This window comes from Schistocerca gregaria, chromosome 2 (assembly GCF_023897955.1).
Source record: "Schistocerca gregaria isolate iqSchGreg1 chromosome 2, iqSchGreg1.2, whole genome shotgun sequence".
In the NCBI taxonomy this organism is placed as follows: Eukaryota; Metazoa; Arthropoda; class Insecta; order Orthoptera; family Acrididae; genus Schistocerca; species Schistocerca gregaria.
Window position 1 is genome coordinate 991,834,072 of NC_064921.1, and position 144,179 is coordinate 991,978,250.

The 144,179-nt window shown below is 43.8% G+C and overlaps 1 protein-coding gene across 1 annotated transcript; it reads right to left on the bottom strand.

Moving 5' to 3' along the window:
* Nucleotides 1-12,440: 12,440 nt before the first annotated feature.
* LOC126335495 (chitin deacetylase 1) lies at nucleotides 12,441-80,147 on the bottom strand. The gene is made up of 7 exons (XM_049998830.1): nucleotides 79,906-80,147; nucleotides 48,917-49,068; nucleotides 37,981-38,130; nucleotides 35,811-35,910; nucleotides 19,380-19,701; nucleotides 15,556-15,971; nucleotides 12,441-13,488 (listed from the first exon to the last, which is right to left on the bottom strand). The coding sequence occupies exons 1-7, from the start codon at nucleotides 79,958-79,960 to the stop codon at nucleotides 13,076-13,078; spliced, it is 1,608 nt and encodes a 535-aa protein (XP_049854787.1). The 5' UTR covers nucleotides 79,961-80,147; the 3' UTR covers nucleotides 12,441-13,075.
* Nucleotides 80,148-144,179: the final 64,032 nt, after the last annotated feature.

Consider the following 144,179-nt stretch of genomic DNA (forward strand, 5'->3'; position numbering starts at 1 on the left):
AAAGGGTTCAAGGCTTTCCTATTTTTAGTTAGCTGGTAAAATAACGTCGAAAAAGCAGTTAAGTTTACCATTGGAAATTTTATTCTACTCTCAAAACATGGTTTATAAATTGCACTATTGATAAAAGGAAATGTTTTAATACAGGATGGTAAAAACAAACTGCGTTCAACAAAAATGTGAACGAATATTCCCTGAATGGGTTTCCAAGTTCTACAATCGATCGAAGGATGACCTATGCCATATCACATCTATAATCTAGGTTTAAATTAAGTTTCACAAAAGAGAAAACTATCAAAACGGTCTACAGTGACCCTCAATTATCTTTAACTACTTATCTAATTTGCCGTAAATTACAGTGGCTGATGTGGCTTCTCAATAACTATATAAAAGAAAAATCATCGTGTTTCAGATCTGTTCTTCAAGTGGCAAATGTAAAGACCATGAGCTTTAATTGACGATCGACACTAGTATTACGCAAAAAGGTGGGTGTGACAGATGAGACTTCTGCAGTTCTGAGTGAAGCCTTATGCGCTCAAAAATGCGGCATCGCGTGCGTTCATTACCTTGTCGGTGTTTAGGCAGCGTCAGGGCAGCGGCGGGCAGCACGGCTCCGCTCACCTCGCCATCTCGGAAGCAACTCTTCACTTCTCCTTACTACAATTTACCGAAATTGGTTTAAAAAAACTATCTGGCTGTGTTTTCATCTGACCAATCAGGGTCTCAATGTTAACCTTAAGCTCCGCCTACAAAAATTCTGTCTATCCAATGAGAAACGTAATAGTTTTCGTGGTGGGGCAATGTTTTTAAAGTTTGCAACGTAACAGAGACGCTAAAAAGTCTCACGCTAAAACCTGCAGCTCGTGTGGTCCTTTTAGCGTTATCATAAGATCTATACTGTTCTTCTGGAGGGCTCTATCTTTTAACATGGGCTGGGGGGTGGTCCTAATGTAACAGACATGCGAAAAGGCTCACGCTAAAACTTGTGGGTGGTAGTGGCCCTTTTTGTGTTATCTCAAGATCTATACCGTTTTTCTGGAGGGCTCTAGCTTTTAACATGGGCTGTGGGGTGGTCCTTGATGTAACAGAGACGCGAAACAGTCTCACGCTAAAACTTGCAGGTGGTGTGCCCCAGTGGTTAGCTGGCGACGTGGTTGTCCAGTCCGTCCCTTATCGTAGGGCCTTCTAGCTTAAGACCGTTCTGCTCTCGGCTTCTGTTCTCGTTTCTCCCCTCGGAACTGCGTCGGTCTCATGGTGGGAAGGTACGACATGTATTTAGGCATTCTTGTGTTAGTCTGTGGTATTCCATTTGCTCACTCGTTACTCGTATTACTTTGGTTAATTTAATGTCACGATTTATTCGGAGCTATGTGACATTCTACTGGATTTGCTTATCATGTCAGGGTTTTCATGGAAGGTGTTGGATTTGCCTGACACCTTACACAGCTATGAGCCGCGCTGGTGGTAAAATGGATACTGCTCTTTTCCAGCCTTGTGACCAACGTGAGAACACGTTGCGGAGTATGCATTGCATCCGAGGTTATGTCACACCCTACTAAGAACCATGTTCCGCCTTTTGTAGTATCCAGTGCCCATCATGAGTCGCGGTAACTTCAACGTAACAGTTGTCTTTGAAGAAAAGTGTTTTTCTGTTCGTCTTATTGTGCATTTCTTTTCAATTACCTTCAGTCCTATACTCTAGTAGTACTTTCTATGTATGTTACAAGTTTCATCGAGTAATAGTACTTGGAAGTGACCACAATGCGAACGTTACTTCCGTCCTTAAGTTTCGCATACACTTGTATAACTGTAGTTTCAAATTGATTCTACTGTATTAATAACAAAAAGAGACATCTCGTGACGTAACCCCAAATGACATTGATGAGTTTTTGGTATATTGATTGCTGGGATCATTCGATTCGAGATAAAGTTCATTGGTAGTGGTTTGAAACTGGCGGAGCCTTGCTAGTCAGCCTCATGTCAGACCATATAAACAGGTCGGAGACGAAACGGAATCTCGTGTGCTGTGAGGTATGTTTGAACATTGCAGATGACATTTAATAGATCGTTGTCTCGACAGAAAGAGCGTTCAAGAGAGTGTTGAAGGGAGAGTGTCACTTTACACTTGCTGCTTTTCACACTTAGCGATTGCTATTGTAATAGTCGGAATTGCATTTAGGATCTGAGGTGCATGAGGGAAACGTGTCTAATTTTAAGACTCGTCGACTGTGACTCCCCAAAATGTATCACGTTATTTATTTACTTATGTAGCAGACAGTCTAGAGGATAAAGTAGATCATATTTCATAACTTAGTTTGTCAGTTTTGGGGGGATGCTGACTAACAGATGTCTGAATATACCAGGTGATCAAAAAGTCAGTATATATTTGAAAACTGAATAAATCACGGAATAATGTAGATAGAGTGGTGCAAATTAACACACATGCATGGAATGACATGGGGTTTTATTAGAACAAAAAAAAAAAATACAAAAGTTCAAAAAATGTCCGACAGATGGCGCTTCATCTGATCAGAATAGCAATAATTAGCATAACAAAGTAACACAAAACAAAGATGATGTTCTTTACAGGAAATGCTCAATATGTCCACCATCATTCCTCAACAATAGCTGTAGTCGAGAAATAATGTTGTTAACAGAACTGTAAAGCATGTCCGGAGTTATGGTGAGGCATTGGCGTCGAATGTTGTCTTTCAGTATCCATAGAGTTGTCGGTCGATCACGATACACTTGCGACTTTAGGTAACCCCAAAGCCAATAATCGCACGGACTGAGATCTGGGGACCTGGGAGGCCATGCATGACGAAAGTGGCGGCTAAGAACACGATCATCACTAAACGACGAGCCCAAGAGATCTTTCATGCGTCTAACAATTTGGGGTGGGTCTAATAAAACCCCATGTCATTCCAAGCATGTGTGTCAATTTTTACCTCTCTATCCACATTAGTCCGTGGTTTATTAAGTTTTCTAATTTATACCGACTTTTTGATCACCCGGTATTTAACAACATTGATTTACACACTATAATCGTGGAGAACGAGCACTACACTTCGTCTTTCACACGCAGGTGTTACGTATTCGTACTTTTTGAAAAAGTTGTTTAAAACTGTTCACGGGAGGGTGCTGTTGTTTATCTCGTAATGGTGTTGCAATAAATGTTTCGAAATCAGCTTTAACATGGAGAAAGTCAAAAGTTCGAGTAATAGGCGGTTACTGGCCTTACAGACTATCCAAACAAGAGCAATATGATGCGACTAAATAGAGGAAAGGTCACGATGCTGTTTGCCTACATCAGTACTCAATTACTCCGTGAAGTCAAGTACCTCATGGCGACCTTTAAGCGAGATTTAAAGTAGAATTAACACACGAAGCCATTAGCGGGGAAGACAAATGGCAAATAGGATTTCTACGAGACTTTTAAGAGGACGTCAATTCACCACAAGGCAGTTTGCTTACAAAGGTTCGTGCAATCCACTGTAAGCACAACCCAGATATGTAAGGTGGCATTCGTTTATTACTTAAATGTCTCGTACACAGTGTGTTACGGGTTTATTCATTTCTCGCAGCAATATCACACAGCTCGTAGGCGGAATAAAATGAGTACAATCAGAGTTGGCGATAGGAAGTTTCTATCTTCCCAGCGACGGTGATGGAACAATTTGTCCTCCTCAACGAAAGTAAAAAATAATAACATCATAAAAAAGCACAATGGATAAGAAGGCGATAAAATATTACCGTTGCAAGATACCTTGAATTGTACATCATAAAATGGTTTACGTCAGTTAATATTAAACTTTGAGGTTCACAAATTGTTTTTCCGGATCTTTACGAAGTTAAATGGGATCTAGATGTTGACAACATGCTGCAACCGAGAAAATGGTTAGGTGATGTACCACCATTAGCAACATGCCACGCAGAGTATGTCAAGAAGTCAATGTTTTCAAAGTAAATGAATGTCTGTTGACGTTAAATTAAAATTTCGGAAGCCTGTAACAGAAATCCAGAAATTCATGACCCTGAGGTGATTATCAAAATTCAGGTGACTTGATTAGCCTAGAGGAGCCTGAAACATTTCAGGGTCAGCTGTGAATTATGTAACTGACAACAGTAAAATGCCAAGTGTTGCACAAGTATCACTCGAAAAGGCAGAAAGGATTACAGTTGTCTCTCCAGTTCGACCGCAGTGAAACATTTTGAGAGTTTGATGGCGAAGTGAAACTGGAATCCACAAATAAATATGCCCTTCTCTTATTTGTCTAGTATCCATATGGGCTGGGCTTAGAATTTTGTTCCAGTCTTTGGAGCCCTTATCAAGTAGGTATAGCTACAGACATCAAACGAATTCAGAAACGCGCTTCCAGGACGTAAGAGGTCAGTGCAGCTCATAAGAAAGTGTATCAGAAATGCTCAAGGAGCTTAACTGGGAATCGTGCAAGGAAAATTTACGCAGTTTTCCCGAACTTTTGTTGGCTAACTTTAGAGAACTTGTATTTCAGAAAACCAAGTGACCGTTCTACTGCCACCGTCGCATACCTGGCGTAGGTAGTGAAAAAGAAGAGAAAACTGCTAGTATTGGTACAAGGTACGCTCCGCTATGAAGTGACTTGCGGAGTATAACTGCAAATGTAGATATAGATTATAACAGATTCTGAGCACTGAATTTAGGCACCAACAGTTCTTTGGCAGCCAATCATTCAAAACAAACTGTACAAAAATTTTCTACAGCGCTCTCATACATGCTCCTTAAATAGTTCGAAAATTAATATGAAAAGTCCCTTCTTAATAACCTACTACCGATAAAAAAAACTGGCTCTGCAGAAACGTTACAACCGTTAATGGGGGTAACAAGACCGACGGTAGGGATGCGTGTTACCTGCTCGCATCCTGTTTTGGGGAAAAGCTCACAGATGATATCTTTTAATTGAATTTGTAATTTAACTTCCGAAAGCTATAGGCGTGTAGTTTCCAAGTGCCTTTGATGTCTTTATCTCCATCGAGTTTGGGAGGTTTTCTACGTGAAGGAGCAAATGATCAAAGGAAGACCCTATACGATTTTTTAAAAAGAGAAAAGAGTGCGGAGGCATCTAGTATTACAGCAAGAGAACTCGGAAAACTCTTTCTGCGCCATCAGAGACTGTTCCGTAAACATAAAACTGTCACCAGTTTCATAGACATTCCGAGCATGAGTACAGGCGTTATTTATGCCGTGATCAGTTGCTTTCACTCATTATGTCCATATTAATTAATCATGCAAAATATTCATTGCGTGTAAAGCACAGTGATTAACGTGCAGGTCAGTCTTGTCAATAGTTTTGATTTGGTTCACCAAACATACTCACAAGAAATGTACGGCCAGCGGCAGACAGATGGAAAGTTGGAATAGCCTCAGTGCAGGGCCAGTCCCTAAACTGCCACCTGACGCTGCTACGACCCACAGCAGTGGCAACAATAAGACTTTTCACGTGTGTTGCTGTGACCAGACAAAACCACTTTCGTCCTGGCTCAATTGTGTGTTCTTTGATTGTTGTGGGACAAGAATCAGCAGACTAGAGCACATGTAATGTAAGTTCACTTTATTACATAACTGATGAAAAGATTTAATTAACTTTGACGCACTGCTTTTGAAACGTCCCCTTAGAAAAATTGTGCAAGACTGTGCTTAAGCTGACACAATATTTTTTTTAGCGCAACGCAGTCTGACTTTTAATAATCCCTACAAAAGAATGGCCCTGACTAACATTAACCTATACCTTTCACAAATCACTTACCTCACCAAAAATCTTCGTTACTCGAACTACTGCAATACAGCGAGCGCCACTACTGCCAGCTAAATAAAAGATTCAAACTACGGAAGGCACTAACTACTGAAAGGCATAGTTAGCAAATGAAAGATTTTAATAGAGAACAAACAATGTATTTACCTTAATAGTCATAATATACGAGGGTCGGTCAAAAAGTAATGCCTCCCATTTTTTTCTACTTAAAAAAATTAAGTTAAGTGAAAAATTTGAATTTGGCGCCATTCCTCAAACCTTCTTCTGCAATCCACTGCAGTAGTAACTTTCTGTGTCAACAGGTAGCAGCACAGCAGAAGTTTGTAAGATGGCCGACATCGATGTTCGTTTGAGACAGCGTTGTGTGATTGAATTCTTGAATGCAGAAGGTGAAACGCCCATACGCATTCATGAAAGACTGAAGCAGGTGTATGGATGTGACAGTGGATGTCAGCACTGTTAGACGATGGGTTCGTCGTTGTAAGGAAGCTGAAGGGCAAACACCGTTGACTGACGAAAAGCGGAGCGGCAGGCCGGTGAGTGCAGTGACTCCACACAACATTCAGCAAGTTGATGACATCATTCGTGGAGACCGTCGGGTGACTACAGATGAAGTGTGTCACATTATTTCTCTTAGTAAAGGCAGTGTGATCACGATTATTAAACAAGTGGGGTACTCAAAAGTTTGTGCACGGTGGGTTCCAAGAATGTTAACCGATCAGAATAAAGAGGCAAGGAAAACAATAGCCTCCCAACACTTGCAGCGCTTCCGTTTGGAGGGAGATGAGTTTCTGAAAAAAATTGTGACCGGGGACGAAACATGGGTGCATTTTTTTGAACCCGAATCAAAGAGGCAGTCAATGGAGTGGCGTCACACAAGCTCGCCGAGGAAAAAAAAATTCAAAACTGTGCGATCGGCAGGGAAAGTTATGGCAACAGTTTTCTGGGATACAGAGGGTGTGATTCTGGTTGATTTTTTGGAGCAGGGATGCACAATAAATTCTGTTCAATACGTCACAACCCTCAAAAAACTTAAAGCACGTCTTCAGCGAGTTCGCCCAACAAAATCAATGGCAGATGTTCTTCTTTTGCATGACAATGCAAGACCACACACCAGTCGTCACACCTCTGACGAGATTGTCAAAATTGGATGGGAAGTTTTGCCTCATCCCCCATACAGCCCTGACCTGGCACCATCAGACTTCCATCTGTTCGGGCCACTAAAAGAAGCTCCTCGTGGGATTCATTTTGAAGATGAGGAGGCCGTCAAAACATTCGTGCGTCAATGGCTTAGGAAGCAGAGCTGTGATTTTTACCGTGCTGGGATAAATGGTTCAAATGGCTCTGAGCACTATGGGACTCAACTGCTGTGGTCATTAGTCCCCTAGAACTTAGAACTACTTAAACCTAACTAACCTAAGGACATCACACACATCCATGCCCGAGGCAGGATTCGAACCTGCGACCGTAGCAGTCGCACGGTTCCGGACTGCGCGCCTAGAACCGCGAGACCACCGCGGCCGGCGTGCTGGGATACATGCCCTTGTTCAAAGATGGACCAAAACTGTAGAGATGGGCGGAGATTACATTGAAATGATCCTCAATGTTGTGGTTTTCAACCTAAGTAATTGCATTTAAATTTCCTGACAATTAAACGTAGAAAAAAAAATAGGAGGCATTACTTTTTGACTGACCCTCGTATATAGCAGTTTATGACATCCAGTCTTACAAATTTCAAAACTCTGCCATTTCTCTCCCCACATCCACCACCGCTGGCGGCTCACCTCCAACTGCGCTACGCTACGCGCAGTTAACAGCCAACAGCCCAACACTACAATGGCAGACAACAATGCAAACTAGCCACAGACTGCACACAGCACAGCCAGTGATGTATCATACAGAGCGCTACGTAGCGTTACCAATAAGAAAACCTAAACAGCCTACTTACACTTTGCTACAGGACTGTGGTATAATTTACTATTGTCATTGACGAGCGAAGCATCACTCGATACACTTATTACCAAACTGTTCTCTTGCAGTACAAAATGCAACATTTACGAAAGAACATTTCATCAGAAACTGTAACGCCTCTCGTTGTCCTACACGATGATGATGATGACGGCTGTAGCTGAGGTCACGAATGTGACAAAGCTCCCTGCATGCTCGACACTATATTGACCTCAGCGTGAAGGCGCTGCTATGCTGAGGAAGGTGGGGTTTCTGGAGTGCCACACATTGCTTGGCAGATTGCAGACAGCCTTCGCTAACGTCTGTAGTATCGATTCGCATCGCCCATTCTCGTGTGGCCCATCAGTGTCTGGACAATACTCCATGTACGAGGGCTATTCGGAAAGTAAGGAACGATAGGTCACGAAATGCAAACCGCAGTGAAAATAAAAACTGTTTTATTTGCAATGGTTACTTACACCTTCCAGCTACTTCTCTACACAGTCGCCGCTCAAACTTAGACATCTGTCGTAGCGTTGTGCCAACTTTTCAATTCCCTCGTTATAGAAGACAGCCGCCAGTGCTTTTCGACAATTTTCTGCTCTGGACTGCAGCTCGTTGCCTGTGTCAAAATGTTGTCTTCATAGCCAGTGGTTCATTTGAGCACAGATGAACCTCAGGGGTAGCCAATTACGTGTTGTATTGTGGTGTGATAAAACACTTCCCATTGAAAACGCTGCAGGGGCATCTTCACTGCCCCTGCAGAGGTGGTCGAGAATTATCGTGTAGAATGAACTGCATGACAGTTACGTTATGTGGATTGCATACCTTCAGGGAAAATGTTTCGCCAGGCCCTCATACTTGGCGGGAGACGCTAGTTTCTAGCCATCGTTACGTTCTCACTGTGAGCTCAGAATGCAGGATGCTGTCGACGTGCGTTCTGGACACAGTGCCCAACTCATCTGCGCAAAACTTCATCATATTTTCACGCTATTTTCCATTTCGCGACCGATCGTTCCGTACTTTCCGAATAACCCTCGTATAATACTAACTATTCCAGGATTTCAAATCCAGATGGGCGTAATGACATCGATTCACTGAATCATGTTGCGTAATACGTGAAATCGTGACTGAAACAGTTTGTTATTGAAAGTAGATATCACTTGGCCTACCAACTCCAAAAAATTGAATATAAAATAAAACGACATTTTGCACTGTATTCATTGTTCTTCCGAATTACGCCACTATCTACTTATAAAAATCGATGGGTAACTAAAAATTGAGTTTTTTACATACTGCAGTAAAGTCAACAAAACAAAGCAGAACCTCACACATCGAAAACATTACATAAAAATGGCACACTTGAAAATTGGAATTATTTCCCGAAACGCGTCGTGTAAAATATGAATAAAAGAAAATCGCGGCTTGCACTAGGAAAGTTATTTATAAACAAACCCATTGTTTTCACGGTTGCAGCCTTCTTTTATTATAATAGTCGAAATCAGATTGCTCTTTCATAACATTAATAATGATTAATTGTCCCATCGTAGCTTTTTATGGTAAAATGTGTACTTTTTGTAATACAGTGAAGGTAATGTTTTTGTTAAATGGAGAGGAGTGACGTAAGTATTCTGATCAAGATGACGAACCTGATATGAGGAAGAGAGATAGGGGAAGAGTAATTTCCGCTTTCCACTCTAGAGTTATAAGTACCGTCTGAGATCTTACTTTGCTGCATGGATTACGTCATTCACTTATCTGGTGCGGAAGGCGCCAATATTTCGGCGACTTCTAAAGTATGAGAAATCTTCTGTGGAACTACCAGGGAGCACCAGTGTACTATTAGGAACCCGAGGAATGCTGAAGTTGCGGCACGTATCGTTTGACCTTTAGTCGGCAGTGACCTTTCCATTGAGTTCTGGCATTGTTAAGTTGCAGCACCTAGAAATTAGGCCTGGCGATGCGTCGACGCGCTAAGGTTCACCACGAAAGGGCTTTTGTTTCTAGCCTTGCGGCAGGCGAAGCTTTCTCCCAGGCGGCTGCAGCGGTGTCGCCGCCTGAAGAACGCGGGGCCGAGGTGTTTTCGATTTGCCGTGTTATTGCGGCGACACCTTATTTTTCCTGCGTCCGCGCCAAGGACGTTCCGCGGCGAGCAACCGGCAGCCGCCGAAGGCGATATCCTCGAGCTGCATGCCCGTTTGACGCAAACAAGCAGTTATGTTACTGCAGTGCTTACTGTCCCACTTACGGCGTAAGCTAAGTAGTCATTCAGGACATTATACCCTTGTATAACAGCATCTTATTGCAGCACTTAAATGGACGAAGATTATCGGAGGTCAGCGTCGGGGTCAGACGCTAAGAGCCGGCCGGAGTGGCCGAGCGGTTCTAGGCGCTACAGTCTGGAACCGCGCGACCGGTACGGACGCAGGTTCGAATCCTCCCTTGGGCATGGATGTGTGTGATGTCCTTAGGTTAGTTAGGTTCAGGTAGTTCTAAGTTCTAGCGGACTGATGACCTTAGAAGTTAAGTCTCATAGTGCTCAGAGCCATTTGAACCGTTTTTTCAAACGCTAAGAAAAGCGAACGTATGGGGTTTAGTCTCCTCAACAACACTTTAAAAAAACACGTGTTTCACGTATATGAAATATATTTCTACTCTTGCGTAACAAATAAAATGTTAAATAGTTTCATGTAGAGAAACTTGATAATGGAGATTGATGTTGAGGGCAATAAGCCCACTTCATTTTTCAAAGCTATGTAAGTTGTTAATTTCGTCTCACGTTCTTGTTAATTTCTTCTCTTTAAATCTCCTGTTTTAAAACATTTGTTTCCATACTGCGGTTAGTTGAGATTTTTTTTTAAGTAAAGTAATCGTCAGCCTGAAGTTTAGTCGAATTAGAGAAGTGCTTTGTTGTTGAAATTGAACGTCGTATGCACATATCTTCCAAAAAACCTGATAACCATTTCACACAGCTCGGCAGTTTAGCATGGAATTACTTACCAGAAAAATTCACAGGACGGAGTAGCAATAAAACTCCGCTCCCTGATGCGTGCTGCCATCGAGTCAGAGATATTCGTTTAATGTACAGAAATGTTATTAATGGACCCCTTTCAAATGAAGTGGCACAACAACTTCAGATATACAAATAAAAGGCAAATGTTGTAGAAGCTGCTCTTTTTACTTATTTATTGTTAACACACTTTCGCCTTTCAAGGCAAATTGTTCGTTCCTGTGGACTTAACGTGCAGCGAAAAGTTGATCTGGTTTTATTGACACGATACAGATACATTTTATTGTAATGATAATTTCTCGCCGGCTGCTGGTGGTCGAGCGGTTCTAGGCGCTTCAGTCTAGAACCGCGCTACCGTACGGTCGCAGGTTCAGGCTCTTACTGGCCGCCTTGTCGCCCTCTGACATGTGCCATCGTGTAGGTGCAGTATGGAGGGACATCGCTTCAGCACACCTCCCTCCCAATCGTTTTCGACTTTCAGGCGTTCGAGCCGTTACTTATCTTTCAGGTAGCTCAGCCATTGGCATCACAAGGCTGAGCGCACCGTGTTCCAGTCTTCACACCAGGAAAAATCCCTGGCAGTTCTGGTATTTGAACTTTCGTCCTCCACATCAGAGTCAGACGCTAGGATCACTCGCTTACAGATGGGGGCATTCGTCTGATGTGTCATTTAGAAACAGTAGTTTCCCCTGAAGAATAATGAAGTTCTCCACCTTTATGAATGCATGCCATGTTTCCAAATTGCAAGATGCAGCTCAATTCTTGTAGGGTGGTAACAGCAGCAGTAGCAAGAGCTGACTGAGTTGATGGGCGGCCGTTGTGGCCGAGCGGTTCTAGGCGCTTCAGTTTGGAACCGCGCGACCGTTACGGTCACAGGTTCGAATCCTGCCTCGGGCATGGATGTGTGTGATGTCCTTAGGTTAGTTAGGTTTAAGTAGTTCTAAGTTCTAGGGGACTTATGACCTGAGATGGTAAGTCCCATAGTGCACAGAGCCGTTTGAACCAAGCCATTTGATAATTTCTCTTCCATTGTGTGTTTGTGTGTGTGTGTGTGTGTGTGTGTGTGTGTGTGTGTGTGTGTGTGCCCATTTGAAACGTTGAACCTCATGGTGGTATTTGAGCACGTTTATAGACACTAAATGATCTTAGTCCATGATATTTTGGTCTCTTAGGATTCCTGCGCTTCCTTGTTCTTGGCCTTGCCGCGCCTCTACTGTCTTTCCTACACCTCAAGTCGTTGTTCTCCTATTCTGTTCCGGGACTGTGTGTTCGTGATCTCCGCCCAAGCCTGATAGCCTCTTGCGGAACTTGTGGAACACCCTAGTAACCTTTGCAGGCCGATGGCGGTGCGCGATAGGTTAAAAAGGAGCCCGTTACTGGAAGTCACGGCGTGACTCAATTCGCGGCACCTCAGAGCGAGGTCGCTGTTCTGTTCTGGGCGGCAGCACAACTTGGAACACGGCCTCCTTCTGAGCTCGCAAGGGTGTGGACCCAGTCGCATAAGGAGAACGAAGTATTGCAATAATGTGACCTGTTTGGCAAGAGATGTTGTCATATCGGTTCACAATGCATATTTAAGAAAGTAACAGGCAGTGTGGGCAGGTTCTTAATCCTACTGTGCACGAGCTAAGCGCTGGGTTACGCGCTGCTCGGTTATGGGAAAGGAAAATAAGGTATTAAAAATGCAAAGCAGATGGTGTAGAAATTAATTTATTCAGTACATACGTCTAAAATACAAGTACATCACGAAAATAATGGAACAATCAGGTAACAACAAACAAATGAGTAGATTACATATTTTCATACATTTTCTTTTGTCCAAAAGTGAGCGATTTATTCTTTTTGCGTATCGTCTGCTCGCACAACTGTGTGATGATAAGCGCAGCAGAATGTTACATTCGGCAAGCGAGATGGCGCTGACCAGTCATCACGATCGCTGTTACGCAATCCACCGTCCCCTGCTCCGACGAGGATTGCGGCCTACCAGAGAGAATGGAGCCAATCACGACATTTCCGAACGTAAGCAGTAGGGGGACCACTGTTCATTTTCTCTGTGTCCTTCTCTCGAAAACAAAAACAAAATACAGGAAGATATTACTGCTAGTAGTGGACCACGCGTTTATTAGAGTGAACTTCAACTGAGTGAGATATGAGTTCGCTTCCGCCGAGTACAAGCAGCGAAGGCAGTACACGATGAAGAATGGCGGCGAGAGTCTGCGATTCGCCGTTGGCGCGCCGGACGTGGCGGGGGCAGGAGGTTCACGGCGGCGCCAGCGGCCGAGGAACGATGGGCGGCGTCGACGTCGGCGTCGGTGGGGCCGGGCGCGGCCTAGAAGAAGCCGTCGCCGGTGGGGTCGTTGACCCACGGGTAGTTGTTGGGGCAGCGCACGCACGTCTGCAGGTTGATGGTCTCGCCGGGCAGCTCCTTGCTGGTCAGCTTGCACGAGTGCGGCACCCAGCAGGCGGGCCGGCCCTCCACCACGCACTTCTCCCTCCAGGGCTCGAAGTTCTTCACCTCTTGGATGGTCCTCGGGTTCTGGATCCACTGGATCACCTGCGTCATCGTCACGAAGTAGACGTCCTTGTGCGACTCCAGGATCTCGTCGATCCAGTAGAGGAACGCGTCCAGGAACTCGGGGTTGTTCTTCAGCCACGCGGCGTGGAAGTACAGGCCGAGAGGCGCCCTGTTCTTGTTGTAGTGGCGGTTGAAGTTGTGGTTCAGGAAGTTGTAGAACTGGTCACCTGCGAGGACACAAAACGGACATGCATGAGACTCAGATGTCCATCATCATATTAGTTTTTTAGAGCTGCACATATGTACAAATAGCAGCGCGGATGTGAAAAATAGCAGTACGCTTGTCGTACATCAGATATGACTTTCGACGTTACTCGCAAACTGGGGATCTGAAATACTGCCTGATTATCGGTGTAGATGGTATTTATGAACACCTCACTGGTTTACAGATATAAAATCGTATGGATCTAAGAAAGAGGACGGTAACGTTCACTTAAAAGTGAGCTACTTATTACTCTATAGCCTTCAAGCGAAAGAGGAATTATCATTAGTGAATAGCCAAACCGTCGCTCCGTAAGACAATGGAGAAAATATTTGTCTTTGAGTTCGGATCTCTAACAGAGATTCTAGTATTCAGAAACTGTGTGGTATAATTAAATGCGACGTCTCGACTGGGCGCCGAAAACGGTGTTTACATAAAATATTACTTGTGGCGTGTTGTTTCATGCAGACGCAATGACTGAACAGCAGTTGCCATTAACTTATTTTGGTGCACATAGCGTGAACTCCACATGAACAACAGGTTCGACCTTACATTGTTTCATTTTTAATCCGCAGTTGTATAAATAGTCTCTCCCGGCAGTGCGTGTAGATTTTTAAATTGTAATCGCCTGATATTTGGCACTCGCCATATCACTTATAGTGGAAATGCGTTCTTTGATCTGTTAAAGTACAAACTGCTGTTGTGAATGAGATACCTGGAGTCTGGGAATTATCTCAATTGGTCAAAAGAGAAAGAAACAAAGAAAGAAAGAGAGAGAGAGAGAGAGACAGACAGACAGACAGACAGAGAGTGGGTCTTGACTTGTGTGAAAGAACCCGGGCGCTGTTTGTTTGATTTAGGGAAACCATAGTGAACAGAAACGAGAACAATTCAAGTGAAACTCCACACGGAGGAGGGGGAGAAGCTGAGTTTACTTTCTTGTCACCGTAGAAATCAACTGCGATGGAAATAATTTTTGATGTTAATTTGGAAAAGCGATCACACTTAATATGTTAATAAAAACGTGTCCAGATCGCAATAACGTATTTTGATTTTTTTAATTTTGGGCAGTTCCTGATTGGGTACCAGTCGGTAGTGCACAGCGGCTCACTTCATTTTCAGCCTTCGGTCTGAGAATGGTGGTTGTGTTTTTTTTGTCCTCATCATTCCGTCATCATCATCATCATCATCATCATCATCATCATCATTCGTGACAGTGAAGAGACTGGACTGTGTACAAAATTAGACTGTGAAAAAATTGGGTCTTGACGTACGGGCACTGATGACTGCGCAGTTCAGTGCCCCCCCCCCCCCCCAAACCAACCATCATCATCATCATCGTCATCATCTGAGAGTGGTCTTATAGACCGAAATCAGTTGCCAAAATTTAAAACAAAAAATTATTGTGACCTGACTGATTTTCAGTAATCGCGATGGGTTGGGGTTGGGTTGTTTTTTGGGGAAGGAGACCAGACAGCGAGGTCATCGGTCTCATCGGATTAGGGAAGGACGGGGAAGGAAGTCGGCCGTGCTCTTTGCAAGCAACCATCCCGGCATTTGCCTGGAGCGATTTAGGGAAATCACGGAAAACCTAAATCAGGATGGCCGGACGCGGGATTGAACCGTCGTCCTCCCGAATGCGAGTCCAGTGTCTAACCACTGCGCCACCTCGCTCGGTAATCGCGATGGAGATTGAGATCAGAAGGACAAGGAAAACCTTTCATCGGAAATGATACAGACACAAACATTAATTGGCGTACTGAGAACAGTAACGTGTTCCAGCTTTAACTCAGTTAACTAAAACTGAACTACATCGGATATCAGTATCAGCATGCTTTTCAGGGTAATGATTAGTCTCTTCAATGTTTTTTGTCACGGAAATATCTTAAACTGAATAATAAAGTGGAAGCAGAACGTCTCGATTAAGAAGATCACACGAATCAAACCGGTTGCTGGCAGCTTCAGTGTGTGAATATGGTGATTGGCTCAAAATGAGCAAAGGAGACGACATGGCTCCGATACGACTGCGCACCTGTGAGGATGTTGGAGCAGGAGTCGACCATAGCGCAGCCGGGCAGGTACTCGTCGAACTGCGGGTCCTCGCGGCGGTCCAGCTCGTTCATGACCATCTCCCAGACGGCGTGGCTGCGCGTCGGGCAGTGCTGCAGGTTGCCGTGGCAGCGGTGCGGCATGCGGAAGTACATGGTGTACGGCCACAGCGGCGGGTTGGAGAGCGGCGCCGTGATGGTCGAGTCGTACAGGAAGGCCTGCTCCTCCATCATGGTGAACTGGTTGTTGCCGCCGACGCGCAGGTAGGGCGCGCGCACGCCCACCACGCTGTTGTCTGTGAGGTTGGCGAACTTCTCGATGATGATGCGCGTGCCCGCCATCTCCTTGGCCCAGTCGTCGACGGTCGCGTTGCTCCAGAACTGCTCGTCGTCGTTGTGCCTGTGCGCCACAGAGAAAGCCGGTCCGTTGTCAGGCCCCACACACTCGCGGTGAGCAAGCCGCTCTGGCTGCGAAAGCAACTACAAGAGGCCAACATCTCACGAAGACAAAGCGACCACGCATCACCCACCCATTCCAGAAAACTTGGACACTACTGGCCATTAAAACTGCTACACCACGAAGATGACGTGCTACAGACGCGAAATTTGACCGACAGGAAGACGACGCGGTGATATGCAAATGATATCCAACAGATTTCTCATACACAAACAGCAGTAGACCGGCGTTGGCTGGTCATATTTTCGGACGAATCCAGGTTCCGTTTACAGCATCATGATGGTCGCATCCAAGTTTCTCGACATCGAGGTGAACGCACATTCGAAGCGTGTATTCGTCATCTCCATACTGGGGTATCACCCGGCGTGATGGTATGGGGTGCCATTGGTTACACGTCTCGGTCACCTTTTGTTCGCATTGACGGCACTTCGAACATTGGACGTTACATTTCAGATGTGGCTCTACCCTTCATTCGATCCCTGCGATACCCTACGTTTCAGCAGGATAATGCACGACCGCATGTTGCAGGTCCTGTACGGGCCTTTCTGGATACAGAAAATTTTCGACTGCTGCGCTGGCCAGCACATTCACCAGATCCCTCACTAACTGAAAACGTCCGGTCAATGATGCCCGAGCAACTGGCTCGTCACAATACGCCAGTCACTACTCTTCATTAACTGTGGTATCGTGTTGAAGCTGGATGGGCAGCAGTACCTGTACACGCCACCCAAGCTCTGTATGAGTCAATGCCCAGGCGTATCAAGGCCGTCATTACAGCCAAAGGTGGTTGTTCTTGGTACTGATTTCTCAGGATCTATGCACCCAAATTACGTGAAAATGTAATCACATGTCAGTTTTAGTATAATATATTTGTCCAATGAATACCCGTTTATCACCTGCATTTCTTCTTGGTGTAGCAATTTTAATGGCCAACAGTATAAAAACTAAGGTATCGTATAACATGGCAAAAACGCGGAGGGATAATTTTTGAGCTGACTGTTGCTAGATTACAACCAGCGAACTTCTTCGATGTTCTTATAATCCCGTTTTCTTCTCTGCTCTGAATCTGAAACATAAGAAATGCTCAAAGGGAATTTCTGTTCTCGGCTGGAGAACAAAGCTCAGAGAATGCGAGATGAGCCGCGGTGGTCCATGGCGTTTCTCGCAGTTTTCCGCTTTTGGTGTCTCGGACTGCAATCAGTCCTGCTCTCGCTTTATGTCGTGAGGTGTGAGCAACCACTCTCTCCAGCGCCTCAGTATCCAACGTATATTCCTTAATCTAACCCGTGCTGCAGAAGACGTTTCTATCATCATATATCTTTTCTCACATCCTGATTTCGAACAGCAGTGAATCTTAAATTACTAAAAAATCAAAATTCTCCGAGCCGACGGGATGGCCCGTGCAACAATAGCTCCTATCGATGTAACTACGACACCTGATCGTAGAGAGTCGTGATTCGATATTGGAGTAGACTTTAAAACTGATCGTAGTTACTCGCTGCTGAATCTGCCGAGACTATTGCTTTGAACGATTAACCCCACACAAAAATAACAATAATTGCTCAGTTAAAAAACAAAATTGCCTTTTTTACTATTGGTCATACATAGATAAAACTTGAAGCTTTTTCTTTCGACTGTTCCTAAAAAAGCCTTCGAATATCTGTACAGTGGATAAATCGAATGAGAACAGTTTTTTGAGTAGATTTTATTAATAACATACCTCCATAAGCGTTGGCCGTCATATTGATGGTTTATTGGCAGAAAAACCGATTTTCAATCACATAGTGATCATCTTCAGTGCTGTGATGTACAAATTAAACTCATAGGCAGGTCAAGTTATTATCAGTAACCAAAGCTACGAAACGATCACAATAATTGAGAACAGAGTGTTAGTTATTGCGATCGTTTCATAGCTTTGGTTACTGACAATAACTTGACACCAGTGCCTATGAGTTTAATTTGTATACCACAGCACTGAAGATGATCACTATGTGATTGAAAATCAATTTTGCTGTCAATAGATCATCAATATTACGGCCAACGCTGACCTTCCTTCTAATTTCACTTATATGGTCGTTCTGCACACATCACTCTAGAGTCGCCAATGAATACATCCATAATGGTTTGTTTTGACATAACACACTTGGAACTCATGTGCGTTGTTGTGATGAGACCATAACACGAAATTTTGGAACCTCGGTATTTACAAGTTCTTTTAGGACAACACTACAGCCCCAGTTTTAACTGAAAAGCTAAAAATTAGCTTTCTGTTACAACCAATACGTCATTACATATTCTCTGCTATCGACTGAAGGTTCTCGTCCGTCTGCCATACGATGTAGTTGTCGGGGACATGACTTCTCACACCAACAAGGCTTTAACGTATGACGGACGTGCCAGGATCTGTTAAGCAGTGGAACCTCTACGTAATCTCAGAACTGTGTCGCACGGTGGTTTGCGCTTGTTTTCCTTTCGTATAACGATAATTTCACTAGTTATCTCGAACGGCAAGGAGATAATGGTGTGCCACTGAATGCCCTTAGTGAGTTGCAAAGCGACCGCCAATGCATGGATCTCTGTCGAAATCATTTAACAACCTCAGATTTCACCCGTAGCGTGTTTTCCCAGATGACGTTGACATTTTGTTGCTGGAAAATTTCAACGTAATTTAAAGCGAGAAGTGTGAACGTCGGGTTCCTGCTGCACAACTTCGCTTTCTGCTTCGGAGACATAAATTTAAATCTCGCGGTTTTCAGGGGCATGACTAACCAGTTGGATGGCTTTCACTCGAGCCGACTCGAAATTTTGACTAAAGGATATACTAATTCTACCTCTCTTTATGCGCTCTGAAACAATTTAGATGAGACTGATAATGGTTAACTGTGCGAGGTATCAACTGTGAGAGATCACTTGACGATGCCGCTGAAAGTAGTACTCTGAATAGTGAAAGACGCTTTTCGAAGTCTTGATGAACAAGCAACTCAGAGCTTTTACTCGTCTCCCATAGTAGTATAGATTTTCAGTACCGCAAATATTACGTCTTGAGAGACATTTTCGTTCAATTCCTTGATTTCAAGGCAGCGATGAATATCTGCTGGCACACAAAGCAATCTGAGAAATACTAAACAAGACAGTTCATGGAAATCTTGTGTTAGATGGTACCGCCTAACCTACTGCCTTAAAACCACACTCCCAATCTGCCGCTGAGTAATTTTCCCAAAACGAGATCCATACCTCTCGCGCGATGTTTCTCTGTTCCCTGCTGAAGACTGCTCTTGTCTCAAGGCGCAGCTGCTGTACGCGTAGGCGGGACTGGCGATGGAGAAAGGTGAATCAACAGCAGATACTCACGTGATAGAGTGTACGGCGATTTCGTGACCCTTGCGGTGCATCTCCTGCACGGCAGAGTAGTTGGTGTACTTGTGCGACACGAAGAAAGTAGCCTTCATGTCGCAGCCGTTGGGGTTCTTGCGCTTGCCGTTGAAGATCTCCTTGTAGAGCTCGATGTTGTTGTTGTTGATGGCGTCGTCGAAGGTGACGGTGATCATCTGGGGCACCTCGGAGGCGGGCAGGTCTCCCGGGATGGCGGTGCCGTCCTCGGAGCAGAAGCAGTCCGGCAGCACGCACACGGTGGGGTCGCAGGGCGGCGCGCGGTTCGGATCGTTGTCATTGTCTGGAAGAGGGAACAGCCGCGTCACAAACACATCGTCCCGAAACATGCTACAAAGACGCATGCTGCTGCACTGCTTTGTTATCGAGCTCTGACGAGGGCTTTCAAACGAACTAATAAATTGGCAGCCAGGAAAGGATTGGCAGTGTCACGTAATACGCAAGTTCTGAAAAGGTGCTTATGCTACAAAGACACAACATGGCACTACCACTTAGAACGTTTTTCACAACCCGTGCATTGTTGTCTGGTCGCCACAAGGGGTGTACTGCACAGCGGTTTCAGAAATCACCATTGTTGGCCAGAGCAGTTCTCAGGCTTTACTTCAGCTACTATTCGCAACGGAAAACTATAAAAGGTGCAGTTTGGCACAGAGTTCGAGGTCGCTCGTTGGGTTCGATGAAGCATCACGTGTAATAACAACAGAGAGGCGAGACAATGTGCTACTAGACGAATGACTGACAGGCAGCACCTCCCTGAGGCAGTGAGCACCGAGGATTAGCTAGACCAGGCTTTCCGAGACACATCATCTGTAGTCGAGCCATTGAAACGACTGGGTACGAAGCATTAACATGAACTGACACATAATGATGTTCGATCGGTGGACACACATGATATGTGTCGTGTCACCGCCACACACTACACTTGCTAGGTGGTAGCATTTAAATCGGCTGCGATCCGTTAGTATACGTCGGACCCGCGTGTCGCCACTATGAGTAATTGCAAACCGAGCGCTGCCAAACGGCAGGTCTAGTCTAGAGAGACTTCCTAGCACTCGCCCCAGTTGTACAGCCGACTTTGCTAGCGATGGTTTACTGTCTACATACGCTCTCATTTGCAGAGACGACGGTTAAGCATAGCCTTCAGCTACGTCATTTGCTACGACCTAGCAAGGCGCCATATTCAGTTATTATGTATCCTGAACAGATAATATTGCGAAGCATGTACCGTCAAGAGCGGCGTTCATCATTAATGGATTAAAGTTAAGTATCAAACTAATTACGTCCGCTTTCTGAATTCTCATTCCTTGTCATCTGCCAGACCTCACGTCAGTATAGTTCTTCCCTCCTCACGCCAGCCTGCGTGAGCTATAACGCATGCATTTCGACCTCCTTTCGTAACACGCTGTTGGCTCTTCGACCAACCCAACAATATGCTACTTGGAAAAGTGTTGCAGTATCCACATTACTAGCATATATTTGCAACCTGTATATGATTAGGAGCATATGGTTGAGTCGTGTCAGAATTTTCCATAATTCCAAACAAGGACCCTGCAGTAGCCGATGTTACCTCAGAATTATTTATATTCTTGGGAGAATGAGCCATGACAAAACTATTTCACTTGCTGTGGAAGATGTATGAGACACATAAAAGACACACAGTGGCTTTTCTATGTAGTAGTTCCAATTCCAAAGAAGGCAGGTGTGACAGATGTGAATATTACTGAACCATAAATTTAATGCCATAGTTGCAAAATAGTGACACGAATCAGTTACTGAAGAATGGAAAACCCAGTAGAAGCCGACCTCTGGGAACATCAGTTCGCGTTGATCATTGACACTGTAATTGTGCGTAGAGTCGCAAAGTACCTGTAAGAGTATCTGGACTGAATGCGTAATGTCTTGAAAAAGAAGTTGCAAGATGAGCGTTAACAAAAGTAATGCAAGGCTAATGGAATGTATTCGAATTACAGCAGGCAACGCGGAGAAAATCAGATTAGGAAATAAGACACAAAAAATGATAGATGAGTTTTTTATTTCGGCAGCAAAATGCAGAGGATACGAAGTGCAGTCTCGTAACAGGAACTCTGATAAAGTAAAATTTTTAACATCGAATATAAATTTAACACTTAGGAAGTGCCTTCTGAAAGCGTTAACCTCGTACGAAAGTGAGATGCGGACGATAAACAGTTCAGCAGCTCAGACGGGAAGAGAGCGGAAATTTTTGAACAGATAGCGTTTGAAGTGATCGCTGTATCAAGCAGAAGTCTACAGATACCAGTCTATGAATGCTGGCACCTATTTTGAGCGGAACCGCGGTCTGAATCTTCCTGCATGCCGGTCAAGGGGCCTGAAGATGACATAGTGTATCGCCGAAAGTGGTTGCCCAATAAAATAACAGCTAGGAAATTAGACGGCTGACAGATGTTTGATTTGACATTGTGTACTGAACAGCTCAGTCCTGCAACCATTTTGAAAAGGTGGACACAGAGATGTGGTCCTAAAGACTGACGAAGACCAAATAGGCAGAAACTGATAGCTAATGATGACACAGTCAATCTCAGTGGCGAGAAAATAAGTTTATGACACGACTAAAAGAAGCACTCTGTTAACGGGACAGACTCAGTAGGTTCGAACACACGTGGTGGGCAGTAGCAATGCTGAGATGAGCAAGCTTACACAGGGCAAACTAGCGTCGAAAGCTGTATCTAACCCGTCTTGAGACTGAACACAACAGAAATGTCAGCTCATCACCCATGCCACGCGAGTAAGTAATTTGCACACGATTTTCGGTTGAGTGTTTCACATTATCTTTTAATACTATAAGTTGGCGGGTGCTTTAACACGGAAGTGTATGTTCCGAAACCGGACGTGGATTAAAATATAAAAAAAAACCTGTTTCACGGAATGAACTTGTGAATCAGTCGAACACAGCCGTCCATATCTTTTCCCCCCTCAGTCAATTGAGGTAATCAACAAACACTATTGCTGTGGTACGCCGGCCACGGTGCCCGAGTGGTTCTAGGCGCTTCATTCGGGAAACGCACGACCGCTACGGTCGCAGCTTCGAATCCTGCCTCGGGCATGGATGCGTGTGATGTCCTTAGATTAATGAGGTTTAAGTAGTTCTAAGTTCTAGGGGACTGATGACCTCAGATGTTAAGTCCCATAGTGCTCAGAACCATTTGTACCAAACAATGGAGAGAAGGTTGCCTGTGTGTGCGTGTGTGTGTGTGGCTAATAAATTGTAGAGGAACATGTAGCAGACTTCTAGAATGATACCAAACGCTTTAGATATTAGTGGCGATTCCAGCGAAGTTTAATGCTTTTACAAAGAAAGGGAAAGTCGTTCCACAACATAGGTGATGGAGATAGACTGACGAAGAAGAGGAAGAAAAGTGCCTAAATGTCCTCACTGAAGCATTGCGTACTGTGTGTACTTTATACGGCCCTGAAATCGCAGCTCATCTAAAAATGTTCGCCACGGATGTTAAAAATATCCGTTTATGGTGTACGGTACAGGAGAGAATTGCTGTGCTAATGTCAGTATTCAGTTAGCGGCTACTGATGACGTCATAGGAATACGACGTTCCGTAAGTCGACTGAAAAGCGATCTTCTGGAGTCGCTACATCAGAAGCACGTATTAAGCAGTACGAATAAAGATAGAGTCAAAAAGGAGAAAGACAGAAAGTGAAACTAGATGTTGAACTCTAAATATGCGCGACAGTGTGAAGGACGAGCCTAAAGTGGTGGACTGGCAGACGGCGTGTTTTCGCGGGGATACGCGAACTTTTTCCCGCGCCGTGTCGTGTCGTTTTTGTTGGGGCGGTCTGGTGGCCCTGCAGGCGTGCCGCGCCACTGCGAGGCGTGGCCCTCAGTGGCGCAGCTTTCGCCGTCGCCTGGAATGCGACGCACGCCCATGGCTCGCGGACACCTGGAACCGCCTCCCGCACCGCGCTTTCGTTCTCCCTATGGCAGGCGCTCGGCGAGCAACTATGCATCGACCTCATAAATGTCAGCGTGCACCCGCACACACAAACACACACCCACAAAGATTTTTATTCCTCCAGGAAGAAACTGAAAAAGGTTACAGTCTTCTCGACCAAGGTTTTCGGATTTCTGGTGATTGTAAGACAAATGCCGGAACCGCTAACCTCTCTCTCACTTTTATTCCCAACTTCTTGCGTCCCACTGACAGACCGTCTGGCCGGCCGGAGTGGCCGAGCGGTTCTAGGAGCTACAGTCTGGAGCCGCGCGACCGCTACGGTCGCAGGTTCGAATCCTGCCTCGGACATGACATGGTTGTGTGTGATGTCCTTAGGTTAGTTAGGTTTAAGTAGCTCTACGTTCTGGGGGACTGATGATCTAAGATGTTAAGTCCCATAGTCCTCAGAGCCATTTCCAGACCGTCTGCTGAAAAAAATGAGTCTGATTAACGAGCGGCGTCTCTGACTGCCCCTTGGAGTAGCGAAGGGAGAAAGGAACCTTCCATCACCGCTCTGAAGCGACGGGGGGTTAAATTACGTAAGTCGCAAGCATGTCTATCCACTTTACTGTTACACATACACAGATACCCTCTAATTATAATAGAAGTGCAGCTGCTCACGGAGGCCCAATGTGGGCTGTTCCTTATCGTACTGCAATGAAAGATTGTACACTACTGCCCATTAAAATTGCTACACCAAGAAGAAATGCATTTGATAAACGGGTAGTCATTGGACAAATATATTATACTAGAACTGACATGTCATTACATTTTCACGCAATTTCGGTGCTTAGATTCTGAGAAATCAATACTCTGAACGACCATCTCTGGCCGTAATAACGGCCTTGATACGCCTGGCCATTGAGTCAGACATTGGATGGCGTGTACAGGTACAGCTGCCCAGGCAGCTTCAACGCGATACCACAGTTAATCAAGAGTAGTGACTGGCGTATTATGACGAGCCAGTTGCTCGACCACCATTGACCAGACGTTTTCAACTGGTGAGAGATCTGGAGAATGTGCCGGCCAGGGCAGCAGTCGAACTTTTTCTGTATCCACAAAGACTCGTACACGACCAGCAACATGCTATCGTACATTATTCTGCAGAAATGTAGGGTTTCGCAGGGATCGAATGAAGGGTAGAGCCACGGGTCGTAACGCATCTGAAATGTAACGTCCACTGTTCAAAGTGCCGTCAGTGCGAAAAAGAGGTGACCGAGACGTGTAACCAATGGCACCCCATACCATCACGCCGGGTGATACGCCAGTATGGCGATGACGAATACACGCTTCCAATATGAGTTCACCGCGATGTCGCCAAACACGGATGGGACCATCATGATGCTCTAAACAGAACCTGGATTCATCCGAAAAAATTACGATTTTGCCAGTCGTGCACCCAGGTTCGTCGTTGAGTACACCATCGCAGCCGCTCCTGTCTGTGATGCAGCGTCAAGGGTAACCGCAGCCATGGTCTCCGAACTGATAGTCCATGCTGCTGCAAACGTCGTCGAACTGTTCGTGCAGATGGTTGTCGCGTTGCAAATGTCCCCATCTGTTGACTCAGAGATCGATACGTGGCTGCACCATCCGTTACAGCCATGTGGATAAGATGCCTGTCATGTCGACTGCTAGTGATACGGGGCCGTTGGGATCCACCACGGCGTTCCGTATTACGCTCCTGAACTCACCGATTCCATATTCTGCTAACAGTCATTGGATCTCGACCAACGCGAGCAGTAATGTCGCGATACTGTAAACCGCAATCGCGATAGGCTACAATCCGACCTTTATCAAAGTCGGAAACGTGATGGTACGCATTTCTCCCCCTTACACGAGGCATCACAACAACGTTTCACCAGACAACGCCGGTTAACTGCTGTCTGTGTATGAGAAATCGGTTGGAAACTTTCCTCATGTCAGCACGTTGTCGGTGTCGCCACCGGCGCCAACCTTGTGTGAAAACTCCGAAAAGCTAATCATTTGCCTATCACAGCATCTTCTTCCTTGTCGGTTAAATTTCGCGTCTGTAGCACGTCATCTTCATGGTGTAGCAATTCTAATGGCCAGTAGTGTAGATATGCTAATGTGCTAACGCGGAACCGATTGACACTGGGAAAAAATTAGTTCCAATTTTAGGCACCAGGTGCAAGTCTGCCGCTGTACAGAAGCTCGTCGACGTGTCCGTTGCTCATATTGAACAAACTGTGTAAGTGGCAGCTAATGATAAAATCAACATTATGGGTTTGTCACTAGTTTGACGTTCGCTGCCCATGTCCTATTCCTATCAAATTAGGTATGGAAACACTTCTATACCCTTACTTTCATTCGCAGCCTTTCATTGCGTTTGTGGCCAAGTGCTCTTCCAACTCAGTTAGCCCAGCACGATTGATGACCAATCACCTCAGGTTTACTTCCGCCAGCACCTCATCTCCTACCTTCCAAGCGCGTAAGGCAAACGTCCCTGGTGCGAGCTCTAACCAGCACACAGATTTAATCTGCCAGGAAGTTCATATCAAAGAGAAACATCGAAAATGCATTCAGAAACCTGAAATTAGTTCCTACTTACTGGCTTTCATCAAGGGTTTTGCTTAGTTTCCTTAGGTTGCAGAGGAGTTGCTTGCGTTAGAAATCCCCTCACAATAATTCTCAATTGAGCTACCTGTGGTCTAATACCAGTTCGTCTCGTATTTCACTGATAAGAACTAAGGCCCTACGACGGGCCTCGATCAACCCGCTCTGCATCTAAAACGATGCCATACAGATAGTCATCTGCACTGCAGGTGAGTGAGCTAAGCACCGTAAACGTAGCTTTTTTTTTTCAGCGGTACAACATGGAGGATGGCAGTGCCGATGATGAGGAGTAGGGCACAAAACGTTGCGAAGTATCACCGAAGCTACTTAAATGCTCACGCACAAAGAATAACACCAACTTGACCTCATAGTTTAAGGAGAAAAAACACACTTGCAAGATATCAGATCTAGTAATGGATCCCTCGCGAAAATTTGGGCCTTTATTCTCATAGCACTCGTATGACCTTTTGAAAGCACAACTTTTGAACTCTCCCGACCGCCGGATGTTTGTCACTCGCTCCGAACCATTGAATCCATCCAATCCTCGAGCGTGAAGCACTGTGCAATTGAGTGGGTAAGAGGTCTTTGAAGTACTGTTTTCACATTGGTGACAAGCTTTGTTCATTTTGTCAATGTGCGTCATTTCCAAACTGTAGCTGGTATCAAAGATCTCTTTGGTTTGAACATTTTTATGTTACTATCTACGACTACAGTGTAAATGAATGACACGAATGAGTGTTTCATTACAGATATAGCGTGGGGTTACTTAATTATTAATATCACTGTTGTCTGTTACTTTCTTTGTATTTTGAAGGTATCACTGTTATCGGGAAGTAAATCTGAAGGAGATGTGCTATTCTTCAACATCAGTGGCATGATTAAAATCTAAATCGATAATCATTAAGTTCATTTCATAATAGTTCTTCAGTTGCTTAGGTTTATTCGTTCTGATTTTGAGAAATACTGTTGGAATAGTACTAAACATATATGTGAGTGAAGTTGACTTAATTACGTACTCACATTACTCGTATTTTTACACTGAGTAATGTGTGTTCTCGAACAACATTACCAAAACAGATGTGTCAGTCCCCTTCTCCTTTTCCTTCGCCATCAAGATGTCACGAATAGGAGGGCTCTGATCTCAACTCCGCAGTACAGTGCTTCGCTCTCGGCATTTGGCGGTTGCAGTGGAGTGGATCGAGTGATGAACAACCGACACGCGCGAAACTTTAAAAGCTGAACTTTCAGAAGGTCGTCACTGCGTAGCACCAGAATCATGGCCAAAATTTTTGCTCGGGATCGATTACTGGGGATGATATCTTGCAAGCGTGGTGGTTTTCTTATGAAAATATGAGGTCCAGTTGGTGATGTTTCCTTGTCAGTAACATTTTTACTTCATAACAATCTTTTATACATGACATAACCCATACATAACGCGATGCATCAAGGAATAGTTAATTTGGTAACAGAGGAGACTATGTGTGTAGGAGGTATGCGGAGAGTGCGGTGAAAACTGTGACAGGAGAGGACTCTCCATTATACGAAATATCAAAAGTGAAGTGGATGGAGGTTGCAGTAGTTGGACAGATGGAAAAAAAAGGTTCAAAATGGCTCTGAGCACTATGGGACTTAACTTCTAAGGTCATCAGTCCCCCAGAACTTAGAACTACTTAAACCTAACTAAACCTAAGGACATTACACACATCCATGCCCGAGGCAGGATTCGAACCTGCTACCGTAGCGGTCGTGCGGCTCCAGACTGTAGCGTCTAGAACCGCTCGGCCACCCCGGCCGGCGACAGATGAAAAGTACAAAATAGTCTAACGTAGAGAGTTGCATTAAGATAATCTTCATGAGGACAGCAACAACAGCAGCCACCTTTCAAAAGATAAGCAGTTCGTTTTTTTTTATAGCTTCTGCTCACTCGTGAAAATACAAGTTATTCGGATACAACCTTTATCAATGTTGCAATAAGATATGTGTTGCACCTGGAGTTCAGCGCCGCCATCAGCATTTATCTTTCACGGAACCAACTGCAGTAGTGGAATAATCATTAAATTTCTCGGTTATCTTACGCAGCATCATTCGGATCGCCGTAAACAGGCAGAGTGAGCAGCATCCCCCCTTGAATTTGTTCTGAGCTCTAAGTCACCCTCGTGGGTGTTACTTACTATGATCGTATATGGTATCTGCTAACACGAGAAGTGAGATGTGTGATTAGATAACAATGGATCAGTTACTGTTGGCGATACAGCAGATACCTCTAATACCACGATACCTTTGTAACTAGGGCATTCCTTCGTACTTCCTCATTGGCCATGCAAAGCCATTCGCGCAATTATGACGCAATTCCGAAGCCGGTGTGTATTAGGAGCGGCTGCATTGGCTCGCCTGTGATGGCACAGGCTGCGGCAGTTTGGCAGCTGTTGCGTCACGGCGGGTATGGGCGGCGGACCTGGGGCCGATACGATCCGACCACGCCCCAGCCTCGCGCCGCGCAGCGCCGGTCCATCTCGCGAGAAAGCGGCCCGCTTCCCCGTGCCGACCAGAATCTCTGCTCTCTGATCAGCGCCACCCAAACAGAGCACGCCGTTCCTAGTTTGTGAGACACGTCACTGCATCGTGACGTGAGTCCACCGTAAGCCATCTAAGAGTATTTCGTGGCATGGAGGCACACATTTGATGCAGCAATAGCAACTAATTTCGGCCACGTAACAGGGAGTACAGAGCCTGACCAACAGGGACCGCAGACAGTTACCAATTCGAAAGCAGTTGATGCGTCAGCTAATCCAGGTCCGTGTCAACCAGTTTCCAAGCGGACATTACGAGGGTGATCCGTCAACGGACATATATAGTCGCGTAACTCTGACAAGTCCAGTGCTCACAGCGGCATTCCAGCGTGAGGTGCTCAGTAGACCAGACGACCCAGAAACTGGACATTAGCTGACTGGAGTCCAGTGAGTCGAGATTTTACATCTTTTAAATTATGCAAGGTGTCAGGTGCGCCAGTGGTCCGATGAGGCATTTAACCCACAGTGTGTGGAGGGTTTCACGGTATGTGCCTCTTATGACGAGCACTGAAAAGTCACACCTCGACCATGTAACCTTATATTAGTCCCAAAAACTGGGTTACACGTCTGAGATAGTTCAGCCCACAACCACCATGCTTGTGTGAAACCGTTATTAGATACAGCTTCCCATGATGCTTATATACCGAGTGATCAAGAAGTTAGGATAAATTTGAAAACTTAATAATGTAGATAGAGAGGTAAAAATTGACACACCACCCCATATTGCTAGACGCGCGAAAGATCTCTTGCGCCCGTCGTTTGGTGATGATCGTGTGCTCAGCCGCCACTTTCGTCATGCTTTGCCTCCCAGGTCCCCAGACCTCAGTCCGTGCAATTATTGGCTTTGGGGTTATCTGAAGTCGCAAGTCTATCGTGATCGACTAACATCTCTAGGGATGCTGAAAGACAACATCCGACGCCAATGCCTCACCATAACTCCGGACATGCTTTACAGTGATGTTCACAACGCTATTCCTCAACTACAGCTATTGTTGAGGAATGATGGTGGACATATTGAGCATTTCCTGTAAAGAACATCATCTTTGCTTTGTCTAACTCTGTTATGCTAATTATTGCTATTCTGATCAGATGAAGCGCCATCTGTCGGACATTTTTTGAACTTTTGTATTTTTTTGGTTCTAATGAAAGCCCATGCCATTCCAAACATGTGTGTCAATTTGTACCTCTCTATCTACATTATTCCGCGATTTATTCAGTTTTCAAATTTATACTGGCTTTTTGATCGCTCTGTATAACGATATAGCCATTGCAAATTGTGTTAGTATTGTGTAGTTTGATACCCAAGGGGTTGAAAATAGTTAATCGCTAAATAATGAAATCAGGTGATTGCTCATAATAAAACAGCTTAGTTACGAAAAGCCCTACACTGAAGAAATTCACAGCTGCTATGGGCTCATACATAAAACGAAGTCTAGATCTGGAACAGAGAATGAAATGTAGTAGTCAACATCATCGCAGTTTGGTAGCTGCACGGGATCTAATGAATGGCTACAGCTCGATTCACATACTTGAAAATACTGTTTTCCTGCCAGAATTGAAGTTGAAACTGTAGCAGTGCGAGCCAAACGCTGAGGCTCATTGCCGAAAACATTTGTTGTACACTCTGGTGCAGCATTACGCCGCAGCACTCGCCTCGGTGATCGGCAAGTTACCTCAACGACGGACGCTTCGGTACGTGGCCTAGGTGACAGCTGCGGGGTCTACTGTAGTGATCACTTCCACCGTGAGGCCACCACCGCTCAGACAACAGCATGAGAAGGTCGCTTGTCTGACGGTCCAGCCGCTGCTGTTAGGGGCTGAGTGTCGAATTGAGACCCTCCCAGCCACCAAGCCATCGGGCGCTCACCAGCGCCAGATGCTGCTAGCCCAGACACGTAGGGCTAAAGGCTTCCTGCCAGCAAGTACTGCACAGATCTTGAAACAGCTCAGCCACCTGGCCAGAAATGCTAGTGTCGCAAGGCAGGTTCGCCTTCGAGACGAATTGGGTCTAGGAGCTACTGGCATCTTCATCAGTACGCTTCCCCATCGAAGTCTGTGGGTTCGATGCCCACAAACCAGCGCCCTTTAGATACGGGCATGAATTACTTACACGCAGTTTAGGAAAGTAAATAAAAGGATTCTACTGGCTAGCCACGCGGTCTAAGGCGCTGAAGTCATGGACTATGCGGCTGGTTCCGGCGGAGGTTCGAGTCCTCCCTCGGGCATGGCTGAGTGTGTTTGTGCTTAGGATAATTTAGGTTAAGTAGTGTGTAAGCTTAGGGACTGATGACCTTAGCAGTTAAGTCCTATTAGATTTCACACACATTTGAACATTTTTTTGATTCTACTGCCACTGAGCTGCTCTTCACTCCACCTGTCCCACAAATCTCCATCAAAGAACACTTATTCCCTTTGCGTCACCAAGAGCAGACGCAATGTCACAGAGAAATAGACTGATGTCTCCTAGGAGCGATTGTATTTTGACTAGGGTGCTTATTTCATGGCTTGTCTTATTCATCTGATGAAAACTAAAAAATAAACTCCGCGTTCAGGCTCTTACTGGCCGCCTTGTCGCCCTCTGACATCGTGTAGGTGCAGTTTGGAGGGGCATCGCTTCAGCACACCTCCCTCCCAATCGTTTTCGACTTTCAGGCGTTCGAGCCGTTACTTATCTTTCAGGTAGCTCAGCCATTGGCATCACAAGGCTGAGCGCACCGTGTTCCAGTCTTCACACCAGGAAAAATCCCTGGCAGTTCTGGTATTTGAACTTTCGTCCTCCACATCAGAGTCAGACGCTCGGATCACTCGCTTACAGATCGGGGCATTCGTCTGATGTGTCATTTAGAAACAGTAGTTTCCCCTGAAGAATAATGAAGTTCTCCACCTTTATGAATGCATGCTATGTTTCCAAATTGCAAGATGCAGCTCAACTCTTGTAGGGTGGTAACAGCAGCAGTAACAAGAGCTGACTGAGTTGATGGGCGGCCCTTGTGGCCGAGCGGTTCTAGGCGCTTCAGTTTGGAACCGCGCGACCGTTACGGTCGCAGGTTCGAATCCTGCATTGGGCATGGATGTGTGTGATGTACTTAAGTTTAAGTAGTTCTACGTTATAGGGGACTGATGACCTGAGATGTTAAGTCCCATAGTGCTCAGAGCCATTTTGAACTGAGTTGATCACGACGCTTAATTGGTGATTAAGTTTTCTTTCGGATTATTCACTTCACAATTCCTTCCTCCAGCACATCTTTTGTGTGTTTGCGACAGTACTGGAAGAAATAATTTCTAAAAGACTGCCTCAGTCACCTACTCTCAACATTTTCGAGGTAGAATGTGATTACAACTGTTCGAACATGAAGAAACGTTCCGGAGTCACCATTTTTCTTCACCGTTGAAATACTGTACAGAGATTTCAACACAGTAATTAGACTCAGGTAGAAACAGCCTGCGGTTTTTGTATTACGCTTAGACGCTGTTTGGTACCTCAAGACAGAGATGTTTTAGATTCTCAATTTTACATAAACAGCCCAACTCTTTAATTTTCTGGTAACACACTCTAAGGAAAGAGGTTAACGTTTCTCGGTTTTCTGCTTTTATAATTTTACATTACATTGAAAAGTGATTGCTTCTTCCAATGGAGTCGTTACGCTATGCTGCTGACTCATTAACTGCGCCATAATTGCGATCCGTGCGAAAATTAGCGGAGAAGCGGACGATCTCCAGCGAGATTGCCCGCGCTCACGAAGCTGCTCGCTGAGCAATAAGTGATGTTGGCGAGCAGAAGTAATTACTGTATCTACGACAGGAATTATAAACTCGGGTGCAACAGTAGGCGGAGCGGCTCGACGTTAGGGGGGAGGGGGGGGGGGGAGCTTTCGGAAAGGCTTCGTCGTCAGGGGGAGTGAAGCGTCTAGCTGGGGGGAAGGGCCCAGTGGAGTGAAATCTGCGAAAGTGGCAGCTGTAGGAGCGGCAGGCTGAGGAAATGAGTGATGGCGGGCTCGGCGCGCCTGCGCAGTAAAAGTTACGCCGGGTCGGCCGGCTGTTGGCAGCGGAGTTGGAGGTCGCCCTCGAGGTACCGGTAGCCGGCAGCAGCCTCGCCTCGCCTCGCCTCGCCTCGCCAGCTAACGGTACCGGCGGCACGTCTCGCTTTGTGCGCCGCCTGTCTTTTGGCGCCCACGGCAACCACCGGCGCCCACGGCCCAGGGGCCGGTTCCGAGGAGACCATCTGGGCGCAGTGCCAGAAACTGTGTGCCCACAGGCGCAGCAAGTACTCGCAATTAGCCAGTGGTAGGAAGCAAACGAGTAGCCTGTTGCGAGAATATGAGTCTGTGTTACATAACATATTGTAATGTAAGGGGGTCTACCTTGCTTCTGGAAAGATGTAAAGCTATAAAAGGGGCTGTAAAATGCCACTTGTGTATCGGTCTGCTTGTAGGAAAACTCGTATGTTCCCTCCATCTCTGCCCCGCGCCATATGTCCCAGCCGTTGTCAGCTTCACTAAATGCAACGACGGGGTAAACACCACATTGAGCCAACGTCTCTGTTTCTGATTCTCTTTAAAACTACACTACTGGCCATTAAAATTGCTACACCACGAAGATGACGTCCTATAGACACGAAAATTTAACCGACAGGAAGAAGGAGCTGTGATATGCAAATGAATAGCTTTTCAGAGCATTCACACAAGGCTGGCGCTGGTGGCGACACCTACAATGTGCTGACATGAGGAAAGTTACCAACCGATTTCTCATACACAAACAGCAGTTGACTGGCGTTGTCCGGCGAAACGTTATTGTGATAACCAGTGTAAGGAGGAGAAATGCGTACCATCACGTTTCAGACGCGGCTGCGGTTTATCGTATCGCGACATTGCTGCTCGCTTTGGTCGAGATCCCATGATTGTTAGCAGAATAGGGAATCGGTGGGTTCAGGAGGGTAACACGGAAGGCTGTGCTGGATCCCAACGGCCTCGTATCACTAGTAATCGAGACGACAGACATCTTATCCACATGGCTGTAACGGATCATGCAGCCACGTCTCGAACTCTGAGTCAACAGGTGGGAAAGTCTGCAAGACAACAACCATCTGCACGAACAGTTCGACGACGTTTGCAGCAGCATGGACTATCAGCTCGAAGACTATGGCTGCGGTTAACCTCGACGATGCATCACAGACAGGAGCGCCTGCAATGGTGTACTCAACGACGAACCTGGGTGCACGTATGGCAAAACGTCATTTTTTCGGATGAATCCAAATTCTGTTTACAGCATTATGATGGTCGCATCCGTGTTTGGCGACATCGCGGTGAAAGCACATTCGAAGCGCGTATTCGTCATCGCCATACTGGCGTATCACCCTGCGTGATGGTACGGGGCGCCACTGGTTACAAGTCTCGGTCACCTCTTGTTCGCATTAAGGGCACTTTGAACAGTGGACGTTACATTTCAGATGTGTTAAGACCCGTGGCTCCACCCTTCTTTCGATCCCATCGAAACCCTACGTTTCAGCATGATGCACGAACGCATGTAGGAGGTTCTGTACGGGCCTTTGTGGATACAGAAAATGTTCGACTGCTGCCGTTGCCATCACATTCTCCAGATCTCTCACCAATTGAAAACGTCTGGTCAATGGTGGCCGAGCAACTGGCTCATCACAATATGCCAGTCACTACTTCTGATGAACTGTGGTATGGTATTGAAGCTGCGTGGGCAGCTGTACCTGTACACGCCAACCAAGCTCTATTTGACTCAATGCCAAGGCGTATCAAGGCCGTTATTACAGCCAATGGTGGTTGTTCTGGATACTGATTTCTCAGGATCTATGCACCCAAATTGCGTGAAAATGTAATCGCATGTCAGTTCTAGTATAATATATTTGTCCAATGAATACCCGTTTATCATCTGCATTTCTTCTTGGTATAGCAGTTTTAATGGCCAGTAGTGTATTTATCACCTCGGAAAATTATTCCCGCTGCTTTTTAACATAGCAGTTGTATTTGCTTTATGCCAGCCGTAATTAACACTACAGAGCAGAAGTACCTTCACCACACCTACACTAACATGAATATCAAAGGATAATACTCTACACGTGTTCCGAAGAGCTCGCAGCAGCTGCTGGCTGGAGTTTCACGTATTCACTGCCTCTTGCCACTGTGCATCGCTTCACCACCCACCTTCTCTATACGAACTACTATAGCACTGAGAGAAGAAGAAAAATTAAAAGTATGTACTAACTGTAGTGTTGGTAGGACGCTACGGTCGCAGGTTCGAATCCTGCCTCGGGCATGGATGTGTGTGGTGCCCTTAGGTTAGTTAGTCTTAAGTAGTTCTAAGTGCTAGGGGACTGATGACCTTAGCAGTTTAGTCCCATAGTGCTCAGAGCCATTTGAACCATTGTTTGTTGGTAGGACATGTTCTGAGGCATCAAGGGACCACCAATTTATCATTGGAGGACAGCATGGAGGCTAAAAATCGTAGTGGGAGACCAAGAGATGATTACACCAAGCAGATTCAGAAGGATGTAGGCTGACTTAGGAGATTCAAAAGGATGTATGTTGCAGTAAGTACTGGGAGATGAAGAAGCTTGCACAGGATAGAGTAGCATGGAGAGCTGCATCAAACCAGTCTCAAGACTGAAGACCACAACAACAACAACTAACTGTCGTGAGAGAAAGAAATACCGTTCAAATGTAAAGGATTTACTTTATTGTATTTTCTCAAAATGCATTTTGATTTGCGCACTGAAGTATCCTGAGTAATTTGTAACGCAAGATTAGTATTACGACTGAACTGTGTGGCCGTAAGTCACGTAAAGGACTGTCCCATTGGAAAGTATGCCTTGTATAACGCTCGAAAGTTGCGTCTAGATAACAAGCATACCGCTGCCCCCTGGTATAAGTCGTATTAGCTGTGACACCAAGGTTGCAAAGATTTGGACGAATAAAGAAGGAAATTATATCTTCTGAGGTCTCTCATCTATTTCTGATTCATAACTTTAAAAAGATAAAGCTACTAACACCACGGTAAGTTCTTCATCGAACCAAATTGAGAATTTCTTTTCCAATTTTAAAAACTCTCCGTCGCCAGGAGCAACAATTGATCCGATTGTGCAAAGTCCATTTTTAAAATCGTACCGATGTGGGAAAAAAACGGTTCGCTGTTAATTCATTTAAGGACCGTAGATAGTAAATTACTAATCGATGCTACTCAGCAGCAAATTGGTGATGGAGCGCTAGGGCGAAGCTGGGAGCAACAGCTCAAGTACTCACCACAGGTGTTCTCATCGGAGCCGTCCGTGCAGTCCTTCTCGCCGTTACAGAAGAGGCCCCTCTCGATACAGGCTCCGTCACCGCATGCCAGGAAGCCGTCCTGGTGGAACAACACATGTCAGCGCTCCTATTCTTTCCTTCTTGTTGCCAACCTCGACCTACAGTTGTTTACTTTTCAACATAGTCATGTCTTGGTGGGAAATGTTACAGCACCCGTACAACGATCATCTTTTCAGTGCTTCTCAAACATATGGGAAAGTAACTTCCTGGCAGATTAAAACTGTGTGCCCGACCGAGACTCGAACTCGGGCCTTTGCCTTTCGCAGGCAAGTGCTCTACCATCTGAGCTACCGAAGCACGACTCACGCCCGCTGCAGTTTTAATCTGCCAGGAAGTTTCATATCAGCGCACACTCCGCTGCAGAGGGAAAATCTCTTTCTGGATATGGGAAAGTAATTTAGGATAAGCACAATAATTCCAGTAATATCTGGCCCTGAATCACTACACACTGCTAATTTCTCTTTTGAGTTGCATCTGGAAGTCATAATATTTTCCACATTAAACTCTGATGATCTCGGTTAAAAAGTGAAGGAACAGTTCTCCCGCAGAAAACCTCATTGTTTCTCATACCAACGAAGAAAATAAAAGTATATATAATCAATCGTCACCGGTGGCTGTCCACAAACCTACCACATCTATAACAAACACGTTCGTGTAACAAACAAGAATATTTAACCTTTAATTTGGAGGATTTCCAAATATTATTACATTACACAGAAAGCAGTTAAAACAAATTAATTCTAAAGGATCAGGTAAGACGAGTCGAGTAGCAACGATCTCTTCGATTACTTGCCCCGACATATTAATATTTTTATGTATATTACTGAAGATTTACCTATCTCTATGATCTTAAGTTGCTAACGCAAGCCGGTAGCTTTTGACCAAAAGAAAGCTGTTCGAATCCAAGAAGTGGGGGAAATTTTCATCACCGTGGTTTGCTTCCTAACGGTAACTGCGAGCAGATTCTCTGTGTTAGATCGCAAACCACATCGCAGTTTCTTAAGGTATTGTTCTGTTGCACGTATTCCATCCGTCGGATTTGAGTGTTATTCTCTTGACTACTAACAATTTCGGAGCGAAAGACCTTAATGTATGGTTACTTTAATTAGTGTCGTAATGAGAAGTAACAATACGAAACAAATAATTTGAGCCGTTTCGTTATCCAATGTGGGGAAGGGTGGGATATTCAAAGTTATTCATGCGTATCTCTAGGATAACAGGAAGAAAACTGCGCAAAAACTACAAGACATACAGAAAACACACACACACATCAGTCTAAGTTTTTGATTCACATTACAAGTGCTGAATATGGGAACCTTTCATACTGCAGCTAAAGTTGCTATGTCGTTGGAGTTCATCGAGACGAATTGTCAGGGAGGTCGCGACAGCAGCCCGCTTTACAGATCGGTTCTTTGGGATGCCTATCCGCATGTGCGAAATAATTCTGAGTGGCAAGACGAAGTGCAACGGGGCTGAGAGTTATCAATGAAACGTAAAGGCAACACAAACGACAGGTGCAAGCTGTAATTGTAAGAATTCCCTTTACCAGTGGGACATTGGTACACAGAAGTACCATGCAACAAATTCCCACAGGTTCTCCTGTATATGGAACACATACATTCTGATGGTAGTCAAAAGGTTAAGACAGTCGCCCGTTTGGTGACGCACGGCTGGATGAATCGGTCCCAAGGTGCGAGGACAGGAAGGAAATAGCACCTTCAGCGTGACAATGTGGAGGAAGGCACTTTGTTGTTTTCAGACCAGTACTCAATTGGTTTACTTGAAACTATGTGGCGTTATTGGGACCCACCCTCTGTTCCTGTTCCTTAGTCATCTATGACAACATAACATTATGCTGCAAGAACATATCGATAGTTCGAGACCACGGCCTCTGTGACTCTGACAGGTAAGTATAGCCTGCCGTTGAGTACGGAGCTTGCTTGACAAATTAATTCACCGGAGGGACGTCAGTGGTTTGTAAATAAACTCGCGGGAAAACGTTCGGCATTTCATACGTAGTGCAAGTAACCAGAGCCATTTACTACCAAATATTAGAAGAACCGTGCTCCTCCTATAGAATAAAATCAACAGAGTCGGAAGTGAGGCTTACCTGGCAGAGAGGCTCATCCGTGTAGAGCAGCGGCTTAATTTTGCGCTCCTTGTTCTTCAGTTTGCAGTTCTTGACCGCATCCTTCCAGTCGCAAGTCTGCTTCTCGATGTCGAAGTACAGACCAGCCGGGCAACGGATAGCTTGCAGACCCTGCACAGAAGAAAAGGTATAAAATTCTATGAGGAGTTGTCCTTGTCGCTTTCTGATAAAGAAGCTTGCTTGACACACACAGTTTAACATCTGGCCTAGAAATAGCTGTCTAGGTAGCCGACGTCGCAATGAGGAAGCCAAACACATGAAAGGGCTATTAACTTTTCATAATATGTTTCAATACATGTCAAAAAGGCACTGATTTCTGTTAACCATAATCTTCTTATGCTCGACGACTGCATACCAAAATTTTGTCTTACTAATTAACTGAAGATACTGGCATTCCCGAAACGAAGACGCGAAAGGTTCAGCATTACGAAATGACGAAGGAATTAACATTACTTGGAGGTTCCCGGAGCAGGATTCCCACACTTTATACCGACAAGTAATTCGTCTGTTGATGTTTACTCGAGGAATCTAGGCACGCAGTTAACGACCTTTACTTATAGCAAGATTGTGTAAGGGGGCACTCCAGAAACTTCTGCTGCCTTGTATCTAAATTACGGGCTGGTTTATGAATTAATTTCTACGCCAGTCTACAGAGCTATGAAATAACGAAAGCAACTTTCACAGTAGTCGCTGCCCCACATTTAGCTTAACGTACTGCACACTGTAAATCTGTGTCAACAATTCAATGGGAACGTCTCAATAATTCATGAGTTTTGTATTTCCTGATCGAAATTATTAAATTTCGAAATGATAAAAAACGTAAAAATTAAATTTATGTTACGTAATATGTGCAGTGTTGTTGAATAATATATTGTTCTTTATTTGATTTCCTTAAAGACCCACAAGGTGAGACGTATCAGAGACGCCGGAGGCTACTGAGTGCATGCTCTTGGCTTCGCGGTCGTCGAGGCACAGATGCAAAAACATACAAATTTCAACGGATAGTGGCCACCGTTGAAGAAAAAAACATTATTTAGCCAAAATGACTTAATATTTCAAGTCTTATAAGTCTGTCATATGTGACTTAAGTATGTATCAATTTTCCTGAATGGCCAAATAGTTCGCATGAACTGCTTGTAGAAAACAGCATCAGTGTGCTCCCTCGAAAATACCATTCACGACTTCATTCCGTTTTCGTAAAAGCTATAAGATTTAGAGAGAAGAGAAGATTACAGCAGACGACGGTTTCTACTCGAAATATCAGGATAAATTCACGATGACGTCAACTTTCTCGGTGAAACGGAGCGTATAAATCTTGGAAATTTCTCTGTACGCAGCGTAAATTTCTCTGTTGGAACACAAGCGAGAGTAAGTCAATTTTTGAAAGCTACGTAGCTTAGTTTCTCCGCTGTTGAGTAAGGTAAATATTCGTTGATTAAAGAAATCTAGACTGAGAAGCTGTTTCTGAAATCGTTAAATTATTAACAGATTTGTGCGCAGATAATGTTACCAAAAACGATAGAATATGGACAGATCTTAATACGAACGTTGCCTGAAAAGAGGATAGTATTCGCGAAATTGTACAGTACTAACTCTCTGGAATAGCGGCCATGGCAACAGGAGAAAGCTTCAAAAGATGAAATTAACCGATTAACGTGTGTAACGACGTGCGACTGATTATTCAGAAGATCTCTGTCATCAACCAACTCTGTGTTAGCTACAATTTTGAGGGGCATGATACTAAATCATACAAGAAGATGATGACTTAGAATTCCTAAATAGTGAAGCCCTACAATGGAGGTATTTAGAATTTGCTGTTCGCAACCCTTCAGTAAAACAAATTTCGACTATCGTATCCGATTCAGATGTAGGTAATAAGAGGAGAAGGGCTCTCAAAAGATTTTATAGTACCCTGCACGTCGCGTGGCTTGCCTGGACAATGGTAGGTGGTTTTTTAATCTCCTCTCTGGGGTTGTAGAACAATGTATTTAGTTTGCATGTAATTTGTAGAAGAAATAACAGGCAAACAAAATGATATAATAGTTACATGTTTAAACTTTCCTCTTTGACTACAGCTAGGTATCCACGTTGGATTATTTGCCGAGGGATGCACTGTTAGTTGCTGGTGTTGCGCTATTTTTTAGGAACCATTTAGCAGGAAATAATCTTACATTCCGTGTTGGAGGTAAATCACAAATTTGACGGAAACAAATGCCAATGGTGTGACAAACATTTTGCTTAAGCCTGTCAGGTTGTGAATAATCAGTCATTTACAACGAGCTGACATGTTAGCTATGGAATCACGTTTGTACAAGTGAATTTGATTTGTATAAGTAGCTGGAACTTCCCACTCTATCTTAAACAAAAGTGGCAGACAATGACGATCCTATCTATCATTTGACCCTTCGTAAGCGTGCTTCATTGTGAATTTCATTGACATTAATAAGTGTAAACTCAGAAATTTGAGGGACTGCAACCTAATTTGCTTTAAAAGTATGTCGTATAAAAAAAGAAATATTGTGCTCGCAGCTTGCAGAGTATAAACTAACGTGAGGTATGTTTTAATATTTATTCGCAACCGAAACATTTGCCCAGTTGTTGTTAGTCTATTCTACAGAAAATTGATCGATTTATGAAAACATAAACAGTTGTGTTTACTTCCCAGTTCTGTAGTTCCGTAATTTTTGCGGATCAATTCTTTCGTTAGACGTAGCAGATGACGCGTCCCTGATCTCCTTGTAGAAAAGATATTATAAGAATTGAGAGATTACGTTTTCGTAAACATTGTGGCACTCATCTCATAAACTGCGATCATTCCTTTATTCCTTGCAGAATACGAGAATGATATTCTAGTAGATGTGAATCTTGATGTTTTCTCAACTGAATGAGTATTCCATGAAGTTTCAGTATTCCAGCTGGATGATGTTGAAGTCTTATGACGATATTACAGTTGGCAACCTTTCGGCTTTTCACAGGTGAGTGTTTTGCACTACAGATTGCTGGTGCACGTCGCTTCGTTAATACCAGAAGTTTGCGAGGAGGCGTGTGCGCATAGGTTTCCGAAACATCATGGAATACGGAAAAGTTATTGAAAATGCATTTACGCTGGTCACTCGAAAGATTTCCGTACAGCCCTTTCTTTGTACGTTTTGTAGAACACTTTGGAGTCACCATTTGCTAATATTTGGCAATTTATTCTCTCCCGGGATGACCGTTATCTTTTCGCGTGTTTTGCTGTTTTGTTCTGTGGGCCAAAATCAAAATAAAGCAGTTGTCATTCTCCTTCCGTCAATCGTACAATATGAACTAAATTTCTGTGCGTGGTACACTGTGTACTTATTACGCATATGAACTCTGGGAATATTCATTACAAATTGGATGCACGTGTTTATGTTAGTCTCTATTATGGGCTAGTATGTATGTATGTTTATTTGTTCCACATCTCCTCTTAAACCAATGGACCGATTTCAACCAAACTTGGTGCGCATATCACCTACTGTCTGGAAAGCATCGCTGTTGGGGTAAGCACCACCTATCAATCAAAGGAGTGGGGTGAAAAAGCAGTTTAGCCCACGACGTGCGACTATCCATCCTTTATTCATTCACTGACAATGAGAGCACTTGGTGACTTACAACATACTTTAAACATAATTTCAAACCTTGAAGAAACTTTTTCTCGCTGACAACCCCTAAGAAATAATTATGAAAGGAAAAAAAAAATCGTTTACTACATTTTCGTTGTTCAAGAAGTGAAACGGTACACGGAGCATGACGCTGTAATTTATTACTTCTTTAATACCAACTGTATTTGCTACACGTTTCGCATACAGTGTCTGCTTATACCGCCCAATGTACCAGAGAAACATACAACGGTGCGACACACAGTTCGGGAGATATGATGCAAAAGACTGAAATGGTTGGGAAAAACTGCCGCATCATTCATGACGTTTTAATTTTTTACTTCTTTACTACTATCTCTATTCAGAACACATTTCGAAGACCGGAGACTCATATAGCATTGGATGTATCTGCAAAAATTATATCACTGCACGACACATAACTCAGGATAGAGGACGTCATAAACATTGAGGTGCGCGAAAATGAAACTGCTGAGAGAAATTTGCGAAAGATACAGTTGAGTATTTGTGCAAAGACGTGTGAAATATTTTAAATATGTGTGAAATATACACTATGTGATCAAACATATCTGGACACCCCCAATAACATACGTTTTTCATATTACGTGCAGTGTGCTGCCACCTACTGCCAGCTACTCCATAGTAGTTATTAGACATCGTTAGAGAGCGGAACTCACGGACTAAGAACGTGGTCAGGTGATTGGGTGTCACTCGTGTCATACGTCTGTAAGAGAGATTTCCGCACTCCTAAAAATTCCTAGGTCCACTGTTTCAGATGTGATAATGAAGTGGAAACGTGAAGGGACGCGTACAGCACAAAACCGTACAGACCGACCTCGTCTGTTGATTGACGGAGACCGCCAACAACTGAAGAGGGTTGTAATGTGTAATAGGCAGACATCTATCCAGACCATCACACAGGAATTCCAAACTGCATCAGGACCCACTATACGTACTATGACAGCTACGCGGGAGGTGAGAAAACTTGGATTTCACGGACGAGCGGCTGCTCATAAGCCACACATCACGCCGGTAAGTGCCAAACGACGCCTCGCTTGGTGAAAGGAGCGTAAACATTGTACGACTGAACAGTGGAAAAACGTTGTGTGGAGTGACAAATCACGATACACAATGTGGCGATCCGATGGCGGGGTGTGGGTATGGTGAATGCCCGGTGAACGTCATCTGCCAGCGCGTATAGTGCAAAATTCGGAGGCGGTGGTGTTATGGTGTGGTCGTGTTTTTCATGGAGGGGGCTAGCACCCCTTGTTGTTTTGCGTGGCACTATCACAGCACAGGCCTACATTAATGTTTTAAGCACCTTCTTGCTTCCCACTGTTGAACGGCAATTTCGGGATGGCGACTGCATCTTTCAACAGGAATGAGCAACTGTTCATAATGAACGGCCTGTGGCGGAGTGGTTACACGACAGTAACATCCCTGTAGTGGGCTGGCCTGCACAGAGTCGTGATCTGCATCCTACAAAACACCTTTCGGGCGTTTTTGAACGCCGATTTCGTGCCAGACCTCACCGACCGACATCGATACCTGTCCTCAGTGCAGCACTAGGTGAAGAATGGGCTGCCATTCGCCAAGAAACCTTCCAGCATCTGATTGAACGTAAGCCTGCGAGAGTGGAAGCTGTCATCAAGGTTAAGGGTGGGCCAACACAATACTGAATTCCAGTATTACAGATGGAGGACGCCACGAACTTGTAAGTCATTTTCAGGCAGGTTTCCAGATATTTTCGATCACATCGTGTATTTAACAGGTATTTACGTGAGAAAAGTCAGCGGTAAAAAGCTCACCCTAAGCCGCTGGAACGAAACTTGAAACACATATTACTTACGATCTGGAAAGGGATACTGTTGGGGTAAGAACCACCAACCTCCTATTGGGGTGGGCAGAGATAAGGGGGAAGGGGGAGATGAATAGATAGAAGATGAAAGGAAAGAGAGAGTGGTAAAAGAGGAAATGAACAGCAAAAGGAAAGAGGAAGACATGGACAGAGCAGAGGAGGGGATAAAGAGCGAGAGAGTGAGGAGGAGATGGACAGGAAGAGGGGGAAAGAGGATGGACCGAGACGAGGGAAAGGAAGGGGTGAAAAGAAAGAGGATGGACCGAGGCGAGGGAAAGGAAGGGGTGAAAAGAAAGAGAGAGAGGGTGAGGGAAGGGGAAGGTGGACGAATAGAATTCTGGAATAAATACGAGTATATACCTAGGCAACACCGTGCGCTCAAGTTAGTTTGGCATAAACGAGTGTCTGCTGAGTAGTATGGAAAATTACGCAAACGTGGCTAGAAACAAGTCGTCTTGGAAACAAATGGACGTTTTGTGTGCACGTATGTGATACTGCCTACGTTACTGCCTTTTTCTAAGTCACTGCGGCTTCACTTCACCTGAGACATCTAAGCAGGTAATTTTCTGACAGTCTATAAAGTTCTTTTTTTATACAAGTGCTTAAAAGAGGTCTAATGGTCCTGTATCGCGTCTTCTTGATCTTTGTCACATGATATTCTCTTCACTATCGTACCAAAATCCTGACGTGCTTTATTAATGTATTGAATAAACTGGAAATAAACGTTTTTCATTTATTATCACGCATTTTTTTTCTTTTTTTGTGAGTAAGGAGGGGGGCACTGCTCTAAGAGCATGAGTCAATGAAACCCTTCAATCACAATATACCTAATAGACGACCTCTACTCCTTTGGTAAGGCCACTAACCCGTAAGGGGGGGAGGCGGATGAGGGGGCATAACATTCTATTTGGAGGGAGCTACTTAGAGTCTCTGTGGTCGAAATACTTTTTATCTCTGGAAACTGCCGGACGTAAAAATTATAGATATTGGAGTTACATCCTATATTGTTGGTAGTGTACCAACAACTTGAGTTTGAGTCCTAGCCTCCTCACAATATCCTATGGAAGTGCTGTCTACCTGTTGCCCTAATAGCCATGTTATGTTTGCTAATCGATTTGATACTCTCTAACAGAAACTTTTAGAATTTGATCCTCTCGCATTGATTCAGTTCCTCATTTAAGTAGAGCAGTTTTCGCTGTACCTATAGAGGGCAACAGCTAATCACATCTTTCACGGCTGCGACGTGAGAGCAGTCTACTGTGGTTTCTTGCATTGATTCTCATGCCTTGCCAATACCCTCAACCTGTGTAGCAAGTACACAGAAGCAGTTTTACAGCACGTGGTGAGCGATTCTGCACACGATACGACACGTAAGCAGCTTTCTCTCTAGTGCAATCGCTCTATTACACACTGAGTTTCCGAAGCACAGTATGCTAATCTACTGCGAGCTCTCTAACGTAACTAGAGCTCATAAACTTTAGATTTAACAGATATGGGTCATTTTCAATTCACTGAGAACATGCAGGTGTGTAAATAAACAAAATATCTAATCTTCCTGGAACAACTCCGCTTGATTTTTGTTGCAAAACCACTACAAATGCCAAGTTAATGCGCCTGTACTCGATCTATGTTGAAAACATTTCCTCGTAGATATTCGAACTAATACCACGTGCTATAAGAGGGCTTTTTACCTTTCAAAATACATGACACATTTGAGGTCAGTTCTGTTAAACAGTCACTAGTGTTATCATTTTAATGGACTGGTAAGCATATTTTCGTGATGCGTAAAGAGAAACAAAATTATGGTCTATCGTAGCAATGAAGGCATACAGCGGGATGTCCAGAGCAATGTTCAACAAAAAACGAAGCTGCAAGTTCTTTGGTAGTATATTGATAATCCTGCTGATGTGTGATCCCATCATAAGGCAGCCTCTGCTTTATCAGCAAGGCGAATCTAAGCTCATCTCAGCACTGACCTATAATAGAATTTATTTGATGCTTTCAATTAAGGCAGATAAACAATCACTTTCCTTCGAAATGAGGTTCAAACGGTTCAAATGGCTCTAAGCACTATGGGACTTAACATCTGAGGTCATCAGTCCCCTAGACTTAGAACTACATAAACCTAAAGAACCTAAGGACAGCACACACGTCCATGCCCGAGGCAGGATTCGAAACTGCGACCGTAGCAGCTGCGTGGTTCCCGACTGAAGCGCCTAGAACTGCTCGGCTACCGCGGCTGGCCCGAAATGAGTTAACGGAGCTTTGCGATATGTATTTTGTGGTTGGTTATGCGGTAAATAAAAACGTGAAAACCCTGAATGATATGTCCGCGTCGTGTATTGAAACTCTGAAAACGAGATTCTCTCTTCACTTATTCTCAAGTTTCCAGGCGATATTTTTGTCGAAATATTTGAAAGTTCTTTCAAGATATTTGTTTCAAGTTGAAAGACAGTGAAGAAATTTTATTCTAAAACGATTAGTTGTTATTAAGTGTTGTCAAGATCACGCAAGGTTGCGCATCCTGCTGTTGTGTGCTAGCGAATTATTTTTAAAGAATAAGAAACATTGCGCAGTAAACCCCACTGTAGGTTTCGCAAATCTATGAGCGGTCTGTCATATGTAGGTTTCAACAATTACCGGATAGTCATCAGTTGAGGCAGAAAGTGTTTCATAAACATTATAGTGGTCCAAACTACAGATGAGGGACACATGAAGAAAATTGGTACTATAGTTTATCTTCGTTTAATTATGATCTTTTTTTAGTCAGGAGTTGGTTGGATCGAATTTGAGCTCTTAAGCGAAACTTTTTGTCACAATTATAGGTAATCGCAAAATTCAATGTTGTCATTATTAGAGGCTTAACATTTTATTGTCTTGCGCTTTTACAGCAAGGCTACACCATTATAATGAAATAAAAAGCATTAACTGCCTATTTCATTTATATGATGTATAGACAATCCATACAACGAGAAAAGCATCATTTCCAGCTCCTGGTCTCAGATGTAGCAAGCAAAGTTCCATTCACGTGAAAGAAAATTTTGTCACAATTCCCTCTTAAGTCGTCTCTTAATTAAGAGGGTCAGTGCAATGAAAACCGTAGCTCCGCTACAACGGGAGCATGGAATGGTTCCATTCAAAAGTAACTACTACGCACGATAAGGGATTTATTCCACTGGGAGAAGAGGCAATCAATTCCTGTTTTGTGGAACGCGGTCAGCCGCTGACGGATCTACAACTCCTGTATCTCCTGGTCCGATGGACCGACAGTATTCCTCGGCGTTTTGACGTTATGGCGCATCGCAGCTTCTGCAAAGTGTCTTCATAACGCTGCGCGCTGACTTTTGGTTCCACGCTCGAGGAGATCGACGAGCGGAGGAATCGCCTTGTTGCACGACAACGTCCGCCGCCCGCCCCCACATTGTCAGTCAGGATGGCCGACTTGGTTGGGAAACACTGCAATAATTCCCTTAAGCCTGGATATTTCACTTTGTGATTTTCGCATGTTTATCGACCTGAAGAAAGACATCCATGGACGGGCTCAGTCCAGATCCCTCCTGAAACCAGGTAGGTAAGCAGGTAACACGAGCGAATCCTCCCAAACTGACACACTGCATGTTGTATTATAGACAATAATATAATTTTCTCTGTCATGTTCCTTATCTCCTTCCCCTACCCCTCCCATGTTTTAAACAAAAAATACTGATTCACTTATGCACGCTTTGCGAGTGACCTTGAGCGGGACTCCGTCGCTGGCGCTGTGCTGGCTGGACTTTATCTCAATAAGATAAAAGATAAAACTTTTAAACATAGTCACAATACAAGCGAAAAATGTTTACATCTTCTACTGTAACTTCATATGCTTTACTTTGCGTGCTTGGAGTATTCATAACCTAGGCGCGCAGTCCGGAACCGTGCGACTGCTACGGTCGCAGGTTCGAATCCTGCCTCGGGCATGGATGTGTGTGATGTCCTTAGGTTAGTTAGGTTTAAGTAGTTGTAAGTTCTAGGGGACTGATAACCACAGCAATTGAGTCCCATAGTGCTCAGAGCCATTTGAACCATTTGAAGGATTCATAACGTTTAGAACTGCTACCTGCTTCTAACGGGAGGATTCAGTCCGATCGTTTTTCAGGTTCTTGAGGGCTTGGGAGGATTCGATATCATTTTTCTGGCCGCGGGAGGATTCGAGCCTGCACCACCATGGACTTCGGACGAGGAAGTCCAAGAATGGGTTTGGTTGTGGATCCGTCAACGGTCGACCGCGTTCTACGAAACAGGAATTGATCGCCCCGCCTTCCATAGTGTTTCAAACGAGTATCTTGATTACTTTTGAATGGAAGCATTTCCTGTTTCTGTTGTGGCCGGTGTTCGGTTTTCATTTGAAAAAAAAAAAAAATGGTTCAAATGGCTCTGAGCACTATGGGACTTAACCTTAACATCTGTGGTCATCAGTCCCCTAGAAGTTAGAACTACTTAAACCTAATTAACCTAAGGACATCACACACAACCATGCCCGAGGCAGGATTCGAACCTGCGACCGTAGCAGTCACGCGGTTCCAGACTGTAGCGCCTAGAACCGCAAGACCACCGCGGCCGGCGTTTTCATTTGACTTCCCGATGTATTTCTCCACTGGTCACAATTTGTCCCTGGAGGAAAGAGTGAAGTTGAGATAAAATAGTTCGTGACGCAACAGACAAACTGACGCGATGCTGCTAAATGGATGTATTTCTAGTTCTTCACAGCATGGAACTGAGTTTACGTGATTGTAATAGCAAATTTATTTCTCGAAGGAAAATTTCTTCACTACGATTACCGTTATTGCAGAAAACGTTCATTGCATTACCTTCCAATCTGTAAATCGGATGCCTTGAATTATTTTCAAGACGGGTATCGTCTTTCTAGCTCTCCAGATAGCCTGGTACTGATAGAAAAAGTGAATCAGAACTACCGGGTATGAACCGACAAGATGTGTATTGATAGTGCACATTTTTGAAAGTTCGTTATAATTGTATATTGTAGCACAAGAAATTGAGTATTATTATTTATCGAATTCAAGGACATTCAGATAACTGTCTGCAGCTAGAAAAATTGACAATTTTTTTGTGATTCGCCTGCGAGGTAACTCTTTTTGATTATCAACATTTGTATTTAAGACATCAGAGAGAATATAAGCAAACAGTTTAGTTCTTTCTCTATATTTTTATTTTGTTCTTTGTATCTAGCTTCCTTCGTTTGAGGATAATCTGGAGGATGGGCAAAGAGCATCCCAACTGCAATTTTTTGGGAAGCGGTTTCCAGTTGCGGGATCCGTCCGGTAACCAAGGAAAAACTCACCAAAGCCCTTTTCGGAACTGGGTGACTGGGTCTGTTTTAATTCTGAAACGAATCGGTACTCACCGAGGACGTGCACTGTATCACGTCCCTGCAGTTGTCGCCCTCTCCGGCCACCAGCCGGAACCACTCGCCGGCGTCCTTGTCCTTGCACAGCTCCACCTCGAAACTGTCGTCTTTCTTCGCATCCTCCTGCCGCTTCACTCTGATGGACGCTCCTGTGAACACAGAATGCATGTTCGCGATTAGTTTGAAGAACGTTGTACACGATTCGAGCAAATGCTACGGCCACCTAGATGGCCCAATCGCAATTACGAGCAGCTACAGAGGCGGCGTGGCTCAATATTTCTGCAGGGAACTTCCAGCGACTTGTTGAACCCATGCGAGGTCGTGCTGCTGCAGTGCGCAGGGTAAGAGGAGGTCCGACACGATATTTGGAAATATACGACATTAGCTTTTTTTTTTTTTGTCATCATTGGTCATCAGTCTACTGACTGGTTTGATGCGGCCCGCCACGAATTCCTTTCCTGTGCTAACCTCTTCATCTCAGAGTAGCACTTGCAACCTACGTCCTCAATTATTTGCTTGACGTATTCCAATCTCTGCTTTCCTCTACAGTTTTTTCCCTCTACAGCTCCCTCTAGTACCATCCTCCCTCTTATCATCCCGTCCCTTCTCCTTATCAGTGTTTTCCACATATTCCTTTCCTCTCCGATTCTGCATAGAACCTCCTCATTCCTTACCTTATCAGTCCACCTAATTTTCAACATTCGTCTATAGCACCACATCTCAAATGCTTCGATTCTCTTCTGTTCCGGTTTCCCCTCAGTCCATGTTTCACTACCATACAATGCTGTACTCCAGACGTACATCCTCAGAAATTTCTTCCTCAAATTAAGGCCGGTATTTGATATTAGTAGACTTCTCTTGGCCAGAAATACCTTTTTTCCCATAGCGAGTCTGCTTTTGATGTCCTCCTTGCTCCGTCTCTCATTGGTTATTTTACAGCCTAGTGACCATCAATCCTGATGTTAAGTTTCTCGCTGTTCTCATTTCTGCTACTTCTCATTACCTTCGTCTTTCTCCGATTTACTCTCAAACCATACTCTGTACTCATTAGACTGTTCATTCCGTTCTGCAGATCATTTAATTCTTCTTCACTTTCACTCAGGATAGCAACGTCATCAGCGAATCGAATCATTGATATCCTTTCACCTTGTATTTTAATTCCACTCCTGAACCTTTCTTTTATTTCCATCATTGCTTCCTCGATGTACAGATTGAAGAGTAGTGGCGAAAGGCTACAGCCTTGTCTTACACCCTTCTTAATACGAGCACTTCGTTCTTAATCGTCCACTCTTATTATTCCCTCTTGGTTGTTGTACATATTGTATATGACCCGTCTCTCCTTATAGCTTACCGCAACTTTTTTCAGAATCTTGAACAGCTTGCACCATTTTATTTTGTCGAACGCTTTTTCCAGGTCGACAAATCCTATGAACGTCTCTTGATTTTTCTGTAGCCTTGCTTCCATTATTAGCCGTAACGTCAGAATTGCCTCTCTCGTGCCTTTACGTTTCCTAAAGCCAAACTGATCGTCACCTAGCGCATTCTCAATTTTCTTTTCCATTAGCTAGAGGCCGCTTAAACACCAGTTTAGAATGGCAAGATTATTGAACCGCATACTACCTCACTTCGCTTCGAGTGTCCCACTTGCGTCTCTTTCTTTGGTGGCTGCTACTTCTGAAAATGCAACATCTGCTGACACTCAATTAAGCGTAAACGCTGTGAGCGTGTGGATGATGCTATTCTGTCATTCTGCGCAATGGATTAATCTGAGATGTACCCTTTACTCTGTGGCTCCTGCAAGACGCAATTTCCACCCCACACTACTACAGAAGTCAGACAGACGCTCCTAACGTTCAAAAGAGAAATGCCTGAAAAACTTTCTGCAATAAATATCTTCTGGAGTCATTTGCTGTAAAGAAATGACACAAAAATTCACAAAATTTCTTACGTAACTAGTGGGTAATGGCGTAGTGCTAGTTAGTGTAAGAAAAACATGAAACTAACGAAAATTATTATTTATTTTGCAAAACTTCTGAGAAATCGCAATGGCACTTTTAGTTACGAACTGAACAGGTTATTACCTGGTTCTTCTCGGAATGTGAAGTTACCTCTCAAGGACAGGATTCGCTAATGAAACTTCTGTACAAAGTTTAAGATTCTTGTTGACTTGGCAGAATGGCTGAGAGCCGTGCCTACTCAACTTGAATAATTATCCGTTAGAGCGTTGCTAGGTACGGTCGAGGCTGTCGCGTGTGAAATGCGGTGAAGTCTACTGTTGTGGAGGAAATATGGGGCTCGCAAGGGCTGTAGCGCACAATACCGTAAGCGGCGATGACTGCTGTCTGCTGCACTCGGTGCTGACAAATAAGATAAATCTCGTTCTGTCTGGACTGACCTTCGTCAATCAAACTCTCCCTACGCCTTGATGAAGTCGAGGACTCCTATTCGCCCCTACTCTAACTATTGACGTGGTACAGCAGTCAGATAACCAGTCCACCGCGATGCCACTCAAAATTCGCTCGCACGCGTTTAACTATAACTCTCTCCGTTCACACCGTACAATAAGTGTGTCGGCCAAGACAGTGAACAACGCTTAATCGCAAGGACTCAATATAGAGTCGCACTTCGATTCGCTCTCGACAGAGATACTCTCCCAGTACTGAGGAGAGACTTGTTCCACGCTCTTTGAGTACACGTACGAGCGCGCACGCTCTCGTTACGTGTTCTCGCTCCAAGAGCGACAACGGAGCGGCCTGTCTCCGCGCCAAACATGAAGGGGTATATCTTTCGGTCTCTTCCATTACTACTTCAGCTCAAGGCGTGAGAAATGTTTGCCAATCAGCATTGCTCTTCTAAAATGGGAGAATGACATTTCGTTTAAGGTGACCAACCCGGAAATCTATAGCATGGGCGTTTGGAGTTTTCTCTATCCCTGTGAAAATCTGTGACACTGCGTGCTATGTGTAAAGAATGCGTAGGCTGGCCGCTCCCACACAATGTAGCGGAATTTGCTTTTAAGCCGAACACGGGGTCGTTCCTTCTTTCCATCAAGCAAACGCTGTCCGCTCCACGGCCCTGTGAAAACATCTACATCTACATGCATACTCATCAAGCCACCTCACGGTGTGTGGCGGAGGGTACCCTTAGTGCCTCTATCGCTTCTTCCTTCTAATCCAGTCTCGTATTGTTCGTGGAAAGAAGGATTGTCGGTATGCTTCTGTGTGGGGTCTAATCTCTCTGATTTCATTGTCATGGTCTCTTCGCGAGATATACGTAGGAGGGAGCAATATACTGCTTGACTCTTCGGTGAAGGTATGTTCTCGAAACTTTAACAAAAGCCCGTACGGAGCTACTGAGTGTCTCTCCTGCAGAGTGTTCCACTGGAGTTTATCTATCATCTCCGTAACGCTTTCGCGATTACTAAATGATCCTGTAACGAAGCGCGCTGCTCTCCGTTGGATCTTCTCTATCTCTTCTACCAACCCTATCTGGTACGGATCCCACACTGCTGAGCAGTATTCAAGCAGTGGGCGAATAAGCGTACTGTAACCTGCTTCCTTTGTTTTCGGATTGCATTTCCTTAGGATTCTTCCAATGAATATCAGTCTGGCATCTGCTTTACCGACGATCAACTTTATATGATTATTCCATTTTAAATCACTCCTAATGCGTACTCCCAGATAATTTATGGAATTGACTGCTTCCAGTTGCTGACCTGCTATTTTGTAGCTAAATGATAAGGGACCTATCTTTCTGAAGGGACCGGCGTCCTGACGTACGGTGTTTGCCTCTCCCAAACTAAAAGCTTTTGTGACCGTCCTGTCTTGAATGTGTGAGTGTGTACGCCAGCCTCGAGTATTACTACCACGGTGCGCTTATTTGTTATTTGCATATCGTTTACATGAATTCATACAACATTGACTTTATTGGGCTCGAATGAAGCGTCTTGATGTGCGGAATATGATTGTGAGGGCGCAATATGTAAGCAATGAAGGTCAGGAGACCGCGACGTCTTACAACGCCAGTGCGCCGAGTGTCTGGCAGCGCCGCAGCAGGTGATCCAATTACACGGGGAGCACGTAACGCGTCGGTGGCAAGATCGGCGTGCGGGCGTGGCGAGAAACCAGCGGCGGGCCGAGCCCAGGGCCGCGCGCTGTTCCGAGATGTCGAGATTACTGCAGCCAGCAGCCAGCGGCCGGCGGCCTGCGGCCTGCGCGCCAGCCGCGTTGCACAACGGCGAGCCGGGCCGCGCCGGCGCCAAGGCGAGCGGGCGGTTCCCAGCTGCGCGAGGCCTGCTCACGTGAAACGCCGCACCTCCCAGAAGTACACACCAAGCCTCACCTGCACTCCAGCTAGCGCCATCAGGGACCACCCTCATTAAAGGGGCGCCCTATACTCAACTACTTATCCTCCCTATCTGGCACAGGCGACAGCGTACAGTAATACACTACTGGCCATTAAAATGGATACACCAAGAAGAAATGCAGATGAAAACGGGAATGCATTGAACAAATATATTATACTGCAACTGACATGTGGTCACGCAATGTGGGTGCATAGATCCTGAGAAATCAGTACCCAAAACAACCACCTCTAGCTGTAATAACGGCCTTGATACGCCTGGGCATCGAGTCCAACAGACACTGGATGGCGTATATAGGTACAGCTGCCCATGCAGTTTCAACACGATACAACGGTTCATCAAAAGTAGTGACTGGCTTATTGTGACTAGCCAGTTTTCAATTGGTGAGAGATCTGGAGAATGTGCTGGCCAGGGCAGCAGTTGAACATTTTCTGTATCCAGTGAGGACCTGCAACATGCGTAGAGCCACGGGTCGTAACACATCTGAGATGTAACGTCCACTGTTCAAAGTGCCGTCAATGCGAACAACAGGTGACTGTAACCAATGGCATCCCATACAATCACGCCGGGTGATACGCCAGTATGGCGGTGACGAATACACGCTTCCAGTGTGCGTTCACCGTGATGTCGCCAAACACGGATGCGACCATCATGATTCTGTAAACAGAACCTGCATTCATCCGAAAAAATGACGTTTTGCCATTCGTGTACCCAGGTTCGTCGTGGAGTACATCATGCAGGCGCTCCTGTCTGTGATGCAGCGTCAAGGGTAACCGCAGCCATAGTCTCGGAGCTAATAGTCCATGCTGCTGCAAACGTCGCCGAACTGTTCGTGCAGATGGTTGTTGTCTTGCAAACGTCCCCATCTGTTGATGCAGGGATCGAGGCGTGGCTGCACGATCCGTTACAGCCATGCGGGTAAGATGCCTGTCATCTCGACTGCTAGTGATACGAGGCCGTTGGGATCCACCACGGCGTTCCGTATTACCCCCCTGAATCCACCGATTCCATATTCTGCTAACAGTCATTGGATCTCTACCAACGCGAGCAGCAAAGTCGCGATACGATAAACCGCAATCGCGATAGGCTACAATCCGACCTTTATCAAAGACGGAAACGTGAAACTCATGCTTGTGATCTTCGAACGATGCACATGCACAGCGATCCGTATGACACGTTGTATTGGCCCACTGGTAGATGCCATCATGCTGAGAAAAAAAAAATTGCATATAGCGCTGGACATGGTCCCCAAGGATGGATGCATACTTTTGTTGATCCAGTGTGCCTTCCAGAATGTCAAGAACAGCTATGAAATGCCACGAACACATTCTCTGGACTACGACGCCTGCAGTATGTTCGTTTTCAGACGTTTCACGTATACGCCAATGGTCTATTGTCGATACAGCTTAAAACGTGATATTTGGAATGGCCGCTTGCCGCCAATCAGTGGGCGTACCGCTGAGGTACTGGAGTGCAAATTACAGCCTTCGTCGCCAATGAAGAGCAGACAGGCGCCTTCTACAGAGGCCCATACGCAGCAACGTTCGCTGAGCAGTCGTTGATGAGACACCGTTGGTAGCCCCATGGTTCATATGGTCAGTCAACCGCTCAACAGACCTACTGAGGTGGCGCAGTGGTTAGCAGGCTGGAAACGCATTCGGTTCAAACCCGTGTCCGGCCATCCTGATTAAGGTTTTCTGCGATTTCCCTAAATCGGTTCAGGCAAATACCGAGATGGTTCCTTCTAAAGGGCAGGGACGGCTTCCTTCTCAATCCTTCCCTAACCCGATTGGACCGCCATTTGGTCCGCTCCCCCAAATCCACCAAACAACCAGTTGCTCAACAGCTGCACGGATATTCGCCCTTTCACGTCTTTGCAGCAGTCGTTCACCCCTGTCATCTATGGCCCGGCGCCAATTTTGATAGCGTGATTTTGCTACGCACGGTGTACTTTAAACGTAGTGGGACGCGAAAAGTTTAGTAACTTAGCCGTTTCGGAAATGATAATGCCCTTCTAACAAACTCTACATCAGGCGTCACCGGATGCGGATATGGAGGGGCACGTAGTCAGCACACCACTCTTCCAGCCGTTGTCAGTTATCGTGATCAGAGGTGCCAATTCCCAGTCAAGTTGCTCCTCAACTGGCTTCACGAGGACCGAGTGCACCCTCCTTGCCTAAAGCGCCAGAGGTGCCTCTTCTCAGTCAAGTTGCTCCTCAACTGGCTTCACAAGGACCGAATGCACCCTCCTTGCCTAAAGCGCCAGAGGTGCCTCTTCTCAGTCAAGTTGCTCCTCAACTGGCTTCACGAGGACCGAGTGCACCCTCCTTGCCTAAAGCGCCAGGGGTGCCTCTTCTCAGTCAAGTTGCTCCTCAACTGGCTTCACAAGGACCGAATGCACCCTCCTTGCCTAAAGCGCCAGAGGTGCCTCTTCTCAGTCAAGTTGCTCCTCAACTGGCTTCACAAGGACCGAGTGCACCCTCCTTGCCTAAAGCGCTAGACTGAGACTGTCGTCCATTCAGATGCTAGCCGAACCCGACAGCGCGTAACAGCGGCGATCCGGGGAACCTGTATTACCACTGCGGCAAGACTATTGGCATGCTCTTCTGAACGTCATATAAATCGCTCTGTTTCCACATTAAAACATCGACAGCACTGTTTTCCGCGTCCTCCCCTATACACTCTGTATGTATCCTCCACCGTCTTTGCTGCCACCTGCCGTCTGTGAGTGGTTATCACACAGCGACGTCGAACATAGGCGGTGGTCGCATTAACGTGGCTGGACCATGTGGAAGGATGAACGTTCTGGTAAACATGGATCCGGAAACGAGGCGTTTGTGAGGTAACTGCGAATATGTCATTACGAGTAGACACTGCCCTCAGCATAAAATATTCTCCTTGTTATAACAGATTTGAAATATCAAATTGTCATCTGCTTGGGCTCAGGTTTCACCCGTGGCCCACGTCCGAGGACTGTGGTACAAGTATGATGGGCAACCTGCACATTGTGCTGCTCATGTCAGCCACTGAGATCGACCTGGGCCCTGACCTTGATGACCAACATCACCTGACCTCAGTTTGTATTTTTCTGAGGTAAAATAATTTAAATTTAGTTTGGAATTGTTGACAGGAATATTCTATGTAGTGGGTTCAGCCACCTGCCGGAAAGGATGTTCATCCACTCACTTATTGGCCCTTTTATTGAGAATCTATGAGACATGTGTATATGTGTAGCTTCGGAGTGTGGGTGAGTGTAATGGACACGTTTGTGGACCAGAGCCATATTTGTGTAGTGTGTTGATGATGGGAGCAGGGAGAGGGTAAAACTCGGTGCCGGCACATAGCGTACTACTCCTCTCCAATAACACCGCGGGTCCCTCCAGGTGTCACGTCTCCATCCGACGACGGATCATCATCAGTATTAGTTGCCCTCTCTTTGTGGGACGCTGCGGAGAGATTTGGAATTTCATCCAGGATATTGGTGCAAAGACTGGTGATCAGGGTCTTTAAGCCATCACCTCTCATCACCTTGCCGGTCAAATCCTGGCAGTGAGAATTTCATGCACCACCAGTATTCGAATCGGCTTACATACGAGGAGTCGAGCAACTTCGAATAGGCGTGAATTAGCGATCTCAGCCGTAGAGGCGTGTTGTCTGAGGCCATCTCGAAAAAGATCGATACTCTAGCTGACACATACATAGCAGCGAATTTTATAGTGGTGTCACGTTTTACGATATTATCCGGAGGGGACTGGGAGGGAGGGATAAGAGGGGGGGGGGGGGGGGGGTTGAAATAATACACAACTTTCTGCAAAGTATAGTATCGCTGCCAAACTGTCAGGGCGACATGTGGAACACCTTCTTTAAAAGGTACGAACGCACAGTGAATTGTAAAATGTAGGTTGATCAAGCACAATTTCATTTCTTGATAAGAAAGGCAATGAATGACATTTGAGCCTAATTGAATGGGAGCTAACAGAAAAGTTTACTTTTTAATAATGAATAATTTTGGCAGCCTGGAGTATTCGAAATCAGTTCACAACGCCATATTCATGACGGTTCTTCTATGGTACTAGGTGGTGTAGACCTCAAGATTACTGCGTATTTTTCCGAGATGTGGGGTTCTACGCATGTAGCCCGAGTCAGTTTTCGCTTTTAATTATGATACCCCTTGTACATGCTTATGACTTGGCGGATAATCTGCGTAGCTAATTGCAGACGATGCAGCTGTGTACAGGGAGATGACAGTTTTATGAATTTTTTTACGAAGTTTATAGAGACTTCCAGGTCATCGGTGTCTGGTACAGATATTGACAGCTCACCCTAAGCATAAATAAATGCAATGCGATGCATATAAATAAGCGAAAATACCGAATATAATATGACCTCAATGAAGGCGATCAATCCCTGGAATTGTGGAGAGATGCGTGAAAGTGGTCGTTTACAAATATCTAGTTCGAACTATTCTTGAATATGGTTCGTCGGAGTGGGACTTTCAGCAATTTGAATTTACGGGAGGGTTAAGATTCGAACAAGAGTTGTATGATTTGCCAGGCAGTTCGTGTAATCAGCTTGAGACTCACAAAAATGATCAAAGTATAATAGAGGGAAACGTTACGAAAAGTACTTCCGACGTATACATTGCGTAATGACCATGAAGCTAAAATGAGAGAAGTTAGGACTCATACATAAGGAGTTTTTCGGTACAAACTTCCTTCCCGACAGCTATCCATGAATGGAATAGGGAGTGAAAATGCAGATGGAGGTGATGTAATAAGCCTCGCCTTCACAAGTGGTTTGCAGTCTCAGTCATATAGTGCCCATGAGTTTTCTGCAATTTACAGTGTCACCTGAGAAATGGTTGCCTTGTAAAGCACGCGACCTATATCCAGTCCCCTCGTTCTCCAACCCTAGTTTGTTTCTCATCTCTAAGGACATTGTCATTGACTGGGTGTTAAACACTGCTATTTCTTTCACTTCACACAAGACACACAGACAAAAACACGAAATATCATCGGGAGGTGTCACTCCGATACGCACGTCAATGAACAAGAAAGGAAGCGAGTAACACTGATTCGAAGTACTCGCTACCGTGGCAAGTAATATGCCTTGTAGAGCGCGAGACGAGAATGTTAGCATATGAAGAGCTTGTGTATGTAGTGACTCCATTCAAAGAAAATTACTTTTAACAATCGACACGTTAAAATGTAAAATAATACGTTACTATACATATTGTTGAAATAGAACCTGAAGGCCAGAACATTATTCACAGACATGGAAAAAGTGCAAGAAAAGCACACGTATCGAGCTACGCAAAGGGAACACACTTGATTAACCTCTGCAACTGGCGGCAGCATGGAACTATGATAGAATCTCCGGTCATCCTTGTGAGCGCAGCCGCTCGCCTCTTCTGGAGAAGGCTGCTCTCTGTTGCAGACAAACTGGTTAGAGCTGCTCGCTTCGGCTCCCGTTCTCCTTTTGTGGCGGGTCGTCCCAGGCTTGTGTAGCCGTTCTGCGATGCGAAAAATTCTCTGCCAACTCACTGATCTCGACTTCATACTTTCAACGTTCGGTATCTCCTATACTGAAGGACTCAACAGCACTGTTTGGTGTTCTCCTAGAGTCTTACAGTGCTGATTCTACTTCACGAATTTACAAACAAGATTTCAGTATTCCCAATTACTGAGGAATGTAATAATTCTTCCATGTGATACGCAACGATCTTCGGAACTTTCTTGACAGCTAATGATAATCACAATTTTTTTTTTCTTTTTCTACACTTAGAAAGTTCCAGAGGACTTATTATACGTAACTGATTATACAAAACACCATCATTAACGATATTAAATGCTCACACGAAGATCGGACGGATTTTATTCTTTTCCTTAACGTGAAAAATCTTTTGGCTGCAGTATCTAACAAATGTTCATCTCACAGTATTACATTTGTAAAATCGTTACAAAGGTCTTACGAAGATTTACGTGTGAAGATGTGATCAGCCCTAATTTTTGTCTACCGGGCTTGGCCCATAGACTATGCAAGCGACTCATTTGAATGTAACCGGCTGGCACTCACAGCATTTCTTTTGCTACGGCTTTTTACATGATTTCATCACGTTTAATGGACTATTACTAATTATGATACTTCGATAAAAATATAGGTAGTTTCTAGGAATCCAACAATGTACTGAATTATCCTAGTCCCTAACTCGGTTATTTTGCTTAATTTTATCCAAAAAGCCTTCATTCCTCCGCTCCCAAGAATTTTTATGTTCACTAAGTACTAAAACTTTATGTTCTGTCTTGTCATGGAGGAAAACTCGTCAGAGAAATCCACCGCATGAGCGTCTAGGGAAGTGATTCCAGCGGTGGTTTCCCATTGCCTTCCACTGATGATGATGAAATGATAATGAGGACAACACAAAACCCAGTTCCTGAGCGGAGAAAACCTCCAACGCAGCTGGGAATCGAACCTGGGCCCCTTAGCATGACAGACCGCCGCGCTGACCACTAAGCTATCGGCCCGAACTTCACTAAGTAAGTTGGTGTTAACATTTCTCGCAGTCGGACAGTGCAGCATTGAGCATGATTTTTAATATGCTCAAAGAACAAAGGCGATCGTAAGTGACCAAGACCGCAGAGAGCATGCAAATTTTGTTCTCCTGGGACTGATACTTGTAAGAGCAATAGCTCAACAAAATATTGAACTTCCTCTCGTGTGAAGCCAATGGTTATTTATATCAAAAAGGAAGGACGGAATATTCGGTTTAACGTCCAGTCAACGTTGAGGTCATTAGAGCGCGAACACATCCTCAAGGATGAGGAAGAAAATCGGTCGCGTCCTTTCAAGCGAACTATCACGGCATTTGCCCAGAGTGGTTTAGGGGAACCACGGAAAACCTAAATCTGGATGCTTGGACAGGCGTTTGAAATGGCATCCTCCCGAATGGGTGTCTAGCGTGCTACCCACTGCGCTACCTCGCTCGGTCATTATTTAAATTCTTAGGCGGTAAACAAAATAATGCTTTTCGGGGCCTGCGGGCTCTGTTAGGCGAAATGTGGTTTATCGTCTTAGCCAATGATTAAGCCAGAAGCAGGCGCCAACTTCGGAGTGTGAATAATCCATGGCACTTTGCGAGCTCTTTCGATGTAATCAGATATGAAGTGAGCTGGTTCATAGCGAAGCACTTTGCTTTGCGTTGATCTAGATGATTTCCCTCTCCATGCCAGAAAAAGCTGAAAAAAAAATGGTAATGTGACCACTAGAGAGAGCGTTAGGCGTACCGCCGATAGACAGCGCCGCACTTGCTGTGAGCCAGCTCAGACTTTCTTCCGCTACAGATGACCCACTCAGCTATCAGATCAGCTTGAGTCAACGAACTAGTGGCGGTAGTATATTTCACGGTTACGTCACCGGCGGGGGCTACTGCGAGACGAAACGGATTTGTAATGGCTGGTGTACTTGTAAGGGTGACCGGATCATTTGTTTAATAAATGGTCGCCTCTCCTCCAGCGTGTCAGCTCGGCAGGTTCTGAGCTCGAGGCGTGATGCAACCAACAAGTCTCTTAGGACAGCAGCGTACGTCGTGGCCTGTCTGCATTTATTGCGAAACATCCCGTGTCGACCCATGTGGGAGACAGTTCCGCAATGGAAGAATAAGCCTGGCAACGGGACTCTCAGATTCTTTGAACTAGATCTTACGCATAGCAGAAGGCTACAAAGCACGCAATAATTACAGGCTGACAGCGGCTCCTGTCGACCTTGACACGAAATGCTTGCAGCAAAGACCTCTTGTTAGCGACCTCTTGTAATCGAAGCTTTCTGAAGGTGTGGCTTTCTCTTTGTGATAACAGGGTGCAGAATATGTCCTTCTAAAAACGAATAAAATTTTGATTTTTCTTCACGTGTATGTGGGTTAAGCGTTATGCATCCTTCAAAGAGTCGACTATTTATTGCTGACACGTAACTGGAATCTATTTTCTTGCTATGTCTTTCCCTTGACTCTCCGCAGTCACAGCAGATGGATGCAAGGAAGATTCCTTAAAAAAAATGCTTTTGAAAAGAGTCAGTACCATATTTTGAGCTGCGTTCGTCACATTAGTCGCTCTAGAGAAAAGTCAGATACTTCAGGGTGCATTCTGAGACAAATCAGACACCAATTTAGATCTGACAAGTTTATCCGCAGTTATCGCATTTTTAACGACGATTCTAGGTTATTCTCAACAATACATTCGGGAACCATTACGGTTCAGATGGAAGAGCACTGCGTGAGAAATTGTTGTGAAAATAAATACCTGACGATTTTACTGATGAAATGGCAATGTTTTATAAGCAAACACATGTTTTTTACATAAATTTTGTTCGTTAATGCTTTTACGGAATTACAAAAAGGTGGTTCAACAAATATTTCTCGTAATAACATTATTGCTGCCCATGATATGTAATTAGCGACGGGACACCTCTTCTGTCTGTCTTGCTACACGAAAAAATTGAGCAATAATTATATGTAAAAATTTATGAAATTCACTGTTTACGTTTTTACCCTTTGAATGTTATCTAATAAACCTTTAAAAAGTAAAAAAAATTCGTACCTGCTCAGAAATTTTGGGCTTTGCTTTTGCGCTGAAGACCGGTAACAGCTCTTTCCCAAGGGAACAAACTGCGCTATTTGATCAGAGAAGTTTCTTTATCGAGTGCAAAGAGTTTATAAACGTCGAGAAGTTTCAGAACCGTATTGTCAACACGAAGCATTTTTGGGTGAAGATTTTTTGTGGGGGAAAAAGAACGATGAAATGCGAAAACGTGATGGTACGAGATGAAACTACTGTAGAAAGTCGGCACCTTCGAAACACCTGTTAGTGGCAAGGACTTTCCTTTCGCCCGCTTAACGGAGTATGCTCTTCTTCCGAGCCAGCTACCAAGTAGGTTGCAGCGTCCTTCCTGCGTTTCACGTCGTGTCTAAACAAGGATGCACAATTTTCTCTACCACAAAGATCCTGCTGACACAACATATTTCGCGCCGCGTCCCGATCGACGTGGACCGTGGTATTTCCTCTGAGAGTTGCACACTATTGTAACTTCCACTAAGTTGCGCAGGTCATTAGCAGTATATGGTCTGCAATTGAAGAAGTGAGTCTCCGTCTTCAGCGATTTTGAGGAGGAGGGTTAGTGAGGACGTAGTGGCCACTTTTAAGCGATCTTTTTTGTTGGTGGTGCAAGCATAAGTAAATGTTAGTTAGTAACCATCAGTAATCATTACAGAAAAAAAGTTCTGTTTTCGCGTGAGACAATCGCAAATGGCGAGAAAATACACTTATTGTGCTAATACAGCAGGAAATTTGTTACCATGATTTTAGTATCTTCAGCTATACACCGTCTGACTTGCGACGTATCCTGTGAGGTACAGATCTACTGGATGTTCCGTCGCCCTTGCTCTCTGTGGAATACTCGACTCTGCTCAGTTCGATACACGTGCGAATCTTCTGTGTCTTAAAGCGAGTTAAAAAAGTTTAAGTTGTGAGAGCGAGTGACTATAAACCTCCCATCCTGTGCTACGTTACACTCGGGCAACTTCGTTATTCAATGATTTACGTTGGAAGGAACACCGTTTGTTTTTCACTCAAATCTTCCGGCCTATTATCCCGTGGTGGAGATGTAAAACTTTCTCCTAACGTTTCCTCTTCTACTGCAGGAGACAGAGGTAAAATGGCTAATTGCAACCAGAATTCAAGGGAGCGCCGATTATACAGGCAGTGTAGAGGGCACCACAGTCTATCACGTGACGTCGACTCCGAGATTATCACTGGTATTGCCAACATTCTCGATAGAAAGTAATCCATTGTCATTCTTATGTTGCAATGTTGACATACAAATGTTGTCTCGTTTAACACCTTCCTCTTTTCTATTAAAATTATAATGTTGTTTATAGATCTCAATTGTCTCTCTATACATACGCGCATAATAATGCGATGTTTTTCGATATGACACTCGTCTCTGTGAATTTTATTTCGTGATCGCCGTCTTGGTAACTATGTTCCGCTACGGCAGATGTATTCGGATGCCCTGGGAGGCAATTCCTCTTGTGTTCAACGAGAAGGATGTTAACACTTCATTTTGTGGCACCAAGTGACGTCAGTACCTGCCGTGAAAGCTGACATTGTGTGGTCACCGGTTTTCTTTTGGTCCGTTTATCGTGTTCTAGTTTATTTCAGATTTTACTATGTAGCGACTGTGTCCACTGAGAAACACCTTTCCTTAGAGGGAAGTACACTATCTAATCAAAAGTATTTGGACACTTATTGGTGAACATTAATGTGGGCGTGTCCACCCTTCGCCTTTGTGGCGATCTCTGCTGGGCACATTTTGAACGAGGTGTCCGTGTATTTATGGAGTAATGGCAGCCCATTCTTCCTCAAGAACTGTAAAACCCAGAGAACGTAGTGATATCGGATGCTGCGTCTACAGTGAAGACGACATTTTAGCTCATCCCAAATTCGTTCTGTTGTGTTCAGATTAGCTCTCTGGGCGGACCAGTCCATTTCAGGAATGTTATTGTCCACAGCGCACTGACCTACAATTGCTGCCTTGTTATTCTAATACAAACTATCAAAACTATCATCGTCTCCGAACTGTTCCTTTACAGTAAGCCATACACAATGCTGTAAAATGTATTCATATTCTTCTGCATTTAATATTTTGTTAAATGTAATACGAGGACACGAAAAACTCCCCCATTCTGTAATACCACCTCCTTCGTACTTCACTGTCGGCACTACAGATGATTGCAGGTCATGTTCTGGCATCCGCCGGACCCAAACGCTTCCATCGGGTTGCCTCAGGGTACGGCGTGATTCACCACTCCAAATCACTTGTTTCCAGTCATATACTGTCCAGTGGTGTCCCTCTTCATAAGACCTCAAGCATCGCTTGACAATGGCTCATTAGGAGCTGCTAGAACTCTATTATTTTTAACTTACTACGCACAGTTAGTGTGCTAGCAGGACCGCTGTACCAAGTAACGAGTGATTTCTTCCACTGAATTCATGTGATTTTTTTTACAGTCACATTCCGCAGTGTTCGACGGTCCCTGTCCGTCAGAGCATGAGCTCTGCCTGGTCTTGGCTTGGCTGTGATTGTTTCTTCGCGTTTCCGCCTCGCAATCACATTACCAACGGCCGACTTGGGCAGCTTCAGAAGAGTCGTAATATAGCTGACGGTGTTGCTACTTAGGTTACATCCAGTAAATAGTCCACGGTCGATGTCATTGAGCTCTTCTCGCCGGACGAATCGGCCTAACGTGACATCTAGCGGTAAATTCCTTATCACGTAGGGATGTCCAGACACTTTTGACCAGATAGTGTATAGAGTTCAATGAGCAATTTGGATGCAAAAAGTTACTCATCTACATGTCTGGAATTCTTTATACGTCTTTGATCTGTAAGATAGGTGCAGTATCTTAGAAATAATAAGTCGCCTGACAGCGTTCTAAGAAGGAAAGCTTAGGACGCCCATATTAATGTTCACCAATAACGTCAATGACGACGTTATTAGAGACGGAATATAAGCCTCGCTAAAAGTCAGGCACGGGGAAGGAAATCAGCCGTGTCCTCTTCAAAGGAAACGTCCCAACCTTAAGCGATTTAGGGAACCGAAGGGAAAGTTAAGCTGGATGTGCGGAGGATAGTTTTACCGCAGTTCTGCCGAATACGAGTATAGTGCCATTCTACTAAGCCACATCGTTCGGTCACAGTTGCATTTTATACGTCTGCTAATGTTTGCTCAAGAATCTCAGCGATATCATAGATTCAGTTATAAGGTGGGCAACATTTTGAAGGAGACCCGTTTAAAATAATGAGATGCCTTGCCTGAAGTGTATTACGATCTCCTCGCTACAGAGTCTTGCATGTACTAGTTTCTCAGTATTAATAGAGTAAGACAGAGGCACGGTAAATCTCTTAGCGAGTGTTTAGAAATCCTTAAACACAGACTGCAAGTAATGCTTTAAGCACAGCATTTTCAGTGAACAGTAATTTCATTATCTTAAAAAAAGACTCAATATATCAGAAAAAGTTAAGTAAGCTATTCAGAAGCATTTTTGCCAAGTTAATTGAGGGTGGGTTGTGAGCAATGAGAATCATGAGTGCACACCGTTCTGATTTCTTGCGAAAGTGCAATGCCGCCAATATGTAGATGAATTAGTAGAGCAAGCAGGTGACAAGGGTATGACAGAAACGAACGAGGCTACGGATTCCACAAAGAGATCCCTTCTACGTTGTAATATATTTATTGACAGTAGACTTAAGATAAAACTGATTTCTGCCACTGGCAAAGGTTATCCTTGCTACGAGTTTAATAAAAATTGTTTCCGATGGTTAGCCAGCCAGGTGCTGGGGCAAACATGAAATTATTGAGGGTAGTCAACATAACATTATAAACATTTGACGTTACAACTTCATATCGCACTTTGCTTTTCAGAGTGAAATATTAGGTTGTTACATAAGTTCGTAGCGTTTTCGTTCTGCATGTTGGTTTTTTTGCATGTTGGTATTCCTGTTGCTATTGGTTTATTTATCGATTGTAATTTTTTATTTGTAGTCCACACTTGATATTTGAGTTTACATATTGCCATTTTGTCATTTGGAGATAATGAGTGTAGTTGCACACACTAGAAAATGGAGTGCCGAGTGGAGGAATCGGAACATTTCTGACGTATTCTTCTGTCTGAGTTCAATAGAGGAGTGACAGCAGCAGAGACAATCAGAAACATTTGCGCCGTGTCTGGAGATAAAGCCATTGGACAAATCACAGCAAGAAAATGTTTTCTCGTTTTAAGGAGGATCCTTTTTACATTAGTGACGCCTCTAAGTTCAAGAAGGCCTTCGGGGTTTGATGAAGATCCACGTTAGTTAAATCGAGAACTGTCAGACGTGTTGAAATGTGAACATTCCTCCACTGTGCGTCATTTGCATCTAGCGGGGAACGTTCAAAAATCGTGTATATGTGTACATCATGCCCTAAGCCAAAATTACAAAAATTAGTGGATGGACAAATGTGCATCTCTGGTTTCTCGTCATCAATTGGCCCGTGAGCAACACAGAACATTCCTATCCTGTATCGTTACTGGTGTCGAGAAACGGTGTCTTTATGCTAACGTAAGGAAAAGAAAGGAACAGTTGGGCCCAAACAAAGCAGCAACTCCCCGTACGGCGACCTCTGTGCACCCACAAAACAATGTTATGATTGTGGTGGAATAGCGATGGTCTGGTGTACTATGAGTAGCTTTCCCGAGATGTAACCATCACTGCTGACATTTACAGTCAACAACTGAGACGTCTTGCAGACGCTATCCAAGAACAACGATCAGGAAGACTGCGTGAAGCGATGCTACTCCACGAAAACGCCCGCCCGCATTCTCCTAAGTTGGTACAAAACGCTATACAGGAGTTAGGTCGGGAAATCATTCTGCACCTACTTATTCACCTGATGTTGTACCCTCATATTTCCACATTTTCCGCTCCTTTTGGAACAACCTTCAAGGAACTTCCTTTCCGGATGCGTTCCGAACATGGCTCGACTTGTTCTTCGCCTCAAAACCAGGTGATTTCTACAGTCGCGGAACCGAAATGTTACCATACTGTAGGCAGACGGCTGTAAATAATGAAGGAGAATATATTATTGATGACTAGAGTCTCTGGTACGTGTGTCTGTTGCTTGTGGAAAACCGCTACGAATTTATGCACCAATCGAAAATGAAAATTTTTAATTCGGAAGCTTGTGATCGATGAATTTAAAATTATTGAATAACACTAGAGGAAGTGGCAAAGTCCACATGTTTCATTTCGACACAGCCGAGTTTATTATTTCGCTTACTCATAGCTATTGAATTCGTCGTATATCATTCTTATTTTAATGCTTGCTTGAGTTTTTGTACGAATGTTAAACACATGAAAGAAACGATTTAAAATCTGCGCCGTAACAGCAGGTGTTCCGGGGAAGAGCCGTGAGCTTGTTAAGATGGAAATACATTCAGCCGAAGGTGCTCCGAGTTGGGGAAGAGTTGTCTCGCTTGTGGTAGAACCGTCGGTGGGTGCGACCTTGGCGTGCCAGCGAAGCCGAGCGGGTCGCTGGAGAAAGTGGCAGCCTCCAGCCTCCTGCTTCCAGCTCCAGCCTCCAGCTGGCGACGGAGACTGGCTGCAGCCACGTGTACTCCGACTGCGCTCTCTCCCGTCACCCCGCACCGCACACTAAAGTCAAATGTCTAGACGCACCTGTTCAGTTCAGTACTCTCCGTTTCTGGACCAGCTGCCTGGAGTTACACCACGCACTCACAGAAAAGGGCACATGGAGGGTGCTCGTGAGTACGTATTACATAACGGGCCATAAAGGGAGGGTGGCGTAAACGTCACAGCGATCCTCAGCGCACAAGTAATTAGATGTTAGATTTGTGGGGAATACTAACCCAGTATTCGCAGAGAGTTGAAAAGGATGCTTTGGAAGTCTTTGTGGTCTGGCTCGTGGTGTATTGTCCGAAACTACATTTGAAATGTTCGCCGCAAGTTTTGTTAGTATCTTGAAATTGTCACGTGCACCACACAGAACTTCTGATTTGTCTGTTAGACTATTTGCGGTGGTAGCGTCCACACAAAATTTTGACTAACTTAAATATTTGCATTTGACTATCATATGATGAAGTATGGTGCGTCACCGGACAAAACTGTCATTGACTATGCTGTGGTAATGGCCTCTTCAGTGAAGTTCACTCGACTGTGCTTTTTGCCTTCGCCTTCCTGATTATTGGTCCTGTTCGGAAAGCGAATATTTCGCCCCCGACGTCGAATGCTCGCCATAATCGAAATACGTACTGATACTATGAGAACTGAAGGAGCAGGACAGAATTTGTCGAAATTATTTTTTCATCTACTGAGTACTTTTAGGCAGAAGAATGTGTCGTCAACTTGGTCCGATTCGGAAGGTTCCTTTCGTTTTTTCTTCATGCGTAAAATCAAATGAATGAAATACTGGACTTCAATTCCTTAACATCCGTTAGAAACGAGTGTCGTAAGAGACAGTGCACTTTTCCTATTGGATAAGGAATGAGCAAGGTACCTTCTGTGGCACTTAAAGAACCACAGGTACTTTAAGAAAAGAGCGGGTAACATTGATCAAACTTGTCTGGACTTGCTGCCAGAAGACTTACTACCCCAAACAGGCTCTTTCTATTCTTCCTTAGTGCGTGTTGAGACTGCTATTGTATTCCATTCTGGTTGGTGACCAAGCTACGGTGTCTCTTCAGCACATAAGAAATGTTTCCTCTAAAGCGTTTCCACGAGGGCTATGAATTATTTCAAGTTGAGTCAATTTCAAGCACTTACAATCAATATAACGAATTTTTTCTCAAATTTACTTCTGTGAGGAATAAAGGTAGTTATTAGCAGAACTGTGTGTGTTTTCTTACTTCGTAGAACAGTAAAAGTGGGCAGTGTCTTAGAAATGAAAACCATGTATGTCTAAAAGCATTTTTGTTTGTTTCTGAAGTTGTGAAATTGTTCCCTGCTGCAGTTATCTGACTTCCTGAAAACTTAGTAGTATAGTTTGTCCACAATCCTAGAGGATCTCACCGAATCAGAATACGTACTATCCGCATAACAACATTGATATGAGCGCGACATGGATTTTACGAGATGTACGATAGTATTCACCAAGAATTTGGAGATTTTTGTGATTTACTCCTTAAGTCTTTCGTAGTGATGTTCAATTTTACCTTCTAATGTCAGAACAATGGGAGAAAATTTAATTTCACACTGTAACTATGCATAGTCGTTCTGAGGATAAGGCTGTATCGATAAATCGATAATTACTAAACTGGCAGTTGATAAACGGTGAAACACATCAAAATCATGTTATGCATGATGAAACACTTTCAGGGTTTAGGAAAGTTTATCGAAAGTACAGTTAGCCTCAGACAGTCTGGGTCATAGGAAAAGACAGATCTCATTTATCGGGAAATGGATCCATATTATATTTCAGTCTTCTTTATTTGCGTCATTCCAGGTTGTTCGGTATCACACCATAATACAATTCACTATCTTCAGCAATGTCACTGCTTACACCGCCTGCCATTTTTACCAGAACGTGATGTTGCGTCGCCACCGACAATAGTTTCGGTGGAGCAATAGTCCCCGAGAAGAAAGAGAACAAAACATGTCGAGTTTCAAAGCAACGAAGGAACAACCAATGACAGGCCTGGACCAAGAGATCGATTTTAAGAGGAAACTACGTTAATCTACATGGCAGGTTACTCAAAACAAACAATAATTACTGTCATATAAGGAATACCATTCAATGTCTTTTGTACAGTACTTGCAGTGCTCAGAGCCTTTTCTCGGACAACTCATAGATTGTCGTTAAAAGATGTACAACGACGTGCGCTTAACATGATATCATCAGAAGTTAATAATAGTTCATTAGCAGTTAGTCACTTACCGCTCTGAAACTAAATATCTGAAATGCCAAGTGTTCCAACATTTTGATGAGCAACCGTTTCGAATATGACCATGTGTTATTCTAAATACAATTTACCATTTACAACACGGAAATGGCCTTGCGATGAAATATCGAACAGATCTGCCACATTTCAACGGTACTGCGTAACACCAAAGCGTATATGAATTTCGATAATTAGTAGCTTATTAATATTCATCGTCGTATCTACCTCCAATTATTTACTACATCAGCATCGGTGGTTGCTGGAGAGTATTTTCTGCGTATTGTGTTACAAGGAACCCACCCATGGTCTCTTGGTTCCAAAGTAATTTTATTTTGTTAGATTTACAACTCTAATTTACATTTATATTTATATTGCACTGACAGTATCTGTGCAACAGTGCAAATGTTGACAGTTTTCGCTATGCGTCTCGCTTGGAGACAAACTTGTTGCATTCACACTCAGTACTTGCTGTTAACAACAATGATGTCCACTTCACTCTTAGGTCTCAAGCTTTCATTCAGTTCTGCTCGGTTTTGCCTCGCAGCTGTTTTTCCGACAGCCTAAGTTGCACGTTGACCTCGATATACAGCGGTATTAATAGGCTTAATGACGAACAGTTGGGCGATAGGAATTCTACGGAGTGTCTCAGCAGAAATGGTCCATATTCAGTGATACGACAGGAACGATCATTCGAAGCAAAAATGTCTAGTAAATATGGACTCTATTATGTCTGCGTTAAGTGCTATGAGCAACGTTCGCTTCTGATATTGTGAAACAAATCTATTCTCTGTGCGTTTAATTTTTTTTCTTGTTTTGGCCCATACTACCTACTCGCAAAATGTGGAAACTAAAGAGCTTGAGCTAGGAGAGATACATTTCACGGTAGTGAAGATGAACAAATGCTCCTAGCTCTTGAGGTCTGCAATTCACAGTTCTTTTTTGATTCGGTTGAGTGTTCCTGTTGTATACCTGAGTATTGACGATTCCTCCTGAGACACCCAGTATATGGAGTGACTGAATGTAATGAATGAGCAACCCAACGAAATTATGTTGAGCTCTTCCCGTAGCGACGGCAAACCCATAACAATGTGTCTACATCTCTAGATGTATTTTACGTATTGGTGACTGCAGTGAAAGTATTTCCGTATAAACTTAGGTAAATGGCTAATAAACTGAATAAGTCATAATTACATTATTATTATTGTTATTATCCTATAGCGGATCACTGGAAACTACGAGTACCTCATACAAAACTACTCAGAAAACACCTCTGAAAGACCTTGGAAATTTTGTCGCTGGATTTCGTTTTCAGTCTGTATACCATGGCAACCTAACTGCACCACTTAGATACATCACCAGTGCAACAACTAAAGCGATTATTGATCTTTAGTACAAATGGTACAATGCGACGGGAAAGTTCTGCCAAAGAATAAAAAATTTAGTTTTTGAAGTATGAGCAAGTAAGTTGTAGAGTATAATTTTGCTGATGTACAAATATGAAACGTGTAATAAGAAGCTATTTGAATATAAGAATCAAACCATTAAGAGTTGTGTTAAACATATTTTGCTTTAATTTTGAAGAAACCTTCTGAAATGATGAAAATTATTGTTATTATTAATATAATTTTGAGATTATAATTTAAAAATTGTGTTATGTAAATTTTATAAAATATTAACGACATATAACTTTTACCTTCGAAGTAAAGACTGATACACAGTGCAGATGTTTTCATACGTGATACCTCAGCCGGCCGCTGTTCTAGTCGCAGTCGGGCACAAATTGTCAACCTTCACCAATGATTTATTTCAATGCATTTAGGCGGCTGAGGTCCTGATGTCTCTTAATACTGTATTATTTTAATTTTTGGAATTAAAAAGGGAAGAAAAGATTAGAGTTTAACGTCCCGTCGACAACGAGATCACTAGAGACGGAGCAGCAGCTCTGATGGTGTCAAGGATGGGGAAGGAAATCGGCCGTGCCCTTGGAAGGGAACCATCCCGGCATTTACATTAAGCGATTTAAGGAAATCACGGATAACCTAAATCTGGATGGCCGGACATAGATTTGACCCGTCGTCCTCCAGTGTGCTAATCATTTCGCCATCTCGCTCGGTCTGTTTTTTTTTTTTTTAAATACTGACGATAGAAGGATGAGGTTAGAAGTTCCAGCTTTAATTTGCTGTTGTATGCTGGAGTAACCCGTTAAACACGCCCGCGCTTGCATTGTTTCTGGCAACTTAGGTGAGAGGGTACCACGCCTGTCGAGCAAGCTTCCGGTAGAGAATTTCAACATTTTGAGAAGCGAAGCAGCCTAGCGAGCGTGAGCATTAAAGCGTCTTGCGGGATCCGAGCCCCCCCCCCCATCCACCTGCCAGCTGCGGCAGAGGCGTGGGCGGCGCCGGCTGCCTGGAGCTGGAGTCCAGCGCGCAGACCAGCGCCTTTATGTAACACCACTTCTCGCCTTTCCTCGGGCGCCGCTTTCCACGGATGGATTCCGGTCGCACAAAACAAACTTTCATGTTCCGCGTACGTCCGAAGTCGCGAGGCGCCCGTAAACTTGATACGGCTCCGAGAAAGTCGTCCCGGCTCAACGGCGGACACGCAACTGTTTTCGAGGAGCCCCTGCGTCATTTGCGTAACAGACATCGCCCGTACTTTTGTCAACGGCACTCTTACAGCGTGTGGACGAATCGACTGTAGCTAAAAAGTAGCCGTTACGGACTGCTTACTTGCATTCGGTAACAGATGCTGGCGGCGGACTACGTTCTTCCCCTCCGGCCGCGACGCAAATACTCGGTCCGCCCCCTCCGGGTTTCAGAGGCAGCAGCCGCTTTCACCGTCTTGTGTCTATCGCATGGTATTCGGCCAAGTGAAATTGAAAGTTTGGTGCTGCGGTACACAACAACTGATCACCGTTACGTTAAACCCTTGGCGCTTGACTGGCGGGGCAGCCCCGACCGCGTAAATATCGCAACAGGCTCACAAGTCGGACGTCGCCGGCACAACCTTCAATTCGCAGCAACTCGTATGTCGCGGCTCTCATCACCTTGTACCGAAGCGTTCTGACACCTATCGGCAAGCGATATAACTACAAGGAAACGCATTTGTCGAAAGAATACCGCTATTGTTTTGTTTTCACGTTTCTGGTCCACTGCGAAGGCGGTGTTCGAAACCAAACTGACAAATGGCAAATTTAAGTGATAATCCTAAAAAGGTACTGTAGATGTTGTTTCCAGGGCTCTCGGGGGTCCAGCCGGATGCGATCGTTGATATCCCACGATATTTCGGCGAATAACCTTTCCGCCATCATCAGATGGTTCTGATGAAGTGGTCAGTCCGCTCATTGTCAGTGTTATTTATGTGCGTCAGTTGGGCTTCGATTCCCTGCGCCGACGGTGCGATTGCTGCCGCACTGACAATGAGCACACACACCATCCCATCAGAACCACCTGATGATGGAGGAAAGGTTACTCGCCGAAATATCGTGGGACTTCAACGATCGCATCCGCGTGGACACCCGAGAGCCCTGGAAACAACACATACGCCGGGAAAGCTTCCGATCACTTAACAGTATTGTAGATACTGGATGAAACAGTGAGTGATATGAGTGATTTGAGCGATGACAACAGAAACAAAACAGTGACAGTAGTAAATAGCTTTATTCTGTACTGTCTGGATGCTACTTCCAACCAGGAATACTATTTCAGCCACAAGAGGTACAGAGTGGCATTTCTAAAAGTTCTAGTTGGAAATGTACCGAACACAAATGGGAGAAAGGGGGGATGAAGACGTACTTTCGAGGACAGAAGAGAGACTACCAAAGCAGCCCCACTTCATCTATTCCAGTGAAAAGAGTAAGGAGAGTGCTGTTTGCAGTAACAGAAGGTAAAAGGTGGGAGAAGGGAGACTGCTTACCGTCCTGGTGAATACTTCCAAAAGTACTACACATTGAAGCAATAGGCCTAAATCACGAAGTACATGAAATGAAAGACAAAACATGAGATGTTCAGTGTTGCAATATATGTGTAATTTGTTTTGTCGTTTAGTTTATAGTTACTCTTGGCATAATTTGATTACACGTAATTCAGATTATTTTCACTGCAACAATTACGACTGCAATGGCAGAGCAAGGTGCAAACAAATCGAGTGGAAAGGCTTCAGTCAGTATAGACTTTCGTATCAAGTTACGTAGTAATATTTAAAATTTGACGCAAAAATTAACGAACTGACATTCTGATGAAAAGCGCTGTTGGGTTGGGTTGTTTTGTGGGAGGAGATCAGACAGCGAGGTCATCGGACTCATCGTATTCGGGAAGGATGGGGAAGGAAGTCGGCCGTGCCGTTTCAAATGAACCATCCTGGCGTTTGCCTGCAGCGATTTAGGGAAATCACGGAAAACCTAAATCAGGATGGCCGAATGTGGGATTGAACCGAGGTCCTCCCGAAAATCGAGTCCAGTGTGCTAACCACTGCGCCAGCTCGCTCGGTTAAACACTGTATTCTTGGTGTGGCTGACCAAATTTCTTTTTCGGTTATCTATTACTTCCTTTATTATCAAGTCAAATCTGCAATACGTAAAAATATGCATGTGTAACTCAAAATGGTTCAAATGGCTCTGAGCACTATGGGACTTAACTTCTGAGGTCATCAGTCCCCTAGAACGCAGAACTAATCAAACCTAACTAACCTAAGGACATCACACACATCCATGCCCGAGGCAGGATTAGAACCTGCGACCGTAGCGGTCGCTCGGTTCCAGACTGTAGCGCCTAGAACTGCTCGGCCACCACGGCCGGCCATGTGTAACTACAGCTGTTGCATTTAACGCGAAATTGAGGAAAAATTTCTGGCATGAGAGTTCCTTGCGTTTAGCGCACACGAAACGATGCTGAAAATTCGCGCACAATTTCACGTGAGGTCGACGGAGAACCTGTCGTAGACATTTGTAGGGACTCTAAACAATAAAGTTGATTTCAGGCGAATGCTCACACAAAATTCTTTAACGGCTACATCGATTTATAGTGACTAGTCATTTTCAGTATCCCATAAATACCGCTTGGCATATGGCTGCCTCTGGACACGCTACAAGTGTTTCCGTGATGCTGCTGCTAGAGGCCTCTGAAGCAGCCGTCGGCCAAGAAGTATTTATGGGATACTGAACAAAGCTGTAATTAGTCAGTCGAAATCGGTTCAGCCGTTGAAGAGTAAATTTTATTGTTTAAAGAAATGTACTTGTTGACGGGCGGTGTAAGGTGTCTTGTCACGGTCCGCGCGACTCCTCCGTCAGAAATTCGAGTCCTCCCTCGGGCATGGGTGAGTGTGTTGACCTTCACCTAACTTAGTTTAAGTTAGGTTAAGTAGTGTGTAAGATTAGGGACTGATGACCTGAACAGTTTGGTCCCATAAGATCTAACCACAAATTTTTTGTACTTCTTGATGCTCTGTCGGTAAAACGATAAATGTGAGTAAATTCCCAGATACTGCTTCAAAAATAAAACACCTGTTTGGATTTTGGATGAGGGTGTAACTAGAAATTTAAAGTACTTTCCCATACATGTCTTCCTGTTTCTGCACTTCTTTCGCTGCATAAAATACTGTCTCAGTTGGCCATTTGATCTGCTTTCATGAATCAGTCCCAAAAAATGAAACTACAGCTCCTGTGCTCAAGCTATGGTCAGATCGTTGCTAGAATTTACCGTGTGCAGTAAGGAGACAGACACGTATGCCAGAGAACGGTTGTTCATATCTCCGTCCCGCCGTACAGATTTATGTCTTTCGTGATTTCCGTGAACCGCTGAAGGTGAAGCGCAATCCGAGCTTGTGTTACGTCTCTAACGGTTTTGTCGTCAACGGGATGTTAAAATCTGACCTTTCTTTTCCTTTTTGGAACACCTTTTCAAAATAGAGGACATTGTACGTCACTGACGTCGTCGCTGACGATGCGACATTAAACAACAACTCAGTGTACTTAACGTTTTCTTATGCCGTTGGCTGATGAAATGGTTAGTGGTGAAGTGGAGCAAGCCGGCCGCTGTGGCCGAGCGGTTCTAGGCGCTTCAGTCAGGAACCACGCTACTGCTGCGGTCGCAGGTTAGAATCCTGGGTCGGTCATGGATGTGTGTGATGTCCTTAGGTTAGTTAGGTTTAATTAGTTCTAAGTCTCGGGGAGTGATGAACTCAGATGTTAAGTCCCATAGTACTTAGATCCATTTGAACCATTTGAAGACGAGCAAATCCGAAAACGCAGATACCTTTCGCGACTTTTGGAACAAAAACCAAGACACTCTGCAGACTTGCGACAGGTTCGCTTACCCAAATTTGTCCGATCCTTCAGGTTATCACCGTACGTTATACAGTTTATTAGAGAGGTCTCCGAAAGCGGAATAGCGGTCTGAGACGCTCTCACTTCTTGTCAGCGAATTGTGTGAAGTCTCATCCGCACTTTTAATTGCTTTATTCCACTTTGTCTGGATAGATATGACGTCACTATAAAAACCCTGGAAGGCGAGCACGATGATGTACTGTCCTCTGTTCCCGCCAGTTAATATTGTAACACATTACGACTACTTCAGATCACATGTGAAACACTAGTCTTCAGATGTAAATCGGCTCTGATGTGAAGAGCAATGCTACGCAAATACAAGTTCATAACGAAAAACTGGCTGTAATGGCCGGTCGAAAACAATCGTATTAACAGATGGAGCATAAACTCCATTGTACCAGAATGTGGACAGAAATTGGTTGTGGTCCTACCGAAAGAATCTTCTTCCCTTTGGCTTTACAGGTGAAACCACTAACATCACGTACCACTAGCGAGTCGGAATATTGATGTAGCGGTATTTCCTCTAGCTAGTGGAGATGCTCAATCCGTTCCCCGAAAATTCTGTAGCTGATCAACTGTGGCCAGTTATTTTGCCGTGTCATTTGTCACTTAATAAAGGATCATGTGCCACGTTGTCAGTTGCGGCTCCGTCGATTTCCATAACATATCAAATTCAGTCATCTTTTCAGCTGGATTTATGAATCTAAGAGAACTCAACAGGTCAAATCAATAAATTCGAGTCCATCCTTGGAATGAAATGTCCACGGTTGAAGTCACTTGTACTTATGTTAAGACACTCATAATTTTTGTCGGACACCTCTGAGAGGCTACAGAAACTTGTGATGCTACATATACAGAGTAACCTGCGGTATGCAATACCGCAATTATTTCAGGGGTGACAATGTCAACTGACGAGGCTAGTTGATTTGCTTCCCGCGTATGACGTTTGCTAGTGTCGAAGCCGCCTTCCTTCCCGTTGATGTAAACACTGTTCTAACCATTGTTGATGTAGTGTTACAAATAAAAGTACAGTGAGAGGTGACAAATTCGTCAGATCAGTCATAGAAATTGGAAGCATATAGAGTACATCGAGAGGATCACTAGAAGAAGTATAATGTCTTCCACTATTTAGTGAAACAGAATAATTTTCGAGTAATTGCTACATTTTGCAAAAAGGATAAAACCGCTGAATTCTAACGCTCTGAAAACACTTGTTGTCCTTAGCTGGCGCTGTCATTGCTGTGGGCTTGTAGAGATATAACGTATATTTCGTGGTAATGGTGACGAATTTCGACTTGCCAAAAAAACTTTCGCTCATGTAGTTGCAGCAACAGATGTCTTAGAAGAGAAAAGAACAGCCTAGGACATACTCCTGACTTTTCTACCTTTCAGCATTTCACATTAGATTCTGAAAGTAGTTTGGTATATTACCCAAAGAAGACTTTACGATGAGCGGAAAAACGCTCATTGTCTTCGACAGCCTGAGCTGATATCTGGCTTAAGGTGACTGTGTCCATCATTTTAGTAATCTACAGCTGGTTAGTAATACGTTTTGACACTACTCTGTTACCTGTTAAAGACATTCCGTGAGGATGTGTTCAGAGTTATTTGTCTGCATTGCTGGATCATCGGAGTTCATAATTTCCAGTTTGGATCAGCCACAAATATTTTCAAACACTCCCTACGTAGAAGAGACATGGAGGTGGTATAACTCTACTATAAAAGATTGTAATTCCGAAGAAACAAAATACTAGAGGTGTTTTTGAACAAATTAACTGATGTTTTCCACAAGAGCAAACGAGTAATTTTGGTCTTAATTTTCTGTCAGAGTTCGAATAATTTCGACCATCTGGGGCCTTTTCAACTGACAATGACACCTACCTACCAAGGTCATCGGCAGTATAACTCAAAGAGATAATAAAACATAGAGCAATAAACACCTGTTATTGTAAGACATTCATTCTATCGGTTGCAAATTTGGCTATTTCGGTGAATACGAAAAGAAAATTTTGGAAACACTTTTTACATTTCCTCTAGTTACGTTTTCCATTTCCGATGTCGAATAAACTTGAAACATTAGTTGGTAACAGTCTCCAAAGCAAATGTTTTTCGATGGAGACGGCAGGTTCATAATTGCCCTCCAAGCTGCATGTAAGTAGAAGCGTTTACATCTAAAGGTCTAAAGTTCCCTATATTTTAAGTATGATATCGTACAACCGTCTGATGCAGGACTGAATTCCTTAGTGACGATACCACCTTTTGATTATTTTTTTTTTACGGGAATTAGCTGTGCTGCAACTTGCATTTTAGACATCGTTATCGCGATACGAGAATTTTTTGCCAATACTATTGTTCTGTCTGTCTTATAAAAAACCAAACAATGAGCCACTTGGCTAGAGTTATTTACCGCCAGTAGTGGGCAGTGGAAGTCAAGGAGCGCCACTTTCACAATCGGTACTTGCAGCAAGAGAAAATACCCACCACAACCGGTGCAGCTGCCGCCATTTTGTACACGTATCGTGCAAAGACAAATTTTGAAACAAAAGAGTACATAATATAATGCACTACTTTTCAGTTGACTATACACTATTATCTGGACTCTATTTTTAGATCAACTGATGCAATTAATTATGTGATTACTGACACCTTTAATAGAAGATGCTAGTAACATATGTTGTGAGGGATGGACGCACGTACATTTCCGTGAACCTTGAACCAAGTACTTGTTTTATGGTGAAGTAGAGAACGAAATGAAGTGATGCATAGCTAGAGAGCAGGTGGCTGTTAGAAATACTTAAAATTACAGCATATTTTCAAGCAAAAGCTAATCCTCCACTTTGGCTGAACTATGAAAGTGACAGAAGTGACAGTTACAGAAGGGAACTTTTGCAAATGATCTGTTCGTTTCTTGTGCATGCATTGAAGTCTCCATGTTCCTGAGGTAAGTTGAAACTTCGAGTTACTTGAAATACCATGAAATTCTATTGTGTTAGTGTGATAGACATATTTAAGAAGCTCCTTTTTATGGACGTTATTTTGATGCACACAATAAAGCTGCAGAATTATTTAAAGCAGTAAAGTATGTTGTGAGGGATGGACGCATGTACATTTCGGTGAACCACGAACCTAGTACTTGTTTTATGGTGAAATGGAGAACGAAATGAAGTGATGCATAGCTAGAGAGCAGGTGGCTGTTAGAAATACTTAAAACTACAGTATATTTTCAATCAAGAGCTAATCCTCCACTTTGGCTGAACTATGAAAGTGAACAAAGACAGTTACAGAAGGAAATTGCAAATGATCTGTTCGTTTCTTGTGCATGCATTGAAGTCTCCACGCACCTGAGGTAAGCTGAAACTTGACAGTTACATGAAATACCATGAAATTCTATTGTGTTAGCGTAATAGCCATATTTAAGAAGCGTCTTTCTATTGACGTTATTTTGAGGCACACAATAAAGCTGCAGAATTATTTAAAGCCTAAAGTATGTTCTCCAGTTGTACTTGAAAAATCTTCAGTAGTGAGTATAGAAACATATGTTGTGAGGGATCGATGTGTGCGTAGTTACGTCATAGAACACACCTATAAAACATTGTTAGCATCGTATAAATGAGTTTCACAGTGTTGTTTTTCAGTTGGAAGAAGAAAAAATGACAGAATACAAGAGCAATGATGGTAACAGTCTCGCGCGAGGGACATCATTAATAACAAAAGAAATATGTAACAGAGGAGTTAGTAATTAGATGAATGAAAGTGGATGCACGAAAGAAAAAAAAAGAAGACAGCGCGTTGGTTGTTGACGGTGCGCTTCTTACCTGAGTGAACAAGCAGGACGAGCAGTAAAGAGGCGCTGTACACAATCCGCGCCATTCTCGCGCGTGGACACTGACTGGTAGTGACGTTGCGAGCGCCTACCAGCGCCTTTTATACGCGGCCTACATCCTCTACGGAGTCGGCCGTCTATCGGGGACAAACCCCTCTCTGTTCGCGACCCCTCATTGGCGGAGAAACCGCTCCAGCGCTCTGACGTCGCCTGCCTCCCATCATGGCCGCCGGCCGAAGAAGGCGCAGCGGGCGGTCCTACCTCCGAGTCTGTTGTCGTCGCTCTTTCCTCTCGCTCCTCCCTCGCGTTTACTGTCCTATCCGCATCTCCTCCCTCACTTCCTTTTGGACCGCACGTCGGCGACCGCCTGCTGAGATTTTGTCAAAAGTACGAGGATGGGTCCCCCATCAATTCACTTTCATCGGAGAATATGATCAGGAATTCTTGCCGTTACATATCTTCAGAGTCGACTGAGATTAGTTACACTGACACTCCACGTAACGTGTATGAGTGGAGCAGATGGTCGAGTGTATTACATAAACGATCGGATTACGCTTCCGCTGCTGGTTAGGATCCCCGCAGATGACCTTGTCAAGGCGCTGTGGCCAACGAGAACGGCCGAAGCGGGGAGGACAACACTCAAAGGGAAAGCGACGTTCACTGGAGCTCCAATGACTCGTTTATCATTACCGGCACAGCAGATGCGCCCACGAATACCAGAGAGTGGCGCCCGTCTCTAAAGTAATGCAAAGGCACAAGATGTGCTGTATAAATGGCAGTTTCCTCTCTTCATTACAGTTTCCGCTATTACGACGCAATATCTAGGCATAAGCGAGTGCATTAGATGATATATATCAATCATAACAGTCAAAAAAATACCTCTAATAACGATCAGGTGAAACGTGCAATGTCAAAAGTATCTAAGGACAAATAACTGTAGTCAACATTTAAATGAAATCGCAGTTTCAGAGAATAATTCGTCTCAACAGCATTAATAATGTTAATCTCGTTGAAACCTCATTACATTAAAACTGACATAATATTCCATAGCCGGCCGAGCGATTCTAGGCGCTACAGTCTGGAACCTCGCGACCGCTACGGTCGCAGGTTCGAATCCTGCCTCGGACATGGATGTGTGTGATGTCCTTAGGTTAGTTAGGTTTAAGTAGTTCTAAGCTCTAGGGACTGATGACCTTAGAAGTTAAGTCCCATAGTGCTCAGAGCCAATTGAAACAATATTCCATAACCCGACAAATTCTCTCTTGTGCCAACGTCGCCTACACTAAAGTTTTACCACTCCCTCAAAATCCTCGAAGGCCTCGCTCTCCGACTCGCCTTCAATATCTATCTGCCCCCCCCACCCCCCACCACCCCCACCCCCACCCCCACACACACCAGGGTTCTGTATGAACTCTTCTATACCGAGTACCTTACGATTTCCAGTAGGGGAGGGTCGTGAAGCATGAACCACCTACCGTTTTCTGACTTTACTGTTGTAACTGCGGTGGGTAATCGGAATATGAAGATACTATTTTCTCAAAACACATTGTAAAGATTTTGTGTTTTATTTATAGTACTTCATTACAATGAAAGTAAAACAGCTACGATTACAAGGCATGTCTTTCCTGTGATAATATCGACTGTTAATGATGTAGTGCAGTGATTCTTATTCAATAATAATAGAACATATAAACATGAGAACGTATTGTTACTATTTCAGCTCAGCTCACTAATGTTTAGCTCACTGTTTTACACAGATCGCAAATAAAATACAAAATATTCTCCTGGTCCACAAATTAAATATGTGTCGAGCGTCTGCACTTGCAACAAAGTACCCAAACACACAATGCACTTTCAGTCTCTTCTGTCGAGCCATTATTTCCAGTAAATTCCAGTTTTCTTAGCTATTTTGTAAATGGCTTTTATGCCCACTCTTTGCGTGTTTATTTTATTTTGCTACACCCGCAAATTTGACACCAGCCATCCTACACTTTCAGACTTGGTCATTAACGCTCTTACTCTACCACCCTTGTGGCATCACATCCCCGCAAACTTGCACTTACTCATTCCCCACATCATGTCCCAACGGAACGTTAATCGCCTTCACCTACCAGATCCTGAAATTCCCCCAGAGACCTATCCATCCCTTCAGCTTTAACACAATACTACTCTTCCTCTCCACGACAGGGCTCCAGCTCGTCCGTTCCTTCCACTTTATTTCCTCTCTTTCCAAACACTTGGCTCGGAGTCATCCCCCACGTCTTCCATCCGACCATTTTCAAAACACTCTCTCTATTTCCAACAACCCTTGTCAACTACTGCGCATTTCCTACCATTTAAATAAAGAGAAGTGCCCGTTTTACAAGTACTATCGTGAATTGACTACATTTTATAAAAGACAACCATATTTCAGTTATATTTATTCGTTGTAACAAAGCCTGTTTCAGTAACCTTAAAAACATACGCATATTTTACACTTTTAATATTTGGCAACTATGTTTGTATACTTTTTACTGCTCTCGCTTGAAGAGCGGCAATGTACTGCTGCGAGCCCACGTCACCCTCAAGGGTGAGAGAATAAAATAAGAATAAAGAAAAGAGTCTAACACGTTTCAGATGGCAACATTCAACCTTCAGACACTTCATCACAAGAATTAGAGTACCTAAACAAGCAAACAAGAAAACTCAGTTTACAAAAAATTCTAAGCTTTCCAGACTAAGTAGTCTTCGTTGCCTTCCCTTGGCAGTTGCCTTGCCGTCATCCCCTTTGAGATCACACAATACGTTGATCTGTGAGGTGGCGTAAAATAATAGGTCTTGTCACGGCTTCCAGTAGCTTGTTAAGATTGACACTACAAGCTCGTATGTTACGTATGCTTATATCAAGAGCAACGCATCGTGAGGCATCAAGGAATTGTCGTAACTTTGGTGATGGAAGGAAGGGTGTCGAGTAAAAATTGTAGGGGGAGATAAATACAGCAGCAGGTCAGAAAAGGAAGCAGATAGAGAAGGTTGTGCATAGATTAACAGGGTTACACAGGATAGACTAGCATTGAGAGCTGCATCAAACCAGTCTTCGGACTAAAAAACAATAACAACAAAAGCGAACATATAGTTTACCTCTGCACGATTTCCTATTAAAAAAATTAGAAGCATTAGCAATAAGAGGGGTAACTAATGACTGGTTTCGATCATACCTAACAGATGGGGTACAAAGAGTAGAGATAACACATACTTCAAACATTTAGTAAAACACTTATCACAACCAAAATACATTAATATAGGGGTTGTGAAAGGTAGCATATTAGGACCAGTACTGTTCCTGATATAAATCAATGACTTTCCCAGTAGTGTTACTCATGGTGAAGAAATCCTCTTCGTTGATGACCGCAATATTATAGTCACTGAGAAAACAAGAGAACTCCTTGCAGAGAAAATAAATGAAGCTCTCAAGGAAGTTTACAATTGGTCAATAAGCAATAAAGTGACATTGAACATTAAGAAAACAATGCCATAAATTTCAGTTTGAAGAGGAAAAATGACAATGTTAAATTAAATGTAGATAGCACCTCTATATACCGTGTAACAAATGCAATATTTCTAGGAATGAATATATATATTCTGAGTTGAAGTGGTGTGAACACACAAAGGTACTTGCAAACAGAATGTCATCAGCATGTTATGCCCTTAGAATCCTATCATCAGTGTGTAACATGCAGTGTCTTTTAGTTTCATATTATTCACATGTACACTCAATTCTTGGCTATGTCATTCTTTTTTGGGGAACAAATGCACAAAGCATGAACACTATATTCAAACTCCAGAAAAGAGCCATAAGAATAATAACCAAAAATACTTGTCGAGCTCATTGTAAAGATCTGTTAAGAACACTGGGGATTTTAACTGGTCTATGTGAATACATTTACCAGTCAGTTGTACACATCAAAAATAACATTAGTAATTAGTGCACAAACAGCTGTGCCCATGACCATGCAACAAGAGATAGACTCAACTTGCATTTACCAAGAAAAAATAAAGATAAAACTCAAAACGGCATTTTCTACCAAGGAATAAAACAATACAATAAATTACCAAAATAGATTAAAGAAATTGGAAAAATACACTTATTTAGAAAGGCAGCTAAAAAGTATCTGTCATGCGATACATTTTATACATTGAAAGATTACTTAGCTAAAACAGAGTAGAGGTTGATGAAAAATGTTATACAAATAAATAATAATATTAATAATAATAATGATTATAAAATATCAAACATTCCACGTAACATATTCACTTTATGTTTTTTTCCTTCTTTTTTTTCTTTCAAGAAATACTTATCCCCAAGCTATGCATAGCACAATACTATCACCTCTTCCTCATTTCTGAGCTCAAAATCTCACTCATTATGGACGGATGCCGACTTAGATTTCCAGGACAGCAAATAGGAAGTTGCGGTACAGAAAATGGCCCAGAGATCACCAGTGTGTGTGTGTGTGTGTGTGTGTGTGTGTGTGTGTGTGTGTGTGTGTGTGTGGTGAGTGAAGTGTTATGAAACAATGAGTGTATATGTGCAGTGACTGATAGTGAGATATGAGTGAACAATGTGGCATTACATTATTTAATAAGTTATTTGTAAAACAAGTATTGAATACCAGGAGTAAATCTAATGATTGTCTCTAACTGGAAATCTGTAAATATATGTGTATACGAATTATAATAAATTATATTAAATTGATCTGAATTTGTAAATACTTCGACATGTTCTATATCCTTGTAGAAAGAGATCTACGGATGATTAAAGCTACTACTACTACTACTAATATTTAAACAGTCTATTAATATCGTGTCTACCAAATTCCAAATACCTACATTTCTAAATATTTTTTGTAGATGTATCTTTCTCGCGTACTTAGGGAACGCTTGTCATCGTGCTTGACCCACCACCTCTTAGCTGCCACCTCAGGAATTGAGTGGTCAGAGGAGCTGAATGCATTTCGAGGGTCTCGTGTTCGATTCCCTGCCGGGTCGGAGATTTTCTCTGCCGGGTTGGCTTCGATTTCCTGTTCGGTCGGAGATTTTCTCTGCCGGGGGCTGCGTGTTGCGTTGGCTTCAACATCCGGAGTGGCGTCTACTAAAAAGACTTGCACCAGGAGAACGGTCTACCTGGCCGGAGGCCGTAGCCACCTAAAGCTCAACACTAACCATTTTTCAACCAACACTCATGAACCATGATACACCACCCATAATCAATGACTCATTGGTACCATTACGTTCATGTTCATGTCCTCTGTCAGTTCTGAAATTTTAAGTATTTCTGTAAATGTACATTGACGAGCCAAAACATTATCACTACCTGCTTAACAGCGTGTTGCTTGACCTTTATAACGCAGTACAGTAACGATTCTGCGTTGCATGCATCCGAAGAGTCCATGGTGGTTTTCGAAGATATGTGAAACCAGATGTCTACGCACAGGTCACGCAATTCCGTAAATTACGGGCCGCTTCTTTGTGCTCCCGCAACCGGCGCCTCAAATCATTTCAGATGTTTTCCATTGGGCTCAGATCAGGCGTATTTGGTGTCCAGGACATCGGCGTGAGTTCCTATCACGCTCAAGAAATTACTATAACAACTTGTGACACACACAGCTATCGTGCTGGAAGATGTGAGCGAGTGCGGCGAAGACATCAAACATAAAGGATGCAGTCGGCCCGCATGTAGTCCACAACTGTTATATGGTGCCTTTGATTAGTACTACTGATCAAATGGAAGCCGAGATGAACGTTCTCCGTAGCATGAAAGTACTTCCACCGTTACGAGTTTCGTGTCACGTGCAGCTGTTCGCCTGGATGACGCCATATCCGGAACTGGCTCTGTGTAACAGGGTACTGATTCATCCGTCCAGGCGCCACTTTTACATTCATCCACGATGTCAACGTGCGAACTTGTAAGGATCGTCTGCTGCTCCACGCTCAGCAGTGTGTCCTGAACGGTGTTCTCCTGTATGCTTGGGGCTGCGATAACGCGGCTGTCTTTCGTCATGCCTGCCACAGACCTCCGTTTATCCTGCGTTACAGAGCGTGCAAGTCTACAGCCTCAACATTCTGTGATGACGCATCGAAATTGAACCCCCTGACGCCTACTCGTGATTTCATCGTCCTTCAGTCACGTTCCAAAGATGCTCATGACAGTAGCACGCTAACAGCTAACTAGCTGCGCCGCTTCCGAGATGCTTGTTCCCAGGAACATTTGATTTGATTTGATCAAATGCTCATTTAGAAACGTGCTGCGTTGCACTTAATAATAGCTCGTTCATTTTACAGCTCTTCATGTAGATTACAAAACATATTCCATATTACACACAGCAATTATTGTTTGCAGAAATTACAGTGGAAGTAATAATAAATTAAAAATACATTGGAAATTGAAAGGAAGAAAAACACAAAAATATTCAGATTTTAAGAAAATATGTTTAGAGACGATAGGAAAGACTGGATAGAAAGAGGGACAGAAATGTTACCTTTGTCTGAGCCAGCCTGGTCTGAAGACCTCGGAACTATTTCCAGTCTTGCAGACCCGCTTCGCTACATTTTAATTTACAAATTAATATTTCTAAACACTATTTACAAAAACACTATAACTATTATGTACACTGTGGCAAGCGCATTAGTGTATGAGTGTTATTAAATAACCGTTAGTACCTATATTGTGTGTCTTGAATTTTGCCTATTATGTTGCTTATATACTAAGCGTTCAGTTACAAGTGTTACATCCCTGCAGAGGTATAATAACCGCGGAATGGATATGCCTCCCGTTTAAGAGATTCTGGTCATACATAAAACACACCAGTGGCAAGACGCAGTCAATATCTTTACTCCGCGATAAAACGGTCAAGTCACTGATGACAGCAGTGTTATTAAACACGGTTTTCCGAAACTCCTTCACCAAAGAAAACTAAATAAATATTCCTGAATTCCAATCAAGAACAAGTGCGAAGATGAGAAATATAGAAGTAGATATCCTCGGTGTCGCAAAGCAGCTTAAATCACGTAATAAAGGCAAGGCTTCCGATCCAGATTGTATACCAGTCAGGTTTCTCTCAGAGTATGCTGATACAATAGTTCGATATTTAGCAAATATATACAACCGCTCGCTCACAGAAAGATCCGTGCATACAGATTGCAAAACTGTTCATGTCACACCAATACTCAAAAAGAGAAGTAGGAGTAATCCGTTTAATTACAGGCCCATATCACTAACGTCGATTTGCAGTAGCGATTTGGAACATATACTGTATTTGAACATTATGAAGTACCTCAAAGATAACGATTTATTGACACATAGCACGGAGTCAGAAAATACCGTTCGTGCGAAATACAACTAGCTCTTTATGCTCATGAAGTAATGAGTGCTATCGACAGGGGATGTCAAATGGATTCCATATTTTTTGATTTCCAGAAGGCTTTCGACACCGTTCCTCACAAGCGTCTTCTAACCAAGCCGAGTGCCTATGGAATATCGCCTCAGTTGTGCAACTAGATTCGTGATTTCCTGTCAGAAAGGTCACAGTTCGTAGTAACAGACGAAAAGTGATCGAGTAAAACAGAAGTAATATCCGGCGTTCCCCAGGGAAGTGTTATAGGCCCTCTATTGTTCCTTATCTATATTAACGACATAGGAGTCAATCTAAGTAGCCGTCTTAGATTGTTTTCAGATGATGCTGTCATTTACCGTCTTGTAAAGTCATCACATGACCAAAACTAATTACAAAATGATTTAGATAAGATATCTGCATGGTGCAAAAAGTAGCAATTGACCCTGAATAAAGAAAAGTGTGAAGTTATTCACATGAGTACTAAAAGAAATCCACTAAATTTCGATTACGCGGTAAGTCACACAAATCTGAAGGTTCTACATTGAACTAAATGCTTAGGGATTACAATTACAAATAACCTAAATTGGAACGATCACATACATAATGTTGTGGGTAGAGCAAACCAAAGACTGCGATTCATTGGCAGAACACTTAGGAGGTGCAACAGGTCTACTAAAGAGACTGCTTACACCACGCTTGTCCGCCCTATTCTGGAGCGTTGCTGTGCGGTGTGGGATCCCCATCAGGTGGAACTGATGGATGACACCGAAAAAGTACAAAGAAGGGCAGGTCGTTTTGCATTATCGCGAAACAGGGGAGATAGTGTCACAGACATGACACGTGAACTGGAATGGCAATCATTAAAAAAAAGGCGTTTTTCGTTGCGACGGGATCTTCTCATGAAATTTCAATCAACGGTATTCACCTCGGATTGCGAAAACATTCTGTAGGCAACCACCTACATAGGGAGAGATGATCATCACGATAAAATAATAGAAATCAGGGCTCGCATAGAACCATTTAAGTGTTCATTTTTCCCGCGCGCCGTTAGAGAGTGGAACGGTAAAGAGACAGCTTTAAGGTGGTTCACTGAACCCTCTGCCAAGCACTTTACTGTGGATAGCAGAGTAATCATGTAGATGTAGATGTAGATACTTGAGCTAGATCAGGTTTACAGGGTTGATTGCATTACACTGTTTATTCTAATACAGTTTAATTATTCTAGATGTTGTGTAAGGTTGTCTGCAGTACGAGTTGGTGAAACTGTTCGCTGTTTGAGTGAGTGCGTGTTTCGGTACTGCTGTCTGTGTCGATGTACGAATTGTAAATGCTGTCCTACTTGCTTCGTGTGTGTTGCAGTGTTCTGTTAAGCGCCCGTGTCTGCCTGTATTCGGCAAGTAATGTCCTTGAGACATCATCAGCAACTTTACTTATTATCTCCCACTCGTCTTTGCCTCTTATTGCCCGTATCGTGTCATTGTTGTACTGCATTGGTGTCTGGTGTGTTGTTCTGTGTAGGTGATAGTACAAAAGTATGCCATCTGGGATCCATGTTCCCCACATATACAAGTAGCATTGGCTGCAGCCTACGCTGCCTAAGTGGGCAGGGTAAGGGAAGTGGCCTGTCAGAAAGTGAACCATACCCCAGCTGGGATTGATATGGCTCAGACATTCCCTGATGTCTGGGAAGAAATGATATACCCTACGGCTCTCATCGCATAACTCCCATCCCTTTGCGGGGTATCAAACCGCCATTTAACGAGGAACAGGTCAATAACAATCTGCCCTTTGTTAAAATCAGTTATGGCCACCGGCGCCAACCTTGTGTGAATGCTCCGAAAAGCTAATCATTTGCCTATCACAGCATCTTCTTCCTTGTCGGTTTGCGGTCCATGTAGTCGCCAAAATAATTTCTCATTCGTCTCGGCTCCACTTATTCACTCTCGTCACCATGTCATGTGACCGAATCGTCACCAGGCGACATTCGATCTCGCAACATTTTGGCTTGTTAGTGTACAAGGTGTCCCAGAAATGTTGCGGCAGCCTTCGATGGGCTGTGGAGGGTCTTTTGAAGAAGAAACGATGCTACGGAGTGTTGAAATCATACGTGCCGGCGCCTGTCACCAGGCCAAACCTGGAGCAGTGCTGATAGACCGTAGGTGGAACGTCTCGCAATGTTTGATTGCCACTGTCTCTAGTGGAGGAGATGAGGCATCTGCTGCGTAGGAAGCCCTTGCCTCCTATGAATGCGATACTCTGTTTCTCGGTGGATGACAGCTTCGGACACGGGTTTCCATCCGCAGTTATTTATCTCCTGTAAGCCTCTAAAACATCCATTTTTTCGGTATACAGGAGAAAAATACACTACTGCCCACTAAAATTGCTACACCAAGAAGAAATGCAGATGATAAACGGGCATTCATTGGACAAATATATTATACTAGAACTGAAATGTGATTACAGTTTCACGCAGTTTGGGTGCATAGATGCTGAGAAATCTATACCCAGAACAACCAACTCTGGCCGTAATAACGGCCTTTATACGCATGGGCATTGAGTCAAACAGAGATTGGATGTCGTGTACAGGTACAGCTGCTCACGCAGCTTCATGACGATACCACAGTTCATCAAAAGTAGTGACTGGCGTATTGTGACGAGTCGGTTGCTCGGCTACCATTGAGCAGAAGTTTTCAGTTGGTGAGAGGTCTACAGAATGTACTGGCCAGTGCAGCAGTCGAACATTTCGTGTATCCAGAAAGGCCCGTACAGGACCTGCAACATGCGGTCGTGCATTATCCTGCTGAAATGTAGGGTTTCGCAGGGATCGAATGAAGGGTAGAGCCACGGGTTGTAACACATATGAAATGTAACGTCCACTGTCCAAAGTGCCGTCAATGCGAACAAGAGGTGACCGAGACGTGTAACCATTGGCACCCCATACCAGCACGCCGGGTGATACGCCAGTATGTCGATGACGAAAACACGCCTCCAATGTGCGTTCACTGCGATGTCGCCAAACACGGATGCGACCATCATGATGCTGTAAACAGGACCTGGATTCATCCGAAAATATGACTTTTTGCCTTTCACGCGCCCAGGTTCGTCGCTGAGTACACTATCGCAGGCTCTCCTGACTGTGATACTGCGTCGGGGGTAACCGCAGCCATGGTCTCCGAGCTGATAGTCCATGCTGCTGCAAATGTCGTCGAACTGTTCGTGCAGATGGTTGTTGTCTTGCAGACGTCCCCATCTGTTGACTCAGGGATCGAGAGGTGGCTGCACGATCCGTTACAGCCATGCGGATAAGATGCCTGTGATCTCGACTGCTATTGATTGGAGGCAGTTGGGATCCAGCACGGCGTTCCGTATTACCCTCCTCAAACGACCGATTCCATATTCTGTTAACAGTCATTTGATCTCGACCAAAGCGAGCAGCAATATCGGCATACGATAAACCGCAATCGCGATAGGCTACAATCCGACCTTTAACGTTTCACCAGGCAACGCCGGTCAACTGCTGGTTGTGTATGAGAAATTGGTTGGAAACTTTCCTCATGTCAGCACGCTGTAGATGTCGCCACCGGCGCCAACCTTGTGTGAATGCTCCGAAAAGCTAATCATTTGCCTATCACAGCATCTTCTTCCTTGTCGGTTAAATTTCGCGTCTGTAGCACATCATCTTCGTGGTGCAGCAATTCTAACTGCAGATGGGCACCTGTGTTCGAATCGCTCATGCACCAAGACAGCAGAGTATCGCTTTCATAGGAGGCAAGGCCTAGCTCCATCTTCTCCACTGGAGATTGTGGCAATCAGTCGCGATCAGTGAATAACAAACAACGTTGCGAGACGTTCCGCTTGCGTTCCGTCACCGTACAGTCCTACGTTTGCTGCCGAGGGGGTGGCCTACTGGCAGGCGCCAGCACCTGTAACTCCGGCGCCGTGTAGCGTCCTTGGATGACGTCTCTGGACACGGCTTCCTGCACTCGATCTGTTCCTCGCGACGCCCCCTGCAACCCCTCGAAGTTTGCCGCAACATTTCTGGGACGCCCAGCAAAATTATTGACACTTTGACCCGTAGACGTCTGTGAATATCTACCAGTATTTTTTAATTTTCAGTTTTTTGTTGTTGTAAAACTGCTTTCTTTTTGTACTTAAAGAGAATGTGTCTAGCACAGCTGTCAATGCAAACGTTCATTCGCAATCCACAAAAGCAGTGTGTTTGACAAATAGAAGTTGGCCACTATTTTCAGGCTTAAGTCAGTTTTCCTGGAAATTATTTGAAACAAAATTTGTCAGAATTGGACATTGGAAATAATCTCAGCAACAAAGTACATATAGCCACCCTACGTCAGCAACATAAATGTAGCCTATTGGACAGGGCTCTCTTGAAACGATTGGAACACAAACAAAAATGAAATTTTATGAACAACCAGCTTAGCGTCCGCTGCCTCGTTAGACGGGATGGACTGCACAGACTTTTTTTGTTTTTCTTTAATCAAATTTTGATGATGTTAACAAACTGCAAAATCTTCTAAACTTTTCAGGGTAATTAGGGCCATAGAAGCATGCTCTTCTCCGAAGGTACTTCTGACTAAAACACAGCGTTAGCGGTACGATTGCAGAAGGGTCAGAAAACTGAATAGTGAGTATCATAGCAGGAAATAGCATTAAAACGTTTGACGAGGACGCATTCAGTGTCACAGACAATGGAGAGAATGAGGAACACCAGAATGCGGCTATGAAAGTGGAAGAGAATGTGGAGAAGGTAGCAGGTGTTGATACAAGCAAAGAACAACTGCAAAACAGTGGCTGTAGCTCTTCTGGAAATGCAGAAGCTAAATGTGACGCCAAATCTTGGACCGTAGAAGGCACCAAGCTGGATAAACCACGTGGGAAATGGATGCAGTTATGAATCCCCACATCCGCTGCTGCTGGCTTCAAAATGATCATTGCGAACAGTACCTTGTTCAAACCAGATAAGGCAATAAGTGAAGAAGCTGCGGAATGAATGCAAGCTCCTGTCTCAAATAAAAAAAAAGAACACCTCCACCCCGCTCCCTTCCCCCCCCGCACACACACACACACACACACACACACACGAAAAGGGGAAGAAGGACGGTGTAGTCGTGCCAAACTCTGTGTTGCATCTCACAGAATTCCGCGAGCTTATACAAACGGCTTGTTAGCAAAACGTGTCCTGGGCAGATGACCCACCGGATAAAGCCTAACATCTACTAATGATAAGACGCTGGCTGACAGAGGCTGTACAGTTAACTGTGTTACAGAAAGAAGTGCTAAACTTATTTTGAAGCAAACTGCAACTGGAACACGAAATTTACTTTCTGATTGACAAATCACTTCATACATGAATTTCGATAGAGTAATTACGATTCTAACGCTCAATATCTCAGGTATTATCAACTCGTCCAAATGGGAAGCTTTCGATGAATTCGTAAAAACTAATGATCTCGATGTCGCATTTCTCCAGGGAGTGGTATGTCGCGACATTTCCCTAACAGCCGCACACAGTATGTACAGTAATGTGGGAGTAAACGGACGCGATTCTGCAATCTTAACAAAGGGAGGTCTTGAGATGAGTCAACTTGAATTACATCCAGACGACCGAGTGATAAAAGAAGTCATCGGTGACATGACTCTTGTAAACGTGTATGCTCCTTCCGGATCGAAACTGAAAGGGATTCGACAGCCATTTTTCCGGGAAACTCTTGCCTATTATTTAAGAAACTCCCATAATGGGGAGCGAATTTACAATAATTACCGTCTATATCAAGGGTAACGCTTCAATCTGTAAGCCCTTACGAGATGCAACTACTGCTATCAGCTCAAAAGACAGGCGAATAGCTTAACATCCAGACGACCCATAATAGCTATGTAAGCTCAAACGCAGCATCCCGACAGGAAAGGTTATATGTTTCGGAAAATACCGACGTAGACGGATATGGAGTCATATCACTCAGCAGGATTGATCACCACGCAGTTTTGATCAAAGTGAAAAGATTCCCGAGACCAATCCAGTATGGTAAGAGCTGCCAGAAACTAAACACTGTCGGCTTTGCTGACAAACATGTTGAAGAAAACTCCAGGACTGAATTCTCCAGCTGGAAAAGAAAGAAGTGATTTTATAGAAGTCACATTGAATGGTGGAAGAAGTTATCGAAACCAGGTATTACAAATTTTTTTTTTTTGAAAAATGCTTCGCATCAGTTACACAGTTGAAACTTCCCCTTCGAAAATTAAGAATGACAGTGCTGGAAAAACTCTTACGTTATTTGATTTTCAAGCATCTGAGCAAAACTCAACGTACTCAGACAGATTTATTTTTACTTATTCTGATCATCACTAAACTGACACAATATTTTTTCGCAACGCAATCTGACTTTCAATAATCCCTACAAAAGAATGGCCCTGACTAACAATAATCTAAACCTTTCATGAATCACTTACCTCACAAAAATCTTCGTCACTCGATCTACTACAATACAGCGAGCGCCAATACTGCCAGCTAAATAAAAGATTTTAACTACTGAAGGCACTAATTACTGATAAGCATAGTTAGCGAATGAAAGATTTTGATAGAACAACAAACAATGTATTTACCTTAATAGCGTTCAAAAGTCACAATATATACAGGGTGGTTCATTGATAGTGACCAGGCCAAATATCTCACGAAATAAGCATCAACGAAAAAACTACAAAGAACGAAACTCGTCTAGCCTGAAGGGGGAAGCGGGGGAAACCAGATGGCGCCATGGTTGGCCTGCTGGATGGCTCTGCATTAGGTCAAACGGATATCAACGGCTTTTTTAAAACAGTAACCCCGATTTTTTATTATATATTCGTGTAGTACGTAAAGAAATATGAATGTTTTAGTTGTACCACTTTTTTCGAAAGTAATAAAAAATGGGGGTTCCTATTTTAAAAAATGTAGTTGACATCTGTTTGACCTATGGCAGGGCCATCTAGCGGGCCAATCATAGCGCCATTTGGTTTCCCCCTTCAAGCTAGAAAGTTTCGTTCTTTGTAGTTTTTTGTTTGATGGTTATATCGTGAGATATTTGGCCTGGTCACGATCAGTGGACCACCCTGTATATAATTTTGTGACATACAATTAAACAAATTTCCTTTTCCTGACGGATACACGTCCAGATCGTCCGCTTAAAACTCTGGCATCTCTCTCCCCACATCCACCACTGCTTGCTGTTCAAATCCAACTGCCCAACACTATAATAGCGAATATCCCAACAATGCCAACCAGCTACAGATTGCACACAGCAGAGTCAGTGATTTTCATACAGAGCGAAACGTGGCGTTACCAATATAAAAAGCTAAACAGCCTACTTACATAGCCCCCATGCTCTCCACAACAAATTTTGCCAGAAATTCGTTGATGGAACGTGTGATGGAAGACGATTTGAAAACGTGATCAAAAACTTGCCAAGAAATAGAAGCCCAGGCGTTGATGGAATCCCATGCGAATTTTACAAAAAATATTGGCATATCATATGTACTGAATTTTTGTAAAAATATAACATCGGAAACAGGACGCTGTACACAGCTAAAGCTCCAGTAATAATATTACTTGAGCCGAAACACTCAACGGTGAGCACAATACCGGATTACCGTCCATTTAGATCACTCTGCACAGACTACAAGATAATAGCAAAAAATTCTCGCAGTGGAAATGTAGAGAGTACTGATAGGGGACATTATTAGGTAGACATGTAGCGTGCCTGGAAGAAACATCCACAAATCACGTGAAGGGTTACCTCAGGGAATGACTTCCAGTGCACAGATCTGTGAGACAAAGACCCTTAGAGCGTAGACTATATAGCCGTATTGAAGGTAAACAGATTAGAAACAGCAGCCTTACTGTCAATGCGTGTGCAGATGACTCAACCGCAAGAGTGAAAAATAGCACTGAAGTGATACGCACGAAGCATATTTTGGTAACTTACCGGTTGGCGTGTGGAGCAGCTATTAACGTCAGGTTCAAAAATGGTTCAAATGGCTCTGAGCACTATGGGACTTAACATCTGAGGTCATAAGTCCCCTATAACTTAGAACTACTTAAACCTACCTAACCTAAGGACATCACACAAATTTATGCCCGAGGCAGGATTGGAACCTGCGACCGTAGCAGTCGCACGGCTCCAGAGTGAAGCGCCTGGAACCGATCGGCCACACCGGTCTGCATTAACGCAAGGAAAAGCAAACTCCTCTGGTTAACGAATCGCATACATCTCGGCCCTCATCCCCTTCTGGAATGTGAGAGAATAAAAGTACTAGGCTTGCGCTTTAGAAAAATAAACCGCGAGTCCCTAACCGAAAACGCAAAAGATCTTGTATGGGAAGCCTTGATAACGCTTCCAGTAAAAATAACATAAAATTTCGTGTCGAGTGGTTTAGCTTCTATGCCTGGCACTGAAAACCGAATTTGCTACCACAATAAAAACACACAAACACACATAGGGTGTTTCCTATGGAGTGGAATGCTCTTCCATCTGGCCAGAGAACAGTTAACGCTCTCATTGAAGGACGGGGATGGCAGGGCTTGGTTGACTTCGAATCCAAATCGAGAGTACCGTTGCTGAAAAGCATGCTTCCTATACTTACAGGCCCTCTTATAGGGCACAACTCTTCAAGGAAGCATGGAGAATATCTGGAGAACGTGAGCTACACAGACCAATGCTAAGGGATATTTCCAGCTCTATCAGAGATTTAAAGGAGGTTGTGGAGAAAATGGAAACGGGCAGAAATCACAGTACCAAGAGTAGCACAGAAATTTTTTTTTATCAGATAAACGACACACGCCGCACATTCGGTGAAAGATACTAGATGTGCGCTGGAATATTACAGAGAAAAATCTCTCTGACCAATGTATAGCATCGAACGTCCGCTCTGACGCTTACATCTTCGTCAACAATCTTTTAGCCACCGCCGAGCAACCCACCTAGAACAGAACCCATACTGTCAATATTGCCACATAAGAGACACTGCCATAAACATAATGGTTGATTTCTCGAAAACCATAGACTTTTGGAAATTGACAAAACAGTCATGTGCAAATGTGCTAAATGAGCAATCACAAGACCTATCGAACAGAGAGATGATTTACTTAGACATTCGAACCTTTCCGTGGACGAAAGTGAGAAAGTTAAATTGATTAATTTGTAATTACATAGCGTATGTAATAAGACAGAATGAAACAATAAGCATAGGTTTCCAAGAACATGAACGAAAAGAAAGAAGATATATGAAACTGTGATCAAAATACAAACCATACATATCTGCCGCCATATAGCACCATGAACAAAGACAACTATCAATGACCAATCTTGGGAAAATTTGAGTAAAACATTACGGTGCTGTTCACTGGCCAGTCCGGTCACCAGTGAATTTCTTCGGTGCACATATGAAGAACAAAGTCTGTTGGACCGCGTTCGACATTTGGGTGGACTTGGTTCCCAAACATTCTTACGCACTGCAGCTTCGGCTAATCTCATGGGATGCTGGATATTTTACGATCTCAATAAGTCCTAGAACAACTGCTGTCGTCATCGCGATCAGCAGTTTGAAAAACAGCTGTGCTCGGAGGCTAATAAAAAATTCTGCAAGAAGAAATTAATGTCATCTTGAGGTTTGCCTATAAATAGATTTTTTGGATGTGGAGCAAAACACAAGTTTTCTTTTTATTTTTATTTCGCAGACATGTTTCGCTGAAGTTTCACCATCATCAGTGGATTTTTATTATCTTTCTATAAAACAGGAAGAGTGCTCTTTACTACTTGTCCACATACAAATTTGAGTTTTTAAGACAGTATTTACATATTTAAAAAGCAGACAAAATTTTGTATATATGCCTTGTTACCACATTTTGTATATTTCCTGAATTTTATGTTGTTTACTGCAGAGGTGTATCTGCCATTTTGTGTGTGAATGTGAGTGTATTTATGTAAATAGCTGAGTGTTTGTGTGTACTTTGTGTGTGGGGGGGGGGGGGGAGTGGGGGAGAAGGGGTATCAGGGTGTCTATGGGCTGATGTTGTCTGATAGTTCCTTGAGGGCAGAGAATTTTGTAATCATTTATTGCTTGATTTTCTTCAGTAAGCCGGCAGCGGTGGTCTCGCGGTTCTAGGCGCGCAGTCCGGAACCGTGCGACTGCTACGGTTGCAGGTTCGAATCCTGCCTCGGGCATGGATGTGTGTGATGTCCTTAGGTTAGTTAGGTTTAAGTACTTCTAAGTTCTAGGGGACTAACGACCACAGCAGTTGAGTCCCATAGTGCTCAGAGCCCTTTGAACCATATGAACCATTCTTCAGTAATGGCTTTTTTCACTTGATAATTTTCTTCAATTATTAGCTTTTGTGTGGGGCTGTTGCTGCAATTGAAAATTTTCAAGTCGGCGTTGATGTTAGGCTGTGTTCCATGTCTATAAGGTGTCCAATAAATGTAGAACGACAGCTGTTAGTTTTTAATGCTCTTCGGTATCCTGTGTCTATGAATGTTGGAGTCCCAGTGTGGTCGTGTTGTCGGCAGAAAGCAATTAATGAATCTCATTAAGAGAGGCGGGCATAGCCATAGAGAGGGGAAGGCTTCGTGAAATGAGGCTGTGGTCTGCTTCGTGCGTTTGTGGGCTGAGCCAGTGCCTAACCTGACTGAGGTCAGGGGACTCCATGCCACTATCCCCAGAGAATACATGAGTATGATAACTTTTGCCTGTTGTGCATTAACTGCCAGGTCTATATACAGCAGCCCCACCTGGCCAGCATTCGCAAGTCGGCTGCTTTCGCTCCAAAATTTTGGTCATCCAGTTAGACTGAGTTAACCCACCACCGTGCTTAGTCCAAAAAGTCTGATCAATAGAAGAGAGAGTGTGCCGGTGCCAAACTAATGTTAGTTAATCTGCGTTTTGTACGACGAGAGTGGGAAGATTTGCTACATTTTTAGCTGAAATTAGCAATATTCTTGTCCATCGCATTGATAATAGTATTGATCCGTCTCCTCCATGTAGAGTTTTTCCTGGAGGAAAAAGTAACTCTGTGGTGTCACCGCCAGACACCACACTTGCTAGGTGGTAGCCTTTAAATCGGCCGCGGTCCGGTAGTATACGTTGGACCCGCGTGTCGCCACTATCAGTGATTGCAGAACGAGCACCGCCACACGGCAGGTCTAGAGAGACTTCCTAGCAGTCGCCCAGTTGTACAGCCGACTTTGCTAGCAATGGTTCACTGACTAAATACGCTCTCATTGCCGAGACGATAGTTAACATAGCCTTCAGCTGCGTTATTTGCTACGACCTAGCAAGGCGCCATTATCAGTTACTATTGATATTGTCAATCATGTCCCGTCAAGAGCGACGTTAATCATTAATGGATTAAAGTTAAGTAATCCACCAGCTACGTCCGTTTTTCTGAAATCTAATTTCCTTGTCCTGTTCCAGACCTCACGCCAGCCTGCGTGAGCTAAAACGCGTGCCTTTCGGCCTCCTCTAGTAACACGGTGTTGGCTTTCCTGCCAACCACAAGAAACTCTCATGGCATTTGTGTATATTCTGGTCTTATTCGTGTTCTGGCCACCGTGCAGTAGTTCTCTCAGCCGTCGTCCGGTGCTCATTGGCTCACTCTTTGCTGATTTTGGAGAAATATGTGTTTCAGAGTCTGTGGTTGCGTGATTCATAGTCCGAGCAGCTCGTTAATTACTTGTTCTGGTAGGAAACTTGCGTTTCCCATTTCTAATAACTTGTGATTTCGTCTCACTGGCACTGAAATCATGAGCTGCCCAGATAATAATAGTGCCTTGTGTTTCGTCCACGCAATCTTCGATAGAATTTGATAGCTCCCTGCATTGTTAGCGTCATTTTGTATGAAATAAATTCAGAGTTTTAGAACACTTTGTTAGCTGCTTTGTGTATTGTGCACAGTAGTTAGAGCAAATAAAAATCTGTTATACTCAAACTTGATTTAAGTTACAACATTCTCTAAATTGCCTGACAACTTTTCCATTGTTAAGCGACTTACTAACAATAATTATAACCTGCTGCAAAACTAACGCTGTTGTTCTCTCTGTGACGGTCTTATCGTTGCTTACAGTGGTCAAGCTCAACGAACTTTCTCTTATTATTCAGTGCAGGCAATGGCTGATCCTCTTCATGACTAGGGAGAGCTGTGTCGATTTCGGCCAGGATTATAAGTTTGCTATGTATTGTTTAATGATTATTTGGCTACAGACCTAGCAGTTTTCAGACTAAAAAAAAGAACATTTTATAGTAACGTCATACAACAGTGCAGGTCTCGGCTTGAAAAACCACACGAACAGCTTAAACTTCCATGTTGATCCTTATCCAGTATTTTAATTTTGATGTCTTTTAATATCCTGCAGTTGGGGCACTTCCTGGGCTGCAAAATGTAGCAACCATTTTTTCCCCTTTTTTTGCTTGTATATAGACCTGCAGCTGCACACATGCTAGAGTGGCACATGAGAGCTATGTGTTATTTACAATTTATTTCTTGTATTTGTACCTGTATTTATGAGATTTTATTGCGTAAATTTGCATAGTGGTTGAAAACTTTTGTACTACGTGTGAAGATATTTTTTTGCTCAGGGTCGTTCACTCGTGTTAAATTTGTGACAGCGATGGCACACTGTGTAATAAATTTTGATTTCATTTATTTGACAGGTGAATAATACATGGACAGGGCTATTCGAGAGAGATCTAGAGAGACAAGAACTTTTACCCAGGAGGATTCAATGGAATCGAAGGGACGTATGTCAGATTTCCACGAGTCGGAGGTGTCTGCAGCAACTGCGTTGTCTGAACCCCAGTAAACCGCACAGAGAACCGAACACAGTGAAACTAGCAGTACTTGAAAAATAGTCGTCATGGCATACATCAGCTTAGATTCATGAATCATAGGAATACTCCAATCTGGGCCAAATATATTCTATAAAATGCCGAAACAGATAGGAAGCAAACAGAAGCAAGCAAGAAAGAAATGTGGGAGGGAGATAAGCACAAGAGCGAGACAGAAAGGCCCAAGGAGGTACGCCACTACCACAGCAGAGAGAGAGAGAAAACTGGGCGAGGTTTCAAAAGCAGTTCAAACCAACATGACTTAGATGGCCCTGGCTGAGTCGAACTTTGAAAAGTAGAGGACACTAACATCCCACTTTCTCAAAGAAAGACTATATAGAGAATACCTCTTTATCCCAGACAATGCAGGTTCTGGAGGAACGAAATGAATCTGAAGCTACAGAAATGGTTCAGTATTCGGGAAACGAGGAATTTGCCTCGCTCAGACAAATTATAGAGAAACGAAGCAGTCCATCAAGGGACAGGATGTTGATCAGAAACACTTTTTCTCGCTGGCGAAACTTCTCACTTACATTTCAGGCTGAGACCTACGTACTAAGACGTGGATTGAGCCGTTTAAGAAGAACCTGACGAAGTCATGGTCAATTGGAGGAAGTTGGAATTTACGAGTAGCCACGTGAGTGGGGGTATAACCGCTGAAGTTTTACCAGCCGCAAGACGCTAGACAGTTTTCGCAGAATTTGAATCCCGCAGTTGTACTGCTCTATTGTGGAACGAAACAGGGGGCCTGAGGTTAAAAAAAAGTCCCACTACAGGCAGCAAGGCGGTTTCAGTTTTACTCAAAGTATTTCTACCAGATCCTAATACGGAATCAGTACCTCGATTACCTTAAAACATTGGTGAGTACATTGAATTGTTCATTAATACTACGCCAGTAGAACACTTCTCTGTCTTGAAAAGTTTGATTTGGAGGCGTTTAAATTTGTCTCAATAGGCCTTGATGACTACTTACGGGAAGATACCAGTACGACATGAGAATGAGCATATGGCAATGCAGGAGATAATAGCAACAACAGCTGGTTCAGAAATAGCCGAATAATTGGGGAAGTCAGAGAGCTAGACTTTATGAACATCTGGCAGCATTTGTGCAGTAGGTCTTCCTTAGTTTATAAGGGGCGTTCAAAAAAAACAAGCTGGAGGCATAACTACAGAAATCAGTAACTGTATGATAGAAGTATTGACGCTGGTTATTGAGACACTTGTCCCACTGTGACACAAAGCGGTGAATGGCTGTCTCATAAAATTCCCGGGGTAGCGATGTTAACCAGTTTCGACCGTACATCTAGAAGTGAATCGTTTGCCCCTCAGAGCCTTTTTAAGGTGACCAAAAATGGCGTAATCACAGGGAGAGAGGTCTGGAATGTATGGAGGGTGTCCGAGAACCTCCCATTTAAATTTCTGCAGGAGCGCCGCGACTGTGTTGGCCGTAGAAGGTTTCGCGTTGTCGTGGAGCAGAATGACCCCACGGGTGAGATTGCCTGGTCGTTTTGATCTGATCGCTTGGCGAAGGGTGGTCAAGGTTTGCGAGAAAAGCTGGGCATTCACTGTTGTCCCATGCGGCAGGAAGTGAAACAGAAGGAGGCCATCTTGGTCAAAGGAGAACGTCAGCATAACCTTTCCAATTCACCTCGAACGACGTCAGACTGGTTAACATCGCAGCCCCGGGAATTTTATGAGACAGCTATTCACTGCCTTATGTCACAATGGGATAAGTGTCTCAACAGCCAGGGTCAATATTTCTAACATACGGCGTGTAGCTTTTCTGTGGATAGAATGCCGTCCAACGAACTTGCAGATATGACGTATGCTGAGAAAAAACGGCAACAGAAAAAAGCACAAAAAATATGCCGCAAACAGCGACAATGATTCTTAAAAAACATGTCGTAACGTACAATAAATAATATTTAAAAACACCCACTGATGATGGTGATATTTATAGTCGAATATACTTTGGGAAATAAATATGTGAACAAATAACAAGGTGTTTTGCATCAAAAGCGAACGGAATTGTGATACTGTTGTTTGTCTCGACTATAGTTATGAAGATGAACATTATCACAGTCATTATCACCATTCTCATCAGGTCTCAAACAGAATAATGAATCCCCGCTATAAGCGTCCTGTTATGCCTCTGTAGCAGTCCAGCGTGCTCTGTCATGACAACAATGCAAATGGAGATCACAGTAAGCTGTTATCAATTCAGAATATACAGTCGGTACCAGAACACTATACGACCTTCTGCCATGCACATAGAATTGATAAGAGTAGACATTTGAACATGTAATTGTGTTGTCAACTGTACCAGGATAATGGGCGGTCAAACATGGCGGATAACTATGTCACATTGCCGAACAGTGAAGTTAAACTGAAATGGCTGCCGGAAAAACATGAAGAAATCTAGAAAGAAAACGTTGTCGGAAGAATGGATTCAGTAAGCATAAAAGTCGAAATAACTTTGTATGGTATTAAAAGGAAATCCATCGACCTTAACAGTAAAAAAAAGTTGTGTAAAACGCAGAGGCGAGAGCGCATAGGTGATTAGAGAGCATTGAGGAACACTAGGAGGGCATGGAACTACCTGTAGACGTTATAGAAGAATAAATGGAAGAAAAAGGAAGCAAAATAAAGGTTTAACGTCCTGATGACATAGAAGACATTACATACGAAAAGTTTCAAGAATGGGGGAGGAAATCGCGTCACACCTTTTCAGAGTAACCATCCCAGCATTCGCGTGCAGTGGTTTAGGGAAATCACGCTAGATCTAAATCTGGTTGGCCGGATGTGAACTGTCGTCCTCCCGAATGCGAGTCCAGTGTGCTGAGCGTTGTGACATATCGGTCGGTAAGAAGAAGTGGAGCTAGATTTGGAAGACACAGGAGATACAGTATTGAGAGTCAGACAGAGCTTTGGAAGACTTGGGGACAAACAAAGCAGAAGGAATAGATAACTTTCTTTCGGAATTTCTGAAATCGTTGTGAGAAGTGGCGATCGAAACAACTATTAAAGTTGCAAAATCCACTATTCGTGGATAATTTACCTAACCCAGAAAACTAACTGTGGGCAGGCTATTCGTTAGAGACCTATCTTATAAATTTAATGTGCACAACGTCTAAAGGATAACGCGAGTTTTGGCCCTAGGCAGAGATTCTAAAGTGGGCATATACACAATAATTTACTGTGACAGGAACGTTTATGACAAAAACAATGTTTCATCTAAACACTCTAATTTATTCATTAATACGTTGATGATCACATCTCATAAAAGGGAGAGAATCACAGCCGACTAACGTTATCTTTATGAAACTTCTGTTTAGTGATTATGTGGATAGCAGTGTTGCTCTACCGCAAGAGTAACTACACCAAACTCAAGAATGATCGTCTGAAACTCAGTTTCAGAACCCGTTATTTCCTGACGAAAACCAGTGACTAGAAGCACGGTGATTGGTTTAAAGGTTCATGCATTCAACACGTGTACGTTGAACCAAAAGTGTGGACCTAGCTCGCTGATTCTGCTGTGAATGCTCGCCATAATTTAATTACCGTACGCCGTGATGAACGTCGTTGTGGTGCAGGCTCTCTCGAGAAGACAAGGGCACCTTTCTACAACCTCTCGCCGTTCCCTGCACGTATCCTAACTCGGAAGTCCCTGTACTGAGCACTGCGTCTCAGCCGAAGTAGGCGCTGCCTCCATTGCGTCTCAATCTGCAGTCTATCTGCCTCTACTGGGTCTCCAGCCTGAGTCCTCTACTTTTGGCTCTCTCTGATTCCCTGCTCTCCTTTCCTCCCAATTAGTCCCAGTCGCCAGTAACTAAAATATAGAACATTGCGGCCCAATAACAAGGTTGCGCTCCAGGCTAGAGAATCGCACCAAAACGGTGCGTCGCATTCAGACACCAATGATATGACAAAAATCTCCCCTAATACACTACTGGCCATTAAAATTGGCACACCCCGAAGATGACGTGCTACAGACGCGAAATTTAACCGACAGGAAGGAGATGCTGTGATATGCAAATGATTAGCATTTCAGAGCATTCAAACAAGGGTTGCGCCGGTGGCGATATCTACAACGTGCTGACATGAGGAAAGTTTCCAACCGATTGCTCATAAAGTTTCCAACCGATTGCTCATACACAAACAGCAGTTGACCGGCGTTGCCCGGTGAAACTTTCTTGTTATGTCTCGTGTAAGGAGGAGAAATGCGTGCCATTACGTTTCCTACTTTGATAAAGGTCGGATTGTAGCCTCTCGCGATTGCGGTTTATCGTATCGCGACATTGCTGCTCGCGTTGGTCGAGATCCAATGACTGTTAGCAGGATATGGAATCGGTGTGTTCAGGAGCGGAACGCCGTGGTGGATCCCAACAGCCTCGTATCACTAGCAGTCGAGATGACAGGCATCTTATTCGCATGGCTGTAACGGATCGTGCAGGGACGTCTCGATCCCTGAGTCAACAGATGGGGACGTTTGCAAGACAACAACCATCTGCACGAACAGTTCGACGACGTTTGCAGCAGCGTGGAGTATCAGCTCGGAGACCATGGCTGCGGTTCCCCTTGACACTGCATCACAAGCAGGAGCGCCTGCGATGGTGTACTCAACGACGAACCTGGGTGCACGAATGGCAAAACGTCATTTTTTCGGATGAATCCAGGTTCTGTTTACAGCATACTTGTTTGACGACATCGCGGTAAACGCACACTGGTAGCGTGTATTCTTCATCGCCATACTGGCGTATGACCCTGCTTGATGGTATGGGGTGCCATTTGTTACACGTCTTGTTACACCTCTTGTCCGCATTGACGGCACTTTGAACAGTGCACGTTACATTTAAGATGTTTTACGATCTGTGGCTGTATCCTTCATTCGATGCCTACGAAATCTTACATTACAATTGGTGAGAGATCTGGAAAATGTGCTGGCCGTGGCGGCAGTCGAACATTTTTTGTGTCCAGAAAGCCCCGTACAGAACCTGCAAAATGGGGTCGTGCGTTATACTGCTGAAATGTAGGGTTTCGCAGGGATCGAATGAAGGGTGGAGCAACGGGTCGTAACTCATATGAAATGTAACGTCCACTGTTCAAAGTGACGTCAATGCGAAAAATATGTGACCGAGACATGCAACCGATGGCACCCCATACCATCACGCCGGGTGATACGCCAGTGTGACCATGACGAATACACGCTTCCAATGTCCGTTCACCGCGATGTCGTCAAACATGGATGCGACCATCATGATGCTGTAAACAGAACCTGGATTCATCCGAAAAAATGACGTTTCGACATTCGTGCACCCAGGTTCGTCTTTGAGTACATCGTTGTAGGCGCTCCTGTCTGTGATGCAGCGTCAAGGGTAACCGCAGCCATGGCCTCCTAGCTGATAGTTGATGCTGCTGCAAACGTTGTCGAACTGTCCGTGCAAATGGTTGACGTTTTGCAAACTCAGGGATCGAGACGTGGCTGCACGATCCGTTATACAGCCATGCGAATAAGATGCCTGTCATCTCGACTGCTAGTGATACGAGGCCGTTGGGATCCAGCACAGCGTTCCGTATTACCCTCCTGAACCCACCGATCCCATATTCTGCTAACAGTCATTGGATTTCGACCAACGCGAGCAACAATGTCGCGATACGATAAACCGCAATCGCGAAAGGCTACAATCCGACCTTTATCAAAGTCGGAAACGTGATTGGACGCATTTCTACTACTTACACGAAGCACCACAACTACGTTTCACCAGGCGACGCCAGTCAACTGCTGTTTGTGTATGAGAAATCGGTTGGCAACTTTCCTTATGTCAGCGCGTTGTAGGTGTCGCCTCCGGCGCCAACCTTGTGTGAATGCTCTGAAAAGTTAATCATTTGCATATCACAGCATATTCTTCCGGTCGGTTAAATTTCGTGTTTGTAGCACGTCATCTTCGTGGTGTATCAATTGTAATGGCCGGTAGTTATGTTGACGTTGTAGTGACAGGTTCTCATGCGCAGCCAAGTGGAGTTTCTACTATTCAGCATTCTCCTAAAACGGAAAGTGTTTAGAGTATTTTGCTCAGCTGTCCGATGGTATGGTAATTCATTTCCGAATTGACATAGCATCAGATGGTGTTTGTAAATTCTGCCAGCTGTAGTTGAAGCTTGTTTCATGTAGGAAGGATCGGCGGACGCACGTCTGCGTGGTTTCCCTGCCTGTTTAGTGTGAGTGTATATTCCCAGTCAGTTTGGTGTCACATATTTGGAAATTGCTTTTGCCTCGCTAATGTTTCCACAATGACGTGTGATTGATAATTTGGGCATTTTTTTAAGTATGCGAGCCGCGTGAAGCACTAAGGCCTAATTTATCGGCCGACCGTCCGACCGATCAGTTTCGTGGCAGCTGATACACGTTGCAACCGACTGCACTCATCGATTACAGCGCCGCCCTGTTCGTACCGCTCACTGCAATTTGCTCTACGAGGTTTTGTTCTTCGACATCCCTCTTGCTATTACACAGATACAAAAACTGGAAATCGCCACGGCTCTTTCAGACCTAAAAAGGCCAAAGAAAGTCGAGGGAAAGCAGTGGGCAGAAAAATGACCAATGAAAAGGTAGAAACTCATCCGAGCTCAGTCACTTAAGGAGCTGGGAGCCTTTGACTTTCGAAATTGTTTAAGAATGACTGGACCCTGTGTCTTCGAATTTGATGAACTCCTCGAAACATATTTGACGAAAAAAATTCAGTTATGAGAGCAAATGTAGACTGAGAGGAGGCGTGTTAGCTACATCACGGTTTCTAGCCACTGTGGAAAGTTACGAGGATCTTTAATTCTGTGCACTTAAATCCCCTCGATTATTATCTTAGACTCTAAAGTGATTTCTGAAACCTACAAGGCGATATATAGTCGGGTGAGCAAATACACCACGCTAAAGCAAACCAAGTAAAACACAATAATTTTACGTAAACTTCGTGAGTTTATTAATGTGGGTAGTTTAAAAGATGTCAACTATAAGTTTAAGAAACACGTTTCAAATTAGAAGTAAGACTACAAACTATGGTGGAGCGTATCATGTAATAAATACAGGGAAGGTACATAAGAGATGACGCATTTAACAAGGCTGGTTTAACGCCCATGCGACATAAGCCGCCGGCCGCAGTGGCCAAGCGGTTCTAGGCGCTTCAGTCTGGAACCGCACGACCGCTACGGTCGCAGGTTCGAATCCTGCCTCGGGAATGGATGTGTGTGATGTCCTTAGGTTAGTTAGGTTTAAGTAGTTCTAAGTTCTAGGGGACTGATGACCTCGGAAGTTAAGTCCTATAGTGCTCAGAGCCACTTGATCCATTTTGACACAAGCCGAAGCGAAGCTGGGTGCGCCAAGGTGAGAAAGGCACCAGAAGGGTCACCATTGTACTCGTAAAAATTCTACACAAGATGTATCACTTTTGGCACCAAGTGGTGTGGGGCGCCCAAGATCAAGATTTGTATACAGTGTGAATCACAATTAGTGGTGAAAACTTACACGGGCGAAAGGGGAAATGAGGTTGGAGAGGGACGCCAAGTGATAAACCGCTCGTCAAAACTGTAAGAGGTTCTACAGTTTTCTTTTCAAGATCGACTGGATCTTTTTATAACACTTGTAACAATGAAGTGAATCACTCCGTCTTCAGGTCAGCAGTGGCCTACCGGGACCATCCGACCGCCGTGTCATCCCTGGTGGAGAATGCGGATAGGAGGGGCGTGGGGTCAGCACACCGCTCTCCCGGTCGTAAGCTGGTATTCTTGTCTGAAGCCGCTACTATTCGGTCGAGTAGCTCCTCAATTGGCAACACGAGGCTGAGTGCACCCCGAAAAATGGCAACAGCGCATGGCGGCCTGTATGGTCACTCATCCAAGTGCCGACCACGCCCGACAGCGCTTAACTTTGGTGATCTCACGGGAACCGGTGTATCCGCTGCGGCAAGGCCTTAACAATGAAGCGAAAACATTTTATAAATACAAGTCCGTCGATTGCCTGTAATTCGGTTTTTAAGTTTTGCTTACGATTCCTAAATGAAATCTAAAATTTTGTGTCTTTATTTCGGTTTTTCGATTTAATTTCCGAAAAGTATCGTAAATGAACAGAATACAGGCAGTAGACGGATTTTCATTCATGAAATATATGTTATCTTTCATTGTCTGTCTGCGCCACGAAAAACCATTACGGATTAGTTAAAAGAGGAAACAAATTATTTAGTGTTGCTTTTCTATTAGTATATTCCTCGATAGTCATATCTTACAAACATCTGCAGCCTCTGTCATCAAACTTTCGTCCACACAGCTCTCTGTCGTGTTACTCGTATACAGGGTGACTCTAAGGAACGGGAACTTTTGGAATGGAGATTAATGGATGACCACAATTACTTTACACATTTTTATTTATGTCAATGTATACAGGGTGTTACAAAAAAGTAGGGCCAAACTTTCAGGAAACATTCCTCACACACAAATAAAGAAAATATGTTATGTGGACATAACGCTTAATTTCCATGTTAGAGCTCATTTTCGTTTCGTCAGTATGTTCTGTACTTCCTCGATTCACCGCCAGTTGGCCCAATTGAAGGAAGGTAATATTGACTTCGGTGCTTGTGTTGACATGCGACTCATTGCTCTACAGTACTAGCATCAACACACCAGTAGGAAGCATCAACAAAATGGTTCAAATGGCTCTGAGAACTATGGGTCTTAACATCTACGGTCATCAGTCCCCTAGAACTTAGAACTACTTAAACCTAACTAACCTAAGGACATCACACAACACCCAGCCATCACGAGGCAGAGAAAACCCCCGACCCCGCCGGGAATCGAACCCGGGAACCCGCGCGTGGGAAGCGAGAACGCTACCGCACGACCACGCGGTGCGGGTAACATCAACAGGTTATTGTTCATCACGAACGTGGTTTTGCAGTCAGCGCAATGTTTACAAATGCGGAGTTGGCAGATGCCCATTTGATGTATGGATTAGCACGGGGCAATAGCCGTGGCGCGGTACGTTTGTATCGAGACAGATTTCGAGAACGAAGGTGTCCCGACAGGAAGACGTTCGAAGCAACTGATCGGCGTCTTAGGGAGCACGGAACATTCTAGCCTATGACTCGCGACTGGGGAAGACCTAGAACGACGAGGACACCTGCAATGGACGAGGCAGTTCTTCGTGCAGTTGACGATAACCCTAATGTCAGCGTCAGAGAAGTTGCTGCTGTAGAAGGTAACGTTGACCACGTCACTGTATGGAGAGTGCTACGGGAGAACCAGTTGTTTCCGTACCATGTACAGCGTGTGCAGGCACTGTCAGCAGCTGATTGGCCTCCACGGGTACACTTCTGCGAATGGTTAATCCAACAATATGTCAATCCTCAATTCAGTGCAAATGTTCTCTTTATGGATGAGGCTTCATTCCAACGTGATCAAATTGTAAATTTTCACAATCAACATGTGTGGCCTGACGAGAATCCGCGCGCAATTGTGCAATCATGTCATCAACACAGATTTTCTGTGAACGTTTGGGCAGGCATTGTTGGTGATGTCTTGATTGGGCCCCATGTTCTTCCACCTACGCCCAATGGAGCACGTTATCATGATTTCATTGGGGATACTCTACCTGTGCTGCGAGAAAATGTGCCTTTAAAAATACGACTCAACATGTGACTCAGGCACGATGCAGCTCCTGCACATTTCAGTCGAAGTGTTCGTACGCTTCTCAACAGCAGATTCGGTGACCGATGGATTGGTATCGCGGACCAATTCCATGGCCTCCGCGCTCTCCTGACCTCAACCCTCTTGACTTTCATTTATGGGGGCATTTGAAAGCTTTTGTCTACGCAACCGCGGTACCAAATGTAGAGAAACTTCGTGCTCGTATTGTGGACGGCTGTGATACGGTACGCCATTCTCCAGGGGTGCATCAGCGCATCAGTGATTCCATGCGACGGAGGGTGGATGCATGTATCCTCGCAAACGGAGGACATTTTGAACATTTCCTGTAACAAAGTGTTTGAAGTCACGCTGGTACGTTCTGTTGCTGTGTGTTTCCGTTCCATGATTAATGTGATTTGAAGAGAAGTAATAAAATGAGCTCTAACATGGAAAGTAAGCGTTTCCGGACACATGTCCACATAGCATATTTTCTTTCTTTGTGTGTGAGGTGTGTTTCCTGAAAGTTGTAACACCCTGTAGTAAAGAGATGCTATTAGTGAATGTCACCATTTTTATTACTTGAATATTATATCTGTTAGATGAGCACATAATTGGCGCACATATTCCTGCAACTGGATAGGAACGTTATGTTTGCCTCGACCTTACATTTCAGTAGGAATCCTGGAGATTTATGCTCGTGTTCTTGTTTTAAGTTCTTCGGTGGTAGCAGATCGAATACGGTAAACCGTGCTCTTAACATGACCCCGAAGAAAAATATGACATTCTTTCAGGTCAGGCATCTTGGGGCTCTGCAGTATGATCATCCCTTGAAATGAGACGGATACCAAACAATCGTTGCACATCTCCGATAGATACCCGCGCCATACGTGCGGTGCTCCGCCATGTCCAAACTAACTATTGGCAGGAAAAGAGGCAGTTCACGCGCGATGATTTCCACAACACTTCGTCCGACTTCCACATGTTGTTAATGAAATTGCGTCCTCTTGCATTTTTGTTAACAATGCGTTCAGCATATTGTCTACGCAACAGCAGATCCGTAACTTTTACGGATGTAAATCCGCTTTTTGTATTCGTTGAACATTCGAACGATACAACTTTAGAGACTCTACATGACGTCGATCAGAGCGTTGTGGGCTTCTTACGAAGGCAGTTCACACAGCCACGATTTCGTCTCCCGTACGAACGGTTCGGGTACAAGACCTGTATATTTCTATTGTCTATTGTCAAACCACAATTTATGAATGATGTTTATATTTTATTAATGGGGTTAAGTAGGAATAATTAATATTTGTCATGTTGGAAATAATTGTGATAGCAGGGAATGTCTGCACCAAAGTATTGTTGGCAAGAGAGACCGCAAATTGATACAATTTGATAAAGGGCGGGAGAGACCGCGTACGGATACACTTTAAGAAGAGAGCGGGAAAGACCGCGCATTGATACATTTTGTAGTGGTTGCAGGGATTGTCTGCACCAGAAAGCATTGTTGGCAGGAGAGGCCGCACTTTATCGTTCGTAGGAGTCAGTAGTAAGCGAGAAGTGTAGTCGGCAGCAGGTCTGAAGCGAGAGGTTGAGAGGAGTAGTGTGCCAGCCAGCCACCAGCTATGATTTACAAGAGATTATAAACGGATGTACAGAGACATCAGCTGAAAATGATCATAAGAAGAATAATATTATTGAATTATTTTCGTTGCGAAACTCAAGACTACTGAAGGTATGTTTGCGCAATGCTAGTTGCAAGATTATTGTAAAAAGTAAGTCCCATTTGCACGTTTGTAAAATCATTTCATTACCAGCAGTAAATACATGAAGGAACGTTTTCAGAATATAATTAATTTTTGCCAGCAATGTTGCATTACTGATTATAATCCATCCCAAAAACCATCAAAGTAATGCTTTGCAAAAATTTTATTTTTGTCAAGAAAAAGTGTAAACTATGAATTACGTAACTTCTGTCAAATTAATTAAAGAATTACGTCAGCTTTGCTAGTAAAGAATAACGTCAGCTTTGGTAATAAATACAGCCACTTCTTATGACAGCCTACCAGCAGTTAGTAGAGTATAGTAAACCAGAGTAAGTATATTCACGTCGCAGTTCGATGTAGCAGTCAGATGGCGATCCACTAACAGTAAAAAAGGCAAGGAACAGTTTTGGGTTATTGCAGGTAACGACTGAGGGCTACGACGACGACACATTCTATGTTTCGTCGAAATAATCAGCAAATCACTTTTAAAAAGCAGCAATTAAATTTGTATGCGAAGATTGAGAAAGAGAATAAACTTCAAAGGGAAGATTTCATTTGTTATTCTTAAGCAAGAGATATCCTAAGGAAAAGTTACATAGGTTATTGTAAAGGGGGCGGTTATCATTAACAAAAGAGGTATAGAGGAGACGGGAAGGTTTCACGGGGCCTCCCTGAAGTTTTATTCTTCTACGCAGAAGCCTTTGCTTCAAAATTGCGGATCCAGTCGTTGATTGCATGCACTGGGGGAACACGACGAACACGTCCGATGTTGAAATGACTCCGAAGTTCTCGACGCGAGGCTTTCATTTGCTTTCCACACTCAGCTGCTTCCGCCGTCGCTGATACGGACGCCGCCATGGTCGAGCTGGGTCGAATTCTGGCGTCTGGAACCTGATATACGCAGAGGGCGCTTGTCGCGATGACTATTTGTTAACGAAATTTCCGTTGGTAAAAATATAATAAAGGACTGTAATAAATTTGTTTCAGCCCAAGCGACACTCAACAGGAAAAAAGAAAAAAAAAAAACACGCTCTGTGGCTCAATGTGAAATACAAGTATATGGGAGAACTACCGCACAATTAGGTTAACAGCTCGTACATAAAGATTTCTGACAATAATAATATACAGATTAATGGTTCAAATGTCTCTGAGCACTATGGGACTTAACATCTATGGTCATCAGTCCCCTAGAACTTAGAACTACTTAAACCTAACTAGCCTAAGGACATCACACAACACCCAGCCATACAAATTAATGGGAAAGAAGATTGAGGATCTGTTGGGTGAGGATCAGTTTGGTTCTGAAGGAGGAAAAGGCGTCAAAGATGCAGTTCTGACGTTGAGCTTCATAATGGACGCAGTACTTAAGAAAAATCAAGACATGTTTATAGAATTTGTCTAGGATACGCGTTCAACATAAAATAGCGCAAGATGTTTGAAAGTTTGAGAAAGAAATAGGTATAAGATGTAGGGAAAGACAGTGCCTCGCTTATTATATAGAATTTGTTCAAAAATATTACTTGTCTTGAGACTTGTAGTTGGACAGCAAAGAATTCACCTAATCTGTCTGGAATATTATGAGACGTGGAAGTAACACTGCAGCAGTAAATGTGAGGCTCTATTTTCCCTTGCACCAAAGTAGGTCCAAAAATCGATCTACAGTGTGATCCAAAAGTCACCATAAATTTGAAAACATAATAAACCACGGAAGAATGTAGATAGAGAGGTAAAAATTGACACACATCCTTCGAATGACATGGGGTTTTATTAGAACTAAAATGCAGGATGGCGCTCCACCCCATATTGCTAGACGCTCGCGTCGTTTGGTGATGATCGTGTGCTCAGCCACCACTTTCGTCATGCTTGGCCTCCCAGGTCCCCAGACCTTAACCTGTGCGATTATTGACTTTGGGGTTACCTGAAGTCGCAAGTGTATCGTGATCGACCGACATCTCTAGGAATGCTGAAAGACAACATCCGACGCCAATGCCTCACCCTAACTCCGGGCATGCTTTGAGTGCTGTGCACAACATTATTCCTCGACTACAGCTATTGTTGAGGAATGATGGTGGACATATTGAGCATTTCCTGTAAAGAACATCATCTTTGCTTTGTCTTACTTTATCATGCTACTTATTGCTATTCTGATCAGATGAAGCGCCATCTGTCGGAAATTTTTTAACTTTTGTATTTTTTTGGTTCTAATAAAACCCCATGTCATTCCACGCATGTGTGTCAATTTGTACCTTTCTATCTATATTACTCCTTGATTTATTCAGTTTTCAAATTTATACTGACTTTTTGATCACCCGGTAGATTCGTGTTTGGGCCACAAATGGGGTACAGAAAACAAGATGGCCGACTCTAGAGCACATACTGATTCCATGTTTCGTTTTTAATGTCTGGTAAAATACTAGACTTTGTTTGGGAGATGTAAATATGTGTGTTGGCTTAGAAGCCGTGTGATAGGCCTGTTTCAGGTACACAGATCAAACGACAGTCGTTACTGAATGGATCTCAACCTGTAAGTTACACCAGTAGCACCAGTAGAGTAAGCGATGAGTGATTTGTACTGTTATAGCACAAGCCATTACGTATTTCGACAATTTCGACGTGCAAATAACGTTGTGACATTTAATTTGAGGGGCCATTGTGCCCTGCACCTAGGACGGCGTGATGATGAACCACAGTCATCGCCAAATGAATCTTGACTTGTAAGTTACAACAGTAGTGTCAACAAAGTGGGCCACGTGTGTTTCTTGGTGTTGTAGAACAATAATATAGGCAATTTAGAGGTGCAAGTAAGGTTACACATAATCTGAGGGTCCATCATACCTTGCGCCAAAGTGGGTGCAAAGATAGAGCAAAAGTCATGCTTGGACGCCAACTAGGATACAGTGAACAAGATGGTCAGCTCTGGTGTGTGTGTGTGTGTGTGTGTTGGTTAAGGAGAAGTCTGATTGTCCCTTTTTTTAAAGAAAAGAGGTATAACTTGGGAAGGAGCTCCAAAATTTGATTCGCAATACATGACTCTTTCTTTGTCACCCAACGTACCCCTACGAATAGGTAGCCAGAGTGTGTGACGTCAGAAGGACAGTGCTAAGCACAGGGTGGGGCAAATAAAAGTGGCCCGAACGAGTAGATACAGTTGGACGTGAATGTATGCATACAGCCACACCCCGTGATACGCTCAATACGTGTACGCTAACCACGTAATCCACACCGGTTCAGATCGTAGTGCGGGCTGTATCAGTGTGAGTGGAGCAGTGCAGAGGGTACGATGGTGCTCTCAGTGGAGCAGCGGGTGTTCGTTGTGGAAAGTTGCGTGACAACGAAGTCGTGGAAACAGTATGGTCAACTGTACGCTGAGAAGTTTCATGAGAACCATGCAACGCTTAGTCCGAAAGTGGCGTCAGGCAGGATCTGTTTTGAAAAAGTCAAAAAACATGCTGCATCGTGCCCTGTCTCCAGAAAATGTGGTTGCAGGTCACCAGAAAATGTTTCAGGGTTCTACCAAATCAACCCGAAGAGACCGGCATGTCACATTGATCGAGTAGACGAATACTTCACCCTTACCTGCACATGCATCCCTTTCCGAATGTCTGTTGTTCACGCATTAAAACCAGCAGATGCTCCTCAGCTCCTCCAGTTTTGTGAGTTGCTGTTCACTGAGATAACAAGCAATTGTTTGGACATGGATAAGTTCTTTATGTCTGATGAAGCCTGGTTTCACCTGAGTAGGTATGTCAAATCACAGGTTTTGTGCAGCGGGGATTCCTCATAACTTCCACGAAACACGACTGCGTGTTCAGAAAGTTGGGGTTTGGTGTGCAGTGTCTGCACACCACATTACTGGTGCCATCTTCTTTCATCAGACGCTGACTTCTGCGCTTCAATTTTGGAACCATTTGTGGCAGCATTACGGCAGAATGAAAAGACCTACAGTTACTTCCAAAAGGATGGAGCAACTGCCCAACAGCTCGCCGAACCTTGGAGCCATTTAGACAATCTTCAGGCCTGACAGAGCTGTTGGCAGACGTCAGCCTGGTCGCGGCGCTAGCTGGCCACGTTATCACCTGGTCTGCCAGTGTACGTTTACTTTCTGTGGGAAGCTCTCAAGTCGAAGGCGTTACACAATGACCCGAATGGTCTTCAAGAACTGCAGCCGGACATTTCGGATGAGACTGAAGCAATTCCAACAATCCAGCTTCGATCTATCTTAAGAAACTTGCCCTCCAGGGTCCAAAAGTGCCAAGATATGAATAATGGTCACTTCTAACATTTTCTGGAGACAGGTTAGTACTGTATTTCCTTTCCTCTGCTGTGTTTCTTTGTACCCTGGAACTATGTTCTCCATTCCACTTTTATTTGTCCCACCCTGTATTGATAGTGGACCAGGAGCCCCCATAGATATACTACTATCTATTGCCGGCTATCTGGGTGCGTAACAGCCCCATCAGACCTCCGAATTTATGGCACTTTTCAGGATTCCGACCTTCGCACCTACCTTAGTGGTCGTGCGGCACAGGTCCCCACTGTGCTTCGCACCTATTGGCATTATCTTACTTCTGGCAGTTTCCTGTCTTACATGTCGCTGAAGAGTTAGTTACTTAGTTATTTAGTTAGTTACAAGTTTCATAGAGTATTTGGACGATTATTTTATCGACATGATTTGGGATGAGTCAGTTTACAGGCTATGTTTACATGATTAGCGTTAACTTTAATGTAAACACTATTCTTTTAGTCGTCCTGCTCATGGAACCACTTTCGAAAACAGGCTTTCTTTCTGACTTTCAGACATTTTATGTATTGGACAAATGATCAAACATTTGGTTGTTGCATACTGAACGCCTTTTTAAGCAACGACAGCTTTAATAATGAATAATAAAAGTCATTTAACCCTCTAGTGCTGCGGCTATGAACATTACTGTTCTCAGATTATGATGGAGTACTTATGACAAAATTCATTACTGAATATACGTATTGTGGCGGTGCAGTTAAAATACCTAGCTCCTAGATACCTACATGCTGTCCGTGGATGAACACCACATATTACTTTTACTGCTTGCTTTTGTGCAATCAACACTTTCCTTCTAACGGAGGAATTACCCCAAAAAATTATTCTGTAAGATACTAATGAGTCGAAATATGAAAATTCTATCAGGAGATTGATGCTTTCGCTTCCAAGATTAGCAGTTGTACGAAAAGGAGAAGTAGCTGAACTCAATTTTTTGAGAAGCTAAGTACCATGCTTTCTCCGGTTCAAGTATTCATCAGTATGCTCACCCAAAAATTAGGAGCATTCTACCCTACTTACCCACACCTGCTCATGTTGATGTGACTTTATTAGTTGTACAGAAGTGAATGTAGTGTGTTTTTTCAAAATTTAGGGAGAGTCTATTTTCGGAGAACCACTTAACAATTCTTTGGAAAATGTCATTTACCAATTCTCTAAAGGGATTTATTATAACACTAGTATCGTCTGCAACAAATACAAATTTTTCTAGTTGAATGTTCAGTGGGGGATCATTCACATATATAAGGAATAGGTGCGCACCCAAAATTGAACCCTGTGGACTCCTACTGTTTTTTTTTTTTTTTACCCCAGTCACTAAAACTTTGTACATTTCTCACAATGTATGACTTATTCAGCACAACCTTTTGCATCCTGTTTGTAAAGGATAATTCAAACCAGCTGTACCTAAGGCCTGTCTTGGAAAGATCACAAAGAACACTCGCTGGTGATATATTATTATTTAAGGCTTGTACTATTTGCAGAGTGAATGTATAAATAGCATTCTCAGCAGAACAGCGCTTGGGTGCAATCCAAACTGTGATACGCTAAGTACATTGTTTACACTTAAGTGTGCGACAACTTTTAAGTGCATTATTTTCGAATATTTTGGAAAAAGATGTCAGTAAGGAAACTGCACGATGATTGCTTAAGTCTGTTTTGTCACACTTCTTATGAAGGGGTCAAACAATTGCATTTTTTATCCGTGGCAGTGATGCATTGCATATCTCACTAAGGATATTACCTATTAAGTTGGAACAACTTTTTAGAATTATGTTTGAAATCCAATCGACCCCATATGAATTTTTCCTGTTTACTATTTTTTATAGTTGACTTAATCTCAGAGAAGGATGGTGGTGATACTTATAGTTGCTTAAAGCCTAATTTAATGACAGTTTTAAAATATTCTCTTGCGTCTTCAAGTAAACCATATACTACTATATTTGCTACTACGTTCAGAACGTGACTGTTAAAAGTACTTGCACCTTATGAATTATCAGTCACAATTTTATCGTTTTGCTTAACTATTATGCGATCTTTCACAATGACTAACTGACCTGTATCCCCTTAAACAATGTCCCATATACTTTTAAAACTTTAAGTCGGCACTTTCTGCAATGCACATGCCACAGCCTGCCACGATGCTACTGTCTGTCTTATAGTCTACAAATATTGTATGTCAAGTCCTAGTAAATTCTAAAATCCAATGCTACACCTGTGTTGCGACGTGAGGATCCATATTGAATGACCAGCAGAAAACAATTTACCGAACGCGGCTGATTCGAATGGGATGGATAGCAGTACTTCACTAAATTGGGCCCAGAAATGCCCCCTGGACACTTTCGTCTTCTCATTCATCACTCTGGCGTACTTTTTTCTTAAAGCGCAAAAAATCTCCACTTCCTCTAAATTTGATAAAACCACCCTTTATCATCAAATAGCCACGCTGTACAATATAACCACACTGTCTATGATGTTATCCAATGAATGCTGATCGTTTTCGAGGTGTTTGGACACCGTCGCGGAGTAATTATCTCTATTATTATGTTCTTTAAACCTTACTGTAAAATTACTTTCCGTTCACCCCTTATATTTCGTTTCACAATCCTCGCACTTAATTTCATAAACTACAGTTTTTCACATCCAGTCTTATGTTTTAGTCTTGTCCCAGTATGTTGTTTTCTTCCTGAATGCGATTTTCACCATCTTGTTGTCGAATAACCTTGCCAATTTATATGAGAAAAGACCTCGATATGGCATGACTGTTTTTATCCGTTTTTTTTCTCATGTTGGTGGTCTCTGTATCCTACCGCTGCATCCATCCTACCTACTAAACCGAAGTCAAAACCATTTCTACGGTTATTTGCCTTAGTGTTTTAAGTTCTTAATCCTTGTCCTCATAACTCAGCGGGATGGAATTAAATATGCATAACATTTTTGGAGAACGCTAATTTATGTTTGTGCGAGTGGCGCGACGTCTTATCGATTACTGCACCTTTGAACATAGGTTTCGTATATATTCCTTGATAAAGTCAATAGTTTCTTTTTCGAAAACAATAGCGTTAAAACTAAATATGAAGCCGGGTTTAAAAACCGTTTGGAAGAAATTCAGTTTTTGTTTACTAATAACGGAACAGAAACCTGTATAGTAATGAATCCTGAGGCTCCATACCTGGTTCGTAGGATAAAGATCCATCAAGTTGGGGAACTGGTAAGGCTCGACATCAATTGTAGAAGAGGACTTTGGAAAAATTAATGAAACAGTTAAGTGACATACTTCGGGAAAGGTAGAGTTACCATGAAACGTTTTTGGCTAAAAATAGTATATATTCGTTTCACCCCTATACAGGGTGATTCAAAAATGCATGTAAATATTTTAAGGGTGTATTTGTGAGGTAAATATAAGACAAAAATGTTCTATACAATTTTTGCTATACTTGGCTTATTACAGAGTTATGAACAAAACATGATAATACATTCAATACAACGTAAAGTATTTACTTCCCAGAGTTCACAGTTTAATTACAGTGCATTTGGACTAAAAACGCAAACTGGTAAATAAACGTGACGTAACAAACTGAAACAATTCCTCGCGAATACTGTATTACTTTAGTTACTGTTGATTGAACTAAATCAATGCAAAATAACTAAGGAAAATACGTGAAGAATTTACAGACTGTACTGTACTGTATTTGCACAAATCTTAATGCAATGCATGTTCAAAATGCTGTACCTGAACTTGCAGACAGACCCGTGCTCGTCGCCGCAATGATCTCTGCACATTACACAGTCCGTGCAACTCTCCACGAATAATTTCACAACCACCTTCAATTCTTTGTTGTAGCACTTCTCTGTTCGGTACTGCAGAAGAATACACCAATGTCTTTAGTCGGCCCCATAAATAAAAGTCTAAAGGGTTCAGGTCAGGTGATCTGGCTGGCCAAGCAATTGGTCCTCCGCGACCTATCCATCGATGTGGATACGCATCATTGAGGTACTCCCTTACGTTGCGGCTGTAATGGGCAGGAGCACCATCGTGCATAAAACACAAGGTGGCACGTGTTGCAAGAGGGACATCCTGTAACAATCCAGGCAATTCCCCCTTCAAAAATTCGCGGTAAGCGTGGCCAGTCAGCCTTGGAGGTAGAACATGAGGTCCGAGTAAGTCATTCCCCACAATACCACACCAAATGTTTATGGAGAATTGATGTTGATATCCACGCACAATTCTCACGCCAGGATTCTCGACAGCCCACTGGTGCATATTATGCGAATTGATTACACCCGCACGAGTAAACATGGCCTCATCTGTGAATAATATCCGCCGAATGAACATTGGTTCATTCAAATGACGCTCTTGTAACCACTGGCAGAATTGCTGACGGCGAGGATAGTCTGCAGGTGTCAATTCGTGCACTTTGTGCAGGTGAAATGGATGCAACTGTTGTCTCCGAAGCAGCCGCCATGCAGTAGATTGTGGAAGTCGTACAGCTGCACTAATTTGTCTCGTACTGATGGCTGGATCTTGGTCTACCAGGTCCAAAACATGTTCCTCGATGTTCACTGCATGCTCAAGTGGTCGACCTGAATGTGGCCCAGGACGAATGCCATACTCCCGCATACGTCTGTCCACAGATACAAACGTCTGATGACTTAGTAACCGTCGTCTTGGAAACAGCTCACTGTACCTTCGTCTTGCTGCAAGTGCGTTTCCATCTGCTGCACCATACACAAGGTGCATATCAGCATACTCACTGTTTGAGTACATCATGTGCACGAAACCTGTAGCCTTCCGACGATGAATGAACGACAGGAACTACGTTTCCGTTACCAACAACATCAGCGCCATCTTCTGTACAGTAGGAGTAAACAGCAATTGCAAACACAAACAAACACTATTCATGCAGTTTCGAATCAACTGTTGGGAGATACGTATGTGAATTACGTACCAGAATATGGCATCCTGCTGCTTGCACTGACGTCGTTTTGATACGGACATGACTTTCGTATTTTAACGATAACTCTGGAATTAAACGTTTATGGAAAAATATTTATAGAACATTTTTGTCTTATATTTACCTGACAAATACACCCTTAAAATATTTACATGCATTTCTGAATCACCCTGTATATATATATGGTGCTACAAAAAGGTACGGCCAAACTTTCGGGAAACATTCCTCACACACAAATAAAGAAAAGATGTTATGTGGACATGTGTCCGGAAACGCTTAATTTCCATGTTACAGCTCAATTTAGTTTCGTCAGTATGTACTGTACTTCCTCGATTCACCGCCATGATTTATTACGGGATACTCTACCTGTGCTGCTAGAACATGTGCCTTTACAAGTACGACACAACATGTGGTTCATGCACGATGGAGCTCCTGCACATTTCAGTCGAAGTGTTCGTACGCTTCTCAACAACAGATTCAGAGACCGATGGATTGGTGGAGGCGGACCAATTCCATGGCCTCCACGCTCTCCTGACCTCAGCCCTCTTGACTTTCATTTATGGGGGCATTTGAAAGCTCTTGTCTACGCAACCGCGGTACCAAATGTAGAGAAACTTCGTGCTCGTATTGTGGACGGCTTTGATACGGTACGCCATTCTCCAGGGCTGCATCAGCGCATCAGGAATTCCATGCGACGGAGGGTGGATGCATGTATCCTCGCAAACGGAGGACATTTTGAACGTTTCCTGTAACAAAGTGTTTGAAGTCACGCTGGTACGTTCTGTTGCTGAGTGTTTCCATTCCATGATTAATGTGATTTGAAGAGAAGTAATAAAATGAGCTCTAACATGGAAAGTAAGCTCTTCCGGACACATGTCCACATAACGTATTTTCTTTCTTTCTGTGTGAGGAATGTTTCCTGAAAGTTTGGCCGTACCTTTTTGCAACACCCTATATATATTTGAGTAACGATAAACATTATACAAAACAACTTTTGTGAGCATAGTAAAATATCTGATGTTGAAATAGATGAATTTATAGGACCGCAGTGTCGCTAATCAGTCTTTTGGCAAAAGTAGAAACACGTAGTGAGTCATGGGTCATTGATGACACACACGTAAGGAGATTGCGCTCAGTGGGAAACTGCATCACACAGCAGTATTGACTCTAGTGGACAGCTCGATGTCATCTCACCAGGGCAGTTCTCTTGCTATGGGCGACATGAGTAGGTGCCAGATGTGAGTGAAACAAATATGCCTTGGCGTGATATAAATATGTCTGAATTCTTAGGCAAAACCACTTCTCGTCGTTGGAATCGAACAGCACCAACACGATCCCAGAGTCACGCTGGACTGTGAGACGACTCGGCGTCACTATGCATTAGAGATCAGTCTGCACTTGCCGCCGCCAAAACCAAGTTTCTCATACTACTTTGTGCCACAGCACCGGCAACCTGCTGTCAGCACCTGCTGCTCTCAGCACCGAGTTCTGTGCCCAGGACTTATTACCACAGCGCCAGCCACAATTCGACTCTTGCCGGGGATCAGCAGGTCGCATCCCGCACACAGTAATCTCCGCACGTCGCCACGGTGACACCTTGTGGAGCCGTCTCCGGCATCGTCCCCGACAGAGCAGTGACACGCCACTGACGTCATGACCGTGGCCTACAGAGGTCACCGATCGCTCACGAGCCTGCTGTAAGCAATGCAGGGTGCCTATGGAGCATCCTCTCACCGGGAGGTGACCTGGATCAACTGAGCAACACAGCATGTACCGAGACTGAATGAAATGACTGAATAAAAACCTTCTTTACTGGCAGCGGTGTTTCAGCTGCGCCCTCCAGCCTCTCGCCACCACCGCCGCTCAGCCTGCTCAGACTGCGCTCCCCAGAATCATTAAAGTTTGCCTTATGGTTCAAATGGCTCTGAACACTATGGGACTTCTGAGATCATCAGTCCCATAGAACTTTAAAAATTTTTTTTATTGATAACATCTGTAATACTGATACAAAATGAACCCACCACCTTAGTGATTAGTGGGTCATAATATTACTACAGTGTTATATATTCGGCAGCTATTTTTATTGTTATTACAATGATACTATGTTTATTATTGTGAGCTACAGACAGGGTACAGTACAGGATTATAGACAGACTACATTTATTGATATACACTACTAGCTAATTGTTAGTTTTCTTGCCTACTTGTTAATTCCTAAGTGCCTGCTGTGTTACAGGTGTGTCAGCGTGGATATAAACCTACTACTGTAGGCCCTGCCCATCGAGCTAATCCCGATGAACGTTCCCTGACACTGCAGCGTTACAGGTGTGTCAGCGGAGATATAAACCTACTACTGTAGGCCCTGCCCATCGAGCTAATCCCGATGAACGTTCCCTGACACTGCAGCGTTACAGGTGTGTCAGCGGAGATATAAACCTACTACTGTAGGCCCTGCCCATCGAGCTAATCCCGATGAACGTGCCCTTGACATTGGGCAGGCCAAGATTGTTTGTCGCTGCAGGTTCATAGCTTTATATCTATATCTAATGCTACTAACTTCTGTACTAAGCTACGTCAATTCCGGTGCTATCTTAGTCAGGAATGAGTGTACCCCGGTCCCCCTAGTCCTGCTCGTGGCGGATTGCAACTAAAAGTCGACCTGTCCACGCACAGGCGGTGTAGGATCAGGGTAATTGGACGCGTTCAGTTTTTGTCTTTAGTCATGAAAGTCCCTCAAGTATGCTGTCAGTACTTTCCGTGATACCTCGTTTGCTAAACTATTTAGACTTTCAAAAGTCTCTTCATGTCTTAATAGGTCGTATGTATTGTTATGTGGAAGTTGTTGTCTTAATGTCACTGCTACATCACCGGAAAGGGGGCACTCGTAAACCACATGGTCGGGAGTGCCGTCCGAAGCGCCACAGTCACACTCGGTGTAGCCTTTTTCCCAAACCGACACAAGTATGTCGTCTAGGGCCCATGACCAGTGAGAAAGTGTATTAGACCCCGTGTTGGCTCGAAGTACTTCGTCCCTAACCTTTCTTTAACATTTGGCAGGAACCCAAAGGTTCTTCTGCCGGTTTCATCCGTTTCCCAAGACTCCTGCCATAAGTCCTCACCCCTTCTGCGTATTTATCCCTTGTCCCTCACCAGAGCTCCCAGGATATTCTCTATTTTCATGTTGCTCCCATTCTTAACCCAATACCATGCTGCTTGCTCTCGTATTTTTATATCTAAAGGACACAGCCCCATTATTATTCATAGGGCACTTCCTGGGGATGTTCTGTACGCCCCTATAGATCTTAACAGCATATTTCTCTGTACTCTTCTCACTGCCATGGCAGGCACCACCCTTGTGAGCCTGTGTGCCCAGACTCCCGATCCGTAACCCACTATTGAAGCTAGTATACTATTGTGATATAGCTTGATTAGGTGTGGGGGAAGGTGGAAACATTTGTGCCCTATGGAAGCAAGGTTGTTAAGTACTTGTAGTGCTTTTTGAGTTACGGACTCAATGTGCCTTCCAAAGTTCCACCTTTCATCGATGATGACGCCCAAGTAGCGTCTTATAACTGGTGAGCCTCCGATTCTGACTGTAGGGTTCCTTACTAGCTGTCCCTTCAGCAATAAGTACTTAGAACTACTTAAACCTAACTAACCTAAGGACATCACACACATCCATGCCCGAGGCAGGATTCGAACCTGCGATCATAGCGGTCTCGCGGTTCCAGACTGTAGTGCCTAGAACCGCTCAGTCACCTCGGCTGGCAAAGTTTGTCTTATCGCTCAATTATTTTAAATTTAACGGCAATTCAATCTATAAGAGAACAGTATATTAATAGGTTGGGCAGATGGTGGACATCTTCTTGAAAGCATTTGAATAAAAAGTTGTTAAAGGAAAATATGAAATACTGTTATTAAATACGTATGTACAGAAGACATGATGGTGGTATAGTTTATCAGGGATCATCGGAAGAAATTGGCGAGTGACCTGAACACAATGCACGAGCATATAGTATTTTCAGTAGAGCACGAGCAACAAGGTGTTTTAAATTATACAGATTTGACGATCTACAATAAGAATAACAAGCTTGAGAAAGGAACATATAGGAATTGTACGTTCACAGGTGCTGTAATTGATAAGACCTCGTGCCACACCTATGAAAACAAATTGGCGTTAGTCAAAAATACTGTGCACAGGTCCAATTCAAACCCATTAAATCTTGCGAACAAGGACGAATAAATAAAAACACTTAGACATACAGCGGTAGGAAACGAGTTTGACATAGGTTTAATAGACAGGATCGACGCAGCGTTAGGGCAGAGAAACCAACAAAAATATGCAAAAATGAAAAGCCATGCCATATTGGGGTATTACCGTTATCTCACATAAATTGGCGAGATTATTTTTTAAAAAAAGGGTGAAAATTACATTTCGGTAGAACTCCCAAACGGAACAGAGGCTGAAGCATAAGATTGGCACAGGGGAGAACTGGATGAAGAAAACGGAAGAAATAAAGTGTCAGCATTGCGGAACGAAATACGTGGTGCAAACGAAAAGAAATTTTGAGGTTTGAAAAGCATAATAACACAGAAAATGGACCACTGGTGATAGCGAAGTACCTCAAGAATGAGCAGCATTCGTTGGATAACATCATAACAGAGAGCATGAGGGCGCTGCACTTTGAGGAGAAACGTAGTTATTCTTCAGCATGTTAAATGAGAAGTGTCCAGGAGCATTTATGGGCCTACTATAGTGATCTCCTCCTATCCATCCTATTCGAATTAGCGGCGTTAGTGCTATTTTTTTTCTCTTCGTCATTCATTATGAATGCACATGTTGCAACAAAGGTGTAGTACTGGATTTTGGAATTTAGTAAGAGTTGCCAATAATCTTCATAGACTTTATGGTAGACAGTAACAACGTTAAGGGCTGTGACACATGACTTGCAGGAAAGTAATATATTTGGCTGGTGAAAGCGGCTGCATTAGTTTGCAACATGACGTGTTCTAGGAATACTTTCATGTTTGACAATGCATCTTCGCTGCCGGGGTTTTTACTTTTGACGGTACCTAACGGCGTAGAAGCTTTAAGGTATGTTACACTACAGAGAATGTTTCAAATGGCTCTGAGCACTATGGGACTTAACAGCTGAGGTCATCAGTCCCCTAGAACTTAGAATTACTTAAAGCTGACTAACCTAAGGACATCACACACATCCATGCCAGAGGCAGGACTCGAACCTGCGACCGTAGCAGCAGCGCGGTTCCGGATTGAAACGTCTAGAACCGCTTGGCCACAACGGCCGGCCACTACAGAGAGAGATAAATATTTTTATATGGTTGTCATAACTTGTAGTATTGCGATGAATCCTTTAGAGCACTTTATAATGGGATAACATAGTCGCGAAATATGTTGTGGTAAAAATTGAGTACTTTAACATCCTCAATGCAGATAGCAGTGTCATCGACAAATTTTATTACTGATATCCTTTCACCCTGAATGTTAATGCCACTGCTGAGCTTTCTTTTGATTTTCCGTTGATTTTTCGATGCGAAGAATTTATAGTAGATGAGAGAGGATGCATTCTTGCCTTAGTCTCTTTTTTATCAGAGCACTTGTCCGTTGGTCTTCCGACCTGCTCGTAAAGCAGTGAAGGTGAACCTTACACGAATTGACTCCGAGAAATGGAGTAACTACCACTCGTCTAGTGTACTGTCCTACTATGCAGCACAGAATGACATACTGTGAATAAGAAAGGCTTGATCGACAAATTAGTAGTAAGAAAAACATATATTGTAGTAAATCCTATGCCCTCTCAACCATGAACTGTATACACATGTAGAATAGATCACAGATACCAACGGAAGGAGAAGGGTTGTTTCCTACTCGCACATTGCCCGTATGAGTCTCATAAGGTTGAGAAACGAGGTGTTCCGTTACTTTCATTACAGTACCAAGGAGGCGTGATTCACTGAGGTAGAAGACCTCCAAGAAGGGGAGGGGATGACCCTGGCTGATATCCATAAATGCATTCCGTTCAAATAGAAACTTCAAGAGCACCTCGGTTTCCAAGGCAATTCTAAACTAAAAATTGGAAACATTGCACTGAAGCGAAGACCACCAGAACAGAAGACAAAAACGGGAACACTGAGCTCAACTTAAGGTCCAGGTACAAGGTAACGGAGAAGTGCAGTTGAAAGAGTATGGTCGGGAGATGGCCAGTATGAGAAGAATAAGTAGAAGACTTAACTCAAAAGTGTTAACTGATTGTGTTTCACGACCCAACTGAACAGTATATTCTTGTCCTCTTGTTTTCTCTCAAGCGTTTATGATTGTATCAATAAATTTGTTGTTCTAGACAGTTCTTGCTTTTCCTGAGCCACAGGGTATTCAGTGACGACCCTAAACAGAATTTATATAGTGACTGCTCTCGTATTATTGATGGACTATAGACTGATGCCCATTGTTGCATATCCCAGGAGTAGAGCTGTAAAACTACCATAGGCTACCGAAGATTATCGTAAGTAAAGGTAGACTGTGTAGTTTTCCTAATAGCCTTGGTTAGTTAAGATCATAGACATATTACCTATACGTTAAGTGTGTTGCGTACCTACCGGGCCGTACCTTATTTTGATTGTTTTGGTTGTGTATAAAATCAGTGTCTTACTGCTTTCCACTACAAACCGGAAGCGGTGAACAATCTAGAAACAGAGTGAGGGCATCTGAAGGGCCATTTAACCTACGGGGGCACATAGTTATGCTTCCGTCTGTTACGTAAAACTGAACAATATGTATAGAGAATTTGAAACAGACAGTGCTTAATTCGGGTTGCATTCGAAAAATGTTGATTTGTAACGAGAAAAGGGATGTTGTAGTAAAAGAAAAAGAAATACAAATTTGTCACATAGTGTTAGGAAACGCACTTTCCTCCATAGAAAGTAAAATTTTAAAAAATCACAAAACAAAAGATATCAAGTATTACTTTAATAATTCGTCGAGATTATATGGAATGTGTTGCTGTTATTCGTATATAACTTTCGAACATGCCGAGAATAACAGGAAACACTTACCTTTGTTCGTGATAAAGAATGTTCAATTGAGTACAAAATAACAATTATATAGATTTTTTATGTTTGTGCATGTAAACTGCGCTTTGATTATATAAAGGTGCCGAATTTAAGCGATCAAATAAGCTTTATTACTTATAAAAAGGAATTTATATTTTGTACGGATGCAAAATACAGAGTTGACTAACAATGAATGCTGAGCGGTTCTAATTATGTACAGAACAAAGAAACAATCAAGCAAAACATAAAGAGAAGTCGTCGGATCCCAGTTTCTCTATAAAATAAAAAAAGGTTCAAATGGCTATGAGCACTATGGGACTTAACATATGAGGTCATCAGTCCCCTAGAACTTAGAACTACTTAACTCTAACCAACCTAAGGACATCACACACATCCATGCCCGAGGCAGGATTCGAATCTGCAACTGTAGCGCCTAGAACCGCTCGGCCACACTGGCCGGCATCTCTATAACACAATCATTTACGTTTCTTTCTGTACCAATGCTACCAACCTTACCGGTAATGCTACCGTTTACTTCGACACCGAACCGTAGTTCTGGTAGAATGCAACTCTACAGAGCAGCCAATAAGCTTAACGGTCGTGACCAAATACGTCATGCATACAACTCTGTTAGCTTCCATGCTGAAGTTGGCGGCCAGTCAAAATCCACGTGGGAAAAACCACGTGTTGCAAGTGTGAAGCAGTACCTCTGAGAATTTTAGCTGACGTCTGTGATTTGCATCACGCACCCAGTCTCAGGGGCACCTTGCAACCCACTTTGTCGACGGAAAACCGCAACGTTTGCCTGCGGATGTTCTGGGAAACCGGCAGCCCCGAATGCAGCGAGGCAGCGCACAGCAGAGGGCGCGTGTGCTGCATGCCGCCTGAGGCCACCGACTCTGTGGATGCCCTCATGCGCTGCCGCTGCGCTCTTGTTTTCTCTTGGCCACCTGCTGAGCCGCCGCTCGCTCATTAGCAAAACACGCCCGTCTTTCTCACCTGCCGCGCGGCGCTCGCTAATCCACGCGCAATAGCCTATTAAGGACAGCCTCCGCCGATATTCAAATTACCTTCGCCTTCGCTGGCTTAAGCGTAATTGCCCGAATTTCTCTTGAGCCTGTCGGCTTTCCCTCCGCACAAACGTATTCCCAGAACACTGCTCTGATACTGACGGAGATATCTGCACAAGCATCAGCGGAAAATGATAATCGTTTAGAAAGAAATGATAATCGTTTGGAAAAAAAAGAAGATCGACGAAGACACAGACTGCCACGAACCCGATGATGCTTTGCGGAGTATAGACATAAGCAGAAATAGACATCTTACTGCGCAATTATTGTAACAAACTGTTATTATAATTACCATACATTGTCAAAAGGAGAACGATCTCTACATCAATGTGAAAAAGCTTCCAAAATGGCATTTTATTGACAAGATCGCTGTTGATACATATCCTAATCACCAGTTTCGGCATATAGTACCATCTCCAAATATGTAAATGTTACAAATACACTCCTGGAAATGGAAAAAAGAACACATTGACACCGGTGTGTCAGACCCACCATACTTGCTCCGGACACTGCGAGAGGGCTGTACAAGTAATGATCACACGCACGGCACAGCGGACACACCAGGAATGGCGCTAGCTGCGCAGCATTTGTGCACCGCCGCCGTCAGTGTCAGCCAGTTTGCCGTGTCATACGGAGCTCCATCCCAGTCTTTAACACTGGTAGCATGCCGCGACAGCGTGGACGTGAACCGTATGTGCAGTTGACGGACTTTGAGCGAGGGCGTATAGTGGGCATGCGGGAGGCCGGGTGGACGTACCGCCGAATTGCTCAACACGTGGGGCGTGAGGTCTCCACAGTACATCGATGTTGTCGCCAGTGGTCGGCGGAAGGTGCACGTGCCCGTCGACCTGGGACCGGACCGCAGCGACGCACGGATGCACGCCAAGACCGTAGGATCCTACACAGTGCCGTAGGGGACCGCTCCGCCACTTCCCAGCAAATTAGGGACACTGTTGCTCCTGGGGTATCGGCGAGGACCATTCGCAACCGTCTCCATGAAGCTGGGCTACGGTCCCGCACACCGTTAGGCCGTCTTCCGCTCATGCCCCAACATCGTGCAGCCCGCCTCCAGTGGTGTCACGACAGGCGTGAATGGAGGGACGAATGGAGACGTGTCGTCTTCAGCGATGAGAGTCGCTTCTGCCTTGGTGCAAATGATGGTCGTATGCGTGTTTGGCGCCGTGCAGGTGAGCGCCACAATCAGGACTGCATACGACCGAGGCACACAGGGCCAACACCCGGCATCATGGTGTGGGGAGCGATCTCCTACACTGGCCGTACACTTCTGGTGATCGTCGAGGGGACACTGAATAGTGCACGGTACATCCAAACCGTCATCGAACCCACCGTTCTACCATTCCTAGACCGGCAAGGGAACTTGCTGTTCCAACAGGACAATGCACGTCCACATGTATCCCGTGCCACCCAACGTGCTCTAGAAGGTGTAAGTCAACTACCCTGGCCAGCAAGATCTCCGGATCTGTCCCCCATTGAGCATGTTTGGGACTGGATGAAGCGTCGTCTCACGCGGTCTGCACGTCCAGCACGAACGCTGGTCCAACTGAGGCGCCAGGTGGAAATGGCATGGCAAGCCGTTCCACAGGACTACATCCAGCATCTCTACGATCGTCTCCATGGGAGAATAGCAGCCTGCATTGCTGCGAAAGGTGGATATACACTGTACTAGTGCCGACATTGTGCATGCTCTTTTGCCTGTGTCTATGTGCCTGTGGTTCTGTCAGTGTGATCATGTGATGTATCTGACCCCAGGAATGTGTCAATAAAGTTTCCCCTTCCTGAGACAATGAATTCACGGTGTTCTTATTTCAATTTCCAGGAGTGTATGTTACAAGGATTATAATTGTGGCCGGCCGGAGTGGTGGAGCGGTTCCAGGCGCTAAAGTCTTGAAACGCGCGACCGCTATGATCGCTGGTTCGAATCCTGCCTCGGGCATGGATGTGTGTGATGTCCTTAGGTTAGTTAGGTTTAAGTAGTTCTAAGTTCTAGGAGACTGATGACCTCAGCAGTTAAGTCCCACAGTGCTCAAGGATATCTGAACCATTTTATTTTATTTTATAATTGTGGCATGTAAATAAATAATGGGCCAAGTGCCGAAAAACTGTTTTAGAGATAATCAACAAAATGTGTATAGCACTTCAACAAAAGCAGTATAAAAGATGCGGATCATTATACAAACACAAAAACTACACAGGTTTCTTGCCACATGCGTGTTTGACCTGGGGGATAAATTAACAGACATAATTTGGAAGGAAGGTGGTTTTACATGGTGATCTGCGGCAGCAATGGGCGTGAGTAAACAGGTGGGAGAAGGAGAGATAGAGGAATTTGGGAAAAAAGATGGAAGAATACGCACTGAAGTAAGGATAAAAAGAAAGAGATCAGGCAAGTGAGGGAAAAAATAGGATTGTTGCTGGAAAAAGGAATGAGACTTTTTAACCTCCTTTTCCCTGACCTTATGCCATATCTTCACAGAGTCGGCATGTTAATCTTGATTTGGTAATGTTAGCGGTAGAGGGTGGCCAAATGCTCTTCTTGTTGACCAGCGTGAGTCTAGTTTTGCAAAAAAGTGTTTATTCGCTTGAAGATAATTAGAAAAATTAAGAAAAATTAATTAATTATCTGAGGGAAAACATTTGTTCGAGTTTTCATTGCTAAACGAGCAGTGGAAAGGGACAAATCGAGTATCAAAGTGACTAACATAGGTTCTAGTTCCGCAAAAAATATTTAATTGCTTGAAACTAATTATCGTAATTTAGAGGAAAATTGAAATATTACAGGAACATGTGTTGCTAGCTGTATAAATGGCTGGCTGACTGGCTCTGAGCACTATGGGACTTAACATCTGAGGTCATCAGTCTCCTAGACTTAGAACTACTTAAACCTAACTAACCTAAGGACATCACATACATCCATGCCTGAGGCAGGATTCGAACCTGCGACCGTAGCAGCAGCGCGGTTCCGTACTGAAGCGCCTAGAACCGCTATATAAATGAAGTGCCTAAAAGTTTCTCTTCGTAGTCTAGCTATTTGCACATAAAACGTTACATTGGTGCGATGTATAGTTGTCAAAAAGGTTTCTTTCGAGTCAGGCACTAAATTCAAGACATTTCGAGAACAGAAGACACTAGGAGAGCAAATGACGTGTCAGTAAGATCAGGGTCTCTCAACAAAATAGAATAAAATGGAAAAAAGTGCCGGTAAAATGTTTTGTGAAATGATTTTTCTGAAAGTTAGAAATAAAACATGATAGAGAAACATCTGTCGCGTCTTTGAATGATCGTAGAAGTTGTGTACAGCAAAGGAGATGCGTCAAATGTGTCTCTGGTCTATTTTATTTCTTACTTTTTAGGCAAATCATTTCACAAAACCCTTGACCGATCGATTTTGTTTTATTTTTAGTTGTCTGTTTTTTGCGAAAGTTTCAACACTAACATTAAAAAGCGTTATATCTGTATTCTCATATTTTCAGGAGCTTTCCAACCCGTTTGAAAATTGCATTCACGCTCTGGCTGTCTTTTGCCGAAAACGTCGCTCCGACCAATTACAGTTTGAGATGACCCATTCTGTATTGCTTTTGATGAAACTCTAGTGTAATACGTGTGGAAATCTTCCACCGCAGTGCCGAAAGTCATGAGCGCGCGGAGCGCGAGTCTGTCGATAGCTCCGAGAGGAAATAAAGCGTATCCATGCTTGGGGTTCCCGCCAGCTGTTCTCGTACATACATTTGATTTCGGCTGTGGTAGAACTAAACATCACAGGTAATTAATTGTGTAGAATAAACGGAGTCGTCCGCTAGTTCAATCTGAGAGAATCGAAGTTTACTTCAGTCTGTAAGAATTAATTTCAGAAGCTCCTCCCACGCCTGAACACCACAATCGTAGAGATCATTACCAACAAGGCTGTTGGCATCGAGAGTAAGATGCCCAAACCATGGTAGGTCCACTGAACGAGACTATAACCGTGCTGTGTTCAGGGTTTTAAATGATCGCTTGTATGCGATGTGCGTTCGCACTCTTTGCGTGCCTTGAGTGCGAACTTCTGAATAAAAGCAGACGTGAATGAAGGTCATTGGGGAACTTCCGCGGCCTGGCAAGTCCTGTGTGAGTATTACGTGAAACGGAAACAGGAGTGATCATTACAATTGAAAACCAAAATTTTAATTTAAGAACCATATAAAATACCGCAGCGAGAAGAACATAAAGGTAATGTGTATCTCAGATTGCTGTGGACCTATTTGTCAGTTCCTGACGTAAAATACCAACGCTTCCGATTCCTGTCCCTGTACGAGTAGTATTTATAGAATGAAACCACCCAGAACTGTGCCCATCTTTTGTATTCTAACTAACAAAACTGACTGCGTGATTAAGCCATGAAGATCACACCGTCCTGCCGTGTCATTTTGGGGGACTCGCTTTCAAAGGTCGTGTGCTCAGCATATCACTTTCACAGACATTGTTTACTTTTCTAAAGCGTATCCACTACTTCACATTCAAGTAGCTGATCAGTTGGACTCTTGAGGCTTAGTACGCCGTATACCACTGTTCCCTACACTGAAAGACTTGAACACAGTTCTACCATAGGGCAGTCAGGCATCGTGAATGCTCAGCTACGAATTCGTCCTCTGTTAGCTTCTACACCACGACAGTCTACAGGAATGCGTCGGCATCAAGCACACAGTTCATAAAGAGATCTGCCATATGTGAGATGAAAATTGTCCTGTTCAGAAATGGCACCACGATACTGTCGGATGAGAGGTAGTGCGTGGCGACACAGGATGTCCTTCAGGTACCGCTGTGGGGTCAGAGTACCCTCAGTACCAGCCGTGGCCTGAAGTCATACCCGATGGCTCCCCACACAGTAACGGGAACAGTAGCACTGCTGTGCCTTACTCCATAGTGAGGCTACTGCTGGTCTCCGACCAATTGTGCAGGATGACATGTTCTCTGACGGTAGGCGTAGATGTGAGGCTGTGACGAAGTGCCTGGTCCACCATACGACAATCCTACCTTGTGGTAGTTATACGAGGCCGACCGAAACCTTGACGACGAGTATGCCTGCCCTCGTGTTGCCGTGCTGTGCAACATCGGACCTCTGTCACTTCCGAATGCCCTTCAAATTTGGCTGTTGCACCATTTGTCCAGTTGGCCAAATGGAGACCCACAACGCATCTCCTCTCAAACTCCCTCAGATGCTAATAACGGTGTTTCATTCCAGTAGGCGGCATCTCCGTGTCCTTTACAGTAATCATTCAACATTAGACACTTTTCACGATCCTTATGTATTCTACCTCACGAGTATCATAAAGTTAGAATGCGTTACTCAGCCAAATGCCGTACGGTAGTTTTCAATTTGGTAGTCTTTCACCACGTCTTTTAACTGTTTCATCCAGAAGATAAAAGTACAGTCATGCTCATAAATCAAGGATAATGCTGATACATGGTGGAACAACGCTCTGGTGGGCGGTTTGCGAGTTTAAATCATCAGTATGTCTATGCGGTGCATTTGACCTGCGGTCCTCGCACGGTGGCACTGGCAGCACAGGTGTGTTGGTGCATGTCAGAGTACAGTGCAGCGAGTAAGTGTGCACTCGTTTTCAGACTTGCTAATGGCGATTTTTGTGTTGAAAATGGCTCAAAGAACGCGTATTGATGACGTTATGAGGGATAGAATACTAGGGCGACTGGAGGCTGGTCAACCACAGCAGGTCGTAGCACGCACCCTCCGTATGTCACAAAGTGTGATCTCAGGATTATGGCAACGATTCCAGCAGACGGGAAACGTGTCCTGGCGCTACAGTACGGGACGTCCACAGTGTACAACACCACAAGAAGACCGATATGTCACTATCAGTACCCGCAGACGGCCACGAAGTACTGCATGTAGCCTTGCTCGGGACCTTACTGCAGCCACTGAAACAGTTGTCTATAGACGAGTGAACAGACATGGCTTATTCGCTCGCAAACCTGCTTGGTGCATTCCACAGACCCCTGGTCACAGGGGAGCCCGTAAAGCCTTGTGTCAAGAAGACAGTGCATAGTCGTGGGAACAATGGTTCCAGGTTATGTTAACGGCCGAGTCCATGTATAATCTGAACAGTGATTCTCGTCGGGTTTTCATCTGGCGTAAACAAGGAACCAGATACCCTTAATGTCCTTGAAAGGGACCTGTATGGAGGTCGTGGTTTGATGGTGTGGGGTGGGATAATGACTGGTGCACGTACACCCCTGCATGTCTTTGAAAGAGGAACTGTAACAGGTCAGGTGTATTGGGACGTTATTTTGCACCAGTATGCCCGCCTTTTCAGGGGTGCAGTGGGTCCCTCCTTCCTCCTGATGGATGATAACGCACGGCCCCACCGACCTGCCATCGTGGAGAAGTATCTTGAAACAGAAGATATCAGGCGAATGGAGTGGCCTGCCTGTTCTCCACACCAAAGCCCCGTCGAGCACGTCTGGGATGCTCTCGGTACACCTATCGCTGCACGTCTTCGCACCCCTACGGCACTTCAGCAGCTCCGACAGGCACTGGTGCAAGAATGGGAGGCTATACCCCAGCAGCTGCTCGACCACCAGTTCCAGAGTATGCCAACCCGTTGTGCGGCCTTTGTACGTGTGCATGGTGATCATATTCCATATTGATGGCGGGGACATGCGCAGGAAACAGTGGCGTTTTGTAGCACATGTGTTTTGGGATGGTTTTCTCAACTTATCACCAATACCGTGGTCTTACAAATCTGTCTCGTGTGCGATCCCTATATGCCTATGCTATTAGCGCCAGTTTCGTGTAGTGCGACGTTGTGTGGTACCACATTCTGCAATCATCCTTAATTTATGAACATGCTTGAATATACTTTGCTAGAAAATAATTGCAAAACTCGACGGAAATGATTAAGCGGTGATAAGACGTCGCAGATTGAATTGGATGGGTGAATTATTAAAGTTGTAGACTAAAAATGACCGACTCCCTGACTGAGCTCTCACAAAGCTTCATTTTCTACGTTGGCCTATCAGTTTGTTGCTCCGACTGAAATCTGCTGTTCAGTGGCACTTTCTGCTGTGGTAACAGGTAGGCCAGTGACAGTGTGATCGCAGTCAGTATGTTTCATTTAGTTGATTTGTCGGAAGAATTAGGCCGTGGATGAAATGTTTCTTTCGAATAACTTGGAAATTCTGAACACCGTGTAGACGGGCTATTTCTTGCGGCGCTAGAAGTGTTATATGAGTGGTGGGATAGCTTCGTTGTGTTAGCTGCTTCGGTTGTATAATTCGTATCGTTCATACAGAGGAAACAGCCTAGACTGATACCTTGAGGCGAATCAGGTCATTTTGAAGTTTGATATGGCGTAAAAATAATAATCACCTTGGGCAGATATGGGCCTGTTAATAATGAGACGTTTTTGTAACAGTTGACCGAGCCTGACATAAATTCTTTACTTACCTGCCATCGCAATCCAGAAGTGTTGATTTTCAGCATCGCAGATAGTGAAAGACATGAAAATCATTAGGGAATTTATTGGCAATGGGTAGATTTTTAAATTATTGTTACTATTATTATTATTAATACAGGACTAATCAATACAAACATCAGTTAATAACAACATATTGTTATATTCCTGTTATCCTCCGCCAAGACTCTTTATCCAGCGCATCTTCCTTGTCGATGCTGCGATATTCCATTACTCCATTTATGTGGTCTGTCCAAGAACGTCGTGGTTTTCCGCGCTTACCTATGCCGGGTGGTCTCCATTCATAAACCTTCTTTGGCCACCGATGATCATCACATGTCCGTACCATTTTAATGAGTTTCTTTCAATTTCATCTATCACTGTATCATTTGCCTTCATTCAAGCTCTTTTTTTTCATTAGTTTTTCTTTTGATTCTTGATATTCTGGCACTCCTACACAAATAATCCACTTCCACAGCTATTAGTGTTCTTTTGAGATCCGCATTTAAGATCCATAGTTCTTATCCGTAGCACAGCACTGAGTCAACAATTGTCTTACCTACTCTTTTATTATTGCTGTTGGAAATATTCTTGTTGTTGTTGTGGTCTTCAGTCCTCAGACTGGTTTGATGCAGCTCTCCATGCCACTCTATCCTGTGCAAGCTTCTTCATCTCCCAGTATTTACTGCAACCTACATCCTTCTGAATCTGCTTAGTTTATTCATCTCTTGGTCTCCCTCTACGATTTTTACCCTCAACGCTGCCCTCCAATGCTAAATTTGTGATCCCTTGATGCCTGAAAACATGTCCTACCAACCGGTCCCTTCTTTTTGTCAAGTTGTGCCACAAACTCCTCTTCTCCCCAATTCCATTCAATAACTCCTCATTAGTTACGTGATCTACCCATCTAACCTTCAGCATTCTTCTGTAGCACCACATTTCGAATGCTTCTATTCCCTTTTTGTCCAAACTAGTTATCGTCCATGTTTCACTTCCATACATGGCTACCCTCCATACAAATACTTTCAGAAACGACTTCCTGACATTTAAATCTATACTCGATTTTAACAAATTTCTCTTCTTCAGAAACGCTTTCCTTGCCATTGCCAGTCTACATTTTATATCCTCTCCACTTCGACCATCATCAGTTATTTTACTCCCCAAATAGCAAAACTCCTTTACTACTATAAGTGTCTCCTTTCCTAATCTAATTCCCTCAGCATCACCCGATTTAATTTGACTACATCCCATTATCCTCGTTTTGCTTTTGTTGATGTTCATCTTATATCCTCCTTTCAAGACATTGTCCATTCCATTCAACTGCTCTTCCAAGTCCTTTGCTGTCTCTGACAGATTTACAATGTCATCGGCGAACCTCAAAGTTTTTATTTCTTCTCCATGAATTTTAATACCTACTCCGAATTTTTCTTTTGTTTCCTTTACTGCTTGCTCAATATACAGATTGAATAACATCGGGGAGAGGCTACAACCCTGTCTCACTCCCTTCCCAACCACTGCTTCCCTTTCATGTCCCTCGACTCTTATAACTGCCATCTGGTTTCTGTACAAATTGTAAATAGCCTTTCGCTTCCTGTATTTTACCCCTGCCACCTTTAGAATTTGAAAGAGAGTATTCCAGTTAACATTGTCAAAAGCTTTCTCTAAGTCTACAAATGCTAGGAACGTAGGTTTGCCTTTTCTTAATCTTTCTTCTAAGGTAAGTCGTAAGGTTAGAATTGCCTCACGTGTTCCAACATTTCTGCGGAATCCAAACTGATCTTCCCCAAGGTCCGCATCTACCAGTTTTTCCATTCGTCTGTAAAGAATTTGCGTTAGTATTTTGCAGCTGTGGCTTATTAAAATGATTGTTCGGTAATTTTCACATCTGTCAGCACCTGCTTTCTTTGGGATTGGAATTATTATATTCTTCTTGAAGTCTGAGGGTATTTCGCCTGTCTCATACCTCTTGCTCACCAGATGGTAGAGTTTTGTCATGACTGGCTCTCCCAAGGCCGTCAGTAGTTCTAATGGAATGTTATCTACTCCCGGGGCCTTGTTTCGACTCAGGTCTTTCAGTGCTCTGTCAAACTCTTCCCGCAGTATCGTATCTCCCATTTCATCTTCATCTGCATCCTCTTCCATTTCCAGTACATCGCCCTTGTATAAACCTTCTACACTCCTGGAAATGGAAAAAAGAACACATTGACACCGGTGTGTCAGATCCACCATACTTGCTCCGGACACTGCGAGAGGGCTGTACAAGCAATGATCACACGCACGGCACAGCGGACACACCAGGAACCGCGGTGTTGGCCGTCGAATGGCGCTAGCTGCGCAGCATTTGTGCACCGCCGCCGTCAGTGTCAGCCAGTTTGCCGTGGCATACGGAGCTCCATCGCAGTCTTTAACACTGGTAGCATGCCGCGACAGCGTGGACGTGAACCGTATGTGCAGTTGACGGACTTTGAGCGAGGGCGTATAGTGGGCATGCGGGAGGCCGGGTGGACGTACCGCCGAATTGCTCAACACGTGGGGCGTGAGGTCTCCACAGTACATCGATGTTGTCGCCAGTGGTCGGCGGAAGGTGCACGTGCCCGTCGACCAGGGACCGGACCGCAGCGACGCACGGATGCACGCCAAGACCGTAGGATCCTACGCAGTGCCGTAGGGGACCGCACCGCCACTTTCCAGCAAATTAGGGACACTGTTGCTCCTGGGGTATCGGCGAGGACCATTCGCAACCGTCTCCATGAAGCTGGGCCAACACCCGGCATCATGGTGTGGGGAGCGATCTCCTACACTGGCCGTACACCTCTGGTGATCGTCGAGGGGACTCTGAATAGTGCACGGTACATCCAAACCGTCATCGAACCCATCGTTCTACCATTCCTAGACCGGCAAGGGAACTTGCTGTTCCAACAGGACAATGCACATCCGCATGTATCCCGTGCCACCCAACGTGCTCTAGAAGGTGTAAGTCAACTACCCTGGCCGGCAAGCTCTCCGGATCTGTCCCCCATAGAGCATGTTTGGGACTGGATGAAGCGTCGTCTCACGCGGTCTGCACGTCCAGCACGAACGCTGGTCCAACTGAGGCGCCAGGTGGAAATGGCATGGCAAGGCGTTCCACAGGACTACATCCAGCATCTCTACGATCGTCTCCATGGGAGAATAGCATCCTGCATTGCTGCGAAAGGTGGATATACACTGTACTAGTGCCGACATTGTGCATGCTCTGTTGCCTGTGTCTATGTGCCTGTGGTTCTGTCAGTGGATCATGTGATGTATCTGACCCCAGGAATGTGTCAATAAAGTTTCCCCTTCCTGGGACAATGAATTCACGGTGTTCTTATTTCAATTTCCAGGAGTGTATATACTCCTTCCACCGTTCCGGTTTCCCTTCTTTGCTTAGAACGTATCCCACCAAAAAGAATTCATACACCCTAACACTTTTCTGCTTTGCTGTATTCTTTATTTTACTCCAGTATGGCCCAACCCATTTTTATCAATATGTGCCCACAGATATTTAAATTTCTCTACCGGTCTCATAACTACCTTCTCATTGATCTGTACTACAAATTTAGTATCACTATTCACTGCCAGATACTCTGTTTTTGTTAGACTCATTTGTAGTCCGCATCAGTTGTATTCCTGATATAATCGTCGTTTCATGAAATCAAGATCATAATTTTTAAATTTACGAATAAAACATTAGGGGTCTTGTTCTTATATCTTTAGCTACAGAAAAGGACATCAGGTCAAAACGATGTAAAAACCACGCATAATTTTTCACAACAGGACCCAGGTTACACGGCGGCTGGGCCATGTTACTAGGACAAGGTGAGGGGAGCGTTTTTCAATGTTTCTCTTCGGGAGTATCACGCCACCAGTTAGGGGATACGAACTGACACCTTATGGAGGCAACTTGTATGTAAATGAATAGGCTGATAAAACAAATCATATTAGGTAGATTTTTTCGGAGTTGTTATTTATTGCAGGAATGGAATTTAGTGACACAAAAGCGTTTAGCTTGTTCTTTTATCATACAGATATGTTAATTGCGAGTCAAAACTTATCTCAAAAAGCAATTATTACGATTTTACACTGTCAAAACTTTTGGTACAGAATAGTGCTCCACAAATGCATTACAGATAAAACAGCGGCTGAGCTATCCACTCTGGCCTTCTGTATACTACAGTTAATTGCATATATGAGTGTAGGGCGTCAGTTGGCCTGTAAGACAGCGAAAGCGATGAGAGATGCTACTCGGACGTATGGTGGCGGACCACCATGACTCTCCAGTAGGGACAGAGTAAGACCAAAGATTGGTCGACATATGAGAGAGGTGTGTAAATGGAAATTTGGACGTTTGTGGTAAGAACTATGGGACCAAACTGCTGAGGCCATGGGTCCCTTCGCTTACACACTACTTAAGCTAACTTAAACTAATTTACGCTAAGGACAACATACACACCCGTACCCGAGGGAGACTCGAACTTCCGACGGGGGCGGAGCCCCGCGAACCGTGACAAGGCGCCTAAGACCGCACGTCTACCCCGCTCGGCGGTGTGTAAATGTTTGTTCTTAAATAAAGTGTTCATACACTACAGAATTAGTGTCTAGCTACTGGTTTGGTATCCGCAGAGTTCAACCAAAGACAAGGAAGATCTAGACGCGCAACTTATGTTACACATTCCAATGACTGCGATCGGTATCCCACTGAAATTACCGTTTGCCCTTTCTGCAGCTATCAACAGCACTCTGCGTTATTGAAAATTGTGCTCAAAAGGCCTCGCAGCGGTAGGAAGTGTGCAAGGCGAATAACCACGCGTGTACTTCCCACCGTTTATCGTTCGCGGAAATGTTACCAGAGGTCACACAATGTACACGCGACTGCACGGTAAGGGAAATCTGTCTCTCCAATTTCCATGCAATCTGGTATCATTGCGTTCATCAGAGTCTGGTATCGACAAGTAGTGCAAACATTCACCATTTACCGAGCAAGGCGTCGAAACAAAAGCCTCATGATCCATAGCTGCAGACTTATGATCTAACTGTGGATGTTATGTGTATTAACAGTTTCTAATTATTATTTAGAGACAATAATTTTCTTATTCTTTCTGTTTGCTATTTATTAATAGTAATTTTTTATGTTTAATGGTGTTAGTGATTGCGTTTCAGTTCTATTTAATTCCAAAGTACTTTAAAAATTAAGAGTTCGAAGTGCGTTTTAACAACAGTATCGGCTGTGGATAGAAAATTAGCATTAATGGTATAACATAAAACAATTTATTTTTTAGCTGAACCCGCACAACTAATAAAATTTTGAAATTAATACAAGAAATAAAAATTCACCAAGTCAAAATTGTTGTGTAAGTATTTATCTTCGTTCCCGTGCGAAGGCTGGACTTTGACATTTTTCTTTTTCCTTTATGACCCATTTTCCCCATCTGCGAGTTATTCTGCAAACTGTTGTCGAATCCAGGTGAAATGAAGAGGGTATCTGCACATTCACAAAGGTGTCACATATTATCTATTTCGATTACAATTGATATCCAATTACAGGAGACAAGAAAGATCACTATCTGACGCTAAGGTGGGAGAGAGAGAGTCAAAATAAATTATGGCTGTAATTAAGTTCCTTGAATTTTCTTCACATCCAAAATTTTTGCATGAGCTTTTATTCTCAAATAGAATGTTGTACAATACTCTCTGCGCTGTATTCTCAACTGCATATCCATGTAATTTGTGTGTTTTATTTTGAGTGATATATTTGGGTAAAATGAGTAGGAAAGAATTTCAGTATTTTCCGTTTTGTTTTCGGTAAAAGCAGGTTGACAACACTGATGGTACAGCGTAATGTGTTTTCGTTTGACGAGAAGCCGGAACCCGTTCTCGCCTTTCATTCACGACAGAGATGCTTTCGGACAAGGCCCCGTCACACGAACAGGATTCCATGACTTTTTCCCAGGAACTGTTCTATTCTACAGCGACGGCATTTGTGCAGTTGATGATGATTTGATCCTGTCAGATGATAAAGGCGAGTCATTTCGTGGATGTAGCGCGACGTCAGACCAGTCAGTCGTTAAGATGTCTGTTGACTTCTTCCGACATGAATGCCACAGAGCATGTTAGGGCCGGCGCTTTAGAGATGTGTTGCACTGATCACATTGCTGCTCACAGATAAAACTGTCAAAAACATACTTCGTCAATCTCAGTATTTACTGTATTACTGTGCACCGCATGCTACGAGGTGCGTTCAATAAGTGATGCAACACACCTTTTTTTTCTCGACGAATTTAGGACGGAAAAAAGCGCAATTTGTTCACTTTCAAACCAAGAGCTCAATTCATGGAATCAATACTAGAAATAAGAATAATCTTCACAAGTATCTAAGGTCAATTATTCTTGTACAAAAAGGTATGCATTATTCAGGAACACACATTTTCAATAACTTGCCTGCAGCCATAAATGCTTAACAACCAATGAAATTCAGTTTAGGAGAAGCCTAAAGGATTTTTTGGTGGCCGACTCCTTCTACTCCATTGATGAATTTCTCAGTAAAACCAACTGATTTGTGTATATAAAAGCACAATATAACTTCTACACAATTTCAGTGCAGTAATATATATATATATGTGTGTGTGTGTGTGTAAGTACAATCTAACTTCTGCATCATTTCGGTGCAGTAATGTGTTAATTGTAAATAAGTATCACAGTAGTTTTATTACACGTTTATTACCTTATAAACTAATAAAAAACTTATTTATTTTAAATTCAGTGCATTGGTATTTGTAAAATGACTCTTTCATATGGTGTTCATTAAAAAACGACAATCATTCCACTTGGGACCTGTGGAATGGTACATTAGCTTATTTGTTTTAGTTGTAAATATTTGTCATGTATTGTTGTTTTTCTGACATGTTCTACACCCTGGTGGACCTCCTCACTACGGATCAATTGGAATGAAAGTAAATCTAATCTAACCTAATCTAATCTGTTGTGAGACATCGTGGAGTATTCCTGCTTGAGCCCCTATAGTTTCATGAAGTTCCCATAGGTGGCAGCGCAATACGTTGCTTCAAACTGGCGTCTGTAACCGATGTGCGTTCCAAGTACAGAGCTGTCATCGAGTTTCTTTCGGCGGAAAACCAGAGCCTCGCAGATATTCATAGGCGCTTGCAGAATGTCTACGGAGACCTGGCAGTGAACAAAAGCACGGTGAGTCGTTGGGCGAGGCGTCGTCATCATCGCAACAAGGTCGCGCCAAGCTGTTCGATCTCCCACGTGGCGACCCGCCGCACACAAACGTGTCTCCTGGATTGTTGGAACGCTGCGAACAGTCTCATTCATGCTGATCGACGGATCGCAATCAAACATGTCGATGCAAAATTGGACGTTCGTGTTCGTAGCATTGACACACTCGCTCGCCAGTTGGGGTACTCAAAGGTGCATGCCCTCTGGATTCCAGACCACTTAACGGAAAGCCATAAACAACAACGATGGACCATCTGTGCGCAACTGCTTGCACGTTGCGACCCTGATCCATAACAATTTTTTGTCGAAACTCATCACAGGCTACGGGTTCATCATTTCGAGCGGGAGACAAAACGGCGAACCATGAAGTGGCGCCACATCATCTCTCCTCCGAAGCGAAAGTTCAAAACCGCACCCTCAACCGATAAAGTTCTGTTCGATGTCCTCCCTCATTGTGCAACAACCAACTGTG

Coding starts and splice junctions, on each gene's coding strand:
- LOC126335495 (XM_049998830.1), bottom strand. CDS start 79,960: ATGGCGCGGATTGTGTACAGCGCCTCTTTACTGCTCGTCCTGCTTGTT. Junction 49,069..79,905: donor CGTCCTGCTTGTTCACTCAG/GTAAGAAGCGCA, acceptor CTGTGTTCACAG/GAGCGTCCATCAGAGTGAAG. Junction 35,911..37,980: donor CGGATGAGCCTCTCTGCCAG/GTAAGCCTCACT, acceptor TTGTTCCACCAG/GACGGCTTCCTGGCATGCGG.